The 112,581-nt window shown below is 37.7% G+C and overlaps 5 protein-coding genes across 5 annotated transcripts; 3 read left to right on the forward strand and 2 right to left on the reverse strand.

The window, feature by feature from the left end:
• Positions 1–2,443: 2,443 nt before the first annotated feature.
• On the forward strand, positions 2,444–29,627 carry LOC124638474 (sodium/potassium/calcium exchanger Nckx30C-like). The gene is made up of 3 exons (XM_047175444.1): positions 2,444–3,135; positions 28,120–28,143; positions 29,622–29,627. The coding sequence occupies exons 1-3, from the start codon at positions 2,452–2,454 to the stop codon at positions 29,625–29,627; spliced, it is 714 nt and encodes a 237-aa protein (XP_047031400.1). The 5' UTR covers positions 2,444–2,451.
• Positions 29,628–33,098: 3,471 nt separating this feature from the next.
• Positions 33,099–34,820, reverse strand: LOC124638322. Its single transcript, XM_047175257.1, has 2 exons — positions 34,811–34,820; positions 33,099–34,354 (listed from the first exon to the last, which is right to left on the reverse strand). Exons 1-2 carry the CDS (start codon positions 34,818–34,820, stop codon positions 33,099–33,101), a joined length of 1,266 nt encoding a protein of 421 aa, XP_047031213.1.
• A 6,721-nt stretch (positions 34,821–41,541) lies between these two features.
• Positions 41,542–82,325, forward strand: LOC124638475 (sodium/potassium/calcium exchanger Nckx30C-like). Its single transcript, XM_047175445.1, has 6 exons — positions 41,542–41,565; positions 54,158–54,314; positions 66,394–66,590; positions 68,733–68,871; positions 69,228–69,480; positions 78,594–82,325. The coding sequence occupies exons 1-6, from the start codon at positions 41,542–41,544 to the stop codon at positions 78,835–78,837; spliced, it is 1,014 nt and encodes a 337-aa protein (XP_047031401.1). The 3' UTR covers positions 78,838–82,325.
• A 2,286-nt stretch (positions 82,326–84,611) lies between these two features.
• LOC124638323 lies at positions 84,612–91,487 on the reverse strand. The gene is made up of 6 exons (XM_047175258.1): positions 91,338–91,487; positions 90,207–90,250; positions 87,071–87,308; positions 86,505–86,667; positions 85,978–86,139; positions 84,612–85,534 (listed from the first exon to the last, which is right to left on the reverse strand). Exons 1-6 carry the CDS (start codon positions 91,472–91,474, stop codon positions 85,406–85,408), a joined length of 873 nt encoding a protein of 290 aa, XP_047031214.1. The 5' UTR covers positions 91,475–91,487; the 3' UTR covers positions 84,612–85,405.
• A 3,235-nt stretch (positions 91,488–94,722) lies between these two features.
• On the forward strand, positions 94,723–109,010 carry LOC124638417. Its single transcript, XM_047175374.1, has 17 exons — positions 94,723–95,169; positions 95,821–95,997; positions 96,260–96,437; positions 96,699–96,878; positions 97,074–97,250; positions 97,505–97,623; positions 98,653–98,794; positions 99,445–99,515; positions 99,795–100,014; positions 100,239–100,430; positions 100,731–100,828; positions 101,015–101,134; positions 101,379–101,537; positions 107,611–107,688; positions 107,786–107,857; positions 108,320–108,496; positions 108,859–109,010. The coding sequence occupies exons 1-17, from the start codon at positions 94,903–94,905 to the stop codon at positions 108,922–108,924; spliced, it is 2,493 nt and encodes an 830-aa protein (XP_047031330.1). The 5' UTR covers positions 94,723–94,902; the 3' UTR covers positions 108,925–109,010.
• Positions 109,011–112,581: the final 3,571 nt, after the last annotated feature.

The raw sequence follows: 112,581 nt of genomic DNA on the forward strand, positions 1-112,581 counted from the left end.
ATAAAATATTATGTGTTCCATAAGTCATAAGTAAATGAAAAATATAAAAATAAAATAAGTTTGGTAACTAGGAAAAAAGTCGTGGTGGCCTAGTGGGTAAAGGACCAACCTCTCAAGTATGAGGGCGCGGGTTCGATCCCAGGTCAGGCAAGTACCAATGCAACTTTTCTAAGTCTGTACTTTCTAAGTATATCTTAGACACCATTGACTGTGTTTCGGCTGTCATTGAACATCCTTGTCAGTCGTTACGGGTAGTCAGAAGCCAGTAAGTCTGACACCAGTCTAACCAAGGGGTATCGGGTTGCCCGGGTATCTGGGTTGAGGAGGTCAGATAGGCAGTCGCTTCTTGTAAAGTACTGGTACTCAGCTGAATCCGGTTAGACTGGAAGCCGACCCCAACATGATTGGGAAAAGGCTCGGAGGATGGAGGATGGATGGTAACTAGGTAATATGATTGGGCTTACTTGTTACGTCTTTACGAATGATCCGTGATCTTATCTTCGCGCTTTGAATCGCAGCCATCTGATACCGCAATTTGATAATAACGAAACATCCAACTTGGACTCGACCCGTTTAAGTAAATGCCGAGGTAACTTTTATCTTGATAGATAAGAACTACATTTTGAATGTAAGTTATATATTTATATTATTAATAAGTACATAAAATATGATAAAAAAGGCAGGTAACGTAAAAAAAATGTATGATTTCTTTATATTTCTTATTGGTATTCCTAAGTTTACAAAAAAAATAAGGAGTTTTCTGAAACGTATTTACCTTTACTAGTTACTGGAGCTCTCTGGAAAAGTTGCAGTTAAAAAAATAAACGATGACAATGCAACTACAGACTATTTATGATAAAAGATTATCAATTGATGTTTTATTTTTAACAAAATCCCGGAAGATAATCATAATCACCAAAAATAAATCGAAATAAATCGAACTCCACTAGGCTATTAAAACATAACACCCTAACTCGTAGGCGCTACTACGAATGCTACGAAACCGCTACGCGCTCTCGCTACGAGCTACGTTAGTGGAGTCCGACACAAATTGCAGCGCAGTGTCTTACAGCGACCGCAATTTATGTCGCCGACAGACAGTCGGAGTGCGACACTAATGGGGACCAGTGGCTTCTGTTCTGCGCTACTTCTTCCGAGATAAATTATTGTTAGTATTTTTAAGTGAGAGGAGATTTTTTCTTTCGTTGCAAAGAAAAATTCATTTAGGTACTATATTTTTTTTTTTTAATAAAAAATCCTGTAGGTAAACAATTTTATACATGCAAGCTTTCGACAAAGAAATACTTTGCTTGAAAAATAACGTTCCATATGTAAAAATTATATATTTCAAATTAACGATTTTCATTATAAAAACCTGATATAGAAACTTCGAACTGCGTATAGGTTGGTACAGAGCTCTAGGTTTCTTAAAACTAAGCTAGAAGCCATAACACTTAAATTTCTTATACGTAGTACAATATAATTGAAATTAAAGCACGGACCCTTTATAGCCTGCAGTCCAATAAAACCAGCCAGCTTGCAACAAACATTTCGCTATTCCCAATGTACAAGAAACCCGGCCTTCGTTTTATTCCCTAAATTTCTTTCCACCATTACCTCCCGAATTTTATCTCTGCAAGATACAAACGCAAAAAATAGGCTCCGCAATTATACGAAGAATCACGTTTCTGTGACGAAACTGAGAAAACAGGAGATGTCCCAAAGATGTTTCGTACAAACATCCCCTCGATGAAAACATCCTTGTACTAGGTTATGGGCGAAGCATTAATAATAATCAGATTTTCATCTGTTTACATTCGCGGATCAGAGTCTCGGGAACTACAACAACTTGTGTTCCGAAAGCCCATGTATAAGATAAAATCTACTAAGCTTAGGGTTCGATATCCAAATCGATAGCATCTCGACGGTTTAACGGTATAATTAAAGTATTTACTGAACTAATTTGGGATAGTTACGTTAAGATAATTTGAAGTAATAAGGCTTTGGAGGTGTATAGTAGGAGCGGTTGTCGCGACTCCCGGGGCGTCGGGAGCCGGGGATGCGTCGTGGAGTACGCGTAACCACACGCCAGGGAAAAATAGAAGGTCTGCTACTGAAATGGCTATTTAGGAGTTACTTTCAGGATATGCCTCATTTTGGGGACAGAAAGAAGTCTTTTCTTTACTAGAGGTAGTATTAGCAGAGCTTAGTTTTTATTCGTTTTAGAGTCTATAAGATTTAAGAGCATGTTTACGAGGTTTTGCCCGGAGTGGATTCTCTGAGCGGGGGTTGTTCGTGAGCGGAGTGGTGTGCTGAGCGCTGAGCGGCGCGGCGCAGTGCGGCGCTATCGAGCGAGCGGGCGCGGGGGGCGCGTGAGGGCGAGTGAGAGCGGGGGGCGGCGCGCGCGGGCGCTGCACGCGGCAGTGTGCGCTGAGCCCCCGGGAGCGCGGCATGGGTGGCGCGCTGCTGCTAGCGCTGCTGGCGGCGGCGCGGGCCAGCGAGCCTAATGCCACCGAACTCAGCCCCTCGCCGCCACCAGAAGAGGAGAAGACCCCGCTGTTCCCCATCGACCTGTTCACGGAGGAGCAGCGGCGGTCGGGCGCCGTGCTGCTGCACGTCATCGGCATGGGCTACATGTTCGTCGCGCTGGCAATCGTGTGCGACGAGTTCTTCGTGCCGGCGCTGGACGTCATCATCGAGCGGCTGGCCATCCGGGACGACGTGGCCGGCGCCACCTTCATGGCGGCGGGGGGGTCGGCGCCGGAGCTCTTCACCTCCATCATCGGCGTGTTCGTGTCGTTCGACGACGTGGGCATCGGGACGATCGTGGGCTCGGCCGTCTTCAACATATTGTTCGTGATCGGTGCGTGCGCGCTCTTCTCCAGAACGACTTTGACATTAACGTGGTGGCCCCTGTTCCGCGATTGCTCCTTTTACTCGGTCAGCCTCCTGGTGTTGATATACTGTTTCCGGGACAGCCATATCTACTGGCAGGAGGCGCTGGTGCTGTTCTCGCTGTACGGCGCGTACGTGATGTTCATGCGGTGGAACCAGCCCGTGGAGCGCGCGCTCAAGAAGCTCATTTACAAGAACAAGGTGACGCGCGTGCGGAGCACCGACCAGCTGATGCCCACGGTGAGCTCGCCCGCACACACCCCACGCATGAGAACCAACCTGTTTGGCGCACATTTGGCAGACATACAATTTCCTTCTATAACAAGAGCCACTAATATTTCCAATTCAAGTAAGAAAATGAGTCAATTCTGACACGAATTACGTTTGCAAGTTACACTTTTCGTTCAAAAATTGAAAGAAAACGCCAAAAGTGTGTCCGGGGTTCCCACCAAATCTGCGCCAAAATTAGAGTATCGACTTTCAATAGAGCCTGCGATGTGTTGAACCTTCTCAACTTTAGATCAAAGACTTTCCTATCCCTGATCATCTGAATAGTGCATCACAATAGATCTACTAGATATCAAGTAAATAAACGCACATTTCACGTAAAAAATAAAATCTAATTACCTGAACATGTACGAAAGTAGTTAAAATCAGGTAATTTCAAACATTTGACCTGATTTTTAGGTAAACGTTATATTGTATCGCTAACAAGTACATTGTGTTTGCTTATTAGAGTGTTATCACGATTACCTTCGTGTTCCGAGCGGCGGAATATTTTATTTCTCATTTACAGCCAGTTTCTTCATCAAAAGTAAAAGCCAAAGTAATGTCTAAAGTAAAAGTAACGGTCAAATTCATTTTTTCTATTACTTTTGCTGTCACTTTAGCCTTGGAAAAACGAATTTGACCGTTACTTTTACTTTAGACATTACTTTGACTTTTACTTTTGATGAAGATACTGGCCGTTAGACTTCAAAGTCTTTGCGTAAAAATTACCATATTCTTACGATGAGTAAGATCACAAGGGCTTTTTTAGGGTTACGATAATTTAGAAAAAATAAGAGATGGTTTTGAATATCGAACAATATTTACAGTAATAGACAATATTTATGTTTTTAGGACCCATAAATAGGTGGAAGTATTCGTAAAAATATTCCAGATATTTCTGTCACTATTTCTAAAATCGTTATCGCGTATTTTAAACTTATCTGAATATTAGAATTTTCCATTCCATTGATTTAGAATTAGGAGGAACTTACTTCGAATGGCGTACCTTTGAAGTATTTCCATTATTGTAGAAAGCAGCAAAATCCCAATAAAATTCTTTACATGACAAGAACGTCGGAATTTTAATTTCGTTTTGTGTCTCGCTCTCGATATTAGGGAAACAAATTCAATTTTGGAACGAATGTGATTATTTAAAATCGAGTTTGAATATCGATTCTTTGTTATGAAGAACAAAAATCGTTTAAATAAACGTGATAAAAGTTTTATCGTCATTTTCACAACGTTATTGTTCTAATTATATCACAGTTATCATAACTATTTATATTAAATAGTTAATGACCAAGTTTTAATAAGCTATTAGAAGATATTATGCCTTGTATCGAATTTTCCTGGTACAATCGTAAACAGTTTTTTGCGGTTATAAAAAATATTATTACTTTTACGTACCATAAAAAGTAACTTTTGTTATACGTCATGAAACAGACAAAACACGCATTTGAGCCATTCCCGCGAAGTAATAAAAATAAGGATGTATATGTAGCGTTAGTAACAGACATGTCAGTTGTTTTTATGACCAAAAAAACTTTAATAACTCGGAAAAATTGTTTTAAATTCACTGTCAAAATGAGAAACACTAAAAGACGAATTAAAAACCAATAGAAAATGTATGTAAGTAACTAACTGTTTCTTACGATTTCACCTACGTTTCGGAGGAACTTATTTCCATACCCGTATAAAATGCCTAAGACATTGGGAGCTGGTGTAGCTTGCCAACAGCCAAAGAATTTTTAAACCAGATCAGTATTTTCAGAGCTACAAATAAATCATTTTTACAATATTAGATAGAGATACGTTTAAAGAACCATATTTTAAAACCAATATTAATTTCATTTCATTCAGAATAACATTTATCATTCTCAAAAAAGACACACAAGACATCAAAAAACGTGAATATATCAACATACAAAAATACGAAAATTCTAAGTACTAAGGTTGAAAGAAAAATATTTTTCCAGTATTCCATTTCCATTACAAATGGGATCGTTCATACGTTATAGTCTAACCATTTAAATATGAAATTGCTTGATAAAATTGTGCTATGATAGTTTAGCAAATCGTAATGGAATTCCAGTGGGTACGATGAATATGGTAATGGAAATAACTGTTTTAATTGCGGTGCATCTGCCATGGAAAAGCAATTTGTGTATTTCGTAATGGATTATTTAGGTCCTCTATTAGTTTATTTGCACTTTCGTTTAGAAGTGGTTTGTAGGTTTATAAATGTCTAGCTTCTCGTAGAGGTTCGACTCATTTCGCGAGGGAGATTCTTCCAGCAAATGGCTAAAAGTTGCCTTTGTGTTAATTAGATATATTATTTACTACCAAGTATCATCAATATAAATCCTGTAGATTTAGCGTGAAAAAGTAACAAATATATCTTCTATATAAAAAAAAATGAATTGTTGTTTGTTAGTCTGATAAAAACTCGAGAACGGCTGGGCCGATTGAGCTGATTTTGGTTTTAAAATGTTTGTAGAGGTCCAGGGAAGGTTTGAACGATACAAAGTTTGCGGGATCAGCTAGTAATATATACATGCAAACTTTCGAATTTAGTAGAACCAGTTATTCCCCAAGTTTCTACCCACATCCCAGGATAGTCACCTATCGCAATAGGTCAAAAAGTAGCCTATGTCCTTTCCCTAGCTAGACTGTCTGTACCTACATTTCATTTAAATCTGTTCAGTAGTTCTGGTGTGAAAGCCCCACAGATAAACAGAGACTTTTACATTTTATAATGTTACTGAAAACATGTGACGCCGCGTTTACATACTAGTTACATAAATACAATGAAAACAGCGTGTTCACTGATTACTCAATGGTTTGTAGAATTTATTGTTGTTAAATTAATTGATGGATTACAACTGGTTTAATTGAGCACATTATCAGCGCTATAGTAAATAGCTATTCGCTATTGTTTCACTGGTTATTATAATGTTTATCATGCTTTGTATGTTGTTTATTGTTGAGTTATAAATTATCTCTTATATCTTGGTTAAACAATTATTATTTGAAATAATGGCTGTATTGGTTTTTGTCCCAAGTCAGTATACGGTGAAAAATTAACTATGATCGTTGTGTAATTTAGTATCAAACACAAGCATAATTTTTATATATACTAATATTATATAAACTTAAGAATTTGCGTCTTTGCTTACGCCCTTATCTCAAGTGTTAGGTAGCTCATTTATCGGGGAAGGCTATAGTTACATAAGATCCGATTAGTAGTTCCCACAGGGGTAGGGAAAAGCATGAAACCGTAGGTGGAATCTAGTGACGTGTACTAAATATAATGAAAATCTTGAACAAAATGCAGTCATAAGCAATAAATCCGGTCGAAAACCATAACAGAATCAAAGACTTTGAAACATCCAATTCTTTTTAATATCCAAACAAATAAGTTCTGAACAAACATAAGACAATGTTCATCAGGCAAGATTAACAATGATATTTGCAAAGCATAAACCCATCTGAAAGTTTACAACAAAACAGGCTTCCTCAAGCACGCGAAATGAAGAAAATTTTATGAAAATTGTTCTTTTGACTTCTTACATCAGGCAGTGCGCTTAAATATTTTCTTAGAAAATACTTCTGAGACGGACGGTGAGATTTATATTTATTTACCAAAGTCTTTGAGCGACGCCCAATCGATAGGATCAACTTTACACTTTGAGAGATTTATTTTCCAGATTTGGCAGTCGCCATTTTTGTTTCGTGAGTTGTTTTATTTTTATTTGTTGTTGGGAAATCAAAATAAATTGTTAACATAATTTTAAAGTTTTAACGTAAGTAGTCTGATGAGATTAAAACTTTTAATATAAGCCGTCAGTTTGATATAAGCACAAATTGAAATCGTCTAAATATGTTTAAAAAAGCACTTACGAATATATCTACTAGCCGATTCCCCACGGTTTCAACCGCCTCCCGCGAGAACTACTGCTCGTACCGGGATAAAATATAGCCGATGTTTCTTAGAAAGAGTGTAGCTTTCCGACTGTGTTTTTTTTTTATATCAGTAGTTTACAAACAAACAAATAAAAATACGTTTCCTCTTCATATTAGTGTAGATATCGCTCCAAGAAAACGTGTCCAACTGCTTATTAATTTAACCCAAAAGAACATAACCTCCAAACGCCCAATTTCCGTTGCACCACAAACGTCAAAAAAATCGACTAATTTCCCCACACTACTGCGCAAAGTTATAACCCTGTAACCCAATTTGCGTGTCATCGAAACGCGTAAACGCAAACATGGCCGTCAGACGCAAGCCCTTAGAGTAGCCGCATACCGGAGTCTTTTAGTCAGCCAACAGTTGCCGCACTTGATAAGTTTTAAGATGTATGGGAGTACATTGCATCATCATTCGAGCCTTTTCCCAAATATGTTGGGATCGGCTTCCAGCCTAACCAGATGCGGCTGAGTACCAGTGTTTTACAAGGAGCGACTGCCTACGTGACCTCCTCAACCCAGTAATCCGGGCAACCAAGTACCCCTTAGTTAGACTGGTGTCATACGTACAGGGTTCTGACTACCCATATCGACAGTCAAGGATGTTAAACGACAGCCGGGGCCTACAGTTTAAAGTTCCCTCCGAAACACAATCATTGGTGTTCAAGATATACTCGAGTGCGAGAGTGTGCACATTACAATGATCACATATTTAGTTGGGGTCAGACCGACTAAAAACAAAAAAATAACGATTTTCTTTAAAAAAGAAAACTTCCCTAGCACTGACTGTCGGCCCATTATTTAGTCTGTAGTGTGCGATACTTAAGCATTATATATAAAAAAAAAAAACACTAAACATGACTGTAATCGTTTGAAATCAGAATCGACTACACACGTGAACTAAACACGCCATCTTACGTAATTTTAGTGTTGCCAGGCTTTATTGTAATGAGGTTGCGAAGGCATTTTTAAGCCTTGTTCGATAGGTTCCGATTTAAGTACATATGTTTCGAAGTAGGTTGGTAGTAAAGAGGTTTTCTGTGTAATGATCCGGTTTTGAATTAGCTTGGTAATCAAATAATATTTATTTTAACTACTGTCGTGAATTTTTATGTACATTCTCAAACTATACCTATTTTCTTAATTCTAAACTGGCTATTTAATCTATCACTTACTGTAAAGCGGTGAAAAATGTAAAAAAATATATCCTACTAATATTACTTTGTGAGAATGTATGGATGTATGTTTGTTATTCTTTCACGCAAAAACGGCTGGACCGATTTGTTTGGGTATGTAGATAGGTGATAATCTGGATTAACACATAGGCTGCTTTTTATCAACACACCACGCGGGCGGAAGCTAGTCTTTCTTGCAAAATAAAGATCAGAAATTAAAACAATCTCAAATAAATTTCCTTTATACCTTTTAAAACAAAAACTTCATGAGGGAGCACAAAGCATTCTAGCACACGAAGAGCACCTATTTTGAGAAGGCCTCATTTTTCTTGCACCGTAAGTGGAAAACTGTGTAAAAGCTCGTAATAACTGATTCTGCATCTCCGTATTTCCTGAACAGGGAAATGGAAAATTTCCACGTCTCTGGTAGTTTTCATAAGTTATGTAGATGTCGCTAGAGTTGCCTTCTCAGCTGACGATGTCAGAAATTGTTTTAGATGTGGAAGACTGGTGTGAATGAAAGCAAAATTGTTAAAAGGTTTTGTTGTCATAAAGGTGCATAGTCCACGAAGTGTACGGTAGCAGAGAAGTTTTTAAATATCCAATAGAAATTCTTCGCTCGGGATACACAGTGTTAAAAACCATTGATTTTTTGGTACACTAAATGGACTAGGGCGAGATGTTTAAAATACAAAAAAAAAATCGTTAAATACCGAGAATACCGTAACAAGAAATAATACCGAGACTTAACCAAAATTAGGTATATTAAAAAAATATATAATTTTACAGCACCTTAAACTAACCCCGTCTGATTAACATAATACTAGACAAAACATTTTTAAAAGTCACAGTGATAATTCAAAGTAAACTTCATTTAAAGTTAAAAAGTTTACCCAAAAATTGTACATCAATATAGTTCAATTAAAAACTTCGAATATTTTATAGAGATTAAATCCCGCTTAATAGCTTACTGCAGGCGGGATTACAAAGCATTTTATTTACATAATTTATTTAAACCAGACCGCTTATATTTTCACCCAAAAATATTACACATTAATCTATACATATAATAAATCTGTAGAAAAGTAATTTTTGTACATTGAATAAATTAACAAAAAAAATCTTAATTAAATGTATAAAAACTACATTAATCAAAAGCACAAAATAAATACTAAAAATATAACGAAACATCTATTGAAATGTATTGAGGCCTAAATACAGGCCACAATACATTGCTACGACGCTACGAGGCTACGGCGCTACGTCAATACGGCTACGGCCGCTACGGGGCTACGGGGCTACGCTCGTAGATAGCTACGCTGGCGTAGTGCTATTATATAAAAATGATGCATTGTATTGTCGGCAACCAAATGGAAGGAGGTTTTTAAGGTTCCGCACCTTTTGTTTGAGGCTTTTTCTTTCTTTGTTTGAGGTAAAGTTCGAGATTTAGAGACTTGTGAAGCTTTGAATTTGTATTAGAAGTTTATTATACTTGTACTATTTTTAGATAACAAAGGCATTCTATGTAGTACGTTTAAGAAATTATTAAAATTATCGATAGTAATCATTATTTTTAACCGACTTCAAAAAAAGAGGTTCTCAGTTTGATCTGTATGTAAATAATATGTTTGTTTGTTTGTGCGAGATCATCTCATGATTGAGTGAACCTATTTCGATGCGGTTTTCAGCATAGTTTTCGTCAGACTCAGTATAGTTTTAAAGTCGGTATTACTTTTTTGAAATAAAATGTTTTAAATATCCTTGGACATCGTATACTTATGTATTGATGACATACAAAAAAATACATCTTACGTCTTACATAAATAAATACTTACTGCAATATTATCAAAAAGAGACTTTCTAAATCATCAAAAACAATTTATTTGAAACGGATCTAAGATTAAGAGTATCCCAACGTCTTTAAAAGTCGTTAAGTTTTAATCCGACTTAGGCCTATATGTATATAGCTGCTTTATACGTAAAATACTTCATTAAAACGTTTCCCCATTAAATAAGTAAATGATGGTAACTATATTTAAAAGGCTCGTGGATAAGTAACGGCCACGTGATCGATCATAAGGTTAAGCAACACTTGGCGCGGCCAGTCCGTGGATGGGTGACCATCTTATCATCCTCCGAGCCTTTTTCCCAATCATGTTGGGGTCGGCTTCCAGTCTAACCGGATTCAGCTGAGTACCAGTGCTTTACAAGAAGCGACTGCCTATCTGACCTCCTCAACCCAGTTACCCGGGCAACCCGATACCCCTTGGTTAGACTGGTGTCAGACTTACTGGCTTCTGACTACCCGTAACGACTGCCAAGGATGTTTAATGACAGCCGGGACCTACAGTTTAACGTGCCATCCGAAACACAGTCAATGGTGTCTAAGATATACTTAGAAAGTACATACAAACTTAGAAAAGTTGCATTGGTACTTGCCTGACCTGGGATCGAACCCGCGCCCTCATACTTGAGAGGTTGGTCTTTTACCCACTAGGCCACCACGACTTCGACGACTGCATAAATAATCTTTTTCAATTTTCTTAATTAGCTGTTTTCCCGCGGTTTCACCCGCGTCCTGTAGCAACTACTTCCCAAGAGCTACTAACTACTTTAGCTTCCCAAGAGTGAAAGAATTTTTCAAATCGGTCTCGTGGTTTTGGAGCTTTTAGGGAACAAACAAACAAACACACAATTAGTATAAATCTGATGAACCGTGATAGTAAGAGAGTTGAAATTTTCACAGATGATGTATTTCTGTTGCCGCTATAACAACAAATACTGAAAACTAGAACTAAATCAATATTTATGGGGGCTCCCATATAAAAAACGTGATTTTTTGGTCCGTTTTATAAATACTGGTACGGAACCCTTCGTGTGCGAGTCCGACTTGCACTTGCCCCGTTTTTTAGAGAAAGTGAACAAAATCAAATCACAACACAAATATAAATACATACCGATCTACATATATTAACGTGAGTATAAGACCACCTGTCCGATTGTCCATGAACCATTAATTTATTATGTACTGATGGTCAACATGATGACTCGCGTCCATTGCTCCACTTGTGCTGTAAAGGTCACCGCTCACTGGCAATCAATGAATGTTGTCTGTGATTACTATCGTATTAAAGGAAGGAATTTGTAGAATATGTGTTATTTGAGTTTATATGATGTTGTTTATATATTTATTGATGGTTATGAGGTAATGATAGGATTTTGAAGACGTTTTTCACTATGACATATTTCATCTTGTCATTATTTTGTAACTAGTAGATTTTTTGGAGGTGATTACTATCGTATTAAAGGAAGGGATTTGTAGAATATGTGTTATTGTAGTTTATGTGATTTCGTTTATATATTTATCGATGGTTATGAGGTAATGTTGATAGGATTTTGAAGACGTTTTGTATTTTGAAACATATCGTCTTTTCATTAGTAACGAGTACCTACTTTTTATTGAGTTTGTTTTGGCCGAGTTGTCTTGACTGCCTCTCGAGTATGAATATGTGGGTTCGATTCAAGGCTAGGCAAGGAAGACTGTAAATATTTTAGGTATATTATGTATCTGTACTTCACTAAGGTATATTATAATCACCAATATAATGACCCTTGATCGATTGATTAAGTTATCACTCGTGGTCGGCACGATCGGTCAAGGGCAGGTGAAACGAATACATAGTCATAAAAAAATACATAAGAATTCTTCACCTACCTTAAATATAATTTTACCCAAAAAACAATAAAACTATAACAATCTATCAAAACTTCCGAAACCATTACCTAATTGCTTCAAAGGCTACATACAATAATGTGGCCATAAAGCGCATGCTGTCCGTTATTGAGGCTGCATCTCTGGCAGCGTGCCAGCCTTCTAACAGTCGGTGCCAGGCTACTGACAGTAGGTACCAGTGGTCCGCAGGCTTTGGGAAGACTGTCTACGTCACTGTTATAGTATTGTTTTCTTGAGGTGTTAGAGAATCATTATGATTGTAAAATATTTGTCAAACTTAATCATCAAAAGAGATCTACTTATCTAGGAAGGTTATAGGCTATTTTTTGTCAGGGTGCTTGTGGTAGGTTCCCATGGGACGCGAGTCCGCTGTTGGAGACTAGTTTGGTATAATTTTGAAGCTGCATCACTCTGGCAGGGTGCCAGGCTACTGCCAGTGGCTGGCAGGCTTTGAAAAGCCTACTGTCACTGTTATAGTATTATTTGAGGTATAATGACGGTTTTACTAAACATAATGACGATTCGCAGCTAGCTTAACTCAGGTACGTGTAAAAGGTTTCTGCGGAAAGACTCATGCGTTATTTTGAACTGCCTGAAATCTGTTGAACTCCCTTTTACTTCTTCGGGGAGGATTGAAGATAGATATGTAACTAAACTAAACATTATAAAACTGAAAATTTGGTTTGTCCGAACGTGCTAATATCAAAAACTACCAGAACGGTTGAAAAAGTTCTTTCAGTGTTAGATAGCCAATATCTAGGAAGTCTATAAGCTACCTATTTGATTCCAAGGAGTAGCTTCCACGGGACGCGAGTGAAACCGCTGGTGAAGACTAGTTTGGTAGACTATAGAAGTAGTCTGGCATTCTGCCAATGGTCGGCAAGCTTTGTGAAGACTGCCTACGTCGCTGTTACCGTATTGTTTGAGGTGTTCGAGTAGCTTCGAGAGTCATTAAGATTGTTAGAGTGTAAAGACGTTGTGCTAATGTAAGGTTAGACTTGATTTATGTCTGTAATCAATATATCGTTGTAAATCTACTAGACCTTTTACCGTGGTTTCACCCACGTCCCGTGGCAACTACTAGCCGTACCGGGATAAAATATAACTTATGTTACTCGCAGATAATGTACCTTTCTATTGGTGAAAGAATTTTTGAAATCAGTCCAGTAGTTTTTGTGTTTATCTAGTACAAACAAAAAAATAGTTTTTTCCTCTTGATAATATTAGTGTAGATTATGAAATGTTTTTTTTTTTAAAGCAGACTTGCAGTCGCGCTACGCGACTGCCAGATCAATGAGGCAGTTTTTTCATACTTTTTTTGCGTGTTTTTCAGCTATTTCATGCTGGTATGTCAATGACACCAGCCATTATCAAACCGTTTCCTAAACCTTTTAGTCTAGCCCGCTAGACTGTCACAGTTACTGACAAATATTACTCAAATCATGTTCCTACATTAGGCAAATGTCAGGCGATCTGTTAGACCTAGGATATCTGTGACATCGCGAAATCTAACTATTTGTCTGTGTCGATGGATGGATTTGATCACTTCATGAAATGGTCTCTTTTCATGAAATGTTTTACTGGTCACATCGTGATGTGAGATGTAAAAAAAATAGTTTCTCAAGATTGTGAATGGTGTTTGTGATAATATGTATGGTAAAAAATATGTATGGTAAAAAATATTGGATTATACCACAAATTACATACATACAAGTGATTTGTTAATGTGAGTGGGCTTTAAACCTTATATACTTTATGGAATACTAAAAACCATATAGTATGAGACTTTAAGATATGAAAATGTAACATAAACACACTAAAGTAATCAAAAATTAGTTATCACATTAAAAAATCGAATTAGCCGAACCGCGGGCAAGAATCAGTCTGCTCTGACTTGCTAGAACTTTCCCCTAAAGACTTCTCGTAACGATAATCAAAATCAATGAACACCCAAAATAAAACACAAAATAACCCAATAAACATGTCATCCATATAAAAGTACTAACTTTACACTGTAAACAACACAGTACATAAGTATCATGTCATCACGCGAGTGCATTGTTATGTTGGCGACAAGTAACATACATTCCTGCCTGCTGTTGTGTTTAAACTGAGGTCAATAGGGCATAGGTGACTAATTGTATGTATGGCGATTATTGGGAATGTGATAGGTGTTAGATGTGATCGTTGAAAACTATCGGGAATTTAAATAAATACTAATAAATCTTACAAAAACTGGTAGTATGTGGATATACCTTGGCATCATCCACTACTAAATGGTAGGTATGCAGAAATCTTTGCTAATATATCTAATACAAATAAAATCACTCTGTCCATCAGTCGTTCTTTCACGCCAAAAGTACCAAACCAATTTAAATGAAAGGTACACAGATGTACATAATGAGAAAGAACATAGAAATGGGCCAACTTATACCCAGTTGCAGGAGTGGTTCTCCTGAGACGTGGTTATAACCACAGGGAACTAGAAACATCTAAAGTCAAACAAACATATTTGTTTCATCATCATCATCAGCCTATCGCAGTCCACTGCTGGACATAGGCCTCTCCAAGTGCACGCCACTGAGATCGATTTTCGGCTTCTCGCATCCAGCTCCTGCCAGCCGTCTTGCGCAAGTCATCACTCCACCGTGCCTGAGGACGTCCTACACTACGTTTGCCGAGGCGTGGTCTCCACTCTAGAACTCGTTTACCCCAACGGTTATCGGTTCTTCGGCTAATATGGCCAGCCCACTGCCACTTCAGCTTGCTGATTCGGTGGGCTATGTCGATGACCTTGGTTCTCTGACGGATTACCTCATTTCTGATGCGATCCCTCAGAGAAATGCCGAGCATAGCCCTTTCCATAGCCCGCTGAGCGACTTTAAACTTGTGAACCAGCCGTACCGACAGTGTCCACGTTTCGGCTCCGTAAGTCATGACAGGTAGGACGCATTGATTGAAGACTTTTGTCTTTAGGCACTATAACATATTTGATTAGTGCTTTGGATCAACAAAATCTCACATTGCTTCTACATTATGATTATCTGAAACACATCAATAAAATTCCACTATTCCTCTTCTCTATATGTTCCAATCCTGCCTCGTTGGTCTAGTGGTCGCAAGCGCGACTGCTGTGCTCGAGGTCTCGGGTTCGATTCCCGGGTCGGGCCGAAATCGCTTTGTGGGTTTTCTTAGACTTTCACAAAGCAGCCTGTAGTCTGGAAGTTGGTGATTGATTCACCCGTGCATCGGAGAGCACGTAAATGTCGGTCCTGCGCCTAATCTCTCTCCGGTCGTGTCGGATTGCCGTCCCATCGGGTTATGAGAGTGAAGGAATAGTGAGTGCACCTATGTCTGCGCAAATGCTCGTGCACTATAATATGTCCTGCGCAGCTGGCTGATCTCCTTAAATGAGAACAGCCGCCGTGGCCGAAATCGGCCGTGGACGCCATTATGTTCCAATAGACAGTCTACAGTCTACTATCTAATATAGTCTGTGAAGCCTGTCCGGAAGTTAGTCTAGGAAATAATAAGCTCGGCCAATGACTCGGTCTAGACACACGTCTAGACTTCACGATATTATTATTATTAGCAGGTTGACGCCTGAGCTCAGCTTGTTATTAGAGAATACAGCTTTTAGTCTGACACAGGGTTAATATTAAGCTAGGCTATGCTTGTATTAAGTTAGAAGCTTGCTGTAGTTTGCGGTTTCACTAGAGGTTCCAACTTTACACATCCGAAAAATAAAGCGGTTAATCATCTGCTTTAGTATATATTTATTTATTTGGATTTCCTACAGAGGTTACACAGATCACTTGCATTGAACATAAATACATAGGAACTGATACATACTTAAAAGTCATCACAATTGATTCAGCGATTTTAGCGTAAAGCGTACTGAATTAAGAAAACAATATTGTAATTATAGATTAATTAAATCTTTAATACAAAAAATATTACGAAATTGAAAAAATATTCTCAAGCCACACGTTATTCCTACAAAAGTTATAATAATTATAATGACTGCAGCCGTCAACTTAATTAAAACGCACAAAAGCAGGTCTCCGCAATGATTTGAGCGTCAAATTAATTATTTAGAACGTCTGGTTTTGAATCCCACTGTATAATCACATCGTTACTTTTTAGTTACGATGTTTCTATGTTAATTAAGTGCTTTGTATAATAAATGATGTATTTCATTTATTTATTCTTGCACATATTTATTACATATTAAATATAAAAATAAAAAACATTTAAAAATATAAAAAATAGGTTGCCACCGATATCGGGCACAGGGTCCAAGGTACCGGTGGTTAAGGTCCCAGAGACAGAAACCTCCTCACAATAGGTGCCGTTTCAAGGAGTACTGCCTTCTGAATCAGTCCCTTGATCCAGCCGCCCAACGAGAGCCTCCTGAGGTGTTCGTCGAGGCTCTTGGCTATTAAACCATTGGCTGTAACGACAATCGTCACAATAACAGCCATGTCGACACTCCACATGGCCACAACCTCGTGCGCTAAGTCGAGATACTTTAATAAATAATAATTATTAAAGTACCGTCGAAAACCGACCGCGACTACCTCGCTTGCCTATGCACAGACAGAATAGGGCGTTGGTGTGTGCTCTGGATTCGCTGTTGGAAAAATATTTTGAAAACAGCGAAGACCTCCTTGATACACACTCAATTATGTATTGCGCGGCTGTTGCGGCATGTCGTGTAGCTAATGTCAAATTCCCTGACAGTAACAGAGCTACACGACCAAAATCAGCGGTACCAGCTTGGCAGTGCAGGATTGAGCGTCGTATCGAGGGGGCCAGAGTACTCATCGGCAAACTATATTGCTTCAGGGAGGGTAATACCCGACCACGGGTGATGCGCTTTGTGAGACGTGCATTCATGGGGACTGGACTCAGTCCTCATGAATATATGCCGCGTATCGCGGAGCGCATCGACTTCCTGAAGCAAAAAGTCTGTGCATGGGCTAGCCGTATTCGAAGGTATAAACGACGGGTAGAACGTTACACCCAGAATCGTATGTTCCAGAGTGATCAAAGATGGGTATATAGAACTTGGGAGCGACCTGAGCAATACGTGATGGACGGGAGCCGGCCGGATGATGGTGCCACAAACACGTTTTGGCGCAACCTCTGGTCGACGCCCGTATTTCACGAGGAGGGTGACTGGACACGTGATGTTGAACGGAAGTGTGAACAAATACCAGAAATGGAGGAGGTCAATATTACCTCCTCCGACGTAGCCTGTGCAGTTCGTCCGATGCAAAACTGGAAATCACCAGGACCGGATGGACTGCACAATTTCTGGTTAAAGTGGCTGCAAAGTTCACACGCCTGTTTAGCATCACAGTTTCAGTCATCCTTAGAAGCCGGGTCGCTCCCACAGTTTCTAACAACAGGAGTTACCCATCTGCTCCATAAATCAGGCAGTACCGCGGAACCCAAAAATTATAGACCGATCACTTGTTTACCGACGGTCTATAAACTTCTTACATCTATTTTGAGATTAAAAATAAACCAACATATTGAAAAATATTCAATTATGTCAGTTTCTCAAAATGGATGTAAGAAGGGGTCCCGTGCTACTAAGGAGCTGCTCCTCACTGATATGGTCATCAGCCAACAGGTTCGACGATCCCGAAAGAATTTGTCGACATGTTGGATAGACTATAAGAAGGCCTACGACTCGGTCCCCCATGCATGGCTTAGGAGGGTACTGGAGTTGTATAAAATAAATACAACTCTACGCGCCTTTCTTGCGTCATGTATGGAGCAATGGAGAACGGTTCTTCACTATCCAGGATGTAGACAAATTGAAGGGACCGGCGATCCTATTAAGATCGAGCGGGGAATATTCCAGGGTGACAGTTTGAGTCCACTTTGGTTTTGCCTGGCCTTGAACCCTTTGAGCACATTGCTAGAGGGTTCGGGGCTGGGCTATCCTTTGCGGAGAGGGGGTCAGGTTATATCCCATTTGCTTTATATGGATGATCTGAAACTGTTTGCCACTACAGAACTGCAGCTGATGAAGCTACTGAAGATCACTGAAAATTTCAGTAGTTGCATCAGGATGGAGTTCGGTGTGGACAAATGTGCAGTCATGCATGTAAAGCGAGGGGGAATTGTGGAATCTGAGGGAGTACAACTCTCAGATTCCATAAACCTGAGATCACTCTCCGCAAACGATACATATAAATACTTGGGTATGGCGGAGGGGTTAGGCATCAATGTGGCTGTCATGAAACAGTCATTACGGGAGCGTTTCTTTGGCCGCCTGAATAAGGTCCTAAAAAGTTCCTTATCAGGCGGCAACAAGGTTCGCGCCTATAATGGTTGGGTCATGCCAGTCCTGATGTACTCCTTCGGCATACTCAAATGGACTCAAACTGAATTGGATGCCTTGGATAGGAGAGTCCGCACACTGCTGACCGCAGAACGAATGCATCACCCACGATCGTCGGTGATGAGACTGTACATCCCACGGAAATGTGGAGGCCGAGGCTTTTTAAATGCAAAGACGCTCCACAACCGTGAGGTGTGCAGTCTCAGAGAATATCTTCTCAAAAGCGACGTGGGTATGCATCGTGATATGGTAGCAGTGGACAAAGGACTCACCCCGCTATCGTTGGCAAATGAGAACTGGCGCAGACCTGTGGTACTAACTACCCATGATCGCAAGGAGGTATGGCAGAGCAAACAGCTACACGGACGCTTCTTCGGGGCTCTTCATGGCCCCGATGTAGACTTCAATGCGTCCGTATCTTGGCTACGCTTCGGTGACTTGTTTGGAGAAACCGAAGGGTTTGTATGTGCAATTATGGACGAAGTTATCCTTACGAATAACTACCGGAGATATATCGTGAAAGACGGGACGGTTGACATATGTCGGGCATGTCACCATCCGGGTGAGTCTATCAGACATATTATATCTGGTTGTTCTCGTTTGGCTAATGGTGAATATTTGCACAGACATAACCAAGTGGCCAAGATTATCCACCAGCAGCTTGCTCTGCAATACAACCTTGTAGACCTTGAGGTACCGTACTACAAGTATGCGCCCGACCCAGTTCTCGAAAAGGACCATATCACGTTGTACTGGGATCGATCTATCATCACTGACAGGACTATTGTAGCCAATAAGCCTGATATTGTGGTGATAGATCGATCAGCGCGCCGCGCGATGATAGTCGATGTCGCCGTTCCGCATGACGAGAACCTTGTGAAAGCTGAGAAAGAGAAACAAATAAAGTATCTCGACTTAGCGCACGAGGTTGTCGCCATGTGGAGTGTCGACACGGCTGTTGTTGTGCCGATTGTCGTTACGGCCAATGGTTTAATAGCCAAGAGCCTCGACGAACACCTCAGGAGGCTCTCGTTGGGCGGCTGGATCAAGGGACTGATTCAGAAGGCAGTACTCCTTGATACGGCACGTATTGTGAGGAGGTTTCTGTCTCTGGGACCCTAACCACCGGTACCTTGGACCCTGTGCCCGATATCGGTGGCAACCTATTTTTTATATTTTTAAATGTTTTTTATTTTTATATTTAATATTTAAAAATGTAAATTATATGCTTGAAAATAAATGAAAGTTGCAAAATAATTATTATACTATACACATTAATAAAAAATATTGTTTTGTGGTAACACACTCAAAATATTTAGATAAATAAGATGTGATAGAATATTGGGTACACCAACATGGTATACGGTACCTGCGTATATTAATATGAACAAAAATAATTCAGGCTCAACAGCGAATAGATTAGTCTTTACATCATATAATTTTACCATTTCAAAAACAAAAACACATCTTCCAAACTGATAACACAAATATTGATTAAAAAAAAACTGCCCACCTTTGCCAACTGGGCGCCCAGTGTTCATACTAAAATCATTTGCTGGCAGAAAATTTATATTACACTTAATATTTTTTGGTATCGTGCCAGAATTTGAACTGGCATCGCACAACCCGTTGTCTGGCGTGGTATGTGACGGCCACAAAACAGCCTCTGAATGATATATGAATACGGTTTTAGAGAATAAATGATATTTCATAAATATATTTATACGTTTATCAAGCAAGATCTTTTTATGAGTGATTGCGCTCTCTTCGAGATGAATGTAAATTTGAGAGGTTGGGTTTGAAGTGAATTTTCATGTATGTTGTAGATAGATAGCCAACTGCATTCTGCTATTCGATGTTAACTATTGTTATCTATAGATTTAGTGTAGAAGAAATAGGCAAGAAGAAGTAGCAAAAGGCTATCTTACTAGGCAAGAACCTACATGTATACCTGCTCTAAATGTTAATAATATGATACGTACATCAAATAGTATTTTAGGGTTCTATAAATTTAAAAAAATATTTTGGTGCTCATATTAACAGCAAAGATATCGTAATTATCGTAAAATTCAGAATTAAAAGCAAGACATATAAAATCTACATACCCTTGAATTCATGCTTATTGATCAACGCACGTCCCATCTCCGTATATAAAAACACGTTTTTTAGCATTACCACAATAAATACTGGTTTACTACCTCCACAAATTATGTAGATGTTAAGTAACCCATCTCGGCCTGACACTAACGGGTACTAGACGGACTATGTTAGTGCATCGGCACCTTTATATACTATTAGCATGTTATCGACACCTGCCGGGCGTAATTACGGCAGAGCCGATTGAAACGGCCTACAATCAATGCGAATATATTCTCCAATAGTGAATTTTAGGCTATTGTGGATATGGTTATCGTAACAATGAAAACTACATACTATATAAAATAAATAAATTATGTCGCTTTTTATGTAATCTAAAGTAGTATGATAACATAAGTAAATACAGATTTTCAATTCATATACTGGAAAAAACTTTGGACTTTAAAAAGATGTCGTGGAGTTTCTAGTCCATTCTTCTCTTTGAAATGGGCAAGGCAAAAGGAAAAAAATATACCAGGAATTTTCTTTTACATTCATCTCTATAGATACTCTAGAATGGGCAAATAACTCAAACCTTTAACTAAATAAAGATCGTAAATTCTTTTTGAGTATTCAGAAATAATAGTATAGTATTTTGTAAGTTGGTTTGTGATGAACCGACTTTTTTGTGTTCTTTAGTATAAAAATAAATGAAAAATAAACGGCAGGTCGCTGACCTACTTTTGTACAAATAAAACGGGGCTTCCCGTGGCAATGAAGTAGGCAGGTATACTTACGGTAGGAAAGTAAATTAAATATTGATACAATATTGTGTTTCATGCATATATTTTAGGGAGTTTAAAAATTGTAAAACAATGTTTAAGAATAAGGAGTCAAACCTTCTCCCATGAGAATAATTGACATGGTAGGTATTAAAAAATAAAACACCGTATTTTGTTTATTGTTTCTTACATTATATTTTTTTAAGTATTCAAAGGAATACCAAGTCTACAAGAAATTTGGTTTGTTGAGTGGGTTTTAGTATTTTAAAATTTGAAACCAACTAAAAAAAGGAGTTCTCGGTTCGAGCTGTATGAATGTATGTGAATGGACCTACTCTAGGCACGTATGTATGTTTCTGTGCGATTATCTCACGTTAACCTAAACTTATATTGATGTGGTTTTCAGAATAGTTTTTGTCAGACTAACGAGAAGGTTTTGGGTACAAAAGCATGTAGAATTTTGAAAATATGCCTACATTTATTGCAACTTACTATACATATTTATATATGTCTATGTTGTTAATGATCTTACCGCTCTGATTAACTCTGCTCGTGTATCTGCTCATCGAAGCATCGGCGGCGCCTGAACCCACATGTTAGATCAAATAAATATTACATTTATATAGAAAACTACGTATTTACTTTGGTTTTATTCGAATGTCAAGGACTTAAATTATTACTTTCCTATTGAAAGATAAAAAGTGTGTAACCAGATAGACTTTCATTGAAAAAAGACACCAACAATGACCTGCCAAAAGGCTACATTTCATTTTTCGCTGGGGTCCCTATGATTACTTAATTTGAAGAACTCAAAATGATTTCACTTCTTTATCGTCATTGACTTAGCTTTAATAAATGTTCAAATGCAAACTAAATTGGTTGGATTTAGAAACGTTCATATGTTTTTTGGGAACACACAAATTTCAATTCAGTTGTTCTTAATAAGTAAAAAAAAATACCGCGTCACATCGTTGCATTACAAAACATACTGTAACACATGTCTTACTCATAAAAGTAAACTCGAAACTTCTTCCTAACCCTCGACCACAGATGGTCACCCTATACATCTCACAAGCTAAGGACTGGCGTTTAACGCGCTCAGCTGCGCAACGAACGATGCAATTTCAACGAGAGCGCACCTCACAGAGGTGGGCTTTAATTATAACGAGCTTAGGGAAATCTTTCCGTCTCTCTTCGAGGAAAAATGGCGGAGTTGCGTTTGTAACAAAGGTGCATAGAAGAGGATTACAGAAATGTGGTTAGGTGGGACCATGATTTATATTGTAAAGGAGATGCTAAATGTACCTGTAACTTTAATAGCTCTTGATGCATTTAGAAATTATAATCATGAAGGACCTAGTTGTGGGATGTGAATTGCAAAATACACATTACAGGTAAATTAAATGTTTATTTTGAAATTAACATTGTAAAAAAGGCGAAAGCGGAACAGGTTAGTTACCTGTTTAATTTGAAAATAGAAATTATTATGAAATACCCTGTGGGTGGATTCAAATTCAAATTCAAATTCAAAATCGTTTATTCAAATTAGGCTGATAAATCAGCACTTTTCGAACGTCAAAAACAAAAGACAGCCCCCAAAACGCCCGCCCTTCACCACTTCCTATGTGTTTTTGCTGGGAAGAAGAAGTGGCGCAACAAACTCCCCAGCAACACATGTCTGTCTGTAAGGTTTGAAGAACCAGAATGTATACAAAACAAGTCAAATAAAAATATCATTATCACATGATAACCATTATATAAAATTAGGAAAGAAAAAACAATACAAACTTAACACAAGTAGGCTAGCACACAGATTTACACCCATAAATACTAAGCACTCAAGCATTACTTATAGTCTATTAACTGTATCTAAAGCCTCCTGTTACTGAAATAAAAATGTATTTTTAACATAAGCATAAAATCGGCGTGCCCACCCACATGCGCAGATGGTTATGTTGTAGCTGTACAACACAAACAAGGTGTACCTGCTAGGACTACAGTATTATTATTTTCTCCAAAAAAGCTAATAGTAATTTTCTCCAAAAAATAATAGCTAGTAAAAAATAATCATAATAAGTTTAAAATTTAGTTATAGCGATAACAAGAATGAGCTGCCTTGCGTTCAACTTAGCGACCAACTATTCCTATCATTTAAATAATAAGCTAAGCTATAATAAGCCTTCTTTGAAAGAATTGACTTTACTTGTAATTTAAATGCATGAAACGGTAATTGTAGTAAAGTTAGAGGTAGTTTATTGTAAAAGCGGATACCGAGCCCCAAAAATGATCCATGAACCTTATGAAGTCTGTGAGTGGGTACACACAGTTTGTGCTTGTTTTGGATTATCCCTTAACAATAACTAGGTACAATTAAAATACAGGTCAAATTTCGTAGAATAAATATTATGTAAATTAAGAAATTAAAATTATAAAAACACGAGCTCAATTTAGTCATACAAAAGTAAATGAAGGGGTAGCTTTTGAAAACAAAATGTTTAAAGAAACAAACAAAAGAACGGCTTTGAACAAAGAATACGACTAAAAAAGGTTTTTTTTTACTAACGGCCAGTTTCTTCAACAAAAGTTAAAGTTAAAGTAATGTCTAAAGTAAAAGTAATGGTCAAATACGTTTTTTCAAGGCTAAAGTGACAGCAAAACTAATAGAAAAATTGAATTTGACCGTTACTTTTACTTTAGACATTACTTTGACTTTTACTTTGGCTTTAACTTTTGATGAAGAAACTGGCTGTAAGTCAAACGTGAATATTCATAACATAACAGTTATGCTGCTATAAACAGCAACAAAATATAAGAAGACTTTTGTCAGATTGCACATCATCTAACCAGCCCACCTTATTTTATCTTACTATTTATGTTGGGGTCGGTTTCTCGTCTAGCTAGTGCAGCTGAGTACCAGTGTTTTATATGGAGCAACTGCCTATCTGACCTCCTAAACCCAGTTACAACTGCCTGTGAATCTTTTTAAGGTTGTCAAAAACGGCCCTAAAAACTGCCAACCACTGATTTAACGTGCCGTATCACAAAACGTGGAGGAACTTGTCATAACTAAATGGTCACCCATCCGCGGAACGACCGCACCAAGCGTTACATAACTTAGACACGATTTCTTTCTGAGTACAATGAGACATTAAGGGTCAATTCCCACTGAAAGAGCAGCGGCCGGCAGCGGCCGTAAGAGCACGGACAATGTAAGAGCGCGGCCCGCCGCGCTCGCGCTCAAACACTTGCATTTACGGCCGCTGCCGGCCGCTGCTCTTTCAGTGGGGATTGACCCTTAACTGGAACGTTTCATTTTTCTCTCATCAGCCTAAAATCCATTGTTACGTGTCTTGAAGGTACTCATTAATTTGTTATAATTAGATCTGTTAAAAGTAACGTAAGGATCTTTGTAACTTCTAAAGTTTGGGGAGAGAAGTTTTAATCAATGGAATTTATTAAAAGAAGATCTTGAAGTCTTGTTGGTCTAATGTTATAAACATGACTGCTGTAATGAATCTGAGTTTGGCAAAGTTTGTAGTATTCAGAATACCATAATGTAGGTACCTAGGATTATGCAAAGCAAAACGGAACTACAGGGATATCCCTTACTCACCAAACATAGGAGAAAATAGATAAATATTCTTATCACGATTACCTACATAATATCAGCGGTTTGTTAGGGTGATATGACCTACTTATTAAAAAAAAAATCTTATTTTGCTTTTAGTTTTTATTGCAATATAATTAATATTTGAACAAAGCTCGGTGTTTCCAGTTGGTCCATACATTTGATGAGTTCTTCAATTAATTTAATTTATATTAGACCTAAAAAAATAATTATATTCCCACTTTAAAAAAATTAGCTAGACAAGACTTAAAACGCACCTTCAACAATGCACTTTACCCAAGAAAAACAACCAACAGTACCCAAAAGCATCAATTTCTCAGAAGAATGGGCAACATCATTATGTACCACATGAGGTCAGTTGGAACATATAGGATAGGAGGCGAACCCTGGCGTTCTGCCAGATAGAACAATTTATCTCACGGCCCACCGATATGGTTTGACAATCGGTCGAATATTTTGTGCTGTTTGCGAGTACGGACTTGTTATCGAAGCTCTGATGTTCAGATAGCTCTAGCATCTATTTTTGATTGGGTACTGGTTGGCACTGGATTATCGAGTGTTGTTCCATGTGACGATAATCCTGTATTCTGACTTTCATGATGAATTGGATAAGTTCGGGTTTGTTGTCGTCCGCATCTTATTAAAGACAACAGGGTCCAGTCCAGTTCTTCTTTAAGTTTTAGGTTATTGATAGTAGGTAAAATATTCATTATGCAAAGTTGGCTCTCTTACCAACATACATTTACCTATTCATTTATATTTCTTAAACGCACAATAGTTATCTTTTTTATGCAAGATTCTTAGCAAAAAATCGAGACCATCAATAAAACTGTTACAGTAAGTAACTTATGATAACAAGAAGAACAAGAGCTCATCTCTTATCATATTGTAGCTATCTCTGTCAGTTCAAAAATCTCTACATTCAAGATACATTGCAAAAGTAAAGCAATTAACCCTCCTCTGGCAATGAAAGCCACACGATCGGCCGCGAGCTATCAGAAGCCGCCTGCAGCTGACAGTTGCTGATCGAAAGCCGTTAATAAATACCACACGAATATATATCTATGTAATGCCTTTGCAGTAGATCTTCCCGAGATATAGCTCGAGCCGTGTTTCTTTTCGAATTAATGTTATTTCTTCTATCACTAGATGTTTATACAAGAAAGGTTTTCTATCTATGGAAGCGTTTGCCTTATTAGGTACATAGAATATACATATTATGTCACATATTCAACATTATTGTGGAATAAAACAAACGCTAGGTTTTGAGTACATAAAACACACAAGATACTCGTCATTCAACAATTTATATAAAAAAAAACTTCGAAAAGTAAAGTAATTAACCCTGCACCGGCAATGAAAGCCACACGATCGGCCGCAAGCTATCAGAAGCCGCCTGCAGCTGACAGTTGCTGATCGAAAGCCGTTAATAATATCTACAAACTTACTCGAATGTAACTAGGTACTTTTTCAGGTTCATTATTTTTGTTTTGTTACTGTAAACTGTTTCTGATTATAGAAAAATGGACTGTAATAGGTATAGTAAATAAAGACAGCAATCTTTTTAGCTATTTTTCTCTCTTAGACTTTTTCATTTTCATTTTAAATAGTATAGATAAAAATTGTCTCTTCAATTTAAGAGCCCAGCTCTTGTCGGTGCAGCTCCTTCCATTTACGCCTATCTAGCGCCAACTCCTGAACTTCCTTATACGTCACAACATTCACCTTCTCTTTAATTTGTTTCACGCAGATGTACCTTGGACGACCCCTTCCCCTCTTTCCTTCGACTTTCCCTTCCACGATGTTTTTTATAAAATCGTCGTGACGTATAAGGTGTCCTATCATTTTTCCTCTCCTGTTCTCTATGCTATGTAATAGTTGTCTTCTACTCCCTATTCTATTTAGTACTTCTTCATTGCTAATTCTTTCCGTCCAACTAATTCTCTCCATCCTCCTCCAGCACCACATCTCAAAAGCCTCCAGTCTGCTTATATCCTGTTTAGTCAGTGTCCAAGTTTCACAACCGTCCAACACAATGCTCCAGATGTATAATATCCTTATAAAATTCTTGCGAATGTTTCTGTGTATATTAGATCTAAATAAATATTTTTTGTTGTTTTACAACAAAAAATATTTATTTGGCTTGTTTGGCCATTGCTGTTCGGCATCTGATGTGAAAAGGCACTTAAATTAAAATCACTTTCCGATCCGAAAGTGATTAAAATTAAAGATTCATTAAAACCGCGTACAAACAAAATACAAACCGACACAAAATTAAAGCCTTTAATACTACCAATCCTACTTATATCCTACTTATATTATAAATGTGAAAGTTTGTGAGAATGTATGGATGTATGTTTGTTATTCAAACACGCAAAAACGGCTAGACCGATTTGATTGAAATTTGGTATGTAGATAGGTGATACCCTGGATTAACACATAGCCTACTTTTTATCAACACACCATGCGGGCGAAGCCGCTGGCGGAAGCTAGTATTAAATATTGACAGTTCTTTCAATCAAGAAGTAATCAAAAATACTAATGCACACATTTCTCGACTGCAATGTATGCAGTGCAATCTACAAGCCTGCTCTCGAACGATGCACTAACGACTTGAACTATTCATGCAGAATTGCAAGATATATGTTATTTCTGCAGTGCTACTGTTTGCAGAATTTAAGCTTCTTAAAAATGGAAGCGAATATAAGCAATTTGTTGTATGCATTTAACATTTATATAATACACGTTCAGAGTAAATGCTTCAATAATTCATACTAGTATATAAATAAAACTTTAGGATGATTGTGCATTGTGCAACTCAAATATTAGGCAGGTACTTTAAGCGAACACAAATTGTAATTTTCATGTAGATATTATGTACTATGATATAAAATTAATACTTGAAGACTGAAGAAGATACTTACAGCGGAGTCAACATTTGAATACACATACAGTCGAACTCTACATAGCAAACAATACATCGTGCAGTTTCTTCTCACACAACCGACTTCTATTAAATTGAACAATCCAAATGTCACCTTACTTCCAATTGAACCCCTCACACGTCGCGGGCGCAAATGTTACCGCTTCACAGCTCAGCTCACGATACCGGCCGTGCCCGCAGTTTGAACATACCACTCGCCGACTATCTACTAACAAAACTGTCCTACCACTCTGCTTTACTCTAAAATGACTATTCTATTACTGGCTTAACTGACTGAAGCCTGTTTTTACAGCACCAGACAGCTGCCCAAACTTTGGTGAGTCAATGTCTAATACAGCACTTCTATTTCCTTTATTATGCACCGTTCAAACTGCGAGTGAGAGCGAAATTGATCAGTGCAAAGACCGCCTTGTCTGGTCAGTGCACAGATCATGACAAATATGCCCAGTGCACAGGTTTCAAAATTCCAAACAATTTCGTTATGCAAACTTTGTTTTAGTGATCCATCGGTGGTTACATGAGGGATCGCTGTTGAATAACTCATCTAAACTTTCAATGGAATTCTAAATAGAACGTTTGCACAGTGAAAGCGATGCGATGCAAAGTGTTGGGAGTTTGAAAATAAATGAAATACCGCGGTTACACTCCACGCATTCGCTTAAGCGTTCTCTCGCCCGCATTTTGAACAATTTTAAATTATTTCTTCATATTTTGCTTTTATTCAACTTGCATTTTGCTTCACACTAACACACATAGGTACATTTTAAGCCTTACTTTCCTCAAATACATTTCACATTTATGCTTTCACGAAACAAATAGGTAAGGTATTTTCCTTTTGAATCTTTTTGCTTTCCAGTATTTTTTATTCTTTTATACTACGCTATGACACAACTACACAGAAGGTGGACGGATTTGATGACAGGAAAACTATAATTAAATTAAACACTTCAGAAGTTTGAAATGCATTCAAGGGCCCTATGAGGCCCTAGCCTTACAAGTTAATTATTCTTGACACAGCCCAATTTATAACAAAGTCTACCTTGATCTCAAATCTCAACTCAGCCTTCTGTGCAACACTCAAACCTACACTTTTCTGATCACACAAAACAATTGAACACTTTCCATATCATAAGTATTTTAATACTTAATTAAAATGAGGCGTGCATGGCCGTTTGACGAGCTTTATCAGCAGATAATACTTGACCTACATAAACTGCGGCGATTTGACAGATTTTGGCACTCCGCCGAGCATGGCCGATGAGATTCGCTCTTATATTTTACGGTTGCAAATTATTTTATCTTGTTGAATTGCATTTCAGGGAAGACAGTAAGTTTGTGACAAGTTTCATCGGAGAAGTGTTATATGTATATCTACTTATATATTTTTATTTAATGAAATATACGGGTGAGATATACTTGTGTGTATAGGTAAATGTCCCAAAGGAACTGCTACCCTATGTTCCTTCTGATACTCCACCTAGACCAGTGGTTCCTAACCTGGGGGTAATTACCCCCGCAGGGGTAAAACGGAGATTCTAAGGGGGTAACACGGGATGGCACGAAATAGTATTAAAATAGCAATAAACAAAGTACGGTAAACGGTAGCAAGGCGCTCTCATGCCACCTTCACACTAGTTAACTCCAAGATTTACATATTACTTTACTTTACTAGTTACCTAAACGTGCAATTTCTTAGAATTTAGTTAGATAATAAACATATTTTCGTTCGAATTTGTGTGGTTTTAATTATTTTAATTGGCTAGGGGTAAACTCAATTCCCATACTTGTTCTCAGGGGTAGTGACATTGAAAAAGTTAGGAACCACTGACCTAGACAATCTCCGTATTACCACAAAAACTTTTTAACGTCAGTTTAAGCCTTGTCTAAAAAAATGACAAATTATGACGTTGACATATGGTTCATTTTGGAGCCACAATTTTTGTAGACAAGTGTAAAACAGGCGTTTAAGTTTTTGTAGTAAGGCCATCTATGTTTGATTTAAATAGGTTCATTAGTTTTGGCGTTTCGCGAGCAAGAGAGAGACTTTACTAACAGTTACTTTCGCATTTATTATATTAAATCAGTAAAGACTTTTGTATTTATCCTTTGATGACAGAGGAGTCTCTTGTGTACTTATAAAAATAAAATACAGAAAAGTCTACAATTAAAAGTCATAGTTGATGAAAAAATCCCGTCCAGTTATTTCTATACATAAAAGTATTTCTATTTTGTTTATTTAAGTCTACAGACTAGTTTTTCATATTTCAGTGTTTACTTAACTTTTGCATTCCATTTTGAGTAATTTTCAGTGCTCTGGGATTTGCAGCACTTTTTGGCAGATAATAGTGCTTGACGCGTGCGGCTATAGTAAATATATTATATACCGAATGCGAAGTTATCTGTTCGTTTTTACTTTTAGTGGAAAATATTTACTTGTTTAATTTTATTCTAATGGTAATTTATCGGTCTATTTATTCTCCAAATCTATGAAAAAGCTTACTTCACAATTAACTAAGGATTTCAATAAACGATCCATCCATAGTTTTGCGGTTAGAGATTTTTGATTTTCCTTTCTAAAGATATTGTGTTGAGAAATATATGAATAGGCTATGGTTAGGTATCTGACAAACTATTTTCCATTCCTCTTCCATTGGTGTTTTGCTGTGGCTATTGCCACAAATCTGCAAAAATACTCTCAAATATATTAATTTACACATCACAGTTTTCTAAATACAATTTTGGACCGCATTTAGCACTTACTTATAACATAACATCATGCTTTTCGTAAAAAAAACTACCATTTACCCAAGAAAACCTCGGAAGTCGAAAACTAGAAACCTATAACAATTGATCTAGCTACCCAACTACCCACAGCTAGTCTAGCCGTCAGAATTTAATTGGTAGCGATTGTGCCGGGTCCGAGATCAGACTCCATTCAGAACTAAAGTATAACGTTCAGTGCTCAACGGTCTGGCCACTTTCTGCAATCGCTTTGTTAATGGAAATATATAGGAGCTCGACTTTACAGTTTGATTTTATTGCAAGAAATGGTGGTGGAAACTTATAAGTATAGGTAAACTTATTACCCAGAATGGAAAGGCGTAATTTAGTGAATCTATACTATGAAATATTTTTTTGTTTGTTTGTACCCTAAGAGCTCCAAAACTGTTGAACCGACTTAAAAAATATATTTCACAGTTTGAAAGCTACACTCTTCCCTAACAACATAGGTTATATTTTATCCTGACACGGGCAGTATTTCCCACGAGACGGGAAATTGGCTAGCAGGTACTTATGTACTGTTATGTATTTTTATGATGTAACAATTATAAAAGCTTTTTGACTACGGATTTACCGCGCGGCATCTATGGAGTTTCATGTGGGCTCTTCTCCATTAGATCCACTGATTGCACCTAGCCATTGACGTTTCGTAAGCATATGTAATAGATATTTACGAAATAAAAACCTTTGACTTTGACAACATGCGAAAACTTCAGACAACGGTAGATAATTGTCAACTACTAGTACAAACGACGATAGTTGCAACCGCGCTACCTCGCTAGTATTTTTGCGTGTTTTAAAGGACCGAGCGGAAAATCCACTAGTGTGAAAGCGTTCTCACAGCACTTCCTAAGTAGGAAACAAACTTGCTATTCGTTTGTTCTCAAGAGAAGATTTCCTTCCTTCAATATCTCCAGAAACCTACTCCGAAGTACCATTAATCCCCTCAACAATATACCTATTCTACCAAAATTGTTCAATGCGGTATAGCATTAGCGCGCTTTCGATCACCTTCACTATAGCTCGACAACATCAACCGCGGCCTCATCCACAGCTGTTTATAATCACCAAATCGCAAGTCACGCATTTCCTGACGATGATTAATTCAACCTTCGACTAATGGAAGGGGTTCATTCTTAACTTGCTTCACTATAACTGTTTTAGTACCTACAGGTTAAGGATTTGAGTTTACCTAATATTGTATTTCATATCACTTATATACATAGTATGCAATGATATAAGGAGAACTATAGTTTTTAGGATTTATAGGTTAGCCATTGCTGTGGCAATAAGTGACTTCGCGATATATAATGTTAGAAACAGAACTAGGACCCTAAATACCTCAATACTCAGCAATTTTATTGATGCAAATGATTGAACAACTCAACAATGTTCTCATAATGAATTAATTACAAACTGCCAGCATGGCGTTCCCATGAATGTAGAACTCGAAGCCCTCAAAATGGTACGTCACTTAATACCTTTTGTTCATGACATAATGACTTTCTACCCTTCATAAAAAGCCAACCCTCCACGCAAAATTGCTAAGACATCATTTTTTCAACTTTCGGTGATTAACTCATGAATTACGAGGAGTAGGTCCGGTCCAGTATCCGAGATACTCAGTAATTTAAGAATCTAAAAAGTAATTAATTTTGATAAGACATTAAAGAAGATGATCGCAGCTATAAATCGTATTTAATCGTAAACTCATCCGACGGAAAGCCTTTAAATTTTAAACGCTCACGAAATAAAAATACTATTAGAAGCATGCAATATTGAGGTAGAGTATTCTAGTTTACGGTTTAGAAGAATAAAAGAAAGCCAACGAAATAAAATTTCATGACAAAGGCAAAAAGAAAACAACACTGTTAGAACAAGCATCGTCAAACAGGCGCTCGTTCATGTATGAAATGTATTTATTCTGTTGCAACAGCTAGTCCCGACGTTTGGATACCCAGTGAACTGAATCGATACATAGCTCGAATGACTTCGAATCGTCACTGGAATAACAATATCGATTATGGATGATTCATAGACGCAAGGCACGCGACGGGAACGCGGATGTTGCGAAGTGCCGATTTATATCGATTAGTAATGATTAATTTATGTTTGTAGCTTTAAGAATGTTGGGCTTTGTGCAAGAATATTGCGAACTAATCTAAAAAAAAAATGATATCAATAAAGGTTGTGGGTTGGGTGTCTCATGGTAGAGAATAGGAATCTTCGCGAAATGCGGGGTTTTTATTAAATAAATGTAGTAGTAGTAGATAGAAATGACAAATATGAATATTACCTGAATGGAGTTCCACAACTAACAGCAATTTTTTATAGATAATTTAAACCATCAAATAAAAATGTACCAGTCGCTAACCAGTACGGGCCATGCTAATAATAGTAAAGATTCATAGATTCAATAAAACTTTTTATATAACTAGGTACATAACAATACAAGGTTCATAAAGTAGAAGAAATAATAACAATCGACATTTACTTCCTCGCGGCGTCGGTCCAACAAAATCTAGTTGGGATCCTATTTGGACGATCAGGTTTGATGCCTACTGTAGACTCCTTCATGCCTCCAACTTCACCACCTCCCAAGCTTGAGGCTTTTTTTTCCGACCTATCTTCTGACACTAATTCTATAACTGCACTCTTACTTCTCCTATCCAACATCTCCTGATGAAGTTCTTCTTCAGAACTGTAATCTTCTTTCGTTTCAGTCATATCTTCCTCCAACTCCTCCAACGCAGATGTTTTACTTCTAGACATCTGAATTCGAGGCAACAGTTTCTTTTCTATCGCCTGTAAATCAGTTTTCTTCTCACTGTCACGTATATCCAATCTCTTTTCAATGCATGTAATTCTTTCTAGAATCGTATCTAGTTTGCTTGTGTTGCACTTTAGAATCTTTTGCACTGTAGTCAGACCGGAGTCGGAGTTGCAATTGCTCAATTCCGATATGCATTCTCTAATCGCGGTCAGAATAGGTGTTTTGATACTGTCGCTAAGATAATTCTTATCTTTTTCGTTCATAAGATGTATTTTGATCTTAGAGTCTCCTGGAGTCTCGGTAGCTAAAGCCTCGAATGATTCAGAAACAATAAACTTTTGTTTATCATGAAGTTTCTTGGTATGAGATTTATCTTTCTTATGATATTTCTTTTCTGATACTTCAGAAAATGTGCAACACAATGATTGGTTTATGTTCAAATCATCTAAAGTGTTGGTCGAGCAATGACTAGCAGTCTCCTTGACACTAAAATCTTTTCGTGCCTTTCTATAAGTTTCTATAACCTTTTTAGGTTCTGTTCGGTCATAGGTCGGAGCTGGGTGTTCAAAACTTGTTTCTTGAGGTTTCTTTTCTTTTTTCCTGTGCTTTTTTGTTGACTTTATTGTATAGAATACTGGGAGATTATCTTCACTGGGCGGTATAACTAACGGCACCAAAGTTTTAGCAAACTTAATAGTATGATCAAGTACGGAATCATTAGTATTACTAATCTTATATGTTCTATTATTGTTTGAGACTTCAGTGTTCTTGTCACTGTTGAACTGTTGACTTTTGTCATACTTGACTTGTTTTAAATCTTTTTTTGGTTTGTTTTTTTCTTTTTTGGCTTCGTTATGTTTGTTATCGTCGAAGTATCTCTTGTGTATAAATACGATGGAATTGTGTGAACGTTGATGAGGAAAGTAATTAGCTAGATTCACGCCGTTGATTTCTTTGACGGGGGGTTGCCATTCTGTGAAAGAGGTGGTTTAATGTTGACGTGGAACTAGGTCACTTAATTAAGTCACTTGATTGAGTGGGAGGTGTAATTTTGTAGCTGATTTCTAGTAGTTGTGTAAGCAACTTTGGTGATGATACAGACTTGTAAGTTGGTGTTACGATACCTGTTACAAATAATGATGCATTGTCTGATATATGTAAAATAAATTTCGACCACAAACATACCCATTCCCTGATACCTAAAAATGTTTTTGTGCAGCGACTGATGTAATGTTCCTACGACGAGAAGTTTGGCGTGAACTATACCTTGGCACTGTTTTTCGAAAGTTGATACAACTAATGGTTTTTGACTTGGGAAGAAAACATACAGGGGTCGAATTGAGAACCTCTTCCTTTTGAAAATTCGGTTCAAAATATAAAATGGGCTCAATACAATGGGTGAATATATATTTTTTTCATTTGAACTTACCTGGATCCATGATAAATATTTGATTTAATTGTTAACAATAAGCTTTAAAGTAAATAGAATATTAAAATTATTTATTTAAAATTCGCAAGAAAATTGACAAATCGATATTGACACAAAGAATTTTTGAAATAATGAAAATCAATGAAATAATTGTGTCATAAGGAGGTTTGAAACTTTTTGGAGGTAATGTGTGAAAACAAAAAGGTTCATTATTTTCGAAAATGTTGAGGTAGGTACATAAATGTCCCAGCGGGGCCCAGCAGGGCCAAGGCCTGCCGGGGCTGCGGGTTGTTCGAAAGAGATACCGCGGCCCTGGTACATAAAAGGCCTATGACGGAACACGACGATTTTAGTCAGTAAGAGTCTGACACTCCCTCACCGCTGCTAACCCACAGCGGGAGGGGTCATTTGATGATTTTACGTCGATAAAAAAAAAAAAAAAAAAGGTACATAAATGTTAGTAGGAATCTACGATAGTTTTTGTTAGGTAATCATGTTTACCTGTACATACTAAACTGCACTTTGATTACCCTATAGTTCGGCCATTCAGAGAATGCGTTCCTGACACGTCGCGATTGAACTGACGACGTAACTACATTCATTGATTATTGATATAATAATGTTGTTTTAATGCTCCTCAATTGTTAAAACGGTAAACAACCAGCAAAAATATTTTTATCGTAACTGCAACGCCATTGCAAAGTTACGTCGTCAGTTCAATCGCGACGTGTCAGGAACGCATTCTCTGAATGGCCGAACTATAGTATCAAAACAAACCATTACAAATTGCATTTACGGCCATTGAAACTGTAAACAAGAGACTTTTAATAGCAAAGTCCACCTGAATACTAAACTCTTAATTCCCTATCATTTCACAAACGAGCAAAATCATTCTCGGATAAAAACTTACAACGGTATCCGACATCCATTCCAATTGCATTTTCCCCCTAGTGGGGGAAACGGGTACTGACTACCCCCTCCCCCGTTATGTACTAATTAATATTGATAAAACCCGTCTAGATAGGGACGAGCTGAAAATCAAATAACTAGACTGCAATGCAACGCATTTTCATCCCTATACTGCGAGCTTAAATCCTTGTTTTTATATGGCAACTCTGAGAGTGATGCACGAACGACTTTCAACCGTAGACGTCTAGACATAAGGTTGATTCTTCCCTGCAGAGAACTTCTCTTTGTTACAAGGTAGTGCAGAAAATCCCGGGCAGAGCTATGATGCTACCGGGTACCTCGATTGATCGACATTCGGTCAGTTCATTGCAGGACTCCGGAGAGATATGACGCGTTTTTCATATGCAGAAAAAATTGCTGCCCTGCAATTAGATTCTAAATTAATTTTAAAAATAACTATGAAGGTGTATATGGTGTTTTGAAGTATCCTGTAGAAGGCTGAGCTGATTTTGAAGGTAGGCTCATATTTTTTGCTCTTGTAACTTTTTTCGCTGTCTGTAGGTGCGGATTTTTTTGGCAAAGAGGAGGGGTCGTTGCACCTTGGCTGCAGTACAGTTGCAGTCGAACTATACAGCTTGATAATTTTTAGTACCTTGATTAAATGATAACGGATCTGATATGCTTTTATGAAGGACTCAATTCCACAGGTTATTTTATTTTTAGTTGGGACTTCAGGTCGGAAAGTGAATAAAGGCAGACAATCAATTAGAGAAAGCATTTCATCTTTGATTTTGCGCAATTTTGTTGAGTGTTTGTTTCTTTGTTCGTTTGTATGGTCCTTTTGAAATATTTTCTAGGACCATTTTCCAGACAAGCAATTTCTTAGACTTTTATAAGGAGGTAACGAAGTTTATTTATCTCACATTAAAACCAAAAACTATACCTTATTCTTCCATTAACCTGATAACAAACTAATATTACATTAACAAGGCAATAAGGAACTTTACAAATTGATACAGCGATCCACCAAGTTGATCCACACGCAACTCTGAATCGCAACTTTAGCGACCTTGTGGCTATCACGCGATGCCTATCGTGTCCTCTGCAGAACTGTTTATATGTAGCGTTTATTTCTTCTAGAATTTCCAGATTTTATCGAAAACGTAATATTTTGTTAGGAGTATATTCCTTGAAGGTTAGTGCAAAGATGTAACGTAATAAACATGTGATATGCTTCGCTATTTATTCATATAAGTACCTATAAGACATGCTATATCGGGCTCCCACTGTAAATTGAGCCGATTATGGACCCAAAACCACGATCTTACAGAAATCTCTCGTAACCAAATTAAAGTCTTAATGGCAGTTGAAAAAAAATATATTTTTATACCGAAACAGGATTGACACAATCACCTGTAAAATTGAGAGTCATTTATTCACAGTACAGAAAACGATGTCCGACTCTTACCACTTTCGACAGTCAAGTTACAGTTGTACGATTTTCTCCCAGAAAACATGAGACATTGTCAAATAGTAGAAACTAGCTGTCTCCGTCCTAATTCCGGCTAGCTACATTATCAACTCTTTCCGCCAGTGTCTCTATTAGTGAGAGTGCCTTTCCTTTTTGTAAGGCAAAGCCCTTTAGGCCTTTGTAAAGAGTTCGTTATGTAGCTAGCGTACCATTATTTGCAGATCAATACAGTTTACTTGTAAAAGTGAAAAGTAACCTCAATCAGTTCTTGAACTAAATGACAAAAAAACTGTTATTTTGCCCAATTTTTTGAAAATCTTTTTGTATAAAAAGTCGTATTAGTTACACTACTTATAACTAAAGAACAGTTTAACCCATTGTTATCAATCACGAGTTAAGGACGTGGCACATTACAGCAGCACCGTAACAGCACGGCTCCACACCAGCATTTAAGTTGTCATTCAATTTAGAGCATTAAATCGTGTATATTATAATATATTTCGTAATGTCAATATGAAAAAGCCAACGGCGAGCAGTCAGCGTGCTTGCCGCTTCCACACAACTTGACTCGCCGCCCGCGTGTTGCAAGCGAGCGGTCCTCATGCGTACAGCGCGCCGACGGCGTGCTAATTGCGCGCCGACTCCGAGCCGGCAGCGAAACAACGTCATTACGTCGTGTTCAATCATAACATCAATCTTAATCGTCTTAAAATAATATTCAGTTTGCGGTCACAGCAAGCTTACACCTCGCGGCCGGTGCGCGGCCGGCGCGCCGACGGCGAGCGGACGGCGCGCCGACGGCGAGCGGACAGCGCGTGGTTGGCGCGCTGGCAGCTAGCCGTAGTCTTAATTCGAGGCGACGCCGTGCTGCAGCCGTGCTGTTGCGGTGCTGCTATAATGTGCCACAAGCTATAGTTTACAACCCGCAAATTGTCATTGCTTAATCCCCATTCAGGTACGAGAGCTAATTTCCTCGGAACGCGGGTGATACCGCAGACTGATGCTAGTAAAAATAATACAAAGCAAATAACAACGCTCCCACAATCCCAGACCTGTAACAGACAGGTACATTCGTCCACAGCCGAATTGATTCACCATCCAAATACATAGACAGTTGATTAGCAACTATACCCCCTCCCACCGGTCAGACATATAACCCCCCTACGTGTCTGTGGGACACATGGAGAACAAAATGACTAGCGGAGGTACCATAACTGAAAAGCGCCTAAAAAAGTAGCGCGCCAAAATGCGACTGACGGACGAAACCGATGGGGAACGTTACTATTTTCGCCCTTATGCGCCGTCTTTGGACCCGACCATTTTTTGTTATGCCAAAAATCTTTGACAGATGTGTCAAAGAATCGGTACGCTTCGTTAGTTCACTCGTAACTGATCGTTTTGGTCATGCCCTCCGTACGTATTTGACCTAGAAGAAGGCGCCCGACCTACCTGCATTTTGGCATCTCCGCTCGTTTTTCCTTACTCCGTGGTAGGACACAATTCCTATGTACAGTCGTTGTTTGAATACATGCAGGTTTAGTTTGCAATAGTTTGGGAGTGCACCGGTTTCAGCTACTGGCTCTTTTGTTTCGGATTTCGGTTTGCATTTGTTTTTTGGTAATTGTTTCTGTCTGGCCGTGGCGTGGTATGAATTTGAATATTTTTTGTAGTGACTGGATAAAATCATTTCGGTATGAATTATAGAGGAAGAAATGCTTGGTTAAACTAGGAGTGTTCAAAGTTATCATTACTCAAAAATTACAGCTCAAACACTGTGATCCATTTTTTCATGAAATTGTAATCTTCATTGCAATTTAATTTAAAACAAACGGTTTTACCCAGTTAGTACCCTGGCCAAAATATACACAACATTTCTCACACAGACGCGTAAACTCATGTCCAATTCCTACACTTCTCACCCGCAAACCGCAAATGTTGCCAGCAAAATAAAACTGCCAATTGTAAACGGAATTTTCTCACCTGGCAAGGGAAACGAGGTGAGCCTCTGTTTAAATAATAAATAGGGGGTGTTGAGCCGCGACAGAGGCGTCTGTCGTCACTTGTCACTTGGCACCTCCTTTATGATTAAGGAACTCTCACGAGCGTAAACGCGTGGGTAGTTTGTAAATTAAATGTTTGAGTGTTAACTAATAGTGGAGTTATGATTTAGTCAAATATTTGTGGTGTGAAGGTTAAGATCTTATTTAAATAACGACGAAATTCATATGGTAAGTTCTATTAAAATACACTACGTAATGGGACTTTCAGTGGTAGATAGTCGTGACGAGGAAACTAAATGGTGCTTTTTACCCGGGTGCGCGGTGTGAGTCCTAAAGGACATGGCGCTAGTCAAAAAATAAAACACTAACTTCAAAATAAAACATGTCTTTAATACCTGAAAATGTAACAAAAACCGCTATTTCGTATCAAATCCGAGTCAAATTACCGAATAATTCCCTCGGCGGTGCTTGTCGAGGATTAAATTAACTTTCACAACGTATATAATATACGTACAGACGTATATAATATACGTACAGACGTATATATACAGTATTTATTATGTACGTATACGTAAATACGTTACGTTGGGCAATTAATCACTTCTTGCCTAGTATTCGCTTTGGTACAGCTGCGCACAAAATGTAATAGGGTTGCTTTAATGTTTTAAATTATGGTTAGAAAATAATATGCCGTTTTCAAATGTAAGTTACATATTATTGCCAAAGCTATATTATGTTAATAGTTATTTTCGTACACAAAGTGATGAGTCAAGTATCGTTAAAATCTTTAAACAACTTCTTTCACGTCATGCAGCTGAGTACCAGTGTTTTACAAGGAGCGACTGCCAATCTGACCGTCTCTACCCAGTTACCCGGACAATCCAATACCCCTTGGTTAGACTGATTGTCAGGCTTTCTGGCTTCTGACTACCCGTTACGACTGCCAAAGATGTTACGTAGTGTGAACAAAAAATTACTAGCTAAGAAACAGTTCCCTTTCTCAGAAAAATACTTATATTTCAAAACACTTATGTATATGATTGTACCCCAATGTTTAACAAAAGCGAGAAATTTCGCCCTTTCGTGTTCAAACCCTTTATTATGATTTGTTTTTAAGGTTCGAGCATATGCTAATAGAACGGAAACCACGTGATTTATAACGGTTTTCGTAGTTTCTTATAATTTTAACTACTTACGTGTTGTTTGGGTACCATTTTATGTAAGTACTTATAATTGTTGGTATGTTTCTACACTTGTGACTTTAAGACTTAGAAGGCCTTTCAGCATATCAAAATGTGTATCATGCATTTAAATCGGTTCCGTAGTTTTGGCATGAATGCGTGACGGACAGATAGACATAGATAGATACAGTTGGTTAAGACAGATATTGTTTGTAATGATTTCTACTACATTATCTATGATTACCATAAATATTTCTGAATTATTTTATGTCCTGAAAAAGGCAGGTCAATATGCCAAATAAAACCAATTCCCGAAAATATTTTCACACCGCTCCACAAACCTCGAGATTTAGATACGAAAACGTTGAAAACCCTTTTGGGTTTCATATCCTAAATATCAGAAAACAAACGAAATCCCATACTTAGCGGGCAAGCCCCGGACAGTTGTCTCTTTAACGGTGGGATGTAAAAATGGCAGCTCTTTCCAGATAAGACAGGCAACGTAAAGCAAAAAACTTCAGAAGGTTCATGGTCAATTTCCATATTTCCTACATTTAAATTGTCCATACTTCGTAGATTATCCTGTCCCTATTATTGCTATTTGTCTATTATTGCCGGCTCCTGTAACACAGGTTTCACCTAGCTCAGGAGCCAGGGCTTCGATTATAATTGTACATTATATTTATGCCAATAAAACATGTATCATTATCATTTTGTATGTCTTTCCCAGACCACGGGACTAAGGTCCTGGATTTTTGGGAGGCGGTCGTGGGGTCAAAGCCAATACGCTGAAGCCTTTTGAGATAGATTATTTCTATTAAAAATCCGAATATTAATGACTAGCTTCCACTAGAGTGAAAAATCAAAACCGGTATGATCTAGTTTTCGCACACCCAGACAATGAGTAGCTTATATCCTTCCTCGAAGAGTAGACTAATTGATATGGAAAGAATTCTTCTTATTGGGCCAGCAGTTCTTAAGATCAAACAATCTCTTTGTAGCTTGTAATCTCAAGGGATGCGGATGAAACCACTTGCAGAAGCCAGTCTACTAAACTACAGTTTAACACTATTTGACCATTTAACGATTACGCTACTAACTGAATACCCATGTCAATCCTTTTAATCTTAGCGTAACAACTGTCAAAGATGTGATGACAGGTAGAACGAAATGGCTTATCGTCTGTCCTCAGAGGTATAAAAGGGACTGCTATGGTCGTCCGATCAGGAAATTAACAAGACTATCGTACCGTAATAGTTAATTGAATAAATACAATATATTTTAAGGTGGTGCTGGTTTTTGATGTGTTTAAACCTAACACTCAGATTACCGGATAAATAGGCTTTTTACCCGGGAGCGGGTCAAGTTCTCCGCGGATAAAGCAACGAATACGCGGACGAAGTTGCAGTCTAGTTTAGGTACATTAAAATTTCGTATATACTCATTGTTTTTCAGACTTGGCCTTTTATACGTATCTGTTCTCTGGTCCCTGAATACCGTCATTCGTAAGGATTTTACGGCGTCTCCTGACCCCGTGCTCGGGTACCACAAATGATGCAATAAATAACGGTCCTTCTCCACTTTTTACTGCGGTTTTTGTGTTTTGAAGCAATGTTCCTTGAAATTGATTTGTTTTCTTTGAATATTTGAAGTTTTTTTTATGCTAAAATTGCTGGGATATGTCACAATAACCTATGTACATACATTGCATACTTATTTCAAAAATTGTAGTACCTACAAGTTCCTTAAACATTTTCATTCTTGATATTGTGAAAACTTCAACAAACGCAATTTGGATATATTTCAAAATATGTTGTAGCGTTTAATTCCATGAGAAGTATAACAATAGAAAATCATCAAGAATAGCAAAAAATTTACACAATTATCATACTGCCATCATTCCGATTTTATTTGGGGTTGACGCCATATCAAATCATTTCTTGTTCTATACTGCTAACATCATCTCACAAGTAACATTTTTTCAAGCTATATCTTCTTTCACGAAATCCATCGTTCCTCTGTATCCAAGTAAAATAACACAACCAGTTTGTAATTAAAACATCTTGCCAATATATCTGCTATTACTTCTACTCAAATTACTTTTAATAAGCTCCTGTATACACATAAATCTTTCCACTCGCAATTATAAGCTTTCATTTTCCATACTGTGATTAGTGATTACAGTTACGTAATTGGTTGTCAGTGTTAGTGACAAATGTGCGAGCCGTAAGTACGGTATCGTGTTCCGTCAATTAATATATTCCTTCGATTAATAGCCATCGAAGTAAGGCTATTTAAGCAATGATCGAGACGTATTGTATTGAATGAAGGTAGAATAAGTGAGCTGGGTATATATTTTTGCAGGCAGAGTGAATTAATAGGTAGAGCTTTTATAAGAAGTATTGTCATTTGGCTATTCGACCCTGGACTCGAAAAAGACGTACTGAAAGCCATCAGAATCAATTTACAAGAGGTGAATTTAAGTCTTTAAAACTAGTATTTGTGCAGTCCTAAACGATAAGCCTTAACTTCTCGATCAAAATGTCTTGCAATGATCTTGAAATACCCTGTATCTCCGGAAGGATAAATCTATTCAAGATACGTGTCCATAGACGACCTATGTCTTACATTACCTTAAAAAAATTCACACCAAAAAACAAAACAAAAAAAGCGTAAGAGACGAAGTAAAACACTTCACATTGCAACTCGATAACCAGCTCTCTGGGAAGACCATCAGCTCACTTATGTAACACTCCAGCCGTCCCAATTTGAATTCTGTAACCTCCGAGTTAAGGGTCAATTTGCCTTGTTACAATTGTGCCCTACAACACGAAATGAAAACTGGAGTGGCCAAAGTTTCAGAATTGGGTCGCCGGAGCGGTTTAAAAATCGGCACAAGAGAATTCAAGTGAATATTTGATAACTATATTAAGTATATAAATCGGATTTACTCCGGGCTTTGTACGGTTAGATATTTCTTTTATATTGAAAGTTTTAGCCCTGTTTCGGATTTGCCTAGATTTCTTTAGTAAAACTTTTTGAGACTGTTTCTGTGAAGCTATATATTGCACAAAATCATGATATATTTTCTTATTTACTGCATTCCGTAAATACCAAAATGAAGCTAGTTGATTTCTTTCTTCGGTTTTTCAAATCACGTTTCATGGTAACATATATTTTCTATTTTTATTTCCAAATCATCTTGGGACGAGTGATTCTAAGCCTTCTGACAGATCAGAGAAATCGAGAGCCCTAGAGACCTGCAAAGGTATCATTTGTGAACATTTCAAGGGGATGTGAAAATAATCCGTGCTTGTGTAAAAACCTTGGAATCTTACCTTAGGAGTTTTAGGATTGAATGCTGAAGAGAACCCTTACCTTGGTGGGTACTTGAAAATGTAACGATATGATATTTGTACTTGTATGGGTATTAATTATATATTTTATTTCATACGTTTCATTTAAGTATTCTAACACTTAGTCTCTAAAATAAAATACCCGAAATAAATATATCACCATTGATAGATGATCTATTTTCTCGAATCTAAATCTATTTCTTTTTTCTCTTATTTGCGTTCCCTAACTGCGAGACCGGGTTATTTGGAAGAGTTAAGTCCAAGTTCATTTACAACATAAACCTTTGTTTTCATAAAACAAATGTTTATTATTTTTCACATTCAAGATTCAAAGTAAACAGTTGTTATCTTTCAAAAAACCCTACAGATCCATAGACTATATACAAAAATAAGTGAACCTCTTTTAAACTTAGGTAACAACACAAAGCAAAAAGTACCTACAAGTATTTCATAAAAATGAAGACACTAACCAGATTAAAACTGAGTAAAGTAACGCTATAACTTAACTAGACTTTCACTTAGCTCATCTCCCGAGCGTCGTAACTTACTATAAGCAACTATTAACTATACTTGTCTACGTATGCTACAGCTCTGTTAACTGTGTTGGCTTTTAACTGGGAGGTTTAACTGTGTAGTTTGTAATTCATTAATGTAATTGCGTAACTACGTAGGTTAATGGTTAAATATGTCACTTAAGTTTAGTTAAAATGCTGTCTGATATTGTAACTTTCTTGTAGGCATACCATCTTTCGCCCAGTGTAAAAAAAAAACATAAAAAATTGAACCTCTTCTTTTTGGGAAGTCGGTTAAAACTAGTTTTTGTTTTCTTCTTCAAGATTCTAATTGGACAGAGTATAGTAACACAATACGAACTAAAACTATTATTTGTTAGTTCGAAAATATAACCATCTTTAAGTCCATTCCCTGTGTAACATCTTATCTACTAACCTTACGAATTTTGATTAAATTCCATATAAAATACCATCATACGGTAACATAAAGACACCATCCAGAAAAAATCAGGGACCCCAATTTCTCAAACAATCTAGAACAAGCCCGTAATAATGAGTACACCATCCCCCATAAATTAAACAATTAGCTCTCTTAAAAAAGGACGTTTAATGACCTACAAGTGGTTTATTCAAATTATTTCCAACCGACGAGGGTTTATCACAAACCGGACTTATAAACCAGGGAATATAAATAAATAAAAGTAATGCAAAATAATGGAGAACAAAATGACTAGGAGATGTCATAACGCAGTCTCCTAAGAAAGTACCGTGCCAAAATGCAGTTAAGCGGGGGACGGTGAACGTTTACTAGCTCCGCCCTTGCACGCCTTATGTTGAATCAGTCCATTATTTTGAAAGTAAAATCACCAATCAATCAAAACTAATATTTGACAGATTGGTTTTGATTTGACAATTAACCCGAACTTTTCGTTAGTTCTAGAAACTGATAAGCTTATCCTACAAGAAGGCGCCTGACCTACCTTCCTTCTGGTATCTCCGCTATCTTTCCTTCCTCCGTGTGCAAAATCCAGTTGATGAAAAGGACAGTACTAAATAACGTGTATAGCTCCATTTCACTAAATGGGTCATTTTAATGAGTTAATATTATCTTGTACGTGTATTGTTTATGTCATCCGCTTTTGGTCAATTATACTAACGAGGCGTAAACTGCTCTAATTAAAAGATATGTCCTTTTTGTGTAAATGCTCCACAATTGTCGGGTAACGTATGAATTTCATATCATTGGCGATTATAAATGAGGAAGATTTATTTTATACTATGCTATTGCCCGTGGTTCTACCTCGTCCAGAGGGACTTTTGAGATTACCCCGACAAGCGATGTTTTTGGCGTGAAAGTCTGACAGACAGAGAGATCTATTTCTCTGTCTGTAAACAGTTCATATTTATAACAATATAGAGTTATATCCAATCGGAAAACATCTAATATATCCTATATAGACACCCGCAGCTATTCAATTCACTGGTCTGTTCCCACCTTTCATCACTTAGCTTTGTTCAAGTTTCCTCACCAATCCTTCTCCTCTATAGGAATATAACAGTCCCAATTATCAACCGAGTAAAACTACTACGCCTAACAAAAAGTGTGTTAGATAAGATCAGAATTAAAAAATACGCAAGTATTTTGGTACTTCAAAAACCAAAAGGCTTTCTTTATTCATCTGTCTCAAAAACGACCAGCCCCAACAAAATTTTTCATACCAACAGACAAAGGTCATCAACCTCACTGTAGTTACTCTCAAATAATTCCCTGACGTTATAAAGTTTCTATAAACAAACATAAAGGCACGGACACGGAGAACAAAATGACTAGCGGAGGTGCCATAACGGAAAATCTCCTAAGAAACTAGCGCACCAAAATGCGGGTGTTAGGGCAACGAGAAACGTTACCGTCTTCGCCCTTGTACGCCTTCTTTGAACCCGATAATTTTTTGTAATACCAAAAATCGTTGACAGATGTCTCAAAGAACCCAAACGCCTTGTTAGTTACCTCATAACTGATGCATTTGGTCATACTCACCGTACGTATTTGACCTAGAAGAAGGCGCCTGACCTACCTTTATTATGGTATCTCTTTTCGTCTTTCCTTACTCCGTGGGCACAGATTACTCCTACAGGAGCGCGCTAAGAGACTGCTATAAAATGTATTATCTCGTTTTGTGCGGGTATTCCCTTAACTGTAGTTACGTCATTATTCGCCTGGGATGCGCTACTTATGCCAGTGTACGTGGAGATGAATAGCTTAATTTTAGTTTACTACCAGCTGTTTTCCCGCGGTTTTGCTCACATTCCGGGAGAACTTCTTCCCGTCCAAGGATAAAATATGTTTCTCGGGGATAGCAGATTTAAAACAGTGAAATAATTTTCAATCACAAAATATTCATTGCCTAATTATCTCAATAAAATTATTAACATCCAAATTAATAACCTCCTTTCTTCGGGAAGTCGGTTAACAACACTTTTGGTGTTTAATAAAATACGGAATATTCCATCTCATATAATCTAAATAACCATATAAATATGGTACTTCCAGAGATTAACTTTATGTGAACAAACTAACTCGCGAACAGTTTTAGCTATTCAAAATTACACCCGTGTTTCCGTACTAATGCATTCAATTTTACCAGAAACGTTAACATATAATTATGTACGGCATAAAAGCAAATTGTTTCACTGCAGATATGGTATTCTGAAAATGAAATAATCCTGTGAACTGGTCATTCAATAAAGTTATTTTATTGTTATTTTGTAACGCAGATACAGGGAGTAAAATAACGTAACTAACTGAGAGAAATAAATGATTTTATTTGTATCCGTATGTGCGTAGATTTTTGATATTATTACGAATTTTCGTTATTTTAGTTGGTTTAACTTAATTACTTTTATTTATTTACACATTTTTTACACATGTTCGGGTTTATTCATTTTATTTCAAAACGGAAGTACATTTATTTTTTTCTCATATTTTTTCTGTATCCGAATATAATGAAATAGTCCAATTCTATTTTAAAATGACCAAAAAGTACCTATGAATTAAGTATTTTTGACTCACGCTTGTAAGCATTAACTGTATTATATTCATAAAACACTACATATTATAACCGGGCAACTTATTTTATACCGATATACATCCTATCGATACGAGCAATATATAGGATGCGTTCAATTTAACTCGCGGTCTACAGGGTGTTCCGCAGAAAGTTTAAACAAGTTTAACTATTACAGGCGTTGGTCAACTTGTCTTACTACTATTAACTAGAGACCAGTTTTCTTTCCTATCATAAAATAAGAAAGTTTCATTTAGTTACCAATTTAACTTTTAGACGTTTATTTGAAAATAACAATCGATTTTAAAAGTGAATAATGTCGTAAGTGCAGTTACGACTTTTATGATATTACATAATTAGCTGGCGACTCACTAAATTCTGGGATACTAACCAACCGATGTATATTTATTAATCTCTCAGGATACAATATATTTCTTAATTCTTTCTTTTCCAGTCTTGTCTATGTCCTAACCTTATTTATACAGATATAAATCAGGGAATAACTCATTTCTACTTTCTATTGAATGAAACGAATCCTTCATGATTTAGAATAAGTCGAAACTATGTAGATTTCCTTCATTATTAAAAATACCTACCCTTACATACATTTATACACCCTCCTAAATATTTTATACTATAGAGTTAAGGTATACATTATCTTTCATAACTGCCATGTATTTTATTTAGATCATATATTTTACTGTTTCAGTAATTAATATACTTAGTGTATTTTACCATCTGTTCATCTATTTATTTTTATAATGCATCCTTACCGATCTGTCATAACTAGATTGTTGACCCTGTACAATGCCATGGCTCTTTTAATCAAGCCATCGTGGGCCATTGTGTACCAGGGTCTTTAGAGCATGGTCTAGACTCTAACCTAGTGTTAACTTTGAACATTAGAGTGTTAGATATCCCTTTTAAAAGCGGGCGAGCTGACTGTTTAAATAATTTAGTATAATAATTATTATAGATACATAATATTACTAATTTTACAGTGTGTATCTCTTGATGCTCGTCAACAGATGTCGCTTTTCAAAGCTACGGCGTGGCGGCGTTCAATTTTTATTTAAAATTCGAATTTTCAATTGTTTTTTTAGATCATGCAAGGATGATATTCTTTTATTTGAAATTGGTTCTATATGTCAAGAGCACTTACAACATAAACACACAGCACATCTCGACGTATAAAGACGTAAGTACATTTACGTCATTCTTTCTTAGACTTACGGGGAGTTGCACCATTTAACTTTGACCATAGCCGAACCATTTTCGGTGGTGAAGTCGCCGATTTGACCAATGAGCGGCAAGTATGCGGTTTGCTATAGTTTGGTTATCAATAAACTGAATGGTGCAACTTAGATGTAAATTTTTCAGCAAAAATACCGGCCTGTTGTATGAAACACGAAGGCCTTTACTTCAACACAATTTCAAGAAAAAATTAAATAAAAACTAACATCGTACTTCATAGCAAAAAGATACATTCTAAATCAATTACTAAGTTTTTTGATACATTTTCGTCAAAAACTCTTCGTTACAGGGCACCATACATTTTTAAAGACTTTCCGAGCTCTCTCGTCGAACATTCATGAAAACAAAAAAGTTTTGGAAATCTTCTTGCATATAATTTTACTGGTCTTAAATATAAAGATTAATGTTCCCCAAAACATAAAAAGCCTAGACCTACTGAGAATTCTTTATACACTAATTTGCACACTGCTATAAATTACGGATATTTAATTGATAGTAGGATACCTATAATCAGTGTTCTAGAAAATATTTCTTAAAATAATAAGTTTATTATGACCCAAAAAAAAATATGGAGTCGAATAATTTTACAGTAAATCAAATTCGGCATACATAACTTTCACATGAGTTCACCTACAAACTGGTGCCTAATTTAGACCTGTGTTTTGGCAAGGATATGTCTAAGTAGTGTCGTTAGGTACCTGATACTTTTAATCAAACTAGTTAAGTGACAAAACAGCTTTAGCCTAGACACATAGCGGTCCAAATTCCCTTCACCTTCGGAGATTTAAAAATAATAATAGTTGAAGCAAAATGTTTTAACTAAACAGAGGCTAGAAGCAACTAACATTAAATAATTTACATACATACTTAACTTCCAAGCAGTTCCCATAGGACCTTGAAACAGAACGACCATTGAATTATAAAATCGTAAACTTTTTTCATCGTTCACTTAATGGGCGATTAATGCAGCGATTACAGCTATAGGGTGTTCTAAAGTGGCTATATCGTCCACCGTAACATAGATTTGCCAGGGTTGCCAGATCAATATTTTGGGTATACTGAAGTAAAAGCCTTAATTATTTCTAGTAATCCTTGTCGATATTATAAATGCGAAAGTAGGTTTTGTGTTACACCACAGATTACTGTAATAGTTACTACTTTCAAGTTCATGTTGAAACTACTGAACTGATTGAGATAGGCATGACCAATTATCCTAACTAATATTATAAATGTGAAAGTAACTCTGTCTGTCTGTCTTTCTGTCTGTCTGTCTTTCTGTCTGTCTGTCTTTTCTTCACGCCTAAACTAATGGACTGATTTGTGTGAAATTTGGTACAGACATAGTCTGGAACTTGAGAAAGGACATAGGATAGTTTATATTACAAAGAAATACAAAAATAAAAATAAAATTTATTCCGGACATATACCGCCATCTATTGGTCAAACCATAAATCTGCCGCAAGTCACTATTCCACGCGAACGAAGTCGCGGGCAAAAGCTAGTAGCCTATAAACGGAGATAGGTTACTTTATCTTCAGATGCTCGAGATAATTACTTCGATCTCATGTTTAACCCATCAATAGCTGTTGAATTTTTACTCAGATGTATAAAAACCACAAAAAAAAACTTTAGTCATGCGACAATCAATTAATTAAAGTATCGACAACGTGTATAACAATATTTGTCTAAAACTGTTATTTGCCAATGGTCATTTTATCCTATAAAATAATATAAAGAAAAGCATTTTTAACCTCGCCGCAGGCTCTCGACCTTAAATAGGTACAGTAGACTGCACATCAGTAGTAACTGTCATGCACCTTAACTCAATAGTAATAAGTACGATTTTCCTATAAAACTGTTAGCACTGACCTGAAGTTGACTGTACATAGAGCTTTTCTTATCAGAAGGATTACATAGAATGTAACACATAAAATGGTGTAAATCTGCGGACGAGAAATATTACCTAGTCCTTATCTTCTCACGCATCGTGTCTTCCTAAGCTTAATAGAGTAGACACAGCATTTTAGTAAGGCAGAAATAGTTTACCAAAATGAACAAAAAATAACATCAGGGCGTTTCGAAAATGAGCTAAAAATGAAAATACGTTGAAAGTAGAGGAAATTATATGATATTTTGTATTCCGGTATTAACATTGCTATGATTGTCAGTTTGTAAAAATAAGCGTCAATTTAATTGTCCTAGAAGCACATATTTTTCGAAGCATTAAAAGAAAACTATAATACTACTATGGTCTAACAAATTCTAACAAATTGAATCTCGTACAATAACTAAATTAAATATAAATACATTGAAAATAAAACTAAGTGTTCTACATTTAATATACGAATAAAATAATCTAGGTAAAGTTAGATAGAAAAACATCCTTTGACCAGTCTCTCATCATATTTTTTCGTACACAAAGTTTGAATTAAATCAAGTGGTAGTTAAGTACTAACCACTAGTGACTTCCTACAACTTACTTGAGAAAAAGTTCCTTAGTGACTCGTTTTAATTCCAGTTAGAACTTTTTTCAAGTTGTAATAATTTCATATGAAAATGTTTGTAGGAATTATATATAATCTTTTTTATTAAACAGACTCTTACTTTGTATCTCAAACTAAATAAACAGTAAATGTTGGCCTGAAAAAATTACGAAAACGAAACTATGTTCTGTTAAGTCCTAAGTAAGTAGCATTTTCAATTTCTGTTGCAAGCATAAAAATTTGTTTTATTTAGCAGTACCCGCTTTTCCGTGGTTTCAAGCCTGATAAAATATAGCCTATGTATGTGACTCGGGAATATAAAGCTACCCAACAGTGAAAGTTTTTTTTTTAATCGTTTCAGTTCTCTTTATATATAAGTTTATCAAAATCGGTATACAAACTATAATTTTAATACACTCAGCCGGACTCCGGCCTGCATTTCCCAATTTTCGATCGTCACAAATACACATATTGTATCATAAAACAATTTGCTTTTGAACCGATTCTCAAAGGAAGTGTCGAAATATCGGTGTTGGGGTTCGATACGGTCTGCATGATTGGTTTTCTGAATCAATTTCGCACAAGTACGATTGTTTCGTGCCAAACCAACGGGGTTTTAATTACGAATTCAGTGTTGGACCGTCCAAAAATATTGTCGGTTATTTTTTTAATAATTTGTGTGTAGTTGATGTTAGTGTGGCAATTGAATCTATTATATTTAGGGGTTAAGCTTGGAAGGAAAATAAGTAACTCTGATAGATCCTGTGGGTGTTTCAGAAGACATGTTGTTGTAGGTCTCGGCTGTCACTTTAACATCTTTGGCAGTCGTTATTAGTCAGAAGCCAAAAAGAATGCGGAACAGGGGTTTTTGCAATCTAATCAATCTGATAACACCTCCTGAGCAATTAAGACAGAAACGTCACCGTCACATACCTTATAACTATCGTTTCTTTAACTGAATTTGAAGAACTACATAAACTATAAATAACATCTGTTTCTCCATTCGTCTTCTTGTAATAGGTCGTTTATTCCAAGCGGTTGCTTTACACAGTGACTTGCAAGAATAATAGATAGTATTCCATATAATGAACGCACAAGTCTACTCAAATTATGTAAATTAAATGCTATTTAGTTAATCTTTCTTTTATATAGAGACCCATGGTCGTGGTATACTCATGCTACCTACTTGTTAAAAAGAGCTTTATTACAAATACGGTGGGGCTGATGATAGCCGAACGATTTTCAGTAGTTGACTATCAGATTTGACCAATGGGCGGCAAGTATATGGTTTAGTTATCGTTATATGTAGTTGAATAGTGCAACCCACCCTTATTTGGGTTTAGAATAAATCTTGTCATTCGACAGGTATAAAATAGCTGTAATAACAAAAAAGTGAGTGCCAACTCTTATTAAACGATATAGCACAAAAGCTCCTCTATTTCCATACATATGCATGCTTCCCAAAGTTTCCACCTTTAACAAGAATAAAGGCAGTCCGGTAAAGACTGCATCTCCATTACTTTGCTCCCTTTGTCTCCTGCGTGGAACAAAGCGGCCAGTAGGTCGGCACCACTGTTGTACGTGAAGGCCGATTAACCAACATGTTGGGAAAATGTGCACGTAGTGTTGGTTAAGAAAATACGATAAGAAATTGTAAGTAGTTAATTGCCTAAATTAAAAATAGAACTAAGTAGGTAACATCAGTTTTATCTTGAAAAGATATATACAGAAGATGACATACATCTTCTATTGTGAAAAATAAGGCGATAAGCTACCATTCTTGGGAGAAATCAATTTGTCTCCGAACTTCTTAGAAATTCAACTTTCAGACCTAAAAAAGTCGGATGGATAACCATCTTCGTGTTTCTGATCTTATTTTCACTCTTCGTGACTTCATGATATAACCACAAACCTTACCCAACAATGACAAAAACTAGCCAATCATAACAGAGCAAACAGTCCTTACACTAAGAACCTTGCAAGCTACATTAATCCGAAGAGCAACGGAGAACAAAATGACTAGCGGAGATGTCACAACGCAGTCTCCTAAGAAAGTAGCGGGTGTTCTGGGGACGTTAATAGCTCTGCTCTTATCTGTTGTCTTTTCTGTAGAAACCGCCCATTATTTTCAAAATAAAATCACCAACTAATCAAGACCAATCTTTGACAAGGTTTTGATTTGACAAGGAACCCGAACGCCTCGTACCGTACTGTACGTTACTTTACCTACTAGAAGGCTTCTGACCTACCTTATGGCTACTCCGCTATCTTTCCTTCCTCCATGAAAATAGCACTCCGAAAGCGTATTCAAACTTGAAGTCACTTACCATATCCCAGACTATAGAAGCTTTCATAAAGCGAACACGTTTCCGACGCTGGTCCATTAACGCGAACGAATTATGTCCATCGCTGCGTAACTAACTCGGCTGATGGACCTCGTATGTACAAGTGAAGCGATGGATGCAATCCGGAGATGTAAGCTAAAGTGGTTTATGTGATATTGCACTTTATTGTATAGGTGTTAGGGTTTAAATTAAAGTAGGGAAAATACAAAGGTTTAAAAAGTGTGATACAGTTTGTTTTATTTTAATGTTTGTGGGCTTTGTGACAGGCAAAAAAATACATACCGCTATGGTTTAATTGAAAAAAAAAAATATTTTTGAATGTAAAAAGAAAACAAATATGAACTTTAATAAATCATGTGAAATTGATCTGATAATTTTTATTTTACATGCACGCCACGCCGTAGCCTTTATGTCGAAAACATATTTGTACGGACACAAACACTGAAAGCAATTTTGCAAAATTGTTTTTTTTACAAACACAGATTCTAAATACCAAAAATTTGACGATGACGAATATATCTACAGAACAAAACACTATACCTACCTCTCGCCAAATAACTTTGCTGTTCTGAAGTCAGCCATTTAAAATAATGCCAATTATTTGCAATAGCCTTTTATTCATTTTGTCTGTTCAGTTCTTAAATTCAACTTCAGAACAGCAGGTTACTCGATCAGAACTATAAGAAAGAAGCCTAATATTCCACTCTGAGCTCAAGCTATGAGATAGAAGTCTAAAATTCGACTGTACCTAACATCCCCTTTTGCCCACAGCATGGCAACGCAACCACCTCAAGCGAGACATCAGTGGGGACGAACACGGCAACCGCAGCGCCATCAGCGGGTCCCAGCAAGGGCCCGCCTCCAGCCGCCAAGTTCCGTCATGGTCTGCTGCAGCTTATGATTCACACCATCGATCCCATGCATGACGGTGAGTTAGGTACGCACGCAGCTTCGCATTCACTTTACACTTAGGTTAAGAGGTTTTTGAGTCACTGATGATCAATTGTTTGGTAAAATTGAGACTGGAAACTGACCCCAACACAGTTGAGAAAAGGTTCAAGACATGATGTGTATTAACATTATAAGCAGTAGAAGTTAGTAATATTGCGGGGGAAAATTGTTGGATCTGCACAACCGATTTTCAAAGTTCTTAATCCAATAGACAGCCTCTCTATTTGGGAATGTCATAGGCTATGTCTTACTCGGGTACGGGAAGTGATTCCCTCAGGACGCGACACTGCGAGAATCTCCTAGTACATTAATAAAGGGAAAATGATAAAAACTTCACTTTTCCCCAATACATACGTAAGTAAATATTCTTTACAATAGTGATCTTAACACCGCAAGCTTTCTCTACCAGTAAACCTTTGGCTGGCCACTTCTTATATGTATTTTGGAATAGTAAAGTTATTCCCAAATACAATAATTTTCCTTAAAAAGCCAGGTCCTAATTGCACTTTTATTACGCTAGTTTTGTTAGAACCAAGCCTTTTGGCGTCAAAAGCCACAAATAAAGAAATAGCTCTATAGAAAACCGAACAATGAGCATGACGTCACAATTACACTTACGTGCACGAAAAATGGGTCGACAAAAAATGTATTCTCTAACTCCTACATTTTATTACCATTTACAAAATCTCAACGTAATTAACCCACGATATTATATTTAAAAAGCAATTTATCATCAGTGACCCGAACTTAATTTCGTACCTACTGCCTTACGTGAGAAACCTTGCCACGCAACCATTAAGTATCGAATTAAAATTATTACAATCAATTATCAGAAAAAAAAACATTTTCATCTACGTGACGCTTGCAACACTCACTTGAGACAGGAAAACGATTATTCTAAGTTAGAATTTATTTTAAGGTTATTACAGTACAAAATTAATTGATCTTAGTGAACTCACGTGTTTATAATCTAGAATAAGAAATCCGAATACGACACATTTTAGCAATTAATTCCTGATCAGGGGTAAGAACTGAACTACTGAAACATTTTATCAAAAACACCTTGACGTTCTTTTGATAACTCGGAATCATATGGATATTGTATCGAATCATTTACGAGCAGCAAAAATTGGTGTCAAAAACTAGGTTATCACAGACCTTCAAAAACAATTTTTTACAGGGAGGACCGCACTTTGCTTTGCAATCACAAAATGCTATTAACATTAAAACCTCCTTAAAATCGTTTGGAGTTCATAAAACACTGCGAAAAAGCCAGTGAGCCATCACACTGCCAACCATACAATGCTATGTAGGCTACAACAGAAGCTTACTCGAGTCATACTTAGGAAATGCTTGAGAAGTGCATTAGACGCACCGACGATCATAGCATTGATTTCTTTAATAGTAGCGCTTGGTATGTTTGCAGGGTTTTATAGAAGGCCTGTTTAACATATAGCAACAGCTATGATATGTCAAACTATGTCAAAAAATCAGTAGGTTGTGGTCTGGAGTTTAGAAGTTAGGATATAGGGTCCCCATTATGTCCATGTATGTGTTATGAAAACGCTCGCGGTCGACAGTTTTGAGGTTAAATATTATTTTAATTATCAAACGAGCGATGAGCGACGCGACGTAAACGAGCATAATCTTTCTGGATAAAATACATTTTAAGTAAATCCACAAAAAATTAAAAAAACAACACGACGATAGTTCCAAGAGTATCTTTGGACTAATACTAAAAAAACATTTGAAAGAGCATGCCAAAGAAGTACCTATACACATAGGTACTCTCGAAAAACATTGACCTCCTTCTGACACTGTCAGTAAAACAATACTTAATCATCAATTTATAATTCACAAAAATATTCGTTCAGTTCCATAATTGAACATTCACCGTCTTACCACAAAAACTTTTAAACGTCAGTTTATGCCTTGTCTAAGAAAATGTCAAATTATGACGTTGACATATGGTTCATTTTGCAGCCAAAATTTTATTAGACAAGTGTAAAACAGGGTTTAAAGTTTTTGTAGTAAGGCCCTCAAGGCTTAATTCCTCAGCCACCGCAACTGTTTATCACTAGATACCAATCTTGTCTACCGACTACCCATCGCAAATTACAGAAGCCCTTCTTCGTTTCCAAGTATAGGTCACAGAGTCACGCATAGAACTAATTGCAAATAGCGAATATAGAGTACCAGGCTATCTGCCCATCTGAGATTGCCTTTCTAACACGCAATGTGGTTTACTCACGGAATAAGGAAAAACGAGCGGAGAGACCATAATGCTGGTAGGTCAGGCACCTTCTTCTAAGTCAAATACGTATGAACAAAATGGCCAGTTATGAGTGAACTTACGAAGCGTTTGGGTCCTTTGAGACATCTATCAACGATTTTTGGTATTACAAAAAATGGTCTAGTCCAAAGAAGGCGTATAAGAGCGAAAACAGTAACGTTCCTCGTCCCCCGCTCACTCGCATTTTGGCGCGCTACTTTCTTAGGCGATTTTCTGTTATGGCACCTCCGCTAGTCATTTATAGTAGTTATAGTAGGTATGTACGTCAACGAATGTACTACACTTTGTCTTGTCATGTCTTGGGGAGCAAGTAGATAGAAGTTTATGAGACGTTTTTGTTATAGAAAAGATTGCTATGGGTTTCCCTGAAGGATTAGGTTTCAGGGGTGTTTTTTGTATGGGCACATTTGGCTATAAATAAAAACGATCCAAACCATGAAAACAGAAGTTACAAAGGAGAAGAATTATTTATTGACCAAACTAGAATCGTATTGTTTTTCGAAAGACTTTTCAGTATTTTTATTATATACTATTCTTCTATTCTATTTCGAATGCAGATTTTTTATTGTTCTTCACTGATGAATGTGACTAGCGAGCTATTTTATTTGACTTACGTGTAAATAATTGAATAGCATTAGATAAATTGAATTTTCTCTCACTTTTCAACTTTCACACGTTTCAGCAAAACAAAGTTCTAACAGATGACGCTACTATTAAAAACATATTTTATGTAAAAAGTTTAATTCAAAGTCAATATGTTACCAAATACTATTTTTCTGTCTGCATTTTATTGGTGGTTCTAAACAATTTTCATTAATCAATCAGCAATGTGTGTATATGTGTGTGTTTGATTCTCACGACAATTTACTTCTCCTCAAATTAGATTACCAGTACATATATCTAGGCTTGAGATGCAATATCATATGCGAGTATATATGTATCCATATTATCACTCTTCAAGAATCAAAGAGAGCTTCTGAAGACAAGAAGATTCAGATACAGCTCTTCTTTCAACAAGAAGAGGAAGAAGAAAAACTGGCACATTCGGGCATTAGTAATGTAATGTACTAAATGTTTTGTATTCATGGTGTACGTTTCGTTACTAAATCCTGCGTGTGCGCATTCTACAGTCAAGAAAATGGGATGAAGACTTCGAACATCAATTGGGAAAAGTACATATTATCCTGTTAATTGAGTGGTAATTAATAAAAATGTAACAATGTTTTTATATAAAATATAGTTTATAAATATGTTTTTATGATGTGTATTGTTGTTGTTACTGTTACAGCCTTTTTATCGTCCCACTGCTGGGCACAGGCCTCCTCTCACACGGAGAAGGATTGAGCATTTATCACCACGGTTGCTCAATGGGGGTTGGTGATTTCAGACTATATAGTCCGGGTTTCCTCAAGATGTTTTCCTTCACCTTTTTATCAGCCATTGGTGTCCAAGATATATGTACTTAGAAAGTACATACAAACTTAGAAAAGTTGCATTGGTACTTGCCTGAACTGGAATCGAACCCACACCCAGTTTTTATGACACTAGCTGAATTTCTGCTAAGTTTTATCAAAATGATTTCAGCACTTAAAGCGTGAGTTTCAAAATTGTAGATTAAAGTTTATATAAAAAAAAGTAAATAGATGACAATAAAGCTACCGATCATGTATCGTTCTGCATATATTTTTTCATAACATTATAATACAGATTTACGTCTTTATTACACACGGCTTTTTTTTTTTTTTTTTTTAGCGACGTAATATCATCAAATGACCCCTCCCGCTGTGGGTTAGCAGCGGTGAGGGAGTGTCAGACTCTTACTGACTAAAATCGTCGTGTTCCGTCATAGACCTTTTATGTACCAGGGCCGCGGTATCTCTTTCGAACAACCCGCAGCCCCGGCAGGCCTTGGCCCTGCTGGGCCCCGCTGGGGTTGCTGACATCTCTTTGAGGAGCGCGTGGAACAACGCGCGCCGTCGACACGGGTCTGTCGTCTAGAAAGACAGAGGGACGATGAGCCACCCGAACTCACCGCCCACAGACCCACGCCTACGGTGGCCGGGAGTCATCTCGCGACACCCGGCGCCCATGGTGTCTACCTGGTCCAGCGCGGCGGCCGGGATGAGAGGTTCGAACTCTCTGGCGTTCCGCCTCCTCCTTCTCGAGCATGACCGCTTCGCAGAAGGAGGCGACGGCATCCCATTCCCTCTCGCCCCGGACCATGGCCTGAACCAGGGCCGGACGCGAGAGGTCGCCGCCGCCCAAAGCCTCGACGAGGACCCGGCGGTGCCCTTCCCAAGCGGGGCACACCTGGACTGTGTGGTCCACCGTGTCCTCGGGGCTGTCCGCACAATGGTGACACCCGGGCGCCTCCTCACGACCGATGCGGTGCAGGTACCTCCCGAAACAACCGTGTCCGGTGAGGACCTGCGTCATGCGGTACGTGAGGGCGCCGTGACTCCTCCCGAGCCACTCCTCAAAGAGGGGACTTATCGCCACGATGGTGGCGTGCCCTGCACTGGGTTGCGACAGTCGCTCCCTCCAGGCCACCATGAGATCGCGCCGGAGCTCCGCCCGCTGCGCGACAACTTGCCGCGGCAACGGGGTTTCTCCCCGGCGCTGAGCCTCCTCGCGCCAGTCGTACAGGCGCAAGAAGACCCTCGCCTCCAGATCCCACGGTGGCAGTCCAGCAAGTAGGCCAGCTGCTTCGCGGGAAATCGTGCGGTACCCCCGGATTAGCCTAATGGCTATCACCCTTTGGGGCACGTTCAGGTAGTGTACAGCCCGCGGCCGTACCGAACGTGCCCATACCGGGGCCCCGTAAAGGGCCATGGACCGCATGACCCCCGCGTAGAGTCTGCGGCAGGGGGCGTTTGGGCCGCCCAGGTTGGGCAGGAGCCGCTTGAATGCAGCACCTGCCCTCTCCAGCTTGGGGCCCAAACGTCGGAAATGCTCGACGAAGTTCCACCGGCCGTCGAGGACGAGTCCCAGGTATTTCATCGCCCTCTCGACGCCGATGGTAACCCCCCCCCACCGTGACCTGGGAGCCTGAAGGTGGCGCGTTCCGAAGCCCATGAAAGCACATGGCCTCGGATTTGTGCAAGGCCACCTCCAGGCCCAGCAGCTGGATCCTCTCGATGACTGTCGCAACCCCGCGCGTCATTATGTCGGCCGCCTCCTGGTTTATTACACACGGCTTATGTCGAAAGATTCAGAAGGCTATAAGAATAAACGGCCATATTGCTTGTATGAAGGAAGACAAAAGTAATATCAGGATACAGGCATCTTGTAAAATGAAGTGCTCTGTACACGCTGAAGTATATTGTTTCTGATAAGGAATATCGTATTATAGGCGTATATTTTTTTCTTTACATAACAATATGAAGTATGTAATGTGTTTTTTTGTAATGGTATATATGTCACCGTAAGATTACAAACATCGTTAGATTACAATCTATCTCGAGAGATTGTAAACTGTCGAATTATTGTAAACCGTAACATCTGATTGCAATTTAACGCATTATTTTTCGCTATATTATAATCTATCGATGAGAAATTGTCAAATTGTCAACTGTCCGAAAGCTCTCCCTGATTGGTCAGTCATTTTGTAAGATCGAGAGCGATGTAGAGCGGTCAAATTGTCAACTGGCGTAGAACGGAATGCATCTTGCGCGCTGATTGGTAGAACGTCAAAAAAGACAATGTTCTTTGCTACTCCCGGTGTCACAGCTCTTTGACGTGCAAAAATAAGTGACGGTTTAATTTTTTATAAAATCAAAAATTGTACTTAATTTTTAAGACTCAAATTACACACAATTAAAAATTGTATTAAAAATTGAAGTTAGTGACGAAAACGAATCGCTGCAAAACCGACTCCACGTAGTCTTGTCTGCCCTACCCCTAGAGTGCAATTCAAAACCGCGTAGGCGCGGAGGGGCGAGGCGGCCTGCGAGCTGAGGCGCAGGTAGTTTCAGCGCTCGCCGCCGCGGCTGAGGCTGGCCGGCGGAGCCGGCCAGCAAGCCGAAGCTGCGGTGGTGAGCGTAAAAACCATCTGCGACGATAAGCTCGCATGGGACCGCCGGAGCCCCGCAGCGCCGGAGCCGTGACAGAAGTTATGCTTGCTGCATGTTGCATGCTTACTTCCATGCTGGGTCAATTAATATGGGATGTGTTATATTTTAAACAAAAAACTCAGTAGGTACGAGTAAAAAAATTAGAAGGTAAATAAATATTTTTATGATGTCATTTAATAGTATTTAAGAAGTTTACTGTTAGAATGCATGCTACAAATTTAGATGCAAAAAAATAACCACCATGCTGAGTTGTATTTAGAGTGGAAGATAACTCGTGGCTAAGATAGTATTATTTAGATGCTCGACGCTTTATTAATTGTGGCTGATTTAGTAATTTAGAAGGCAACATACATTTTTGGGGGCGAATAATGATATTAAAAAGAAGCCTGTTTAATTAGCACCCCTTTTATTTTATTTTTAAATATTAGTTTGTATTTGTAGACAAAATACCTAACTGTATTTTTATAAGAGTTATTTTTATATAAATTTAATACTTGAAGAATTTTTGAAGAGCATTTATTTTATTTAACTGACACCTCTATTTCATTCCTAACTCTACGGGAACTCCATGGGAACAGAACGGCTGGTCGTGATTGGTCGATCTTACAAAAAGACTGACCAATCAGAGAGAGCTTTCGGACAGTTGACAATTTGACAATTTCTCATCGATAGATTATAATATAGCGAAAAATAATGCGTTAAATTGCAATCAGATGTTACGGTTCACAATAATTCGACAGTTTGCAATCTCTCGAGATAGATTGTAATCTAACGATGTTTGTAATCTTACGGTAACATATATAATCTTCTGCCAGCAGTTGCGATCGCGTCCCGTGGGTGACGTTTCTAGCGAATTGGAAATTGACTATATAACATTAAAAAAGTTTGTCAAATAAAACCAGCAGTTCTTGAGATTAGCAAACAAACGAACTCTTCAGTTTTGTACTGTAGATATCTACTGAAACTACATTCAAACCCATCAAATTATTTAAAATTTCTAAGCATTCATTTAGCAAAAAAACAATCTTGTTTAAAAATAAAAATTGCCAAAAACAAACCCACTTGTTACCGACACTGCCAAAATCTCCATCTAGCCGGCTATATACCGACTCATTCAGGGAAACCGGGTAAAAATAACTTCCCGGTTAAAATTAGCGCCGCGTCGGTGACCCTACCTTTTACTACGAAGACAGGCTGAGTGGGCGCCGAGTCTAAAACAGCGCGAGTTCGGGTTTAAGCACATTTGTTACACTTCACGCGTTTGTGTAACAGATTCACGCGTTTTTTGATACGCATATGAACGTAGTTGAAATTTTAATTAGAATACACAGTTTTTTTTACTAAGATTCTAGTTTAGTGTGTTGGTAAAAGTTTAAACGATTACAGATTTTCATACAAACAATTAAATTGTAAAGCTAAATTGTAAGACTTTGTTTGATTAATGAGCTAATCCTAAGAAGTAATGGTCTGGTCAAAACAGATGTTTTCATTGACGTTTCTATGTATATAATCTTTTTATTTAATTATGGCTACCTATACGCAATTATTCGCCTCTTACCGAGCGGCGCGAACTCAAGTGTAAACACAATTGTTACACTTCACGCGTTTATGTTACCGATTCACGCGTTTTTAGATACGTAAAGCTATTGAAATCCAAGTAATAAAGGTAAAGTTGTGAGTACGCTAATAAGCTACTGTCCATTTACTTTCCAGCAGCTACTTTTATCTTATACTTTGATATTATTTTAAAGTCTTATTTCAGGAAATCTGGGGTCGCCAGTTTTGAGGTCAATGAAAAATAAAACACTGTCGTAGAATCTTTATGGATAATATTAGGTACACAAATATTTGTAAACAAACATATTATTATTAATTACAAAAATATAATGAACACCTTGTCTAAATATTTAGGTATATCTTAATTTTAAATCATGTACTGAGCTTCATTATTCTTGGTCGACTTTGGTTTTAAGGATTTTCGGTAACCAAACATAATTAAAATTGGTGCAAAACTTGAACCTATTTTCGAGTAACCAGTAAGTAGGTACTAACATTCTTTTGAAGTTCATTTTGATTCTCGTATGAATTCCATGTTCCTTAATTGAAACAGTCAGTAGGTTATCTCATTCATCACAATAATCAAAACTATAAACCACTCCATAAGACATAAACAAAACCAAATAAGGCACATACAAACACAATACAGTGTGTATAAAAAAAACAGCTAAGTCTTACAACACTCTATCGCAAAAGATTCAGAAAGCAACGTAAGGTAAAGAGCCCCGTTGTTGACCCCACCTTGACCGACGAGGAGCTAAGCTATCGATTCCGTTTTCATAGGGCAGGTACACAAACAATCGGTGTAGCAACCTTCTATTTAGAGTGGTTAGGTCAATACTTAATGTTGGGATCGAAGATTATTTGTTATAGTGTGAAACTTATTTTGTGGTGCAGTCGGGTTATTGTTGTTTTATATGCCGTGACGAGAGTTAGTATAACGCTCATATGTGTCGTCATGTGTCACCTCTGAAGTTTTCTACAATCCTTGTTTACAATGTACTATAATGTTAACCTAACTATTTATTTGCATTGAATTTCATTGTATTTACCTGTTATTTTTGTGCTAATACTTAAAAAAAACTATAATAAAATAAGGCAACGATATTTCATTTGTATGTAGTTTCATATACATTTTATTAGCTGTTAGAATTTCCAATTTTCCAATTTCGTTCATTTAATCGATCATTGCTCATCCCCCGTAGGTGATAGCGTGATAATATATAGCCTATGTGTTGAACCGGCCCCCAGGTAATAGTCATGCAAAATTTGATTTAAATCCATGCAGTACTTTTTGAGTTTATCCGGGACAAACATACAGACAAACAGACATACAGACAAAAATTCTAAAAACTACATATTTGGGTTCAGAATCGATTATGGATCACCCCCCAAGTATTCTTTAAAAAAAATATTCAATGTACAGTTTTGACTTTCCTATCATTTTATTATATGTATAGATATACATATATATATAATAATGGTGGCAATGCTGCCAGCCTCTTGGGTACACTCCCGGTGGGCAGCGATGAGGAGTTTTTTGATGCCATTTTATAATTGTTTTTAGTTGTCTATATGTATAAATAAGTTAATTTTTACGTCATGTAAATACCTAACTACCCCTACTGAATAGAAAAATGTAATAATGTTGAAAAAAAAAATATATATATATCACATTAGTTGTTCAAACCCGAAACAACTCGAAATAGTTCCAAGATTCCAGTTCAGCGTAGGTCACAGCTGCCTCACTACGCGATAAGCTAACGACCTATCGATACTAAGTGCTGCCTGTGGTCATTTGTGGCCTTATCCCATAAGTTACGACTGACGGTAACTGCAGTTGCAACCGATAGCAGATTAGGAATGCATTGATTACCTCGTGTTGTCGTAAATGTCTCGGAAGGATCCTCTTAGTTTGGTATAAATTCTAGATTAAAATCTAATAAAGAATTATTGTTTTCCAATGATTTTAAATGAATTGTTTCTTTAAAAAATTAAGTCATACAGCAATAATTGTAAAATGATTATATATTCCTATTTTTCGAGTATTTCGCAAGTTGCGCAAGTCCCGTGTAACAAGGGGAGGCCATTGACATCTATGGTTCAAGATTGTGGACTAATTCTTATTATAAAATTCAATACAAAAGTATAAAAAAGTCTATGCAAATACACATTAACAGAATTCTCTAAAATATTATAAAAATCACAAAATGTCTGCTTAGGTACAAGATAGGTACGTAAGTCATCTATATATAATCTTACACACCGCGCCATTAAAAAATGTGCAATACCGAATACCATTTCTTAACTTCTCCAAAGCCTCTAAGCTCCTTGGCACTTTAAAATTCCCCTGTCGAAGTACCGATAAGCCGCCCAAAGAAGTGTCTTGCCCCTTTGACAGCTTATGATGAAGGTTAAAAATATACGCATAAGTTGTTGGCGGTTAATTTAGCTGGGGTACGGCAAAAACATGATGCATGATACATTATGTACCTTTTTGAGGACGTCTGGGCGGTGACAGGGGCAAAAAATAGTTTGGATGACCTTTATTTATTTGACTTGTTCTTGTATAAGGTTTTTGCAAAAGTATGCCAGGAGTTTGAAGATAGGTGACATAACGCTGTACTGGATCGTGAAAACTTTAGTGCCGAAGAGTAAGTAAGCATATAACGTTTGTAGTAATTGTGAAATGATCTGACTGCAAGTATTAAAAATAAATAAGTAGGTAGGTATATGACATGACAACCCGCATTGAGTATAGCTTGTGGCACATTATAGCAGCACGGCAACAGCACGGCTGCAGCACGGCGTCGCCTCGAATTAAGACTACGGCGAGCGGACAGCGCGCCAACCACGCGCTGTCCGCTCGCCGTCGGCGCGCCGTCCGCTCGCCGTCGGCGCGCCGTCCGCGCGCCGGCCGCGAGGTGTAAGCTTGCTGTCACCGCAAACTCAATATTATTTTAAGACGATTATGATTGATGTTATGATTGAACACGACGTAATGACGTTGTTTCGCTGCCGGCTCGGAGTCGGCGGGCAATTAGCACGCCGTCGGCGCGCTGTACGCATGAGGACCGCTCGCTTGCAGCACGCGGGCGGCGAGTCGAGTTGTGTGGAAGCGGCAAGCACGCTGACTGCTCGCCGTTGGCTTTTTCATATTGACATTACGAAATATATTATAATATACACGATTTAATGCTCTAAATTGAATGACAACTTAAATGCTGGTGTGGAGCCGTGCTGTTGCGGTGCTGCTGTAATGTGCCACGTCCTTAAACGAGGTAATTGATGCTCTTCCTTCTCTGCATGTGAAGGGAACTGTGTCCTATAGCCGGACAGTTAAAAAGTCTGACAAGAGAAAATAAAGATGAACAGTAATCACGAACAAAGTCACGAGCCAAAGCCAGCGACCATTAAATGCAGCACAGAAATCCACATTTCACTTCAAAATGAAACCGCCCACTTCTCATAATAACCAAATGCAGCATTTAAACTCTTGAAGCACTCAAACTAGGTTGGACTGAAACATACATTGTACTTGTTGCGTTAAATAGGTCAAACAGAAGTAGTACAATGCAGAATTGTGGCTCTCCACCAGACAAGTTAGGATACGACGCAGATAGAATGAGATTATTCCGCAAACTATTTGTAACAGTATTAAACTTAGCCGTAAATGTTTTGTATGAAAATGTGGGCCTATTGTTGGATTTTCAAGATGTGGAATAGTTTTGCTGTGTCAGTTTGAAACGGGGTTTCTGCAGCTGTGTGATTTTCTTCGAGTTAAATTAGCTTCGTGTTGTCTTGAGTTTGATCTTTGAGCGTGCCGGACTTCATGGATAACGGAAAAGATTTGAACTGTGTGTATGCACCCACCATGTTTTGTGTTTTACACACCTGAACAAAACAAGTACACCCTATGCCTCGTTGCGTAATTTCCTATTCTCTTGGTTTTCAGATAGGTAATGTTTAGCATTATACTTCGGAAAGCCCACCACAGCCAAACCAATTTGGATTCGGACTTTAACATTTTTCTTACAATCTTCTTCACATCAATACGGCAAAATTAAAAACGGAGCATCAACCTAAAATATAATCTAGCCATCATAAACCAATCCCCTCTCCCTTGTTCCCAGGTAAAGTAGACGAGAAGGCGACGCAGCTACATGCAATAGCGTCGCTAAAGGTGCTGCTTGAAGCCACGCGGCCGACCGCGGGCGGGGCTGGCGCGGCCGCTGCGAGGCACTCGGCAGCAGTCGCGCAGGCCAAGGAGACGCCCCTGGACCTGCCCAACGGCGGGATCGGGGATGTCCAGTTAGATGCTATAGAAGAGGTGAGCAAGAATACATTTTATAAACAGGTGTTTTTTTTACATTTTCAGTAAGTATTATAAAATATGTGATCCATTTTCAGTTTTCTGATGGACTTTGTTATTATGTTTTGAATCATTACAATATGTATAATGATGACAAGGATGACGATTGTTTGAAGATATAATATTTGTACCTAGGTCAGCGAGTAAACTGGATAATGCAACGGCCAGAAAACCAGTGATGTCAAATGCCAATCAGATCTTATCATACATTGGACAACTAAATCTTCAAGACCCAAATCCACAACATACAAATTACTCAGTTCCTTAATAAAAAAACTGGGACGATTGTGCTCAAAATCCTGTCATATCAAGATAAACGTAACCTTTGTTCGATCCTAGAGATTTATGGTCCCGGCAATGTCCCTCTTTCTGCAGAATGTGGCAAATGATTAATTGACTCAACGACCTGAATCATGGACCCAGTAATATGCGCAGTTGGTTATGGAGTTTTTGTTAGCACCTAATTCGGTTTTTTGGTCACCCCACAGATTTCTCGCGCTGGCCCTGAAAATGAAATGTGTTAAAGTGATGTATGTAACTGTTTCGGTTGTTTGGTCGAGTAAACATGTCATGATATCTGAATTGTGTTGTTTGTTTAACAAATGTGTTATATCCAGAGTTTCAGATCGGAATGAAATTGGTATAATAACAGTATGAAAATGAAGTTGATAGCAGAAAATTGTCTTCATCATCTCGACTTTTAAAATAATAGGAAAGAACAGTATGAAAGCCTTATACGAGTACCAAACATCCAATGTTTGTTGCAGAGCCTGATCTCAAATATAGTCCATTAGAATTTCCCCCTTGCCAGAAAATAAGGCTTTAACACCATATTGTCATTACTTTTAACATTATTTTCGTAATTAATTTTCAGACATCTCGTATCCCTCCATTATCCAGTGCCATTCATGTCTGACAATACAGATTTAAATCCAAATGGTTCTACAAATCCCTGATCCCGGTATGATAAATATTCTTCTTTTGTTTTTGTTTCAAATCGACAGTGACGGCAGAGTTGTGTGCCAACTGGGATTATATGGAGCCAGTCAATCACTTGTACGTCGATACAAATGTATCTAACATTTCAGAAATAATTTTGATGAGACTTTTCGTTGTCTGGACTTTTTTGGATCTATTTCATAAGTTTGTATCACTTGGTGAATCCTGACTGATCAAACCAAAGATTACTCAATGTTCGAATTTTGTATGAGCTATACCAAGAACATAAAACGTATCACAAAAAATAGATTACTAGAACTTCTGATGAGGCGGGTTACGAAGATAAAGGGAAAGAGACATTACGTTATTGACTCGCACAATTGTATAGTATTCTCGTTTTTCAGTACTCATTCTTATTTTTTTTATTTCTGCTCCCTTTTAGTATTTCAGCATTTTAAAGCAAAAAGAAGTAAAACTTATATATGTCCAGTACAATAATTACCCAGGTAAGGAACTGGGCCTAGGCAGTAATAAATCTAAAACGGTTATGTTTCCGACAGGCTCAGCCCAAATGCCTTGTTTCTGTAAAACTTTTCATAATAACTGTTCTCTCAACTATCTAAAGGTTTATGCGTGGGTCTCCATAATAGAATGCCAAAATTGGGTCCTCGTGATGGTACCAACCCTTTGTAGTTAAATTTATTGTGTTTTAACCTAGTTTCGTGCCTTACCGCCTGTTTTAACTTTGAAATAGTTTTCTTTTATGAGGTTAGAATTTAGCAATATTGGTATTGGTTGTAGGTGTCTGTTTATAATATTTTTTATCTTTTCAAATGTGCTGTTTTACATTCGTCAAGTAAATCTGAAAACATAAAGCAAGCTTTTCGAAGATTATACTCCTCGTTTGTCTAGTGGTGAGGGGACGTTACACGTCCCTAATTAAGTGACTTTCTCTTAGAATAGATAATGAGATAATGATAAAAAGGCCCTCAATTTTTTCTCAGATCGTACTGAGAGGCATACAAATTAAGTCTTCATTGGAAACTCATCAGATTTATGAAGCAACAATATGAATACATTTGCTCTATCCAAACTGATCCCATATATAAATCAAGACACCATAGTTCTGTTTTTATTCTAGAGCTGTTCCTCTTGTTTCAGATAGGAGACCTGGACGAGGACACGACGCCGCTGGACATGTCGTGGCCGTCAGGGTTCCGCAAGCGAGTGACGTATCTGTTAGTCGCACCCATTGTCTTCCCGCTCTGGATGACCCTCCCAGACACTAGAACTCCTAAAGGTAATCAACATTTGAATTTGATTAGCTGAAGTATATTTAAGTCCCTAACAGTTTGGGTTTGATTAAGATGGGGTGTTCCTATCCCTAAATATTAAGGACTCTTTGAAGGACTCTTGGCAAAATTAAGTCGCAGAAAAGTGTATCGATGTACCTATAATGATGATTATGGTGGTTTTATAATTGTTTTATTCACTTGATAGAGTATTAAAAACAAAGTGGCTCTTAAACGTTTTCGCTAAGCAGCATACCTAAATTAAAACAATGTTATAAAATCTATTGAGAGCTTCTTAGTTTTGGTTATTGGGAAAAAAGCAAAGAATGTCACAAATATTAACATACCTTCATTTTGTTTCCAGGGAAAAGGTTTTTCCCCGTAACATTTATAGGGTCAATAGTTTGGATAGCTTTCTTCTCCTACCTGATGGTGTGGTGGGCGAACGTGGCGGGGGCGACGGCCCACGTGCCTCCCGAAGTCATGGGGCTGACGCTCTTGGCTGCCGGGACCTCGGTACCTGACCTCATCACGTCCGTCATCGTGGCCAGAAAGGGTTTTGGAGATATGGCCGTCTCCAGCTCAGTTGGCAGTAATATTTTTGATGTTACTGTTGGGTAAGTGTTTATCTATCTCCTGTTTTTTTTTTTTGAAATTTTTTTGCTTCACGAAATGCAATTGTAGGTGAACACTTTTTCATGCTTACTTTAGGTTGATTTCATGTATTAAGCCTGTGAGTTCATAGACGATTGAATCCGTAAGCACAAAAACAGATTTGATGATCTTATTAACGGCTAGTCATAATACCTACGGACATCAAACGCATTAAAAATCGCCATAACGTAAATAAACTATATCTGCATTACTTTACATAAAACTACTTACACCAAAACAAAATACCTACGAATAATAAAACAGACATTATCTTTAGCGTTAAGCATTGCAGCACAAACTTCGAATTCCCAGTCTGCACTGCAGCTCTTCGCCTCACGAGAAATACAAACTATTTGATAAATGCTATTTCAGCTATTGCAACCCAAATTGATATTTAAGCTGGCCACATTCCGCCTGTCGAATACTTTACACAAGAATCTCTTACGGGAACTCCTGCATGGTCGTGCCAAATTTTCGGCTCTAAAGAGTTATACGACTTTTGGGAAAAATTGGGTTTTCTCTTTGATGGAATTCTTATTTTATTATCATGAGTATTTCAGCCGGAAATTATCGCGTATCTAAGCGTAATTTTATGTCGTAATTTTATTAGAATTAGGTAATTACAGCAACATCCCTACGGACCTACTTCACGTACTCGATAAAAAGCAGCCTCAATTTTTCAATCAAACCATTACTTCCAATGAGATTAGCACTCATGTAAACAAACTTTTCAGCTTTATAATAATAATAAAGATTTTCGATTATTTCAATACTAATTCAAAAGAAAAACCCTCGGAAAACTTTGTTCCTTATAAAAGACCCAAACCTTGCTCAATAATACATAATCAAGAATGTTTATAATTGGGAGAAAATATTTGGCCGATTCCTCGAGCGTCATTAATATGAACATGATTGTATTCTCTGATTAGCTATGGGAATAATCTGAATTGCTTTCATAAAATACCTGTACCATAATATTTTTGTATTGGAAATAAGGTTTTCTGACTTGAAAATACAAAAAAGTATTTATTCTAAATAAACATACTAGAGGCATTTCACTGTTCATGTACAACGATGCTTCTTTTTTAAATAATGCTTCCATCTTTTTTATTAAAAAATCTGATGTCTATAAGAAATCAAAACTTTCATTATTAGATAGTTGCTGCGTACGTCTTTTCGTTTTGGATAATAAGGCATTTCTTGTATTAAATCATCAAATGACCCCTTCCCCTATAGGGACAGTGGGAGGGACGGACACAAGACATATAAAATCACTAGCTTCTCACTCCGAGCTACAAAATAAATAACGTAATCAAATGGGAACTTCGCAAACTGTGTTCTTAGATAAGAAAATTCTTAACTGTACACACCTTAAATAACGGACGCCATCTTAAGTGCTTACCTACTCAGCTTGGAGCGAAGCCAAAACCGAGGGTAGATGTGAAATTTCTCGCTTTTTCTGCGCAGAGCAGATGGTAGGAACTGTGGATGTATTTTAAAAGTGTTGCAAATGCATCGAGGTTTTTGTAGTCAAGTCATTGGTATTCTGGTCTCCTGGCGGAGTTTTCGTATGATCGTATGATAAGATATGTATGTTTTTAGTTTGTCAGGTCTTGAAAAATGCCTTTACAGGGCTGTCACACTAGCAGATCTTTGTAGGAAAACCGACAGTATGCACGCGACACATTGTCACATTATGGGCAGAAAAAATCTGTCGTACAATAACAGGCGTCTTCTACACAAACACGGGAGACATAGAGAGTGCACTCTCAATTCTAAGAGAAGATACATATACTTAGCTAGCTTTTCCCCGCGGTTTCACCCCCGTTCTGGGAGAAACCCTTGTCGCAAACTCAAAAAATACCCCATGTCCTTTCTCAGGCTCTACAATATCTTTTCGTTTAAATCGCTTTAGTAGTCTTGGTGTGAAAGCTACTAATACTTTCGCATTTATAATATTATTAACTATTATGTTTACTGCATCGAAAATTGTATTAGTTACCTTGGTATACAAGGGATTCTTACAACAATACCTTGCCCTCTTAACCTTGTATGAACTCTTGAACTTTGAGAGCTGGCACCCACCTGACACCATCGGCCTTGTAACACTAATTTTATATTTGATAAACCTACCCTTCACAATACGATTTATATCGAGAGCATTGATTTTAGTTCAGAATATTACCTATACTTATTTTTCTAAAGCTATTTTTCCAATTCTAAGTTTGTTGACCTTATACTTTTGCGACAACTAAGAATTCTTACCCACTGCAAACTTTTAGTCGGTCAATAGTTTAATTGGGCTCATAAATTCGTATGGAGATGAATGGTAATGCGCACATTACAACAATCAGGTATTTACCTGGTATCAGATCGACTAATAAGTTTGGATTCACAATTACTTTAAAACAGCCAACCATCTGACCAACTATCAGCCGACAGTTTACTTATTCTGCAGTCTGCAGGTTGCAATATCTGAGTGTAAACGAAAATAGAATAAAAACAACAGCTAACATCAATGTTCCACAACTCAAAACAAATGACTACGCAAAAGTACAGTCAAGCAAATTGAATACTATAGAAGCAATTGTGTTAATCGGCCATTTAAGAAATATGCAGAGGCCTGTTACGAAAATATCGAAAGGCATGCCATGCTTACATAACCGGGTCACAGGATAAGATCTCTGACCCAATTTTGTAAGTATTTGAACCGGATCACCCCTTGAGAGCCGAAACAATACATTTACTTTAAACATTTCGTCTGAATGTAGCAATAAGCAGATGATTTTCCTTTTTATATTATCTCGAACTGAAGCTTAGGAATGGGTTCCACCATATTGGCTGAAGACATTGTAAGTCGCAATTTCGAGGAGTTTTGAAGGCAATAGATAGAATAGAGATATAACATGCAAATGGAGTAGGTATTTAGTGGTAATCGATTGAAATCAATTATCCCTCCAACTACTTTAAATTTTATGAAAGTTGGGAAGGATATCTCTGCGTGTATGCGTTTTAAGGTTAAAAATTAAATTAAATAGTTTCCAATAACCTGCAAAGACCTATTTGAAGTAAAAACTTTTGAAAGGGCGAAAACGGAACCTGTAACTAAGACTCCACTGTCTATTCGTCTATCTACCAACAGGCATGTATCTCATGAATCATGATAGGTATTAGACGTTTTTCTATTGCCGCTATAACAACTAATACTATTATTATTGGTATTATTTTAAATGGCGTACGTTTTGTAGCCAACGCATAAAGTAATTATAAATTCGTTTGAAATAATTTGCACTGTTTCTATGAGCTAAACCGCAATACTGACCACAGACACGATGCATACAGACCACAAAGGACAATGGGCGATTCCGGTCCAAATGTCCACCACGAACAGGACCTATATGGCTAGATAGCCCGTTAAATATAGAACATTTTTTGTTATGAAAGTAAAAAAAAATATAATGCCAGAAAAAAGTTATAGCAAAATCAAATACAACATTTTATAGATTTTTTCAATTTCATTTTTTAAATTACTTTTCGTGATGTTCGATTTTCGTACTTTCTGTAACTTCTGACAAAATAGAATTGTTCATTTTTAGAGAGAAGACACCACCAGTTACATCGAACTTTCTTAGATCCAGGAACCGCTGAGTATATTCAAGCACTTCTGGCGCCTCAATTTATTAGTGATTCGTACATCCAACCGGCAAAAATATGGGGTGTTTATATGCAAATGTATCTTACTCATCTTAGTTTTAGATAAAGTGCGGAAATGGAAGTGGAATAAAATAAAAAATAATAATGATAACATACAAAAACTACCGAAAATTAAGAATATATTTTCGGCTGTAACTTTTTTTTGGCATTGTTTTTTTTTTACTTTCTTAGTAAAAGTTACTCTAAATTAAGTGGACTATTTAATTATATTGGTCTCGTTCGTGGTGGACATTTGGACCAAACTTCATACATTCTTGCCCAATCTCCTTTAGCTGGCATTTAGCAAAACGCATCATAATATATTTGGCACTATGCATATTAGAGTTTGCCAAACGGTGAAATACTCCTAAACTAAGTGTAGGCTTTGTGAGGTCCTTTTTTTTTTTTTTTTTTTTTTTTTTTTTTATCGACGTAAAATCATCAAATGACCCCTCCCGCTGTGGGTTAGCAGCGGTGAGGGAGTGTCAGACTCTTACTGACTAAAATCGTCGTGTTCCGTCATAGGCCTTTTATGTACCAGGGCCGCGGTATCTCTTTCGAACAACCCGCAGCCCCGGCAGGCCTTGGCCCTGCTGGGCCCCGCTGGGGTTGCTGACATCTCTTTGAGGAGCGCGTGGAACAACGCGCGCCGTCGACACGGGTCTGTCGTCTAGAAAGACAGAGGGACGATGAGCCACCCGAACTCACCGCCCACAGACCCACGCCTACGGTGGCCGGGAGTCATCTCGCGACACCCGGCGCCCATGGTGTCTACCTGGTCCAGCGCGGCGGCCGGGATGAGAGGTGCGAACTCTCTGGCGTTCCGCCTCCTCCTTCTCGAGCATGACCGCTTCGCAGAAGGAGGCGACGGCATCCCATTCCCTCTCGCCCCGGACCATGGCCTGAACCAGGGCCGGACGCGAGAGGTCGCCGCCGCCCAAAGCCTCGACGAGGACCCGGCGGTGCCCCTCCCATGCGGGGCACACCTGGACTGTGTGGTCCACCGTGTCCTCGGGGCTGTCCGCACAATGGTGACACCCGGGCGCCTCCTCACGACCGATGCGGTGCAGGTACCTCCCGAAACAACCGTGTCCGGTGAGGACCTGCGTCATGCGGTACGTGAGGGCGCCGTGACTCCTCCCGAGCCACTCCTCAAAGAGGGGACTTACCGCCACGATGGTGGCGTGCCCTGCACTGGGTTGCGACAGTCGCTCCCTCCAGGCCACCATGAGATCGCGCCGGAGCTCCGCCCGCTGCGCGACAACTTGCCGCGGCAACGGGGTTTCTCCCCGGCGCTGAGCCTCCTCGCGCCAGTCGTACAGGCGCAAGAAGACCCTCGCCTCCAGATCCCACGGTGGCAGTCCAGCAAGTAGGCCAGCTGCTTCGCGGGAAATCGTGCGGTACCCCCGGATTAGCCTAATGGCTATCACCCTTTGGGGCACGTTCAGGTAGTGTAAAGCCCGCGGCCGTACCGAACGTGCCCATACCGGGGCCCCGTAAAGGGCCATGGACCGCATGACCCCCGCGTAGAGTCTGCGGCAGGGGGCGTTTGGGCCGCCCAGGTTGGGCAGGAGCCGCTTGAATGCAGCACCTGCCTTCTCCAGTTTGGGGCCCAAACGTCGGTGGGGCCCAAACGTCGGTTTGTGAGGTCCTCAAATTATTATGAAGCCACAAAGCCACTTAAAGCTGTTCAGTCGGAAAAAATTGCTTATATAAAAGGTTCATTGGTAATATTTATGTAGGTACATGTATGTAAATGCACGTGACTGCATTGTGAGATCTCAGGTTCGATACCCGGACTGAAGAAACTGCAGCTGGATATTTTAGAGTTCAGTTTGTTTTTGTAATTAAATCTGATTCAAGTCTGGTCCCAGTCTTTTTGATAATGAAATTTATGTCAATTTGTTATTAAGGTAATAATTATTAGGAAACATAAATTACTTGTGAGGTTCTACATTAAATAGTACTATCGATGATCTAAAACAACAAGATTACAGTAACAAAATAACCACTAAACCCGCCTAAGATTTATCAAATAATCCCTAACTTAACTGAAAGTTATAAACTGCTAGTTAATCGCCTTATTCCTTCTAAACCTCTAACCCTAAACAATTGTAGATCAAGAAACCGCCGTATAAATCCTTCTGAACAAACGATATGGATACTGGAATATCTTCAATAACAATCTTAATGCTATAGACATAAAGTCGTATTTTGAACAACAGGTCAAGGCTATATATCTCTAATATAAAAGTTGTAAACGGGAGGACTTAGCTCCCGAACACTGCATACTAAACATTTTTTTAAAGAAAATCTTGATTCTAATCAAAGTTTTCAGCCAGTCTCATGCCGACTAAATAGGTACCTGATCTTTGTAATGTGCGTACTACCATTCATCTTCATACTGATTTATGAGCCTAAACACACTATCGGCCGACTAAAAGTTTGCATTGTGCACTCTTACAGGATTTCTAGTGGAGGGGGTACTATCGCAATGCAGTTTGCAACTATTTTGCGATTTGTCTTCAAAACGTATTTCGTATTTGGGTCAGGCTTGAGAATAATTTTCTTTAGTAAAATGTGTATTTTTCTCGATTCTCCTTTGTTTGTGAGTGGCCTGGTTTTAATATTTACTGCTAACTTTAATTTGAAGGGGTTATTGAGCTTTGACTTAATTTAAAAGTGTTTAAAAGTGTTTAATATTCTCATAAGTTTCCTTTTAAAAAGGTAGAGTTAGTGTAGCAATTTCCCGTCGAGTTAGAAGAGCTGAACGTTCTTGATAATGCACGGAGTCACGTTGTTTCATAATACTCGCTGGTCCCCAAGGTTTTAAACGCATCTTGGAAAATTACTTATCGCACTTGGATAACAAGTGGCTCATGAAAATACCTAAATCTTTACTTTTATACCACCACACATCAAAAGTCTCACTTTTAAAGGCCATAGGTACTTGTATGATGTGATGTTAAGGCTAAATCCTTTCAAGGAACTGCAAGCAAAGATCACTTAACCTGATGTTGCTTAGCCATAAGCCCCTTTAACTTAATTCATAGTAATTACGTACAGTTCTTTTTTTACAATAAACACGAATTCGCCATAAAAGAAAGTCGGCCATTTTAAATACGATTTAAAATATTACCGTTCGTGTCGGCCGCCATTTTATTAAAAGATTTGTTTTGAGAACGCGATCAGAATTTGTTTGTTTAACTATGACATAGTGAAGCAATTTTTATTTTCCGTTTTTACAACTGTAGGTACCTTGATACACCGAAACATCTATACTAATATTATAACGCTGAAGAGTTTGTTTGTTTGTTTGTTTGAACGCGCTAATCTCAGGAACTACTGGTCCGATTTGAAAAATTCTTTCAGTGTTAGATAGCCCATTTATCGAGGAAGGCTATGGACTATTTTTTATCCGGGTTCGTGCAGAGGTTTCCACGGCATGCGGGTGAAACCGCTGGCAGAAGCTAGTGATAGATATATTTTGCGGATAGAACTCATAATTGTTCTCTGATAAGAAATGTATATTATTTATGTACAAATAAGAAAGGAAACATTAAAACTATTTATCAAAAAAATAATCCACACCGCTGTATATTTATATTGTATTTGATGTCAGAAGCCAGTAAGTCTGACCTCCAATCTTACTTAGAAATATTGGGTGGCCCTGGTAACTAGGTTGAGGAGGTTAGATAGTCTCTCATTAAGTTCCAAAAAGATTTGTGCTTCTGTAAAATTTGGCTCTATAAATATCTACAATGTAGTGTTTTTGCTGTAATATTAATAGGTATGGGAATTACAAGCAATAAATTAAATCACCCCAATTTTGCGAACGACCTCACATAAGCGATTAAGTTACAATGTTTAGATATAGGTACGTATGTGGTAAAATATTGAAATTCATATTTTATAGCATCCGCAAAATAAATATGCTATTTTACAATTTTACTTTTATATTGACGTCAAAAATACATCATGTTGTAAAACTGTAAAAACTGGGTTATTGTTAGAGTGTTATGTATAAGATATCTCTGGAATCATAATGAAGGAAATATATTATTTCAATGCAATAATTTGAAATGTATAAAATTACCGAAAATACATATATAACTTTTTAATGATTCCACACCGGCACATTTTCCGCTCATATTTATTACACGTGACTTGTCACTTGTCAATTGTTTACTGTCGCGCGTACATCAGTCCGTCCGTCGTGTCGTACAATCCACCCGGAAAACCATGTGAAAAACCGATATTGTCCAACGTTCCAGTATCAGTCTTAAGGCCACACAAAACTGGGGTAAGAAAAATAACCAGCGCGAAGTGACCCCAGCAAACTCACCTTAAGCACCCCTGTGCCCAAAACTACGATAAAAAATAACACTATGATATTTATCAACATAATTCGGCTCACGACCTCGCTCCAAATATCGTCAGAAACAAATGCCAACTACAGTCACAACAAAATGTTGAACACACCGTACTTATGTACTGTACAACATTGTTTTTTATTGGCATTATGTTCAACAATGTTGGACTTTTAGTTACCGTGATTTATAAATTGGTAAATGTTAGCTGCTTTTAAATGTTGAGCGGTTCTGCCTTGTGGTGATTGATCTGCTGATCGCATGCCTAACTTTGTGTCCTGGGTCAACCGAAAGAATAATGTTAAGATATTTTGTGAAGTAAACTATTTAGGATAGGGATTTTTGCCTTGTCAATAACAATAAGATTTCTACTGTGTAGTTTAGAATTAGAATAAACTGTGTACAAAGCCTAGTACCTACTATCTATTGTTTGTAGGTGCTTGTAAGTAAATGAAGCCTTGATACCAATAGGGGTTATCAACTCCTTAATGCAACCTACCGTGTACCTAAGCCGTAACATTTTAAAAGTTCAGCCTTCTCTATAACAGAACACAAAAGAACAATAGCGAACTATAAAATCCAATAAATTATAGCTAATCCGATTTTACGATCTCTCAACGGTAACCTTCTGAAATGTACTTGTAAGAGCTAATAAAACTTTCAACTAATATTTTTACAACTGACGTGACCCAGTTTGAACTAGTTTGGACAACAATAACTAAAGTTAGTAGCTGGGTACTGTACCCGCGGCGCCCGCATGAAAAGTTTTTAATTTTCCGGAATCTGACCATGTCCAAATACCCAAGAAGAGAGTCTATGTTTGCGAAAAAATCTGTGACTTTGCGACTGAAGATTCCATATAGATTTCTGTATAACAGAAAAACTCTGTAATTCTTGACTAATGTTAAGCTTGACATTTCAGTTTTATAATCAGCCACCAGTCATGGTTTTCGCCCTTGAATACCATGCTAGCTATGGCAAAGTATTAAAATAATAACTGTTTCTGATTCCAGGCTTCCCCTTCCATGGCTCCTGTACGGCCTGATCAACGGGGAGCCAGTCCAAGTGAACTCCAAGGGCATGGTCTGCAGCATAGTGCTACTGTTCGCCATGTTGATCTTCGTCATCATCAGCATCGCCTGCTTCAGGTGGAAGATGAATAGGGGCCTAGGGTTCACCATGTTCCTCCTCTACTTCGTCTTCGTAGGAGTCAGCTTGGGACTCGAATACGGGTACCTCAACTGTCCGAGCGAATAGACTGGTCTTTTCGTCTTTTGGTCTTCTCATTATTGAATAAGGGATTGGACATTTCAGATGAGCGTTTGATCGTGACTATTCGTTTTGGGAATGATAAAGGAAATACGGAATGAAATTTAAGTCGAATGCAATAGAAAAGCCGGAAAGTATTTTATTGTAGAATCCTATAGAGGATGAGGAAAGCAGAATTTAAAATAGTTTATGGTAAATAGTGGAGAACGCTAGATTGCAGAACTGTTTACCTAAAACAAATAGTCGACAGTCAAATTGTAGCAAGTTGGTACTTCCAGCAATATTGCGACTCGATTGCAGCGAACTATGCGACGCAAACCAAGCGGAGGTTTAATGTAAATTCAACGTCAATTTGTAAAACTGCGCGTATACATTCTGACGTCAAACTGTCAGAGCACTTGACATATTTGACACAACATGACGTTGAACATTTATAGATTGTTCATTTAATTATTTTAAATGAATAATTAAATCTAATGATCTATTTTTACATGTAAAATTGGACGTAGCTCGCTGCAATCGAGATTTAAATTCTATATAATATTTTAAACAGTGTAAGTATTATAAGACGGTTACATTAGCGTTGTGAATTATTTAGTTTTGTATTTTAGTTGACTAGTTGCCATAGCACAAGCAGTAAAGTATTGCTCAAAGATAATCATTTACTTTGTTATTGCTTTGATCAAGTTTCGTTTAGATGTTTTAAATGGAGGCTTGTAATAGATTGTATTGATAAATGACGAGAGATTTACTTGCACCAAATATTTATACATAAGAGAAACTTAAGACAGTAGAACAATTAACGAAAATACAATTCCTATGAAATGCAATAAAGAAAGCTTCAGTGGTTCTGATCATATTATTAAGAATTTTGCATTGTTTATAAATTATAATGAGATACAACATTTTTGTATCTGAAGTAAATATTTAGCCACGATAGAGACTGTAGTTATTTATATGAATGTTAGTTGTTTAACTCGATGGCGCTTTTACGAAGTTTTAAGGCTAAGTTCTTAACCTGTCGTTAAATGTGTCAGTTGTTTTTGTAAATATTGGTCGTTGTGTTGGGTTCTGTTTCGAGTTAGTTTCGTGAGCGCGGTGGCCGCCGCCCGCGCCGGTCCATGTGGATGATTTATATTTTAATGTGTCGTTATAATGAAGCGATTTGATGTAAGTGTGTGCGCGCACAAACAGCTAGATGTACATACACATATAGAGGGTGGGAGAGCGGGGCAAATGTGAAAGTTTTAAATAAAATCTCATTCCATAAAATGTGCCTAAGAGTTTTACGAACTCAGTAACATTTAGCTTCGATTTTTATAAATTAACAGTAAAAAAGAAAATAAAATGTTAAAAATATCACTTTATCATCTGTTAGAAGACTACGCTTACATTTAGTGTTATAGAGTATCTGAGGACGCATCTGTCCCGCTCTACAATATAATACGGTAGTTAGAGTTTACACTATCTCTATAAAGTCTATCTATAATTATATGAACCATACTACTCCTCGTTCCATCTATTGACTTTCGGCAGAAATGATTGGATAGTTACGTCTGGCTAGTCAATTCTTAATATTACGGCTATGTCTTCAAAAATCTCTTCTTCCTTAATATTTAAAGGGCACGGTTCAGTAAAATTAAAAAATTGAAAAAAAAACATCTTGTTAACCGTCCATAGTTTCTGTTTTATATTTACTTTCCGCTTCTGCACGTGATATCACTCTATAATCTTTGACTCATGGAAAACTTTAATAAAAATGATCGTAAGTTGAATTGTTGATACCCAAAAAGTTTTATATTAATAACCCGCCTATTTGACATAGCAATAAATAGTCTAGAATAGATAGTTAAATATTTATATTGTTAAGCTTTAACACTTCAGACCTTAGTGTCGCTCAAATGATGGAGAAAGCATTATTGGACTTCAATGGAAATGGCAAGAGGAGTGACAAAAATGGACTTTCAGCTAATACAATTAGAGTTCATTGTGACTTCTCATGTCATGATCTATTCTACTTATATACGCACAAGTAAACCAACAATTTTAAAGTTCGCTTTGTACATCAACATGTAACGTTTTGTTGTTTAGATCATTCTTCATATAAATAACGTTTGTACTATTTAAAGTTTAAAAATGAAACACTCAATTGACGAGATATGCAATGTACTCTTAAGACAGTACTGGAGGGTTAAAACTGTTGTTTTGTGTATGAAGGATGGTAATATTCGTCTTGTATAACTATCAGTTCTTATAATAAACCAATATTTTCGGATATAAAAGGCCATTATATTGCCTTATCATCAGCTTATCATTATAGTTTGGACTAAAGCTACTGCTAGACAGAACTGTCATTGTCATGTTTGTGAAATCATCAATTCATTTGGAAAAGTCGCATTTCATATTTTCATTCAGAAATCAGATTGTAGAACATCATAAATGTACAAAGTCAATTATTTTCTACAATCTGAATTTGAAGCCCTCAATAATAATAAACAATTTGATTGGCTACTGTAATTTGGATTGACTTATTGCCAGAAATAATATAAGTATGCACAGATCAACTAAGAAAATGGTGGATTGTGTTTCGAGATACCAACTTCAAACCTCCATTTTTTTAATTAATCTATTCCTCGAAATTTCTTCTTGTCTTTAACATTTTTCTAAGTACAAAACTTTTAGCTCTGTTCCAAAATTTGAGCTACATATAACTAACTATATTGCGTGTTATAAGAAACACGATATACGAGCAGTACAAAATACTTAATTCAAGCAATCTTTTGCATCGAGAAACAAAGTGATTCCTGTTGATACTTATTCCGGAGTAATTCACACAAATTTTCGTTTGGAACAGGGTGCCTAGTACAATATAAAACAGCAATATTGCCATATAAAAATATGAAAAGTAAAAAACAAAATGAAATGTTGCTATAATGATGACATATCGGTAGCTACCGGACATCATGAAGTCATAATCTGTGATAAGAAGCATGCTTATGACGTGTATTATATTAAATATTTATATAGACATCATCTCTCTTCGAGTTTTCATATAGTATTATGTATATACATATAAGCTTGGATTTGATAGCCTTCTGTAGTTCGCTTAGCGACGCCACTACTGGACAGTTACTGTGAAATCGAAATTCGATTTTTTTACTTAAGATATTGGAATTATACTAAAAGATAGAAATGATTGAGAGTGTAGTAACAGAAATGTACTGGTGTGTCAAAAATAATTCGTCCAATGAAAGCAAGTACATACATATCTATGCTGGTACAACTACAGCATTGAATCATCGTTGTATCTTCTTTGATGAATTACTAACACAGATCTGAAAATCATTTCAAAGCACACTGCTTTCAATTTACACATTAAATCATGGCATATTTGGACAAATTAAAATGTCACCTGTTCGATAAAATAATTATCATTTTATATTCTTAACCCACACTTCTATTAAAATAACAAAATTCAAAAAAACATCAAAAATATACAAAAACTGTACGTGTAGTGGCCACTCTATAAAAATTTAAGAATTTGACTCTATAAAGTAACTTAAATTCGATATGAATAAACTTTTCTTTACGATGATACAAACTAGTTTGTAGTAAACAAAAGTATCCTTAATATTATTATCTGAAGCACCAAGTACCGTGAGTACGTTATGCCTATACTGAGAACAACCAAAAATGTAATGTAAAAAAAAATACAACAATTAAAGTTTGTCGACGAGACCAACAGTTTAAAAGTGAATAGCTCTGAGCTCTCGAGCACGAAAGGACCTTTAAACTTTCCATTACATTTTTGGATTCCTCTGAAATATTCTACATGCTATTAAATTATATAACTTTATACACTAGATTTCTATCTATCTATCTCTTGTAAAATGTACTTAATTAGGCTTTGTAAATTAACCATCCTTCCATTCGTTTAAAGCTGTTAATTATTGAACTGATAAAGAATATTTATAATCATATCACGAGGTTCTATTCTTTGACGTCAAAATGTAAAATTGACGTTGACAATTTACATTCTGGCGTCAAAATTGTATAGTTGTAAACTCGCCTTTATGCATGTCAGACCACGTAGTTACATTAAACTTGCATTTGTTCAGTACCAAATAGCACGAGCCGAGCTAGAACTCATTAAGTTTCAAAATTCGTTATAACTAATAGTGTCTGTAAGAGTTACAATTTATCAATATAAATCGGTGTCCTCTTCCGACATCGATTAAATACATAAAATATCCTTAATAACTTCTTCGTAGTCTAAGACCTAGGCTTAAACGCTATCATTAATATAAAAAAAATGTTTATTAATAAAAAAAATTGAAATATGATATCCAGGTAGAGATTGTTACTAGAAATGATGGTTTTTATATAAAAATTATAAAGTAAATTTATTGCAGATAATAAAAAAGATTCTTCATTCCACTTTTTTGTTACGATGATATTTTGTATTATTGTCATGAACACCATAATTATTGTTTAATAAGTGGTTTTAATTTGATTACTGTTTCAGCTTTAAAATTAATCGTAAAGGAAAAAGTGGAGTGACTTTGAATAGTCATCGATTTCGTTTATAGCTGACTAGTCTCGATTTCGAAAGACATTCCGAGAAGAGTTCATTCCTTTGCACTTGTTATGTCAATTCATTTTAAGATGTCAAATATGTTTCCAAAAATAAAATTGACAATGTAAAATTAATGTTTAAATTCTGACGTCGTCATAAGTTGTGACTGACAATGCTAAAATGATTTTAAATAATAGTTTGTTTTAAACTATAAAATGATATCACAAGAAGTCGTCGGAATCGAGATGACAGCGTAGGTTGTTAATAGTGATATTACAAATTAGGTAAAAGTAAAAAAATGTTATTAATTTTAAAAAACTGTAGATAAGTTTTAGGAATTTTCATCATGTTGTAACGAGTAAAATGGGAGGAGAAAAGCTCTTGTTCTATTTATTATTTTTTCATTCAAACGATAAGTGTCTGTGGGTTTTATAAAGTTTTAAACAGTATTATGACTTCCGTAGTTAATTTGAGTATTCATAGTTAATTTCGTCGACATTTGTGTCTTTTTGCTGTGAATCTCGATCGGAAACTATTAAATAAAATAAATAGATTTTACTAGAACGTTTTAATAAATACCATAGAGCACGTATATTTACATATATTTTTCGATAGATCTGATAACTTTATTAAATGCTGCGTTCAAAAATGGTGATTTAAATAAAGTAATTTGAACGTAGAATTCCTCATTTTCAATATGATAGTAGTACATGATAAGTGAAGCACACAGTTATTTGTTATAATACTATTAAGTAATATATTTATTGTCCGATCGAGTAATATTGTTGTTCTATTAAAAGCTTTTAATGATTGTTGAAGATTAAAAGATTGTGATAGTTTTAATAATTCACTAGTTTATTGCATTTATATATTGTGAGATAATTTTGTATGTATCAGTGTTTATAATTTGACGTAAATAAAGAGCGTGGCGTACCCAAGCGTCGGCTGTCGACGGTATTATGAAAAATTACAATAAAAATAATAAAATAGTGAGTGAAAAAATGTGAGTTTTATTTGTCTGTGATATCATTGACATGTAAATATTAAACTACTTATATCCTTCCAGAATCAGTAGAACCACATTCTGTAAAAATGAAAGGTATTAAAAAGAAAACAAAACACCATCTGCAATTCACAGAACCATCCACCATTAACTTAGCCATGAGACCCAAATAAAACACAAAAGTCCAATCAAAATATTTATTATATCCATAAAGTTTGTGTTAGAAAAACATATAAATACAATTTCGAACAAACTTAATCACTCAACATGGCTTTGAGCTAATTTGTGGCACAAATACTTCGCACGACTTATTCAAAAGGTATAGATAACTTTATAAATAAGGATCTCATATCTCCGTAAATACATATACAAATAGATATTTAATTTAAGAAATTTTCATATAATTTGGACAGCGATACGTATTTCTAAATAAACTAACACAGAGTACATTACTAAAACATTAACACACTTTGACACAGAAATAAGCGATGAAAAGTTTTAATATCTTTAGGTGTCAAAACACCAAAGATAGTTTTTTAATTCACATTATTAATAAAAACATTGAATTCACATAATAACGGTTAACGACGGACCACGAAGCAACATAGAACAAGCAAAAACTATGAAATCTTAAAAAATCTAACCCTTAAAGAAGGCGATTACAAAAATAAAAACAATATTGTGCCGAAAAACTTCTAAACATCACATTTAGACTTATTACTATAAAGTACTAGGTACGTAATTCTTATCAAATACAAACAATCTTAAGACAATCTTTCATACCCTGGCCTTAAAGATTTCAGACCATGGAATTATACTGCGTCAACCTCCTGTCTTGATTCCAATTTGAATCTGTATCTTCTTAAATCAGATCCGGAATATTATGCCAGTCAATTCTGAGACTTGTATTACCTGTATGACGGTCTATTTTCGCTTAAAGCGCATCAACTGATCCCATGTAGTGTGGTAGGGTAGTTTTACAAAAGCGCAGTGCGCAGGCGCGCGCGGCAGAACAGTAAGAACGCCAGTAACGCAGCGAGCGCCGCGCCGGCAAGTAGTGTCGTCTCGTCGCGACGGGCGCCGCCTGCACGTTCTACGACTGTACTCTGAAAATACAATAAAGTTATTTTTTACCTTTAAGTATTTTATTTAAAACCTTTCACATACTTATGTATGGATTGTCAATGATATTAACAAAAAAACACGATATAAACTTTACGATGACTAACGAATAAAGTGAATATGTACTATATTATGTAACAACAACTTCAAAAAGAAGTTTAAAACTGTACCTGCCTACATATGTATGAGAAATCGGAATCATTATTTTCTTTTGTATGGTCACAAACTGCATGTAAAAAACAAATACCAAGGGAACTGAGAAACTGCTTGTGGCTGTTTTTATAAAAGTAATGCTTAATTACAACTTAATGTAGCAGAACGATGAAACATACCCATAGTCTAACTAACTTCTTCTTCCTACTGACATATGCCCAAGTCATTCGGGTTTTCCGCTTCTATCTCTAACTATATTAACTGATATCCTTACCCATCCACCGTGCCTGATGGCCCAGGGCGTGGCGCACTGAGCGACGTGTTTGGCCGCCCAATCCACTGCTCTGCACCAGCCCCCAACTCTGACTGCGCGAGCGCACACCTCGCAGAGGAACGCTAGCACTACCAGTGCTCTTTGTTCTGTGTGGACACAAGCCTGGAAGATGAGAAGAGTTACAATTGTAATTACGACCAATGGGTGTCATTTTGATGGTTATCGTTATAAGTTCATTCGAAAGTGTTTTAACAAGGATGCATAAAATATAAGGTATCATCAAGAAGTCTACTACACAATTAAGTACGTTGAACACTTTGTGTAATTAGCTACTGGAAGTACAAATAGGCTTTATTTTTAAAACATGAAACTTAACCCTAATAGGAAGGTAGGTACTATACCTACTGTACTGTTGTATCATTTTACTAAAACTTTTGTGAAACATAGACTTAAAAATAAATTCTTAATAAGGCTAACCTATCAAAGAGACTCATGAATGTGTAAAACGTCGTCGTTATTTTGTTTACCTGACAAAGTTCCTGCATGATATCCTCAAACTCGACCTCATCGAGGCTTAGCAGGGATATGTGTTCTGCCTCTGCAGCCAGGCGGGCCCGCGCCTTCGTCTCTCGGAACCTTCGCGCCGCCCGCTCCAGGGAGCGCCAGTCGCGCCAGTACATCCACCATCCTCTGGAAATATAGAAGAACCTATGATTAATAGAGCATTTTTACGACCAATTTGGCCGACAACATAACCAGTAAATATTATGGTGTATGTGGTGAAACATTACTGACATGTGACTTTGGTTCAATCGCACGAATATAGGGTTCCATATTCTCTTCAGAAGCCCAAAATTGGTGGTGCATTTAAGCACCTTTTTTTATCCTGAGCCTGATTTTGTTAGTAGGTATCCTGAGCCTGATATAGTTATCGGACTATGGGTGTGGGGAAATAAAGACCACCTATGTCCGAGCCAAGGCTTGTGCTCTGTCCTGCGTAATTGGTTGATCTCCTAAGAGCAAGACAGCATGACCAATAATAAATCAGCCTAGACGCCATTTTTTTTTGTCTCTAATAAAAGTCAAACCTCACCTCTGATCAGGTCTCGCCGGAGCCACAAAACACGGCGGGGGCCTCAGCCTCTCCAGTCTCAAGTGCTGCAGCAGCAGAGCTCTGAACAGCCTCACTCCCCTCTCCTCTTCCTCTCCCTGCAGTTCAGGCCCTCGCCAGTGACCCTGGCACTCGTCCCGACGCTCCTCGTCTAGTGACACTTGACGGAGTAATGGAGCTCTTGGCGTGTCGTAGTCTTCTAGAGCTTGGACGCTGCATGCTGGAAAATTTGTTAGTCTTGATCACTACTTCAATGTAGTAATTGATTTTTAGGAAACAAAATGAACAATGACTGGACTCCTTATTAATATTTGAGAGTGCAGTCTTTCTGTTATCTAATCTTGATATGACATTTACTCCTTTGTCTTATCTCAATACAGAGATAATATTATAAAAAAAAACTTGTTGATTAGTGATTTGAAGATAACATAACAACTATCCTATTCTATTCCTAAAATAATTTCGTCAAATTCTCTCGTGAATTATTTATCTTTCCAGCTAGCTTTTAATACTTTTTCATCCCACCATCTCGGAAAGAGTAGTTTTACCCTTTGGTATCTGAGCGCAAAAGCCGTTTTTATCCTCTAGAGCGGCAAAGTGATTTGAATTTAGAACATCGTGTGCAATACTCCATTTGTGACAATCTTGATAAGACTTTTCAAACAAATACATATTAAATAAATAAAATACTGCTTAAAATAATTATTCAATTAATTAAGTAATTTTTATTATTGTTTTTACATAGATTTTTAACCTCGTTTCATTTTTAAACTGCGTTTTCAAATAAATGAACTTTAATACGTACTTCTATTTAATTTGATACTCATATGTGCGCGCCATTTTGTTTTTTTGCATTTCCTCGATGAGGTGGGATGAAAAGTTACGTGTTGCACTCGAGTGCAAAGATTTTTCACCTTGTGCTCTTTTGATTCCCTCGCTATCGCTCAGGATTCTAATTATTGAAACACTCGCTGCGCTCGTGTTTCAATTTTAGAATCCTTCGCTTGCTCGGTCATCAAAATTGAGCACGCGGTTAAAAAGCAACTTTGCACTCTTGTGTAACAAATAACTATTAAAGAATTCGCTGCGGTTTTAAAACATTATGTAGATTATTTTGCAAAAGCGTCACTGGCACTTCAGCTTTTACCGCAAACTCGGTAAGCTATTAACTTTCCATCAATATACATTTTCCGATACTCATAAATAAATGCATTCAATAGACCTCGTTATTAACAGCTTTACCGTAACGAAGTACCCTTGTGTCACCTTGACATGGTCACCATTGGATTATGCGTGTGTGAGTAACATAACACATACACAATCTATATGTATTACGGGTGTTAATTAAGCCACTTTGTAAAGCAATCTAGATTAACTGTAACACACTCTTGACACGCAGTTATGTTGAGTCGGGTTAAACGTTTGTAGTAAATATTTGCGGAGAAATATGAACGTGGTTTTATAATTCTAAACCTGAGTAAATGCTAAAATAACTCTTTTCTATCTGTCGTGCTTTCAGGCCAAAACTTCTGAAACGATTTAAATGAAATCTGGTAGATAGATAGTCTAGAGCCGAAGAATGAACTTGGGCTACTTTTTATCCTGGTACTTACAAGGATCGCGGGTGAAACCACGAGGAACATCAAACTTAGCTTGTTCTGTTCACTGTTGCGGTAAAACGATTGAACCGCATTTTGAAATAAGTTTATAAATAGACGAGTTATTTTAAGAGGTTACCGTGAAGCCTAATATTCCTTTTGTTCGTATAAAAATAATTATTCTTCGCTCATAGAATTCCAAGAACAAAATATTTCAAAGTTTATGCTTCCTAAACAATCTTCAGCTTGTTAACGCCAATCAAAAAGTTATAAATTAATTTGTTCCAATAAAAACAGTTGCTGGCTTCAAATAATGGTTACATGATTTATTTGATAGGAATAATTACGAATTTTCTAGAATATAAATATGTATATATGTTACCGGCCGAACCCGATTTTAGGACAAACCAGTTTTGCCTAGGCTCAACTAGTTCTTCCTATAGGCGTTAGGATTAACTAGTATAGCCTAGTCCAAACTAATTTGTCCTAAGCCCGATAGGACGGACCAGTTTAGGCTAGGCAAAACTAGTTGATCCTGATATAAGTACGCACACTCTAGGATAAACTGGTATGGCCTAGTCTAAACAACATGTTCATGCGGGAATGCTCCGAACGTCCCACGCCGCTCGCTCCCCGTTCGTCATTTGTCGCGTGGTTTTAAACGCATTTAGCGTCTAGTTGCTAGCCGTGCATAACGTACACGCCCCGAGCGCCTCGCGCCTAATAACGTATTTAGTTAATTTAAAAAAATACTTACCTATTATTTGTTACTTTGCTACATATATGTAGTATGATTGTTCGTATTATCAATTTATCCATAACGACGAATCATTATAGTTTAATAAAGATGATTATTTTTCTAAACACGGAGTAGTTTATTTAGTTCATCTATTTATTTACACTTTTAGATATGTATATGTTTTGACTAGGCTATACCAGTTTATCCTAGAGTGTGCGTACTTATATCAGGATCAACTAGTTTTGCCTAGCCTAAACTGGTCCGTCCTATCGGGCTTAGGACAAATTAGTTTGGACTAGGCTCTACTAGTTAATCCTAACGCCTATAGGAAGAACTAGTTGAGCCTAGGCAAAACTGGTTTGTCCTAAAATCGGGTTCGGCCGGTAACTTATACAAAGCTCTGTTCTAGATTCTGTCTGTAAAAATATGCAGTACTTATTCATTAAGGTATGCAGGTCCATTAAGTTTCCTTATTTCACCACTTTTAAACCACGTTTATCATAATTTATTTTATTCTAGCTTTGGGACTCTAAACCTTACAGATTATTTAACAAAAACCGTATGGTTATTTTTATAGATATGAACGTGAAAAGAATTGACGTTTTACAAACAAGAAAATTATAAAACACTACCCCATCAAATCACTCTTTCACTCTAAGGTTGGCTGAAAAAGAACCCAACACTGGGTTAAGATCACCGTTGTGCATTTTTTTCAGTACGTAAGTATTTGTGTGTGCAATAAAGAATCATAATAATAAAACAGACCCTTGGTTCAACTTACCCCTCAAAAACGACGACTGTGACCGATGCATTTTTACTGCAACACTGAAAAAGAAAAATAAGAAAATACATAAGTAAGCCAAGGGAAAAGTTATTTTTAGAACATCACGATAGAGTTTTGTTTTCTATTGGTAGATACACCTACGGATTTACCTAAATTGTCTGCAGACACATCAAGTCTAGACAAAAGCCATTTCTCGTTTTTTTAGCATTGGGAACATGTGTACGGGTTCGCACACTAAGGTTGCAATTTATTTTGCTATAGTAGTCTAATTTAAAAACAAAATGCATCTTTGGTAGAGATAGAAAAGTAAAAACCGATCGACTTTCGAAAACTTCGACTTTCAAATAAAGTCAGAAAAATAAGCTCGGTACAAAAACTAATTGAGGACGTCACAAAGTACAATTTCTCAGTCTAATAACAACTAAGTAATATTTTGTAGCACTTGTAGGAAGCAAGCGGAGGCAAAACCAGTAGGTTAATCATCTACTTCACACACAATCTAATTAAACTCCAACTAATCGGATCTAGTTATTTAACACGTGAGTTAGCTACGCTACGGCTGTTAGTTTTACGTTGTAGTGACATAAAAAGGAATATTTAGATAGATATCTAATAAATACAGGTAATAAAAATAGTTTTCGCTTGTAGTTACTCAAGAAAATGTAATATAAGACCGTTATTACCTATTGTCTGAAAAAGAAAACAACCAATACGGCATCTAGTATTTCAAGTTAAACCATACATTACTACGAAGATTTTCAATTAGGATTAAATTAAGAAACGCAAAATGATATCATAGACCGTGACTGCCTATCACTGCATATAATTTGGAGTACATAATCCTTCAGAACGTGCTATAAAGCCTTTGTAGAGCAAGCCTCCTTTGAAGGCATAACTGCTCAAATATTCATAACCTACATCTATGCAAACGAGGCAAAAGCAACCACTATTCAAACACGGTTTTCCTTATAAAAACATAAAACCTCACACCCCTAACCTCTTTAAACAATGCACGGACGCTTAGCAACAACCTAAATTCGAATTAAGAACATCACATTCAAATTCATAAAACGAACACAAGCATTCAGCCATATTGGAAATCGCTCAATTTTTCTACATTTAGCGTACCTGATGTCACTTTTGAGGTCTGAAAATCCATTATGAAGTCCTGGATTTAGTAACGCGTGTTTCCAAGAAGGTCTGCAGACTGACAGTGAGCTAAACAGTAGCGACCTTGCAGCACGGGTCATGACCCTGACATACATTTGTACGCATGCGCGTGGTGAAGGGAGTTTGTCGGAACTACGGGGTATGTTCTGAGTATTTCACTCTCCGTCGTACTACGATTAATTTCACTGTCATGTTATTATGATTGATGTGTTGTGTGTTAGGTAAACAAGCGTTAATAATAATGATATACTTAGTTGTTGAGAATGTTCCTTATTTTAAATTTATATTTGTATGCCTATATTATTTACATTTGTAAGTCTAACGCCAGTCTAACCGATGGGTATCGGGTTGTCCGGGTAACTGGGTTGAGGAGGTCAGATAGGCAGTCGCTCCTTGTAAAGCACTGGTACTCAGCTGAATCCGGTTAGACTGGAAACCGACCCCAACATAGTTGGGAAAAGGCTCGGGGAGATGATGATGATTTGTACGCCTAAGGCCGGCATACATGGACCGCTTGAAGAAGCTTCAAACTACGACTGCTCCGACATCGTTCGAAATCCATGGCGCTGTTAACTTGAGATTGCCCACTTGAATTTCTAGAATTTATCGCTAACGATGACGACCGACATCGTTGAAGGGATTGACATAGAGAACCATAAAGAATATAGGTACCGTGTATACCTGCTAAATATATCTATTAGTATGATCCATTTCTTAATGCATTTAATAATGATAAATGAACTGTCGATCCATTGTCTGATATCTATCATATGTACCTAATGTACCTACCTATATATTGTTGAAATGTTAGCTTATGTACATTAGCTTTCTTTGTTTAATTATGACTGATTACGACCAATTTATTATGAGAGGTATAACAGGGGTCTATGGTATGCGTTGAAGATAGTAGATAAAAGGTGGTTTGCATCCTGCATCTCGACGGCTCCTAAGTATACTGAGTCAACTAAAAAATTTTGCGAATTGCACTTTTTTGTGTATTAAGTTAATACACAAAAAAGTGTTAATACTATTAACACAAATATTTATACAAATATTATTTGTGTTAATACTATTAACACAAATAACAATAACAATATTGTAAATACACAAAAAAGTGAAATTCGCAAAATTTGTTAGTTGACTCAATATACTTAGGAGCCGTCGATCTAATCTCTTAGAAGAAATACATGTAACTAATGTAACCTGAGTTCTTTTTTTGATGGGCTCATTAACATCAAATGACCACTCCCGCTGTGGGTGCAGCGTGTGGGAGCATCAGACTCTTACTGACTAAAACCTACCATGTTCCTTCTTAAGCCCTTAATGTACCGGGACAGCGGTGACTCTTTCGAACTATTCTGCAGCCCAGGTAGACCTGAGTTTTTACTTGTAAATGGACCCTAATGTTAGAGTCTTAAGATTTACTTTCCTCAATTACTTATAAAATGAACTCTATACTCTAGGTTTATAATACTCCTGTTGCGTGTAAAAACTACTTAATTAAGTACAAACTTTGTCTTGAAGGTTTCGCTTTCATGGCTTTCAGGCAAATAAAGCGCTGACATTTATGTACCTAGGCTGAAATTATGGTTATTGTTCTAGCAAACTTTTTGCTTAGTACTGATTTTGTCTGTTTTTTGGGTTAACATATTAGCAGCATGATATAGAATGGTAACATGTATTATTTGGGGGAGAAAGGCTTATGGCTATCGTAGAATTTTAGACGCAAAAGAAGTCTCTGCTATGCTTAACACATTCACTGCGTTACGGCAAGTATTTGGCCGTATTTGACTCTCAGCCAGTGCGGTAGCTCGTTGTCCTTGTTTTGCGTACTGTGCGGGGGCGATTTATCTAAGTTCCCTTGCGCGTAGGAATGAGATAGTGATATTTTCAATATTGTTGCTTTTAATATAATAATATTGTACACTAACAATATACGGCAAAATAGTTGCCGTAACGCACAGTAAAATAATTATTTTCATTCAGTGCGGTACGGCGAATATCTTGCCGTACCCCCCCAACCCCGCACCACACTGCATGCGTCCGCGCGGCGGTTCAGTGTGCGCTAGTGCTGGCCGTAAGCAAGACGTAACAATATTTTTTGTGAAAAATATTACGCGGTTCTGCTACAATGAGACGTTCACATAAAAAACTGGATTTGAGTAGAGAGAGAGAGGGGAAATCATCATCTTGATGCCAAAGATGTCAAGTGTGAAAATAATTCAGTGGAATAACTACCTACTTACTAAGTTTCATACACGTCCTTTAATAGTTTTTAGTTTTTTTTAAATTTGTCTGTTGGCGTAGTGGTTGTGGGTTAGATTCCCACACAAATCAAACATTCTTTGTCTAGTTGTCTTGGTCTGGGTGTATTTTCTAACTATACTATGCATTATATGTATTTGGGACTAGGTGGCGCTATAGTGTGATTGTGGTAGAACATAAATACATATTTATACATATTATATAATTAGGATACCTAATTATGTTGATTTATATAATAATATAACACTGATAAATATGAATATTTTATCTACAATAAAAAATATTTTTAAACCATCGACTATCATTCCGGAAGTAAACCCCATCCCTAGCATTTTTTCACTTCTACGCTGTACGGCATATATATTGCCGCGAATGAAAGATTTTGAAAAATCTCTGTATCTTTCAAAGTATAACAGAGAACCCGGGGCGACTGCAGCTAGGTGTATACAAGGATATAGTCTATCGATTTGTTGATAAAAACCATTGATATAGGTGGTTTCCACGTCTGTATAGGCTTTGAAAGTCAGGTTCTGGTACGGCAAAATAGAAGCCGTAACGCATATCAGGAAATATAGATACGGGCAGCATTTGTCTCGTATCGCACTAGTAGAAAGTTTAGATTTAACGCTGCCGCAGTGAATGTGTTAAACAGTAATCTATACTAAACAGGAAAGATTTTATTGTTTGTTTAAATAATTCACTATTCGCAAGCTACACTAACCCCGCTGAATATGGATATAGTCTATGTTTTATCAGGTTGAAACAGCAAGTCAACAATGTGGACTCAACACTGACTGAAGTATTTTTTATATTCATATTCATATTATTTTCATAAAGGCTAGGATTATTTGCCAAAGTAAATAAGACCAAACCTTTCTTATTTATGAATTTGGACAATCTTTTCTAAATCTCTTACAAATAAACTTGATGTAAACTAAAAATCCGTTGTTTCATTTAAAACAACTTCAAACAAACATCTCCTCCGGCTGTCGATGTCTGATTGAGTTAGTTCATTGGTTTAATAGTCCGGGACTCAATTGGTTATCGGCGGGCGTTGTGCAACTACTCGTATCGTACCGGAAGATCTACATTGGTCGGGATTACAGTCACACATCTCAAACGGCTAACACGTGTTAGTCTCCCAAAAATTCGGGCTACACCGAATATGATCGCGAATTGAATTAAAATAACTTATAGAAAATTTTGGAGTGTTTCAGGACTTGCTTTTTGGATCAAAAAATATGTGTAAGCTAACAAAATGAAATCTAGTCCAAAAAGAAGAGTGTCAACGGACTTAGAACCGTTTTGCTGTAAAAAACTTTCGGTGATTGCTTGTGTGTTCGCTGTTGTGTCTTTAATAGTACAGACTTATAGTTATGTGGGTAATAGTGAAGTGAATTTTGATGTAGAAGCTAGAAAGTTATTGAAGAATGTTCTAGATGAAAGGATAGAGGAGAAAATTGATGCGTATTTGATGGAGATCAGTGGGAGTACTTCGCATCGACTAAAAAGGGAGGCTATGTTGGTAAGTAGATGTAAGGACCGAGAAGAATTAACAGGGAATGCGGAAGTTACTGTACTATAAATACACAGTTATAAGCCCTTTACCAACATCTTACCAAATTAAAGTTTTCACACACAACTTTAAAGAATTCATGTAGGTACTAAATACAAACATAGTTTATGAAAAGTTGTTTGTGATTCGTTACCTACCGATATTGATCTAGTAATTTGATTTTTGATAACTATGATATTAAACGTGCTCTACCTAAACGTGAACTATTTTTTATTAAGATTAACATAAAACGTAAAGAACGTTAAATATATCTTAATTTAGTTCCAGCGACGTACGATAGTAGTAAGCATTAACACCTACGTCTGCGAATCCACTTTAATTTAATCGGTCAATAAGCACTTCAATTTCGTAGAACCCAAACACTGGTCCTTACACCCGTAGTATTTTATCCTTACCGAGATTCTTATGTATTTTCTTCTTCTTCCTTTCCTGTTCCTGATTTTATAGGGGGCTTGCGCTACATGTTTTCCGCTTCCATTCCTCTCAGTTACTCACCACACTTACATTAAATTCTCTCCCGTCTTATTATCTTTCAGATAATCCATCCTTCCTCGGTTTTTCTTCTTCTTCCTAGTTCTCATGGTCTTCTTAAATCTTCAGAAACAATCAGTAAATCAAGAAGATAACACCGTGACTCCTCACGTGGAGTTCTTTAACCCTAAAATGCGGCCGGAGCTAGAAGAGAAGGATGCAGCGGAGATGAGGAAGACTGGCGCTAAAGGCCCTGCCCCTGGTGGTGACACTTGGGTTTGGTTGACCAGCTATTCTAGAGTTCCTGTAAGTAATTTTTTTTAGCGACGGTATTTTACACTTACCTTTAACTTGTCTCGAACGAGCAGTCTTAAAATCAAGGGCTATTAAAATGAATTTATTAATTGTAGTTATTTGCAAAGTTATGTATTTCCTAATCTATCATGTCGGCATCCATCTGCATTAAATAGGTACTTTAAATAGACGATAGAAGCTCTAGTCTAGTACTTTATGTATTTTAACACAAAACCAGTTCACCCTTGGCTATTTTGGATGTAATTATTTTCAGTACAAAGTAGTACAAGGTTTCTGCAAAGCAACCCAGGATTACTGTCCTCCCGGCGTTCAGGGACCAAAAGGACCGACTGGGTTACCTGGTCCTAAAGGGGAACGAGGAGATGCTGGGGCTCCCGGCACTCCTGGCCATTCTGGAGGCAGAGGACCTATGGGACCACCTGGACCTAAAGGTAATATTGAAAACATAGATAATAATCATGTTATTTTTATTTAAATAGCGAACTCTACGTGATATTTAAAGTATTACACAAAAATATTTTTGGTTCCAGAAAGTGTTTTTACTTCAAATCAGTTTAATATTCAAGGCACTATCCAGCCACTTACGAAAATGTGCTCGAATTATTGAATAGGTTTTATAATAGAAATTGAATTTAGAGCTAACCCATTATGTGGCTGTCATCCGCTAAAACCATCTACCTACCTATCATTAGGTGAACGCGGTTTCCCCGGCAATCCAGGGCTGGATGGTCGAGATGGGGTGCCTGGTGAACCGGGTCTAGACGGTATGTCAGGCCGCAATGGTGCTGACGGGGCCCCGGGCAAGGATGGGCGTGACGGAGTCCCTGGGAGGGATGGTAGCCCGGGCAAGAACGGGAAGGATGGGAAAGATGGTATGAGTCATTAGAATGTAAAAGAGAGAATAATTTATCTAACACTCGTTGTTTCCAAATTCATTCATGGCTTGTCACAGATAAAAGGAAGTTCTTATAAATCTTTAGTTTAAAAATGTTAAGTTGTCTCTCACGAAAAATTAAACTGCAAAGAACTAGATCTTACAACACTGATGATCTGTGCATTTTCCACAGGTAGGGCTGGAGCCCCTGGTCCACCAGGTATACGAGGACCCAAAGGTGATAAAGGACCAATTGGCTCTAAAGGCCAGAGAGGTAATGATGGACGCGACGGTGCTCCTGGAAGACCAGGGCTGTCTATATACAACTACACGTTAGAAAAAGAACTGTTTATACCTCCTACTTTTGCTCGTAAGTATTCAATTCCGAAACACCTGACATTCAGTCAAGCACCTGTTTTTAGCGTTGTGAAAATCTCTGAGGCAAACTGCCTATTTTTCAAAATTTACAATTTTTTTATTTTTTATTTACAAGATTAATAATATTGATTGATGTATGATTATAAAAGTAGGTCAAACCATGATGACTTGACTTTTAATGAATTCCACTGTATAAATTATACCATCACCATTGTATAACACTGGTCTATCTATCTGTCACCCCAGAAGACCAAACTCGAGTGATAGTGCGGGAGGGTGATACCATGCGGATCAGCTGTAACCCCATGGGCCGGCCGGAGCCCACCGTGGAGTGGAGGCGATATGATGGAACTGCTGTTATTCAGGTGAGGTTTTCAAATGTTTAGCATTAAGCTGCAAAGAGAGATCATTTTTTATGAAAAAATGCATTTACTTACATTTTAATAGTTACAACGACTCACATGTCCGTTGTATGTAGAACGTTGAAGCTAGTCTATCCAGTAGTTCTGCGTTGTTCTGTGAGATGCAGTACTTTAATAAACGAGAACAATACTGTTACTCGTATTTTTTAAATCTAAGTATTCAATGAGGACTGAATTAGGAGATTAAAATTTTATAAAGCAATACAAAATATATATTACATAGGCAAAAACTTTTTATTACCTACGAGTATTTCATAGCCGTTTTCCTCCTCCTGCTTTATCTTTGTATGCATTTGTGCTGTATTCGAATGGCCCAGTTTCTAGGCGCATAACGGTCCTGGCGTATTGCCCGCCACGCCCCTGTTCCAGAGAAAATGTTTATGTAGTTTTACAAGAAAAGCTTACAATATAGCAAAAACAATGTAGGTAACTATCTTACTTGTTTTTCTAGAACAACTTTCTTGACAGCTATAAGTCTTCATAAATAATTTTGAGGAGAGTCATCGTCGTGGCAGGATGAAGTCTTGTTTATTCGAGGTTTATTTTACGCTACCATTGACGAGGCCTACTAATTAGCACCACAAAATTGTGCTCATACTTTTTCATATTTTTTGGGCTACAAGAGTAACAGCATGATTTTGAAAAGTTTGTTACCCTCCGTCCGCGAAAACTGGGCCAAGAAAACAAAACCAGTAGTTTTAAAGATAAATGCGTTCAGTAGATTGGGGTTTTTTAATTATTTATTTAATATTTTATGTACACAGTCAAACACACAGAAAAGAAAAAAAATCTAACAAATAGTACAAAGGCACAGCTTACTTTTTAAGTAATCTTCTCCAGCAGGCCCGTTATAGAAGATTTAGAATTAAAAGCAGGTGTAGATAGACTGTGTAAAAAGAAAAGAAGATATAACCAATATTATCATTACCTACTAACATTAAATACCGACATTTAATCCTCTCATCTTCTCAGGGTTCCTGGCGAGACGCCTCAGTAGCTGGCCACGTGCTAAACATACCCAACGTGTCTCGCTGGCATACCGGCAAGTACGTCTGTCTGGCCAACAACGGCATGCTACCTTCTGCCAACCAGACAACTGATGTCGAAGTCCATTGTAAGTACATCAACAGAAACAAAAGAGTAACTGTGTCGGTTCGCTTTTAGGGTCCGTTCAGACAGACCGGCTCGGAGAGGAGGGCAAATTCTTAACACGTTGAAAATCGGGTACTTAGTATTTGAAGTGAGGTTTATTTTTGCATGCGCACTGCTTTTGTCATTAAGAATGCTCGAAGGCGCTTGGTGTGAAATAATAAGAGGAGCCGATCGGCTCCGATCGAGTACTTTTTCTCGGTCTTGTTGACGTTTGGCTCCGATTGCATCTCACGGAAGCTGCTCCGATCGGCTCCGATCGGCTCCGATCGGAGCAGCTTTCGTGTGTTCGGTCTGTAAAATCCCCTTATAAAAAAATGCAACCATGGTCATTTGAAAAAGATATGGGATAGTTAAATCAGAACACGGTAATTTGTTTTGAACGGTAATGACAAAGAAGTGGTAATGAATAACTTATAATAAGTTTTGTGCGAAAATACACAGATTAAACTGTGCATACGTCCTTTCGTTGTCATTGTCAATAATATTCACGCGTTTTCATGAAGATCACCAATACGGGTGGTTTCATGAGATTACAAAAACAGTCTATTTATAATTAACGTGTGTGTTTTCCTTAAAAACATAAAATCGTCATGTGCCTCCCAATTGTTTCAGTCAGTCCTTATATACGGGTCCCAAATAACGTCGTGTATGTCACTAACAAGACTGTAAAGATCGAATGTGAGGTAAGTAGACGAATCTTATAAACAACAAAAAAAAATGTGCAATGTGTACCTTTAATGGAAACACATGACTGTAAAGTATTATTTTAATAGATTTATTTTTTTATATTTTGTTCTGTATTGCTGTTGGTGGAACCAAACAAATAAACAAAAATCATTAATAAATGAATCTAATTCTGCATTAAATACCAGTTACCATTAAACTTACATAATAGACAAACCCTCTGCTATTTTCCGTCATTGCTTGTGTAAAAGTATAACAATCTTTCTTTCCCTATCCAGATCCAAGCGTGGCCAGAGCCAGTACTAGCCTGGGAAATGGACGGCATAACTCTTGAAGGTCTTCGCTACAAGACTGAGATAGCCCCAACTGGCGACCCCTGGCGGTGGATCCTGAGGCTCGAGATCCCAGGAGTGAGGGAGAGTGATCTAAGGACTTACAGCTGTGTAGCCAAAAATGAACTTAATAATCAGACCGTTAAGGGAGATATTACTTTGAGATGTAAGTTGGTATTTTCGACTTTATTTACTGCAACTATAAGATACGAAAGGACCAACTATGTGGTCCTTTGTATTGGAAGTGTGTACAAGGCGGACATGAAATTATAGGGTGGTTTTAACATGGATTTATCAAACAGCTTATATACGATCTAAGACAGTGTATTCAGAACAACAAACGGATCATTATAAAAACGAAGAATTTCTATTCATCCTCTAAATTTTCAGACCCAGGACCAAACCACGAGAACGTGCCAAAACAACAACCAGTAGAATACGGCTCCAGGCCCCCAACCCTGACTTCCTACGAGGAGTTGTGTGAGGTACAGCGCTGCCCCACATGTCCTCGATGTGATCGCGCACAGCTACTCATTACTTCCATGAATGGAACTACTGGACACAAGCCTAGGAGGAATACTAGTGAGTAGCTGGTTTTAAAGCTAGGGTACAAAAAAATGCTATAATGGTCTTTTCGGTAATATAATAAAAGCTAAATTAACTATGTTGGTCACGCTTTATAAAGCCATAACTACTGAACCACATCAAATCAAGAGCCCGAAAAAAAAATAAGCTAATTTTTGACGATGGATGAGAAGTAGGTAGTTCCCTCGATTCGTGAGTATCACAATGAGGAACAGCTAGTACCTAGCAAAGTCATGGTCTTCAGATTGATCATTGTACTAAAAATCTTTTAGACTTAAACAATGTTGCCATTTCCAGATTGTCAGCTCTATGCTATTGGTAAGCCAGTTTACCATCGCTACAAAGAAGAAACCTTTGGGGCTTGGCTTAGAGACTCGAATGGCTCCGATGCTCAGGTAAGATACAAATAAGAACATGAAACATTATGCTTCACAGATTCGGATTTTCCGCTAATTCTCTGCACACATTCACACTGCTACCCTCACACATACACAAGTGCTGCATACACAAGTAAGAAATTCGTCTGCGTGATGCCACTTCGTTAACCATAACTATTCCTTTATTGTTTTTAATTATTCCAGAGAGAAAAATTATGGACTACGCAGGAAACGGACGTGGAGCGACTGAGAGAGTACAGAACTAAAACAAGCTTCAAGCAAGACCACGTGGATGAGTATCATAAACTGCAGAAACCATTCTTTGTGAGTTCTTTATTCCTATGAAAAAGATGAATATTTTAATGCGGTACAAGTCATAACACATTAAATACTTAACCAATATCTTGTCTTGTTGAGGCCTATTTACTTACCAACCCCAAGTAAAGTCCTAACATTAACGCCTAATTGCAATAGTTCTTACAATAAATCATAACATGATAAAATTAGTTCCTCATCTTTTTTGGCGTACATGACTGCAGCAGTTAATTAAACTGACTATTCTTTCCAGGGCAATGGACACGTAGTATACAGCGGTTCGTTCTTCTACCAAGCCAACGAGTCAGGAAACCCTGGCGACATCATCAGGTATGACCTGTCGCAGAGCCGCATCAAGTCTGTCAAGCTGCCTCATGCTGATGGTAGACTGTATACTTCGCAACATAACCAGGTAACTTCTTTTTCAAAGAAGACCAGTATTATCTATCCTATATACCTAATATTATAAAACCAATGAACTACTGGTCTGAATTGAAAAATTTATCTAAAAAGGCTTTAGGCTACTTTTTATCCAGGTTCGTACAGAGGTTCCTGAGAGATGCGGGTGAAACCGCTTGCATAAGCTAGTTCAAAACCAGGGACCATTTTGGTTACCCATTGAAAGGGTTTTTGATAGGGTTTTGACAAAGTGTTGTTTTAGAACCAATTTCATATTTGTTACACTTTTTTACGAAAACCCTTATCAATGGATAACCTCTTTCAAACCCTTTCGATTTGATACCTGTGTATTCAAAAACCCATTCTTAATGGGTTACACTTTTTTGTCGTAAGACGTTTTGAACGGGTTACCCCTTCAACGACTGTAACACAGTAACCCATTGGGACTACAAATATTGTAATTTTATATCTCGTGCCTTTACTTTAAAGTTCTAAACTACAATACGGCCGTTGTGTCTTGGCGAGTCTGAACATAGGCTCTGCGAACTTTAGCGCATCAGATCGTCGCTTGAGCTGCTGAGGAGTCCGTCTGTCACACATCACCTGGCACTAAAGATAAAGAGATGCGTCCGAGACATCAGAGAGGAGGGCAGAGACGTGAAATTCTTCTGGCTGAGGGCCCACGTGGGATCTCCAGGGAATGAAAGAGCGGACCAGCTGGCCAAGGAGGACAGAAAATACAGCGGATTACAATGTACTCCGCTGTATTTTCAAAGTTCTCGTATCGTATCAGAATGTGGCAAGCGCGATATGAATCCTGCAGCACAGGAGCGGTCACAAAAGTGTTCTTTCCAAATGTCCTTGCGGCAAAAAGAAGACTTAAAGAAGCTGTCCTTACACCGACACACATCCAGATCCTAAGCGGGCATGGAGGATTCTCAGCGTATCTCCACAGATTCCAACTCAAAAACAGTCCCTCGTGCGTCTGTGACCCCAGCTGCGATGAAACAGTCTGGCACCTGCTTTTCGAGTGTCCAAGGTTCTGCCACGACAGAATGGAACTGGAATACACGATCGAAACCGAGTCAGTCCACAGTCCACACGATCATGGGGAAACCGGCTACTAGGAAACCATTAAACTAGCCATAGTCGCAGCTGCGGCCAACAAAACGGACCGTACTCCGCGAAATCAGAACAGATCGCCATCTGAAACCAGCGCAGTCACTACACTCGCTACGACCACCACACCTACAACCATACACACCACCACCATACAACCACATTTAACGTCAACAACAACACAGACAAGAACCACTCAACCGACAACCACAACACAATCGACAACAACACTAACAACAACCACTCAACCGATAACCACACAAACTACAACCATACACGAAACATCTACAGAACAGACACCTACAGAACTGACAACCAGACAAACGACTATCATACAATCAACACACACAGAATTAACAACCACACAAAGGACCTACTAACACCAACTCACAACCAGCGCAAACACAGAAATCACCCACCAGTCAACAGTCAGCTCCAAGTACCATGCCCATCGCACAGCTTCTGGCATTCGGAGGAGACGGAGTGCCAGGCATAAGACTGCGTGGAGTCGCCTTGTTTATGAACAGGGAAGCGGAAAAAATAGGCATAAGCTTCTGCATGGGCTCGAGTCGAGCTGGAGCTCGAATAACCATTGCACCAGGCCTCGCCGCCCCGTTCAACGGTTGCACCACCAAGACAACCAAAAAAGGCAGCAAGTACCATGCACTGCCTCAATTGAAAGTAGCCTCTCACCGATGCCGACTATTGCGATTCAAATGCAAGACGATCGCAATACTCGAGTGGAGAGAGGAGACTCCATTCATTCAGGTGTGCTCACTTCTGCAAAAGATCGCAGAGGCAGAAGAAGAAGAAGCGCCAGCCACGGCTCGCACCATAAGCGTCGACGCGATGGCAGTTGAATAGAAAAGGGGTGACGTCGCAGACCGCTTCGGCTGTTTAAAAGCCTCGGAACACCATGAGGTGGTAGTATACGAGGACAGAGGGAAAACCTTGAATTTCCTTTAAGTCCGCGGAAACCCTACAGCGCTGCGGGTTGTTCGAAAGAGATACCGCGGCCCTGGCACATGAAAGGCCTACGACGGAACACGACGGTTTTTAGTCAGTAAGAGTCTGACACTCCCTCGCCGCTGCTAACCCACAGCATTTGATGATTTTTGATGTCGTTAAAAAAAAACAGCCAGCGTCCAACTGCGCAAGGCAGGTTTGAGAGAGCCAGCCCCGGATCTAGGGGGGGGGGGGGCAAGCCGGGGCCGGGCGGCAAATTCAGGGGGCTGCCTGATTTTAACCATAATAGTTACCTACAGGGCTGTCTTAACCTATGGTGCAGCGTGTGCGAATAACCCGGGCGCCTCGGTCTCAGGGGCGCCGCGGGACGCCCCACCCCACCACCAGGAAATTTCGATGAAATTACACCCGTAGTTTCAAAATAAGTCGCCTTCGCTTTGTTTAATTGATCATTTTGATTATTTTTCACTTTTAACATCCTCCAACTAAGTGAAAAAATTCTCGCTCGCTACGCTCGCGGCTAAATGGCTATTTATGTACTGTTTTTCAGATGGTTTTTTATTTTTATTGACGCACCGAATCAACGAACGCAAATGGCACTCGCTCTAATCACGGTTTCTTTTTATTTGTACATAATTCCTTGTTTCATTTTGTAAGTCTTCAAACAAATAACTTAAAAAAGTTCGCGCTCGCTACGCACGCGGCTACTTGTTCCTTGACAATGTAGGTACTTTTGTGTCGTAAACTCAAAAAATTTGTCGCTCGCTTCGCTCGCGCAATATTACATAACCATTACCGGTTTACCTTGTTGACTCCATAAATCAAATCCACGCTGTATTACCTTTTATAAGTCAAATGTAGCAAAAAGATATTTATGGAGTCCTCAAAAACAAAAAAGTTTGCGCTTCCGATTGCTTGTTACTTTACTATAGCGCTTTTTAAAACTTATTAACTTTTTGTGTACCTACATTAATCTGTCTCGACTTTCATAAATTAATCTGGCCTACTGTTTGAGCCTACAATGATTTGGACATTTTTTTTAAGTCCTTTACCTACCAAAAAAGTGACTTTCTTTGGTGAAAATAAACATAATTAGGTAGGCAGGCGGGGCGGCATTTTTCAGTATTTGCCCCGCCTAAAAAAAATTGAAGATCCGGGGCTGGAGAGAGCCCAGCAAAAACCGCAAAGGAGCAAAGGAATACCACCAGCAAAGAGGAGCACGCTCGTACGCGGAATCGCCTTAAAGATATCGGTTCTTTCCTGAGCACCATTCTCATCGGTCAGTCGCAAATCACCAACAGCGAAACAGGAATCAGCAGTGGAGCGGTTTTTCCGAAAAAAGCCCAAAGAGCCCGAGTCACCGAAGCCTAAGCCTACAAGAGCGGACAAGGGGCAGGTCGCCCACCGACTCTCGTGATGTGTTTGGCATCACGGACCATGTCAAAAACGCTTTCCTGGAATACGTTGCACTTGTAAGGGCCACACAGGAGGTAAATCTTAGAAATTGCAACAAGATCATGCTGACCTTCCGTCGAGAAAATGATGGTCTGCTCCGGGTATTACTGAAGGACGCAGAGGCGGCGGTAGACGACAACGCCAACTCCCAAGTCATTGCAGGGGAAATGACGGGGTCGTACATGGCCGCCTACAGCGCAAAGAGCGGTTTCGTGGCCCTGGACGAAGAGGCAACGGAGCGAACCGGCAAAATAAAATTCCTGACGCCACACGATGACCCGATAGTGGTTACCGCCAAATGTACCAAAATCATGCTGGAGGATAGTATCCTTGAAATGGCACAGACCGTTTCTGGGACCTCAGACACCTCAGCATCGATGGAAGCTTGGGCGGTACCCAATATCAGATGGGTAAATGGGGTACCGGGGTGCGGCAAAACTACCTGGGTAGTGAAACACTTCGACGAGAGGAGGGATGTCGTAGCCACCACGACAACTGAAGCGGCCAAAGATCTAAGAGGAAAGCTTGCGCACCAATTGGGCGATAGAGCGAAGACAAAGGTGCGCACTATGGCCTCAATTTTAGCCATCGGGTTCAATCCAAATGAGAAATGTCACCGTTTGACGGTAGACGAAGCTCTCATGAACCACTTTGGGGCCATAGTCATGGCAGTAAAGTTGTCTGGTGCAAGCGAGGTGGTCCTCATCGGAGACGTGAATCAGCTACCATATTTGGACAGGGAAAATCTTTTCCCATTAAAGTATACCCGTCCATATCTGGTGGCTGGCATCACACAGGAGCTGCTCTGCACCCACCGTAACCCAGTGGATGTGGCCTTCGCACTCAGCGTCGTCCACTCCAAAACGTCGCTGTCTCATGTTCATTCCCTGAGCTTGAAGGGTTTAACAGGAGCGCAAGTATCGATCACTGCCCAAAACACCCTATTCCTGGCTCATACGCAAGAAGAGAAATCTTTTTTTATTAGCCAGGGATACGGGTCCGGTGAAGGGTCGCGTACCTTAACCATTTACGAGGCTCAGGGACTGACATACGACAACGTCGTCATCATAAACACTAAGTCCAGGAGGCTCCAAATTCATGACCGCGTCTCTCACGCGGTAGTCCCTAGTCGCTAGCGGGAAATGAGACCAATCCCCAATCCGTTCCTGTCCCATAATCTTGTGAAACTAAGTCCATGCGTATAGTGTTAAGTATTGTGTAATAATAATATATATGTCGCAGGGATATGATAAAAACAGGGATTTGATCAATTCCCTAAGGGATTTGATCAAATCACGGAGGATGTTAAAATAACAACACGATTTTATCTTTTCATTTGTATATTTGTAATAATCACTTATTAAAACATGTAGCTGATTTGTGGCATTGTGAATTACATAAAGGAATTTCTTACAGGCATAAGACAAGAACTGACATGTTTTTTGTCATTTCACTGAACCAATTTAGGGATTTGTTCAATTCACTAGATTTGTTTAGGGAAAAGATAAAATCGTGTTGTTATTTTAACATCCTCCGTGATTTGATCAAATCTCTTAGGGAATTGATCAAATCCCCGTTTTTTATCATATCCCTGCGACATATACATAAATACGTGGTGGACTCACATAGTCTTAAGACTAGAAGTCAGTAGACATAAGTTTTTGTGAGGCCAAGACGGCGAAAATTATAATTAAATAAAAAATGTAAATAAAAGCGCGGACCCCCAAGTCTGCGGTAAGGTTTTATTAATAAAAAAATAAAAAACTTTAGCGCATTTACAATCGTGAAAAAAACTGTTATTTTCATTTTTCAATTAACCCATGTATTTATACACAAAACAATCATAAGCACTAAATAAAAAACTAAACAATAGTAATAAAACTCAACAACAGTAACAACGAAAACTTTTGTAACCGACTGCGCTCAAGACAATATTATAGACGAGTAAGAAACAGTTATGAAAAATTGTAAATGATTCCAAGCTTTCAAGGTCAAAATCTATTCCCCTTCTCCTATGTAGTTTAAAATAATTTGATTTAAAACCCTTTGAAAACCCCGAAAAACCCTTTCAAAGGGTTATCTACTTCAATTGGATATCATACATGAGCCGGTAACATCTTGTACTAGTTAACTTATTGAAAGGGTTACCCTAACGTTAGGGTTTTGAAAAGGTTAACACTACCAAGAGATAACACTTTTATTGACTGCAGCCATATAACCTGTAACCCTTTCGAAAGAATTAACTTATATTCGGGGTTGTACGGTCCCTGTTCAAAACATATTGACAGTCTTCCAATAAAAACAAAGTTTAAACATTTCCTAACACCAATGTTGATTGCTGGCTGACCAAAAAGTCACAAAAGATATTTTTCCAAATTCCCGCAGGACGCCAACCGGACACCGGCGCCATTCTCGGAATCCATCTAGAATTATTCCCTAATGGATACAACCCTACCGTACTCTTACACTTATTATTTTGGTCATAGTTAAAGATTTAAGACGAGATCGTATAATGTACCTATATTGAACTTTTTATCGTATTTCAGGTAGACTTCAGTGCGGATGACAATGGTCTCTGGGCAATATACTCAATAGAATCGTCTAACAATACTGCTGTAGCTAAGGTATTGAACATTAATAATCTACTTGATAATTGATTTTGTATTTTTTACTTTCAAGAACAATCCTTCATACAAAATAATGAAATCAACGGTTTTTCAGCTCAGTTTTGACCCTAACAAGGATGGACTGAATATCGACTACATTTGGAATATTTCATTGAATCATAAACAAGTGAGTACGAAAGATTTTCTACACGTAGGTTTAACCGCTGTAGCTGGTTTACTTACGGTTTACTTTGTATAACCTCTAATTATCTTCGGTTAAATCTAGGGGTAAACTTTATCATAGCGGCAACACCTAGGTGGAGCCGCACTCCCGACGTGGCTAAACTTATATGTAACATCGGTTAGAGCCAGGAATTTGATTCAATTAACCATTTTGTCATTTTCTGCTATCACTATAACGTTGAAGGGTTTGCTTGAACGCGCTAACCTCTGGAACTATACTACGGTTTGATTCGATTGAACTTGAAATTCTTTCAGTTTTAGTTAGCGCATTTATCAAGGAAGATTTTGGTACGTTATGGTACATTTTAAGTAGTTCCCCCTCACAGGTGAAACCACTGGTGGAGGCTTGTAAGCTTATTTTTAATTTCATCGCGTGTAATAAAAACTTTTTATTCTAATTCAATAGGTAGGCGAAATGTTCATAGTCTGTGGAGTACTATACGCGTTAGACTCGGCAACGGAACGAGAGAGCAAGGTGTCGGTTGCCATAGATCTATATCTGAACAAACAGATAGAAGTGGCATTGCAGTTCACCAATCCCTTTAGGAAGACTACGCAGCTTGGATATGATCATATGCATAAGGTTAGTGCAGCTTTTTTTTATTAATGCTTGGAATAATTACATACTTAATGCGGGGTTTTAATAGATACAGTGATTGAAGACATCCATTAAAAAGTTAGGAATACTGTTATTTTTGAGGTTTCTTACGTGATTTCGTAAATAATTTCATTTTTTCGTGACGTGTAGGATGCCGGGGCCCGTGAGTGTACCCGTGCGAAGCCGGTGCGGGTTGCTAGTTTTCAATAAAATTGACGGGATCCATAAGAGCCAGTCATTAAATCCTCTAGTTTTCGGAAGAGTTTGTAGGTACAATGAGAGCAATATCTAAACTTCTCAACAACTCAAAAAATACCATGTATGTAACCTCATGTTTTTTTTTTCAGGAGCTATATTCCTGGGACCGAGGGAACCAACTGACGTACCCTGTGAGATACAACGAACTACCGTGACATCTAGAGAAACTGTCTATACCCTTAACGACAATGTGAAAATATTTTTTATACTTACATTTTTGCAAATATAATCTCCAATACTTTCTTTGGGTTTCCTTATAACCTGTATGTAGCTACAAGAAAAAAATCTCAACTCTTTAGAACTTAAAATCCCTCTTGCGGTAACATAGTGTACTAATTTTTATACCTCAAAACTTCTAGCTACGGTCCTTTGCGTTTACTTCCAATCACCGCTAGATAGCGCTTTATTCACTATACAGTATGAAACTTGTCACCAGAGGGCGCCAGTAGGTTCTAATAAAAAATAAATTACTATCGACCCTTCATAATTGAATCAACAAACTTTATTGAAAATTATCGGGAAATTGCCAAAGTTACTAATTTATTGATACGAGTAGCTACCCTTATGGTGTATGTATAAATAGAGACAGGCATTTTCCCATGAGATTTCTATTTGTATGAGAAAGCTATTTAAGGGTTCTACTGCTAATTCCATCACACACAGATACGTGCATTGTCTAATTAGATAGGTAAATCAGAATAAACTAGATTGAAGTACTAGCTAAATGTTTTATCATATTGTTAGTGAACCTAATGAATAAATAAATAAAATAAAAACAACAGAATTCTTTAAACGTCAAGATTTGGCATTTGTTGGAGGTTCAATTAATCAATCATCATAATTTTATAACTACGTAGTAGGTATCTACTGCACTGAGATATTTATATTATGTACATACAATACCGTTCTGCAATAGTTAATTAATATGACATTACAAGGCAAGTTCTTCAATATCCCATCGGTAAAATATTCACATAGTGTAATTGCCGCCGAGCGAGCATTTCGGAAATACCAAGCTGTATTCATATTTCAGCGCCTTTGTAATTATGTATCAGAAAGTAGCGTGTATCGTGTATGGAACTTACTAACACCCCTTCGTGTTTATGGGGACGCTAAGGTTTTATGTGTTTGTGTTTATGATAGAGTATTCTTGATATGTTTGCATCTCTACGGTATAAGTAGAGGTTTAGAGATGATCAAGTCATATTTTTGCATTTAGTTTGTTTGTCTGGCTATCAAAGGACCAGTTTTTTATAACACAAATTCAGTTAGAGTACGAGTTAAAAATTAACATGCCCATTTTTGTACCGTGGGGGATCCATAAAAACTTTTGGACACTCATCAAAACTGAAAGGAGCAAAAAAGCTCACGCAATGCGCGGCGCGGCTCGCATAAATCGTCGCGTCACTAAACGCGGGCAGGCATTCCACGCTCATCTCAACCCCCCATTTTTCGCCACAATAGCTAGCAATACATTCCGTGACTTGGCAGAACCCGATGTCGAGATATTTGGCCCCCATCGCGCGATCAATACGTGCGCACAGCGCCATCTAACAGCCATCGCGCATCCAAATTGCAGTTTAATAGTTCATTAGATCCGGCAAAAATGGCGGGGACACGACATTTTAAATTCGGAACGCGGTATCGATTCGCGGGAGCGCCGTAATGGAATACAGGTTATAAAATTTTAAGTCAAAACTTTTTTTAACAGACTGTGCTCGAAAGCCGGTTCGATTCCGGGTCAGAACTTGATGCTGGGAGTTGGAGCATTTTAGTGGAGATACCGCAGTTTCTTTATAATGGTGATTAAAACGGATTCTTGCTTTCCATGCGGCTTTAATGTCGGTAATCAGCTTTCTTAATGATTTAAGCGTTAATAAGTCGGTAATTTCGGACATAAAATTACGTTTCGTACTTTCGCTGTACATAAGTAATGATCATTCCATAATATTTATGATAAGCAAAACCTTAATTATGACCCCTAATTTACAAACTCATAATATGACTACCTACTTAACAAGATAATCTCTGTGTGGACAAAACAAATGATCACACAAAACCGACAAAAACCAAAAATTATAATTTTCAAATTTTCCAAGAATGTACATACAGCCTATGCAGAATAGCAGTCTCCATTTATAGTCTGTGGTGGTTTCGCGCCACCCGCCTCCCACCTCGAGCACGTCGCACTTAATGAATGAATCATTCGAATTCATTCGATCATCGGTGTTAATCGTAATACTAATCGATTAGATTAACGATTATTTACACTTACGTCGAACAAGTAATGATTTTAAATGGTTTAATTGTGTTAAATCCTGTCATTTTCGTCGAAGAGTAGTTCGTAAAAGCTGATTGATTGGCATTTTGATTTATTTATGAAAGTGCCATTACCTACAGCTGCGTTTTCCCGCGCGATTTAAAAGTCGAAAGTTATGAATGAATTATTGTTCGTAGCGATGGTTTTGTGGGGGAATTTATTATAAATTTATATTGGTGCATGCAGTTCAGTATGCAGGCTGCATGCTACGTTCTCATATAAAGGGCTTGATTTATTTATTATTTGAAATCGATAAATAACATACACAGCTACGCTGAGCTATAAAACATAATATGTTACCTTCAAAACACCATCTGTTACATGTACAAATTAGGATAAGCATTGCATCCCTGCGCCCCTGCTGCAGTTATTTTTCGTATCTTTGTCACCTCCCTGAGCTTTCCTCGTAAATACCTATGTTTTTATCGGTGAAAATGCCATCAAAATCCCTTTAAAAGTTCTAGTACTTACCTTAGTATAAAACGCGGTCTTTAAATAAATGCTAGCTTTAGCAGTCATCTTAAACCATCATCCCAAACCAAACGAGTGGTCTTAACCTAGAACTAAAGCTGGTACTTCTTTTATAATAAGGTGACTAGAGTTTATCGTTGATTGAAGACTTTGTTTTGAGATGGAGCTTTTTTGACAAAACAGTTTTTTTTTATAATTTCATAGCCAGCCAGCTCAATCAGTGAGATGTTATTCGCTTATACGGTTGTTTAGTGCGGTTAGTACCAAAGCTAAGGTTTTTTCCACTATGGTTATTTCTCATGATTGGCAATTTTTTTTTATCTCCAACACGTTATTTTGCACGCGTGCCAGATGCAGCAGGGTGTGCTATATATTACAAGGATATTGTTATAGCAAAAGGTAGTACCAAAGGTATTAGAAGGAACTACATTTTCGAATTTTATAAGTGAATCGAATTAGGAAGTAAGGAAGAAGAATACGGGCTGTGAAGACGCCGTATCAAAACTAGGATCAGGGCAGAAGGATGATGAATGATTTCGGTAAAGAAAAAGTTAAGAAAAAGTAGACTTTCTGTCTTCCGTCAACCATTAACTACAGTCACAGATCTACAAATGAGAATCTAGAACGAAAGTAAAAAATTAAAAAAGTCCATAACAACAAAAGTCAAATCACTTTCAATGGCGATCAGCTGACTTACACATAAATCGACATAATAGCATTATGTATAAACAGTAGGTATGTAGTACATAGCTATAATAGGTATGTTCGAGTTCAGTCGGGATTTCCTCGCTGTCGTCCGAGACATGGCAGCGAGCGAATACAGCGGATGAAGCGCTTTTGTTGTTATCCTATTGTTTTTGTACGCGATTTATTTTTGGATTTTAAATTGGGTTGATTGTGAATGGGAGTTTTGCATGTGCGTTTTTGTTGGTTAATGAATACTGCAAGAGTTTTAGAAGGTTGTTACTTTTTTTGTGAAGATTAAAATGTAATGTTGGTTTTTATTAAGGCCCCGTTAATG

The sequence above is a fragment of the Helicoverpa zea genome, chromosome 17, assembly GCF_022581195.2.
Source record: "Helicoverpa zea isolate HzStark_Cry1AcR chromosome 17, ilHelZeax1.1, whole genome shotgun sequence".
NCBI classification, from domain to species: domain Eukaryota; kingdom Metazoa; phylum Arthropoda; class Insecta; order Lepidoptera; family Noctuidae; genus Helicoverpa; species Helicoverpa zea.

Excerpts from the sequence above, each read along its gene's own strand:
- LOC124638474 (XM_047175444.1), top strand. The coding sequence starts at position 2,452 with ATGGGTGGCGCGCTGCTGCTAGCGCTGCTGGCGGCGGCGCGGGCCAGC. Across the intron at positions 3,136-28,119 it reads CCGACCAGCTGATGCCCACG|CACCAGACAGCTGCCCAAAC; the intron begins GTGAGCTCGCCC and ends CTGTTTTTACAG.
- LOC124638475 (XM_047175445.1), top strand. The coding sequence starts at position 41,542 with ATGGCTTATCGTCTGTCCTCAGAG. Across the intron at positions 66,591-68,732 it reads AGTTAGATGCTATAGAAGAG|ATAGGAGACCTGGACGAGGA; the intron begins GTGAGCAAGAAT and ends CTCTTGTTTCAG. Across the intron at positions 68,872-69,227 it reads AGACACTAGAACTCCTAAAG|GGAAAAGGTTTTTCCCCGTA; the intron begins GTAATCAACATT and ends TTTTGTTTCCAG.
- LOC124638323 (XM_047175258.1), bottom strand. The coding sequence starts at position 91,474 with ATGTATGTCAGGGTCATGACCCGTGCTGCAAGGTCGCTACTGTTTAGC. Across the intron at positions 90,251-91,337 it reads GACCTCAAAAGTGACATCAG|TGTTGCAGTAAAAATGCATC; the intron begins GTACGCTAAATG and ends TTTCTTTTTCAG. Across the intron at positions 86,140-86,504 it reads TCATGCAGGAACTTTGTCAG|GCTTGTGTCCACACAGAACA; the intron begins GTAAACAAAATA and ends CTCATCTTCCAG.
- LOC124638417 (XM_047175374.1), top strand. The coding sequence starts at position 94,903 with ATGAAATCTAGTCCAAAAAGAAGAGTGTCAACGGACTTAGAACCGTTT. Across the intron at positions 95,170-95,820 it reads TAAAAAGGGAGGCTATGTTG|AAACAATCAGTAAATCAAGA; the intron begins GTAAGTAGATGT and ends TTAAATCTTCAG. Across the intron at positions 97,251-97,504 it reads TATACCTCCTACTTTTGCTC|AAGACCAAACTCGAGTGATA; the intron begins GTAAGTATTCAA and ends CTGTCACCCCAG.